The sequence below is a fragment of the Bos javanicus genome, chromosome 19 (assembly GCF_032452875.1).
Source record: "Bos javanicus breed banteng chromosome 19, ARS-OSU_banteng_1.0, whole genome shotgun sequence".
Taxonomy (NCBI): domain Eukaryota; kingdom Metazoa; phylum Chordata; class Mammalia; order Artiodactyla; family Bovidae; genus Bos; species Bos javanicus.
In genome coordinates, this window is record NC_083886.1 from 45,941,312 (window position 1) to 46,046,362 (window position 105,051).

The 105,051-nt window shown below is 46.0% G+C and overlaps 6 protein-coding genes across 19 annotated transcripts; 3 read left to right on the plus strand and 3 right to left on the minus strand.

The window, feature by feature from the left end:
- Positions 1–240: 240 nt before the first annotated feature.
- Positions 241–33,122, minus strand: GJC1 (gap junction protein gamma 1). Of its 5 annotated transcripts, none has more exons than XM_061392113.1 (4): positions 32,293–32,373; positions 15,565–15,785; positions 6,515–6,590; positions 241–5,574 (listed from the first exon to the last, which is right to left on the minus strand). In XM_061392113.1, exon 4 carries the CDS (start codon positions 5,552–5,554, stop codon positions 4,364–4,366), a length of 1,191 nt encoding a protein of 396 aa, XP_061248097.1. In that variant the 5' UTR covers positions 5,555–5,574; positions 6,515–6,590; positions 15,565–15,785; positions 32,293–32,373; the 3' UTR covers positions 241–4,363. The 5 variants fall into 5 exon arrangements, with proteins under 5 accessions (XP_061248097.1, XP_061248096.1, XP_061248098.1 ...); XM_061392112.1 differs by lacking the exon at positions 32,293–32,373 and adding an exon at positions 31,736–31,821; XM_061392114.1 differs by lacking the exons at positions 15,565–15,785; positions 32,293–32,373 and adding an exon at positions 32,856–33,122.
- A 3,091-nt stretch (positions 33,123–36,213) lies between these two features.
- On the plus strand, positions 36,214–44,547 carry HIGD1B (HIG1 hypoxia inducible domain family member 1B). 4 transcript variants are annotated; one of them, XM_061392129.1, is made up of 4 exons: positions 36,214–36,231; positions 42,842–42,992; positions 43,624–43,758; positions 44,407–44,547. In XM_061392129.1, exons 2-4 carry the CDS (start codon positions 42,893–42,895, stop codon positions 44,469–44,471), a joined length of 300 nt encoding a protein of 99 aa, XP_061248113.1. In that variant the 5' UTR covers positions 36,214–36,231; positions 42,842–42,892; the 3' UTR covers positions 44,472–44,547. The 4 variants fall into 4 exon arrangements, with proteins under 4 accessions (XP_061248113.1, XP_061248112.1, XP_061248111.1 ...); XM_061392128.1 differs by lacking the exon at positions 36,214–36,231 and adding an exon at positions 41,913–42,020 and having other exon boundaries at positions 42,791–42,992; XM_061392127.1 differs by lacking the exon at positions 36,214–36,231 and adding an exon at positions 41,913–42,020.
- A 368-nt stretch (positions 44,548–44,915) lies between these two features.
- On the minus strand, positions 44,916–81,507 carry EFTUD2 (elongation factor Tu GTP binding domain containing 2). Of its 2 annotated transcripts, none has more exons than XM_061392115.1 (28): positions 81,407–81,507; positions 78,276–78,384; positions 70,312–70,477; positions 69,330–69,408; positions 67,869–67,944; positions 67,322–67,387; positions 66,494–66,529; positions 64,948–65,038; positions 63,828–63,910; positions 62,235–62,401; positions 60,381–60,505; positions 56,758–56,821; positions 56,285–56,375; positions 54,777–54,912; positions 53,495–53,622; positions 52,544–52,737; positions 51,252–51,363; positions 50,490–50,630; positions 49,901–50,002; positions 48,868–48,950; positions 48,135–48,221; positions 47,785–47,911; positions 47,492–47,579; positions 46,769–46,887; positions 46,579–46,673; positions 45,979–46,132; positions 45,714–45,821; positions 44,916–45,381 (listed from the first exon to the last, which is right to left on the minus strand). In XM_061392115.1, exons 2-28 carry the CDS (start codon positions 78,378–78,380, stop codon positions 45,286–45,288), a joined length of 2,919 nt encoding a protein of 972 aa, XP_061248099.1. In that variant the 5' UTR covers positions 78,381–78,384; positions 81,407–81,507; the 3' UTR covers positions 44,916–45,285. The 2 variants fall into 2 exon arrangements, with proteins under 2 accessions (XP_061248099.1, XP_061248101.1); XM_061392117.1 differs by lacking the exon at positions 81,407–81,507 and adding an exon at positions 80,948–81,067.
- Positions 81,508–81,683: 176 nt separating this feature from the next.
- Positions 81,684–86,581, plus strand: CCDC103 (coiled-coil domain containing 103). 5 transcript variants are annotated; one of them, XM_061392121.1, is made up of 4 exons: positions 81,684–82,060; positions 83,817–83,968; positions 84,643–84,775; positions 85,439–86,581. In XM_061392121.1, the coding sequence occupies exons 2-4, from the start codon at positions 83,826–83,828 to the stop codon at positions 85,868–85,870; spliced, it is 708 nt and encodes a 235-aa protein (XP_061248105.1). In that variant the 5' UTR covers positions 81,684–82,060; positions 83,817–83,825; the 3' UTR covers positions 85,871–86,581. The 5 variants fall into 5 exon arrangements, with proteins under 5 accessions (XP_061248105.1, XP_061248106.1, XP_061248107.1 ...); XM_061392122.1 differs by having other exon boundaries at positions 81,684–81,862; XM_061392123.1 differs by having other exon boundaries at positions 81,684–81,856.
- Positions 86,582–87,143: 562 nt separating this feature from the next.
- On the plus strand, positions 87,144–89,290 carry FAM187A (family with sequence similarity 187 member A). The gene has a single exon (XM_061392120.1). It carries the CDS (start codon positions 87,144–87,146, stop codon positions 88,407–88,409), a length of 1,266 nt encoding a protein of 421 aa, XP_061248104.1. The 3' UTR covers positions 88,410–89,290.
- Positions 89,144–98,484, minus strand: GFAP (glial fibrillary acidic protein). 2 transcript variants are annotated; one of them, XM_061392118.1, is made up of 10 exons: positions 97,987–98,484; positions 96,999–97,059; positions 96,706–96,801; positions 95,754–95,915; positions 94,292–94,417; positions 93,911–94,131; positions 93,145–93,188; positions 92,673–92,792; positions 91,347–91,432; positions 89,144–90,739 (listed from the first exon to the last, which is right to left on the minus strand). In XM_061392118.1, exons 1-10 carry the CDS (start codon positions 98,433–98,435, stop codon positions 90,698–90,700), a joined length of 1,407 nt encoding a protein of 468 aa, XP_061248102.1. In that variant the 5' UTR covers positions 98,436–98,484; the 3' UTR covers positions 89,144–90,697. The 2 variants fall into 2 exon arrangements, with proteins under 2 accessions (XP_061248102.1, XP_061248103.1); XM_061392119.1 differs by lacking the exon at positions 92,673–92,792 and having other exon boundaries at positions 97,987–98,462.
- Between the last annotated feature and the right edge of the window lie 6,567 nt (positions 98,485–105,051).

The window sequence follows — 105,051 nt, forward strand, 5'->3', positions numbered from 1 at the left end:
GTCTGTCCCCACTGTGTAAAGTTTTACATTAACTGTACAGAATGAAATTAGTAACCAGTAATCTTTGGCACTAGAATGGGTAACTCCTTAGTTGTTCATACAGTATCCAAACTGAACATTACATGACGTTAAACTGCTAGTTAACAGTTGAATTTTACATTTAAATTACCTTTAAGAGTTTGAAGTCCTAGCTAAGTTTTTCAGTATCAATACACTAATCATATCTAACAGTGCCTGAGGTAGAGACTTCTGTAAGAGATTTATTGAAGAGAACACAATTGAGAGTATAATGAAGAAAAACACTTCCGGTCTTGGAAGCATATTATAGCCAAATGTCTTTGCTGGTTCAACAAGCCAAGCCTGAAATGCAGAACTCTTACTCCTTTCATTTCTGTAGAGACTTTGTACAGGGGTAGGGCTTTCTTCTGTTTGGACTCCTGCATTTTGGAATACATGGATTGCTTCTTTTAAAAGTATGATTCTTAACATGGAATGTGCATGAACCAAACTCAACACCATTATTAAAAACAAAAACAACACAACTGCATTAGAGACAACAAATAAAATCTTTTAAACTCTCCATGATATATGGCCAGAATGAGTGACAAGTATGCAAGTCAACCTAATGATTCTAACATTTGATGGTGACTGTGAATTATTACAGATTTATGATACGTAGGTGAGTTGAAATTTTATTTCCAAACTCAGCACTGTATAAGTGCAGGAGCTTATTTTTAGGTGGTAAGACTCTTCATGAAATTACATGATTTTATGAAGATAAAATCAATATCTGGAACCTTCCAAGCAAAATGACCAGCAACTGGGTATCTCTGACTTCAGGTACTTTACTTCACAGTCAGGAAAGACCTTTGCTTTATAAAAAGGCATTTCTTGAAGTAGGTTCAAGTATAACATACTTGCCTTTTACCAAACACTGCCTGGTCAAAAATTTATCCTCAACTATAGGTATTATTTTTAGAAGTGTACAGTCCCATAAATGAGATGGAAAACACAAAGCCAGGACATTTATAAGCTTAACGGGTAAACCATAGGTATGACTAATAGGAATAACATTTAAGTCCATTCTCGGAATAAGCTGCTAGAGCGAGTTCAGTGTTTTCAACAACTGATTCCTGTGATAAAGAGCACCGAAGGACTTCTTACTATATCATATAGTTCTTTCAATGATTTTTTTGAAGCTTCAAGCTCAGACAATGACCAACAGTTGGTCTTTTAATACTTTTCACCAGAGGCTTTCTCTAACTACTCCGTAACACTTCTGAGAGGTAGGTGGCTACTGGAACTTGGAAAAGTAAAGGGAATTGCTTAGTTTCATACCACAAAGAAATGACAGTTAAGGTACCTAATGATGACATTTTTCTTTTCAAAGACATAGGTGTCCTTTTAAAGACAGATGTGTGGGAGTTCTAACCTGTGAGAACCATTTTAGATGACAAAGTTCATCTTTATCAAAAGTAATTCTATAGATGTTAGTCAAGGAGAATCCCCAGAAAAACTGACTTCTAATGAAATAACACGCCTGTGGTTTTAAATGAACAAAATAGAAGCTAGCAAAACTAAGGCAGAAAGCAAAAGGAAGCCACAAAATGAACATTAACATTTCTTTAGAGGAAAATGCTATCTAATTCGTCCCTCAAATTTGAACTAAGGGAAAAAAGCCTGTTTGCTTTATAAAGGACACACATCTGAATAAATGATGGTATATTAAGGAATATAAACATGTTGTTGACCATATCCTGATTATAGTATGTGAAGGACTAAGCACTCAACTACTATTTGGAGAAGCATGTCATAAGACAGCATGTCTTATACAGCAATTCAAAGGAATGTGATTTTGATAGGAAAAAAAAAAATGCTGTTTATACAAACACTTGCAAGTTCCAGAATAGTAACTGGAACAATATTTTTATTCACTCAGTGGGTTAAGCCAGACATTGAAAGGGCCATTTTCTTAATGTAGGTCCACTGACATGTTATTAGGTGAGAATGGTTTTGGCAAATTTGTATGTTCAAAGGCTAAAAGAAATGGACTAAGGAAGCAGTCAGAGTTGGGAAATCTATGTCATAATTAGAACTTTAGTGAGAGAATAAAAATAGATTTGAACACATGTGAAGGTGACCCAGAATATCTTTCTATGTACTTGAGGAAGTTGAAGAATTATCCAGACACAAAAGATAACATTCTCATCAGAACAAGCCAAGATGAAACACCGGAGGCCCTGCCTGTAGAAACTAAGTGGATGCCTCTGGCGCCGAATGTCTGCCTGGCATTTCTGCTTGACTCCGTCCCTCTCCTATCATTCAAATTCCCAACCCTCCCAATGGCAAAACCACTCTATTCTCCCTCAGGCTCTGAATAGATGGACATGAACCTACGTGTATTTTTTTCTGTCCTTCAGTTCAGAAGTCTGCATGAAGTTCTACTGACATAAGAATTATTGGTAGTTCTTTATCTTAGCCAGCCTGAATAATTTAAAATCTTGCCTGTTTTAGAATGATTACTTGAAATTCTTTAGTAACACTTTGTTTGAAGGAAACTGTGCAGATCTGGTAATTATCCAGGATACATACACATATAAGTCATTTTCTGAAATTTTCCCTTCAGTCTCACTGGAGTTGACCTTTTGCTCAAGTGTTTAGAGATCCTGAGGAGCTTCTCTTGGGTAAAATTTACAGATTAAAAAAAGCAAAATAAATGTAAATGCATGGCTAGAAGATAAGCTTAAATTTTCAACTGAATTTTTTTTGGGGGAAGGGGAGAAATGGAGAACAAAGAAAAAAGAACTATACACAGGATGCTGTTCTAAGACCCTCCTAAATAACAAAGAACTGACACTTAAAAATTAAGAGCAAAAAAATAAAACCCACTCTTGGAATTTCAAAGTTACAGGTGGCTTGCAATTAAATTTCTGTTAGAGAAGAGTGAGAGGTCCCAAATGAAATGCTCCCTAGTGAAGCAAAATCTCCTTCCTTTAAATCTTTACCAAGCTCTTACTCAGAAGCTCTTAAACTGTAAGACAAATGATGTGAACATGATAGAGAGAACAAAGTTATCCAACAGAAGGTTGAAAATGGCAGTTAAATATACTGCAAATTATGGGTGTTATGTGAACATGAATGCTTGTCACTGACAAACAGATATGCCTATACTGAATAAATACTGAAATTCTCTTTCAGACTATTTACAGATAGACTCCCAGGTCTGAACTAGTCTTCTGGGCAGAAACCCACTTTGGCAGAAGTAGGTAAATTATAAAAATTCCATGGTAAATGATAAGAAGGAAGTTGAACTTAGGCCTTCTGCCACATGCAGTATAAATGGCTTTGATTAATTTTTAGCCTAGAAGGGAATTTTCGTATTTTTATTGTTAACATATAAAGAAAATATTCAACACTGGCATCTTAAGAAACCAGAGGCAGGTTTTTTGATTCAGATTTAAGGCAAATCAGACAGGCCCACAACTAAACATCAGGGCTTATTTTCTAGGCATGGCTTTGCTTGGTGATAGAGGAATCTCAGAACAGTTCTAGCCGCAGTCTCCACACTGCTACTGGTTGAGGACACCTTTGTGCATCAGACTTTTGAAACAACTGACGTTACATACACACCATCAAAGCAAGGCTTGGTATTTAAAGGACTCCTGCAGTGAATCACTTGAAACTAAAATAGCTTTTCAAAGACTAGATACAACTCTGGGCATATGAATAAGATTCAAAGATTTCTCAAGTCAGAGAGAGATCTCCTTCTACCGTGGACTTCCTCTCTGAGGCTAAGAACTGACTCATCCCCCTTCAGCTCCTCACATATCTGAAATCGTCCCTGTAACACGAGAGGCACTTTTTATTAGGTGTATAGCATCTATTAAAACTTTAAACCCCGGGTAGAGTTTGCTGAACAAAGTAATAACACTAGCCTAATAGGCATTACCTTAAGGATTTTTTTCCCCTTTAATATAAAAGTATAACTACAGTGGTCCAATGTACAAATACAAAAAAAAGTTCTCATACTAAAAAAAAAAAAAAAAAAGTACCATAATACTGTACATACAAAAACCGTTCAACAAGAATGATTTAAATATATCTGTTCTTTTCCAGATCTGGAAGACACAAATGTAAAGTTCTGCAACTGTATTATTGCTGGAACTCATATCCAGGAACGCTGTGTTTCCCGTTCTCTCCCCCTTGTCCCAGCCCCACCTTCAGAGTCCCCTGAGCTTGGATCATGAGCCAACAGCATCCCTGAAGATAAGCAGAGCCAAATGTTTACTCAACGGAAGTCATTATTCAGTGAGCCGCCGCTTACCATGAACTATGAAAGCACAAGCTTTAAGCCCAGCCAGGATTAAATCCAGACGGAGGTCTTCCCATCCCCGGATTTGCTACTAGCACTGCTTTTGTTGGACCCAGCTTTGGACCCCACTTTGGCTTTTTTTTCCCGGGAACCATGGGGGTTGTTTTGGTGATTGTAGGCCTGGATGGCCAGATCCAGGCGTTCCTGAGCCATTCTGATTTCCCTCTGCAGAGTCTCCAGGTCGGGTGGGAGGTTGTCCTCATGGCTGCCGTACTGCTGTTCCTGGGCGATGTTGGCCTTGTTTTGCTTGTAGGCAATCTTAGCGTTGGACAGTTCGGTGTACTGGATTTGATCTGGTTTGACGGCAATGTTATAGCCAGGGGGAGCAGATGGCGTATTCCAAGTGAAAGGATAATTATAAGCACCCGGATCTTCCAGTTCCCTCCTTTTACTGTTTAGTGAGTCTCGAATTGTCCCAAATCCTAAATGAAGCATCTCCCAAATGTTAAGCAATAGGCAAAGGCCTGTAACACCATACATTATCAGAAGAAAGATGGTCTTTTCAGTGGGTCTAGAAATAAAGCAGTCTATCTTATGAGGGCAAGGGAGTCTGCTGCACACATAAAATGGGTGGACTTGGAAGCCGTACAGGAAATACTGCCCAACCAGGAAACCCACCTCGAACACGGTCCTGGCCAGCAGCTGCAGCACATAGATCTTCATGAGCCCATCCTCCCGGATCCGCCGCCGGCCATCATGCTTAGGTTTAGATTGGTTCTGATCTTTATTTTCTTTCTCACTTTCTAATTCCATTTCTGGATACATCATGGGATCCTCTTCATGGTCCTCTTCCGTTTCTTCCAGAGCCCGGTGCTGTTTCCAGCGCATCGCGTAGGGCTTGCTGCGAGCGGCCTTCTTGTCTGCGTCACCGTGCTCCATCTTGGCAATCTTATGAATGGCATAGCCCAGGTACATGACCGAGGGGGTGGCCACCAGGATGATCTGGAACACCCAGAAGCGCACGTGAGACAGGGGTGCAAAGGCGTCATAGCAGACGTTCTCGCAGCCTGGCTGCTCTGTGTTGCACACAAATTTGCTTTGCTCGTCGTAATAGATGGATTCTCCTCCTACGGCTGTAAGGACGATCCGGAAGACAATCAATACTGTGAGCCAGATCTTCCCTACAAATGTGGAGTGGTTGTGGATCTCCTCTAGTAGGCGAGTGAGGAAGCTCCAACTCATGGTGACTAAACTGGTCCGCCCTGACAAAAATGAAAAAGACCAAAGGAAGATCAGCAAATATTAAAATCTTATCTTTTTTATTGATCTTTAGAAACTACTTCTCTACATACGTGAAATCTAACTTCAAGGCTCATACTAGATGACAGAATAAACAGCGCCTCACGCGCCACACCACCATCGGGAAGGGCCGTTCACCTCAGTCTGTGAGCACTGGTTTATGCTGACAGGGTCTTAGGGAAGTCTGATTTCTTTTCATGTCTTCTCTAGTTTAAAAGGTAAAATTGTAGCTGTCATTTGGAATACAATTCTTAAATGTATATTTAAGAATTAATATACTTATACTGGATGTTTTACATATAGTGTTATTTCTTAGACTTCCTGACTTTTGTGAGATAGAGGGAAGAGGACAAAGGTACACCTGTTCAGCCACAGTAAGACTGCCACTGAGAACACAATGGGGACGCTTGAGCTGGACTCCACTGTGAAGAGGTACCTTACTAGCAAACTTAAATACTGGATCTGGTAACAAAGTATTAAAAAGAATTAAGGAGATGGTATCGCTGCAAATATTAATAACTGGCAAAGATCAAGAACTAGAATAAAAGACAGAAACTCAGAAGTCTTAGCTAGGGTGCATCACATAGCAGATTCTAGCATTCTGTATTATACTTCTGTATTTAATTTATGGTTGATGTTAAAAAATGCCTGCAGACAGAAAATCCAATCAATAGGTAAATCTACTTAAAACAGCATTTCAAAGCTAGTTTTATTCTGAGATTCTTAGATTTATGTTCAGAATCTTGGTAAAAACCATCTAAACAAGATAATATATGTAAAGTCCCTAATTCAACCCCTGACACAAAGCACACCTAGCTCTTCCCCTCTTTCCTCTCTTGGTTTACTTCTGCAGATTACAGTTGATTATCAGCATCATCAAAGAAATTTAAATACTCTTTTTACCTGTTATCCAGAATTTCTGCTATCCAAAATTTTCTTAGAGAAATGATGCTTTGTTTACAACTTTTCCAGATTTTCTCTGGAAGAGAAACAGAAGAGAAGGCCATAAGTTTTCTCCCACAGAAAACAGTAAATCACCAGAATGCCATTTTCAGGGAGAAACAGTGGTACAGTACCACAGGAATCAATCAGTTCCATGTACCACAGGAATCAATCAGCACGAGATGGAAACAGGACTGAGCTTGAATATCACTCTTCTCTTCTCCAATACATCATGGTAGGAGAAAATACCTAAAAGTGACTCGAAGATGCTTTACTTACTGTAGTCTAAGAAAATATGACAGGAAGATGAATCATTTGTGAAAATCTGAAACAGATGAACTCTGGCATCTATACGAAAAAGCCACAGCAGAAAATCTCAATGAATTTAAGCTGGGTCATTATAGGCATTGAGAAAATCTTCATCCCGCGTGCTCTATTCCTGCCCTCTTCTCTGGAGCAGCCAGCTAGGAGCAAGCTGTTTATTTACAACACCCAACAGCCGGCTCCCTGTCACTGGGACACCCATATCCACAGGAGGTGATTCACAGACTCGACTGCTCACAGAAAGAAAACATCTGCACCTGTACTGTGATTACTAGTGTATATACACAGGACAAATTACTTCTCATTATCAAGTTCTGCCAACCCTGGGATAGCCATGGTCACAAATCATCCTCATTTGCTATCATTTAATAAATAAAATGTAAAACAAACCCTGAATGTTCAAAGTTATTATATGTTCAAAATAATAAAAAATATTTTGGTAAGATATGTGAAAAAATCCCAAAACAATTCCCAAAAGGTCAATGAAGAAGAAAAAAGTTCAGAGGCATCTACATAACGTGAAAGTATCAAGATTTACATACAGAAGAATCCAGTCACACAAGTATTTCATCACAGGACTTCAAGTACAACTCTCGTTTCCAGCACTGATGTCCAACTGAGCTCAACAGTTCTCCTCTCACTCTATACACAAGTTATAAAACCAAAACAAAAGTAAATAATAAGCAATCTTTAAATGGTGATGTAAGCCAGGTTTCCATAATGAATCACATCCACAGGTCTAGACTCACATTTTTCCAAAATGCCATGTCTAATGCATTTCCCTTAAAGCCTGAAATTTTATTTGTTCCAATAAGCCAAATCATGAAGGTGCAATCATTGGTTAGTTAGAAAACTCATTCTCTACACTTCCATCTGTACCAAAAACAAATGGGTATCTTTTTAACAATTATTGCTATGAAATAATTTCTCAACAGTTCAGTATTTCATACAATAATCTTAACTTTTTTTGGGGGAGGGGATCAATGGCAAATCCTTCAAAGCCTGTATAATAAAGCAGTCATTTAAACACAACTAGAAACACACATTCACACTGGTTAAGCTGCAGGCCTATACAATGCTGAACACTTAAAAGCCTGGTTTTCCAAAGGTTTTATAAGTGCCACAGCACCCTATCCCCAAACCTTGAGTATAAACGAAGTGTACAGTACTGCAACTTCAGCATCTCATAAAATGGATGATGGGTGGTTTTCTTTCTAACGTAACCACAGGCTTCCTAACCAAATGGCAGCATCACCACTCTTCGGATCTACTGAGCTGTCAGTGGGTTTTTCCTTCGATACTCTTTCCTTTTCCAAATCCCTTTCCTCTCCTTGTAAGCATTAAGAGAAAGGCTTAAATATCAGAGTACACTACTCAAATTTGTGGGGAAGGGTAGAAAGGGAAAGTGGGAGGGAGTGAAAGGGGAGAAAAAAGTCAACTAGTAGAATTGTGGGTTCTGGAATTGACATTTCTAAGCAAAACTGTGCCACTGCCAAGTGTGGTCTCACCATGTTGTTGCACCACTAAAACTCCCTTTTCTCATTACCGCTTTTTTGCTCTTCTAACAGACAAAACAACAGGGTTTCCCTGGTGGCTCAGGAGTAAAGAATCTGCCTGCCAATGCAGGAGACGCACGTTCGATCCTTGACCCGGGAAGATCCCCTGGAGAAGGAAACAGTGACCCACTCCAGTATTCTTGCCTGGGAAATGCCATGGACAGAGAAGCCCAGCAGGGCTACAGGCCACAGGGTCGCAAAGAGTAGGACACAGCTTAGCAACTGAACAACAACAACAACAGGCAGAACACGGTCTTCTTTGGCATCCCTGCTTCAGCAAACAAACTTGGTTAAAGAGTAAGGAGTCAGAGTGTGCAATTAACTGTGAATGGCTTTCATGAAAAAATAAAAATCATTTCCGTATTCTATCTATGAATGGAAAGTGACATGGGAATGTGTGATGAGTGGTGGTGGGGATGGGGGGAGGGATGCTGAACAACTAAATGCTTTTTGCCAACTAGGAAAGCCAACAGATTTATACGTATTTTGACACTTAATATCTTCTTGAATATATCCTTTATGCTTTGGCTGAATTTATCTATAGACAAATCTAGAAAGTAGTAGAATTAGGACACAAGAAATGTACATCTGCATGGTTCTTGCCCTGTACAGTCATTTGAGTTTCTAAAAAGGTTCTAGCAATTTACAACGCCTGGCAATGAATTACAATTTTACCTCAACCCCGTCAGCACTGTCTGTTACGCTACTCTGCCAGATGAAAAATGGAATTTCAAAAATATCTCAATTTGTATGTTTTTAATACAGCAGGATACATTCCCCCTATAGTCCTCCTTCTTCATGAACTATTCCTATCCTTTTGCCCATTTATCTGCAGAATGTATTCTGCATTTGACATTTAATATAAATATATTTGTTTTCCTCCAAAATTTACTACTTTATATAGTCACACCAATCTGTTAAATAAATATTCTTTCTAGGATAGATTTTTAAATAATCTGCAAAATTCTTGGTAGCCCATAATTCAAAAGTATTCTTGATTCTATCCCCACCCCACAACACAACACATACTGAAGAAAATTATGTTTGCTTACATAAAATGTACTGGACAGAAATCAAACGTGCTATTTTTAGTCTGTTTTCCAAATAAACTTTCAAATCTACGTTGTCTTACACTAGAAAAGAGAATTTTAAAAATTACTTGGTATCAACATGGTAATAAATTATGTAATCCCCTCCCAAATTATTTATATTTGAAGAGTTTCCTATCAGCTATATCCTAAACAGGATCAAGTCAAAGTTTACTGCCTTTTTCTGTAAACTAAAAGCATCTTTGGAGACCAAACGTAAAAGCTCATTATTTGGATTATCTCTGGAGGTAGATTATATGATCAGGTCTATTTAACAATGAAGAAATGAGGCCCAGAAAGGTTTTAAAATTTCCCCAAGATCACCCAGTTATTAAGAGGTGAAGCTAGAATCTGAAGTCAGTCTTACTTCAGATTCTGGGCTTTTAACCACTAGTTAAGAATTACATTACAGGTGAGTTGAAACAAAGTACAGGTCCCATGTGAACACGGACGAGGGCACCTTATCTCAATCATGGGGATCAGAATTAGACTAAATAATAAAGTAAACTCACAAAGATCAAGGGGGAAATTTCAGAGTTTAAGATCTTATACACAGAATGAACTGCAAGTTAAAAAAACAAAACGACACCCCCAAAAACAATAAAATAAAAAGCCCCAAAAGAACTTCAAGGTTTCTTGGCAGTTGGAAAAGAAAAATGATGATTTCACTAAGAAAGATAACATCTTTGGACATTGAGAATAGGGGCTAGAGAAGTTGGTAAATTCGGTCCAGGAGTGATTAGAGTTGTTAAAGGGGAGATATACATGGGCTCAGATGTGCTCAAAAATACTGTAAATATGGAGAAGGAAATGGCAACCCACTCCAGTGTTCTTGCCTGGAGAATCCCAGGGACGGCAGAGCCTGGTGGGCTGCCATCTATGGGGTCACACAGAGTCAGACACAACTGAAGCGACTTAGCAGCAGCAGCAGCAATTCCTTTAGAAAAGATTTTATAAAGTGACGAATTCTATTTATGGGACTTTTAGAGTTCACTAAACGTTTAGTTCTTTTGACTTCTGAAATGCTGAATAAATTTCAATATTTTACTACAAAAAAAAAAAAAAATACTGTAAATAAATCAAACCAGAATTCTAAAGAACGTTCAAGTAATTATAGGAAAATGGAAAAAAGAAAACACATAAACAGAATGGACAAACAGAACACAATGGCTAAAATTAAAAAGAATGACTATGGGAGGAGATCCCTGAGATTGTGAAAAGCAAAAAAAAAAAAAAAAAGACATTCACTGGGTAGGAATGACTATACCTAGTGCTGGTGAGGATGTGGAGAAGCTGGTACTCTAAACACTGGTCACTTTGCAAAACAGTGGCAGTGGAGCTTGCTGTAAAGAACTGCCTGTCAATTTAAGAGACATAAGAGACACAGGTTCAGTCCCTGGGTGGGGAAGATCCCCTGAAGGAGGGCATGGCAACCCACTCCAGTATTCTTGCCTGGAAAAATCCATGGACAGAGGAGCCTGGTGGGCTGTAGTCCATAGGGTTGCAAAGAGTCGGACGTGACTCAATCGACTTAGCATACACATGCAAACATATATCAACTATATGATCCAGCCAGTCTGATCCTAGGCAAGAAGTAAAACCCTATTTCTATAAAAGGACTTGAACATAAATGTTCACAACAATTTTATCTGTAATAGTCAAAAACTGGAAACAACACAAATGTCCATCATCAGGTTGATGAATAAACTAATTGTGGTATATTCATACAATGGAATACTACTCAGCAATAAACTACTGATATGTGTAACATGGATGAATCTCAAAGTCAGGCAAAAAAAAAAAGAACACACTGTATGATTCCATTTATAAAAGTTCTAGAAAACGCAAACTAATCTACAATGACATAAAGCACATCAGCAGTTGCCTATAGTGGGGTGCAGGGAGGCACTGGCCAGCCTGATAATCAAACTCTCCTGGCTATTATTTTTCAGTTTCTATTTCTGTCTCACTTCTCCTTTCCAAACTTCTAAATACATATCCTGATTTTTGTTCTATCTTAGCCCATCCTTTTCAGCACCCTTTGTTGATTCCTTCACCAGAAATCAAGCTGTAAACGATGTCCCATTTGCCCCAACATCTCCCTGGAATTTCAGACTTTAAATTCAATTTGCTGCTCTACATCCTCTCTTGGATGTCTAATAAGCACCTGAAATTTAACATACCCCAAACCAATCCTCCTCTCCTCCAAAGAGTTTACTCTTATTCTGTCTGCAGTTTTCCCAAATCAGTAAGTAGTTTTGTCATTCATGACGTTTTTAAGGCCAAAATTTTCAAGACAACCTCACTCTTTTTCCTTACTCCATAGCCAAACTATCAGCAAATCTTGTCAGTTGTATCTTCAAAATATATATCCACAGTCCAACCACTTCTTTCAATCTCTACCACTATCATACTGATCCAAGTCACCTTCATCTCTAGCCAAGATTACTATAAAAGCAAGAGTCTTCTAATTGGTCCCCTAGCTTATCCTCTTCGGAGAAGGCAACAGCACCTCACTCCAGTACTCTTGCCTGGGAAATCCCATGGATGGAGGAGCCTGATAGGCTACAGTCCATGGGGTCGTGAAGAGTCGGACAGGACTGAGCAACTTCACTTTCACTTTTCACTTTCATGCACTGCAGAAAGAAATGGCAACCCACTCCAGTGTGCTTGCCTGGAGAATCCCAGGGACAGGAGCCTGGTGGGCTGCTATCTACGGGGTTGCGCAGAGTCGGACATGACTGACGTGACTTAGCAGCAGCAGCAGCTTATCCTCTTAACCCTCCAAGTCTCTTCTCCAAAAAGCAACCAGAGTAAAGCTTTTAGAAAACAAGTCAGATAATGTCTCTCTTTTGCTCAAAATTCTCCCAGAACAAAACCTCAAATCTTCACCACAGTCTACGGATGGCATCCTTTATCACAAAGCTGCTAGGACACTTCTGGTCTCTTTACCCTCCGCTCTCGCTCACTCTGAATAAGGAATACCTACATCCTTGCAATCCCCTGTTCATACCAGTCATGTCATACTTTTGCCTCAAGATTACTGTACTTGTTATTTTCACTGCTTTGAAATATTTAATTTCATAGATATTAGCAGAACATACTCTCACTTCATTCAAGTCAGCCCAAAAGTCATCTCCCTAATGACTTTCCTCAGGCCACTTTCCTCTAAAATAACATCTCTCATTCTCCAGCCCTTTAATTTTTCTTTTTTTTTTTCCTTTAATTTTTCTTTATAGCACTTACCCCTCACATAATTTCTATTTTACAATTTGTTTATAGAAGGTAAACTCCTTGAAGGCAGGCTTTTGTTCTTTTATCCCCAATACCTAAAACCCCACAGCCTGACAAAAAGGTAGTAGGTTTTCAATAAATTGTGCTTAGTCACTAAGTTGTGTTCGCTAAGTCGTGTCCGACTCTGTGACCCCATGGACTGTAGCCCGCCAGGCTCCTCTATCCATGGAATTTTCCAGATAAGAATACTGGAGTGGGTTGCCATTTCCTACTCCAGGAGATCTTCCTGACCCAGGGTTACCCAGGGATTGAATTCATGTCTCTTAAGTCTCCTGCATTGGCAGGCAGATTCTTTACCACTGCGCCACTGGGGAAGTCCCTCTCAATAAATACCTGTTCAATAAAAATGTCCCTGATGTATTAACTGGAAATACAGGACTCAGAACAATATTATCCCAATACTGTGAAAACAAATAAAATTTATGCATTACAAAACCCTAGAAGAAGAAAAAAAAAAAGCTTGAAAGGATATAAATGAATACCCACTCTACCTTCTCCTTTCTTTAGCCTTTTTCCTGTATCTCCACTAGAATTCTCTCTCTAAAATGGATGTGTTACTCCTTTGCTGAAAAGCCACTAATGAAAGTGGCCCCTCAAATCAGTGGGGCCAAGATGGATTTTTTAAAGTATTTGAATAAAACGTAGTTGATATCTGTTAACTCTGGACATGGGAAGAAAAGATGAATCTGAGTACAAAAAAATAAAAAGTGTCTCCACGGATAAAAGAAAAAACAATTTAAACAATACCGGAAAACAATGAACTGGGGAAAGAGGTTTCAGTAATTCTTTTATATGCAAAGAGCTAATCTCTAGTATATATAAAGAGTTCAAAACAGACATTCCACAGAAAGAAAAACACAAATTCCCCTTAAAAAATGCGCAACATGGATGAAAACATAATGCTAAGTGAAAGAAGTCTGACACAAAAGCCACCAATTGTATGATTCCACTTATATGAACTGTCCAGAATAAGCAAATCAACAGAGACAGGTTAGTTAGTGGTTGTTAGGGCCTATGCGCTTCCCTTCTGGCTCAGCTGGTAAAGAATCCACCTGCAATGTGGCAGACCTGGGTTTGATCCATGGGTTGGGAAGATCCCCTGGAGAAGGGAAAGGCTACCCAGTCCAGTATTCTGGCCTAGAGAATCCCATGGACTGTATAGTTCATGGGGTCGCAAAGAGTCGGACACGACTGAGCTTCACTTCAGGGCCTATAGGAAATGGATTGTGATCGTTAATGGGTATAGGCTATCTTTTGGGGATAATGAAAAGGTTTGGAATTAAGACAATAGTGGTGGTTACACAACCTTGTGAATATACTAAAACCACTGAATTGTATACTTTAAAAGAGCAAATTTTAGGGTATATAAATTATATCTCAATAATAAACTACTCTGAGATACAATTCTATCATACTGGCAAAAATCCTGAAGTGGGAGAGGTTATGGAAAATATGTTTTCAAATACTGCTGGTGGGAGGGCAATTTACTAATACCTACAAAATTATATGTGAATCTGTATCCTTTGACCCAGTAACCTCACTTTTGGGAATGATCAAAGTAGAACACTGTTCCTATGTAACTCAATGTCCCCTGTCAAAGCAATGGTTAAATGCACCATGGCCTATTTACACAACAGAATACCTCGTGGCTGTAAAACATGAGAAAAGATATTCAAAATGTCTTGAATTGTACAGAGATAGTCAAGACATTCAAATAGTGAAAACAGCAAAGTATATGTGTATATATGTATACATCTTTTCTATAAAGAGAAAAAATATCAATCTGTGTTTTTTGCTTAGATTTCTACAAGGAAACACAAGGATCTTTCTTTTTAATGAATAAAAGTGGAGGAGGAGACAAAGAGGAATGGGATAGAATTAAGACTTTTATTACATATCTTTTTATAGTCTTATTTTTTGAACCAAAGGAATATATTGTCTTTTTGAAGAAAACACCCCCAAAAACATTCCATGTCCTAGAAAATAAAGTCTGCTTGAGATTTGAAAATAAATCTTTTGTAAACTTTTTAAAGTTAAAAAAACTTAAATAAAATCCTTCATCCTCTCTACACCCTTGCCCTGCCTTCTTTTCTTCAGAGCACTCAACACTACCTCAAACACTTATTTGTTAACTTGTTCATTATCTGTCACCTCAATCAAATTAAATACTTTGTTCTTATAACCCTGGCACTTAGAAAAACTATTAACTGAGTAATTTAATAAATTTGAATCTCTGCTCATTGATTTTCCTCTACTTTATATGGTCTTTCCACAATTTCCTACTTGGGAAAATTTTTTATCCTTTAGGATCTAGCCTAAAGGTCACTTCAAGTTTTCTAGACCTCCTCATTTAATCTCCTCCTCAGAAAGTCCATAATAAATTTTTATTCCACCAATATCAGGACTTAATCTAGTAAACTGAAGTTAGTGGTATCAGTTTCTTCTGCTGGAATATTAGTTTCTTGAGAGGAAAGTCCATGCTTCTAAAAATTCTCTGAGCCCTCATATATAACTCAATATATGTGTGTTACATTCAACAGAAGATCTAAATTGATTTACAGGAGGCAGAAAATATAAAATATGTCCACTGTCCATGAACACAATCATTTCAGAGCAGAACACAATGAATGAAATAGAAGTACAAAATGTGAAAATACTCAGAGAAGGAAAAGAGACTAATTTTTATAGATTAAAAAGTATAAACTGTCAATTATACTGCAATAAAGCCGGAAAAAAAGTTTAAGCTTACTGCAGAAGACAAGTGGGTCTCTGAAGAACGGGGATGGTTTCATCAGGCAGAGCTGGGGTGGGAGGTAGGGGCAAGGCAGATGGAGAACGTGATGTGAGTAAAAAGTGGCACACGGCTCTCAGACTGGAACACGACGGAGGATGTTTGAGAAGTAGCTGCAGAGAAGGTTGAACAGGGAGGTCAAAGACCAGTCTGCAGAGGGGCTTAGCACACCATGAAACCTGAAAGTAAAGCATGTTAAGTAATGATGAGTAACGTTCCTCAAATGTGGTCCACAGACTACCTTCATCAGAATTATCCAGCGTGCTCACTGAAAATGCCGATTCCCAGGTCCTACTTACCCAATTCCCACTCCCAGGCGTACTGAATCTGAATTTAACACATTTTCGGTTAAACATTTAAGTTGTTTACAATGATTTACGATAATACTTAAGACTTTGTGTGTGTGTGTGTTAATCGCTTTGTCGTGTCCAACTCTTTGTGAACCCATGGACTATAGCCCGTCAGGCTCCTCTGTCCATGGAATTCTCCAGGGAAGAAGTCTGGAGTGGGTTGCTATTTCCTTCTCCAGGGAATCTTCCTGACCTAGGGACTGAACCAGGACTCCTGCATGCCAGCCAGATTCTTTACCATCTGAGCTAAAGGGAAGCACATTTCCAATTACAGATTTAGGATAAATTTATAAAAGAATTTCTTTGTATAAAAGAAATTTGTACAAAGTTGTACAAATTGTGAAAAACTTTGTGTATGTGTGTTACTAAGAAAAAATCAGTTTTTTTTAATGCACTATCTCTCCAAAAATTTTTAATATGTATTACCAAATGGCCCCTCCAAAAAGCCAGTACCTGTTAGTATTTCCACTATCAAGGATATGAGAATGCTGTTTTCCTCACTCCCTTACCAATGATTCTAACGCATTTTTAAACAAACAAGACTTGGGTTAATCTGTGTTTAAACTGTAAGAAGTTTTAAACTGTCATTAATCATTAGGGAAATGCAAATGAGACAAAAAACGCATAGTGAGGTACCACTTCATACCCCAAAAGATGGGTACTATTAAAAGAAATGAGACAAGAGCTGAAAAGGTTATGGAGAAACTGGAATCACTGTTGTGCACTGCTGACAATGTAAAATGGTGCAGCTACTGCAGAAAATGTTATGATTTTCTCAATATATTATATACAGAAGTATCATATGATCCAGAAACTCTACTTCTGGATGTCTACCTAAAAGAAATGAAAGCAGGGATGCAAACAGGTATCTGTACACCCATGTTCACAGTGTACTAACCACAACAGCCAAAAGGCGGAAGCAACACAGCATCCACCAACACATAAACAAAATATGGTATACACACACAATGTTATTAAGCCTTAAAAGGAAGGAAATTCTGACACATGCTGCAGTGCTGATGAACCTTGGAGACAGCTGGCTAAGCGAAAGAAGTCAGTCACGTGAGGACAAATATTACACGTTTCTACTCACAAAAGGGCCCTGAAATAGCCAAATTCATAGAGAGAAAATAGACTGGTGATCGCCAGGGGCTGGGAGGAATGGGGAGTTAGCATTTAATGGGAAGTGAGTTTCAGTTGGGAAGATAAAGTTCTGGAGACAGATGTAGATGACTGCTGCACAACAATGTAAATGTACTTCATGCTACAGACCTATGGTACATTTCATGTTACGGATATTTTACCACAATGAAAAAGTAAAAAAAAAAAACACTAAAATTCACTCATGCAATTAGTATTTACTACCATCAAGAAGCTTGCAATGAAGTATTACTAGTTTATAAGAAACTACAAACACTTAATAAAACTACAGTTGTATTCACGAGGTATTTACAAACATCCCTGGTGGTCCAGCGGCTAAGACTCCAAGCTCCCAATGCAGGGGGCCCAGGTTCAATCCCTTTCCAGGGGACTAGATTCCATATGCCACAACTGAAGACTTGGTGCAGCCAAATAAATAAAATATATATTTTATATATATATATAAAGAGGTATTCAATGTTATATATGCTATACAACAAAAGACTAGAAGAAATAACTGGAATCATCTGTTAAAGTTTAAACATTTTTATAGAACAGTGACTCTACAGGGAAATGCTTTACTTTCCAGTTTATCTGACTCATTTTTTCCATTACAATCTCTTTACTATTAACGTTGGCCACAAAAACACCATTAATCCAAAAATATCAATTTTATATATTTCTTTGAAAAAGTTTCTCATAGACTCATGTAGAGGGGAAAAAAAAAAAGCTCCCAAGGGATTCAGAGGAACTAAAAAAGTATATAACTTTTCCCTTGTCAATTTTTAGATGCTCAGTGAACTGAACTAACTAGGAAATTTAAAAAATTAAAATAAGTAGTGCTATTTCAAATGTCTTGCAAATGCATAATCAAGTTGTGTCAGAGCAAAGTTTTAATCTCCTTTTTAAAAAAAATATTTATTTAACTAATCTGGGTCTTAACTGCAGCATCTGGGATCTAGTTCCCTGACCAGGGATCGAACCTGGAGCCCCCCGTGTTGGGAGTGCAGAGTCTTAGCCACTGGATCACGAGGAAAGTCCTAATCTCCTTCTAATTAAAAAAAAAAAAAAAACCTGGGCTTCTCTGGTGGCTCCAAAGAATCTGCCTGCAATGCAGGAGACCTGGGTTCGATCCCTGGGTTGGGAAGATCCCCTGGAGAAGGGAATGGCTACTCACCCCAGTATTCTTGCCTGGAGAATCCCACAGACAGAGGAGCCTGGTGGGCTACAGACCATGGGATCACAGACTCGGACATGACTGAGCAACTAACACTTTCATTTTCACTTAAAAATCTTAATTATTTTTCTAAACAAAAATCCAGGATGAACTAATAGCAAGAGTACCGGAGTGGGTTGCCATTTCCTTCTCCAGGGGATCTTCCTGACACAGGGACTGAACCCAGGTCTCCCACATTGTAGGCAGACGCTTTACCGTCTGAGCCACCAGGGAAGTAAAGTGATTCTAACCTTGACTTTTATGAAACAGAGAGTAAGCACTGACCTGAGAGCCAAGAGATTCTAACAGGCACTTCAGGAACAAATATTTCTTTCCACTTTTTCATTTGTGAATTAAGTGAAAAATATCACATCAGATCATTACTAAGGTCCTTAACAGGTGATGAAAATCAACTCGGGCAGATCATTTTTCACAAAACAACCAATAAATTATGTGGAATTCAGAATTCCAAGGACAGGAAAGAAGCAAAGTAACAAGCAGCGAACTGCTGCTAACTGCTAAGTCACTTCAGTCGTGTCCGACTCTGTGCGACCCCACAGATGGCAGCCCAACAGGCTCCCCGGTCCCTGGGATTCTCCAGGCAAGAACACTGGAGTGGGTTGCCATTTCCTGCTCCAATGCATGAAAGTGAAAAGTGAAAGTGAAGTCGCTCAGTCATGTCTGACTCTTAGTGACCCCATGGACTGCAGCCCACCAGGCTCCTCCATCCATGGGATTTTCCAGGCAAGAATACTGGAGTGGGGTGCCAAAACTGAACAATATTAAGACATCAAATTTTCAAAAAGGCATTTTCCAAACAGTCATCTCAGAAAATCCGCGGTTGGACTAAACTGAAAAATTTCCATATTGACTCATCATGATTCACAAGTATTAACTATCTGGGCCTCCCAGATTACGAGCTGATCCACTAAGAATTGTGCTAGTGATTCACACTCCTGAATGAGACTGCTTTATGTGCAGACACAAGGAATCAATTAAAGGGTTTACAATGAAGTTTTGTTTAACTGGAACGTTTTAAATGGAAGTTAATTCTGCATGAGTGATAATAGATATTTAATAACTAGCTAGTGACAATTTCTCAGCAAAAGCATTATGGTAGCTTTCATCTATGTATTACAAACAGTAATCTATGTATTACAAACAGGAAAACAACGTGTTTTTCAAAAGAGCTCTTGGCTATGAACCATATTTGAAAAACAAATATTTAAAATTTGTTGTAAGTCAAATTATAAAATAAAGGAGAGAAAGTATCTTGGCCCTATTAACTAACAAGGAAACAAAATACACCATTGTGGGTTGAAGTGTCAATTTGTGCTGGCAAAAAGCCATTCTATTTGAATATAAGAACCTTCAGGAACCAGCTGGAGAAGTATGGGGAACCTGGAATAATGTGTTCATTCACAGTGCATCGTAAGTGGTACTGTCTTCATGTAAAAAAGGACAGTATTGGTACACTAGTCCAAAACAGCTTAAAGCTTAGGTCAAATCAAATGAACAACAAACAGTCTAGGAAAATGACATGTCTAGAGAAAAACAAAAATAAACATTTAACATTTCTGATATGACTTGGGTCACAATACAAAATTTGCAAAAAACATTATCATACAGTGATGGTGAGGCTGGACTGGTACAACCTTTTTGGAAGGTATTATGGTAATATTCACCAGAAATTTTAAAATGTTTTATGTCCCTTAATCAGTAACATCACATCTAGTAATTTACCTTAAATAAATGCCCAATAAAAGAAGAATTTTATGTAATTTATGATATAATCTCTATGAGGAAATATTGCACAACCATTATAAATCTTGTTTTTAGTTCAGTTCAGTCGCTCAATCGTGTCTGACTCTTTGTGACCCCATGGACTGCAGCACGCCAGGCCTCCCTGTCCATCACCAACTCCCAGAGTTTACCCAAACTCATGTCCATTGAGTAGGTGATGCCATCCAACCATCTCATCCTCTGTCGTCCCCTTCTCCTCCTGCCTTCAATCTTTCCCAGCATCAGGGTCTTTTCCAATGAGTCAGCTCTTCGCATCAGGTGGCCAAAGTATTGGAGTTTCAGCTTCAACATCAGTCCTTCCAAAAATCTTGTTTTAGGACAGAGATTACAAAATTCATACAACTATACAGGGACAAAAAGTAGATTCATGGTTGCCTAGGACGGAGAAGGATGGGGAGGAATAGAAAGTAACTGGTAACAGGTACAGGGTTTCTTTTGAAGGGAATGAAAATATTCTAAAATTAAACTGTGGTGAAGGCTACACAACCCAGTGAGTCTACTAAAAATACCGAAGTACATTTTAAACAGGTGAACTGTACAGTGTGTGAATTATACCTCAGAAAAGCCATTTAAGACATTTTCTATACATCCAGATACCAGTAAGTGATACAAGTAACTGAAACAGAACAGTGGGGCCTGGACAACACAAAGACCAACTACAGGGGCTACTGCTTATCAGCTTCAGCCTTTGGAGTCATCAGATTGTCACAGCTTTCAAAGTAAGTCTTTAACCTGGATTTTTACGTGAAGCCTAATTTGGGGATAATTTTTTGATTGAAGTATAAAATACCTACAGAAAGGTGAAAGTGAAAGTCGCTCAGTAGTGTCGACTCTTTGCAACTCCAAGGACTACACAGTCCATGGAATTCTCCAGGCCAGGATACTGGAGTGGGTAGCCTATCCCTTCTCCAGTGGACCTTCCCAACCCAGGAATCGAACCGAGGTCTCCCACATTGCAGGCAGATTCTTTATCAGCTGAGCTATCAGGGAAGCACAGAAAGGTACACAAACAGAAATGTGCAGATCAATGAATTTTCACATAACCAAGTAACCAGCACTGAAATCAAGAACAAAGCATTACCAGCCATAATTATGCCCCCTTCCTACATACGAGAAATCATTATTGACAGATTGGGTAATATTTTGTTGTGGGAGATGGTCCTATGCATTGCAGAATGGATCGCAGTGTCCCTGGCCTCTTCCAGCTGTGACAACCAAAGATGTCTCCAGACATTGCCAAAGGCCTCTTGGGAAACAATATTATACCACACCGAGACTCACTGGTTTAACCTGTCCTTGACCTTTACATAAATGGACTCACAGAATGAACTCTCTTACATCAGAATCATAAAGAATACACTTCTGTGTCTGATTCAACATCTGCTGAGAGTCACCAATCTTGTTGCATTTAGCTCTAGTCTACTCATTTTCTTTGCTTTATTATTTCGCCATTGTGTGTATATATCACACTCTATCCACTCTACTGCTGATGGGCATTTGAGTAACTTCCAGTTTGAAGCTATTATGCATAATGCTACTGTGAACACACCAAATGTGTCCTCCAGTGAATATATGTATGCTTCTGTTGAATGCCTAGACCCAGAATTGCTAGCTGTGCGGTCCACATATGTCAGCCTAAGTAGATTGGTTCCTTTCTTAAGGGGGTTTATCAATTTGCACTTCCACCTGTCTCTTTTTTTCCTTTTTTCATGTTGGCAACTAATAAGAAAAATAAATATTTAATACTGAGCCAGACACCTTATTAGCGGAATAAAGCCTGCCAATTTGCGATCTGTTTTTTAAAAATGTTTCATTGTGTGGGAAAATGCTCATATGTAATAGAGAAACAAAAAAATCAAACAAAAAAAATTCACAATAATATATCTGAATGGAAATATGGATGGATATTTGATGATTTCTGTATTATTTGCTTTTCAGTATATTCTACAATAAACATGTAATAATGAAGCTGGCAAAGCTTTCATATGCAACAAAAGCCCCAAGAGAAATTTAAAAAATAGGTCAGGGTACAAATTTCATAATATTTGCATACATACATATTTTACATTCATAAGGACCTAATTAAATAATGAATATATCACAGAAAAGTTAACTATCTCATAGAATCTTTGATACAATTACTACACCGCTCCTGCATAAAGGGATCCAGGAAAGAACTTACATAAAATTTCACCCTAGAGCAAAATATAGGATGATGAGACAACAGGGTAATTCTTAATTTGTAAGGATATATCAAAAGTTATTAGTTCTCTGACATATCTTATATAGCAGTTAGTATCATAATGCTGCTCTTCTCATTTCTTTAGAAACACACTCTCAAGTGGTCCAGAAGCAACACAGAAGATGAACATCCTCAATACTCCTTGAAACGCATAGTTGTTGGCACTGTGCCATTGCTACCTGCTGGTTATGAGTGTCTGATACTGAATAAATGGAGCTACGTCTATTTGAGAAAATGATTATTAAAACAGCCACCAAAAACGTTCCAGTGTCCATTATGAATTCTATTAAATGTTTGCCTGGCATGTGAAAACGTTACAAAACTCATACTTCCTGTCCTAATCACTTCACTTCATATCAAGGATTCTTCTGTTGGGATAAGAATGTGCCCATGAGACTCAGTGCAAACCCAAAAGATTTATCTCCTGAGAGAAGGCACTGAATGTTAATATACTGCCTTAAATGGAGTTTTTAAAACCAAAATAACCTGTTACTTTAAGGCTTTGCTAAGGGAACTATTCTGAGCACGGATCTCATCTCCATTTTCCTATCTGAAGAAACTACACCGGGGGGACTTCCCTGGTGGCTCACTGGTGAAGAATCCGCCTGCCAATGCAGGAGACATGGGTTCAATCCCTGATCCAGGAAGATCCCACATGCCACAGAGCAACTAAGCCTGTGCGCCTTAAAAAACAAACAAACAAACAAAAACTACACTGGTACTTCCCTGGTGGTACGGTGGACAGGAATCAGCCTGCCAATGCGGGGAACACGGATTCCATCCCTGGTTTGGAAAGATTCCACATGCCTCAGGGAAACGAAGCCCATGCTCCACAACTACTGATGCCTGCACATCTAGAGCCGGTGCCCCGCAACAAGAGAGTCACCACAATGAGAAGCCCTGGCGCAGCAGCCAAGAGCAGTCCTTGACAAAGACCCAGCACAGTCAAATTAATTAGGAGAATATATCACAGAAGAGTTATCATAGCTTTAAAAAAAAAAAAAAACAAACTGCACTGACATGTATGTAAGTTTGAACCAAACGGCAAAAAAGTTTCTGAGGCAAAATAAAAAGCAGTAGAAACTAAAGCTTCTAACTACTAAGAGCATTTTACCTGAGGTTCAAAATACTAAGGTCACTTTAAATTTCTCCCTGAATTAATAACCATAATTAACTGGCAACCAAAATAAGTCTATGCAAGCTACATATACATAATTTTCCTCCCAGGATATACCTCAAATCATAAACATACTTTCCTTTCCCACCCTCAAGTATGATAGGTGACAATGGCTTCAGACACACAATTCAGTAAGCACTGAGACATTCCACCAATTTCTACTAATTTTTCCAAACTTAAAAATAAAAGCTTTCCTTTCCAAGTAAATCTGAGAAGTGCACATCTGCTTGAATTGCTCAACCTATAATAAATACAAAGCTTTCACTCTGAAAAATGAGAATGTGCATGTGTGCTAAGTTGCTTCCCACTCTCTGCGATCCCATGGACTTCAGCCTGCCAGGCTCCTCTGTCCATGGGATTCTCCAAACAAGAGTACTGGAGTGGGTTGCCATGCCCTCCTCCAGGGGATCTTTCCAACTCAGGAATCGAACCCGCAACTCTTACGTCTTCTGCACTGGCACCAGCGCCACAGTGTGAGATTAATACGCATATTTTACTAAAGATCATAATGACTTGCTTAAGATCACTCAACAAATGAGCTGTAAAGCCTAAAATACAACTCAAGACCTAATGATCTTTTTCCTAGACTATGTGAATTTAGTATTTAGTTTTAAGACCAAACAGAAGGTCACTGAAAAAACTGACAGTGATATACAAGTTATATAACTAAAGATTCCATTTAAAATAGCAACAGTACATGAAATACTGAGGAATAAGCTTCACGAGAAACATACTACCAAGGAATACCAAGTAACAAAAAAGACTTATATGCTCAAAATACTTTAAAGACTTAAAGCATTATGTGTTCTTGGATACAAAAGCAATCATAAAAATATTAGTTCTTAAATTAATCTAAATGTAATTCAATCTTGATTTCTAAAAATACCAGTAGAATTTCTCTGGAACCAGACTAATTCTAAATTTAATGTGTAAAATTAAATAGTAAGAATGGTTGGGAAATTTCAGAAAGAGAAACAAGGGCACACAAGCTTCTCTAGATATATATTATGAAGTTATAATAACTTTAAAAGGTGGGATTGGCAAAATGATTAGAAGACTGGAACAGAATAAAGTTCAGAAAACCTAAAAAGACATCTGAGAAAATGTACGATACAGGTGGCATTTCAAACTAACAGGAAAAAGATGGGACATTCAATATATGATATTGAACTACTATGGGTAGCTATCTAGAAAAAATTAAACATAAAAGTTTGATCTTTAGGTTCCAAATAGATCCAAGATTTCAAATTAAAAGCAAAGCAATATGCTAGATGAAATGAACATTTTTTTCGTAATAAGCTAAGTAGTGAAGACTTTTCTAAAATGAAACTACTTAGACGTCAAATGAAAGAATTGACAAATTTAATTATATTAAATATAAATTCTAGAACGCTAGAAAATACTATACAGAATTCAAAAGATATACTAAATGCTTAAAATTATTTGTAGTTCTTAAAAGAAAAGCCTAAGTTCTCTAACACATAAAGCGCTCCAACAGATACTTAAAACAAAACAAAAAAAAACCTCAATAGAAATATGCAATGCAGATACAGAAAACAAATTTATGCTACTGAAGGGGAAAAGGGAGGGGAGATAAATTAGGAGTTTTGGATTAGCAGATGCTAACTACTATATATACAACAGATAAACAGCAAGGTCCTACTATACAGCACAAGGAACTATATTCAATATCCTATGATAAACCATAATGGAAAAGTATCTGAAAAAGAACACACATAATATATATACCTGAATCACTCTGTTGTACAGTAGAAACTAACACAACATTGTAAATCAACTACACTTCAATTAAAAAAAAAACCTGCAATGAAGAGACAATTCTCAGAAAAAGAAATGTAAATGGCTTTTAATAATATGGCATGAAAAGATATTCAATATCACTTGTAATTAGGATTTACAATTAAAACAGTACCAATATACTACTTTTCACTTGTCCAATTGGAAAAAAATTTTAAATTGATAACAGATCACTGATAAGGTGTGTGCGTGCTTAGTCGCTCAGTCGTGTCTGACTCTTTGTGACCCCATGGACTGTAGCTCGCCAGGCTCCTCTGTCCACGGGGATTCTCCAGGCAAGAATACTGGAGTGGGTTGCCATGCCCTCCTCCAGGGGATCTTCCCAACCCAGGGATCGAACCCAGGTGTCCCAAATTGTAGGCAGATTCTTTACCGATGAGCCACCAGAGAAGCCCATAAATAGGCATTTTTTGTGCTTTACTAGAAGTGGGGTAAAACGGTAAGCTTCCATAAAAGACAAGATGGAATATCCATCAAAATTGAAAATGCACATACTTTCTGATCCAGCAAGCAATTCCAGTGCTCAACATTTATCTAATGAAATGTTCAGATATATAAAATACTGCACAAGAATATTCACTGCACTATTGTTGGTAACAGGCTGGAAACAATATAAAGGCTATCAGTAAGAGACTCCGTAAACCAATTACAGCATATCTAGTAATTGTTCTTGCCTGGAGAATCCCAAGGACAGAGGAGCCTGGTGAGCTGCCGTCTATGGGGTCACACAGAGTCGGACACGACTGAAGCGACTTAGCAGCAGCAGCAGCAACAGTAATGAAAAAAACAAAAAAAGTCAGCTGTATCGGTAATAGTAAGAAACAAACTAAGACATATGAGTGAAAAATGCAGGATATAGAACAGTGTGTAGAGTATGCTATTTGGGGGGATACTGAGTGTATGGATATCTCTGAAACAATTCACACACAAAAAAAGCAAACAGTAATTGCTTTAGCAGAAAGAAGAAATCTGAGTAAATGAGAAGAGAACAGAGGAAGGCTTGTTTTTCACTGTAAATCCTCTCACACCTTTGATTTTGTACTATGTAATTACCTATTTTAAAAAATTTTTTAAAATTCAGTGAAGTGAAATACTCCAAGTACAAAACTATCAATGCCAGCCTTAACGTATAATTGCATAATATGTCCAAGTTTCTTAGGACATTATTTATACTGACTCTTGTTCCAGCAAACAGGAAGAAATTAAAATCAGAACTAGGCAAACTATGTAAAAACAAAAACAAAAACAACTAATCTTCAGGACTTCCTTGGTGGTCCTAGTGGCTGGGACAAGTTACCAATATAAAGCGCCAGGCTACATCCCTGGTGAGGGAACTAGATTTCACGTGCTGCAGCTATAAAGATCTTGCATGCTGCAACTAAGACCTGGTACAGTCAAATAAATAAATAAAATATGTTTAAAAAAAAAGAAAAAACTAATTTTCAATTTCTTTATTCCATCTGACAACCTGGCTAAGCCTGTGATTATCTTCCTGGGAGGCAAGAGTCTCCACTATGTATATTACATCATAGGTGATCACAGTATTTTGGTTTATTAAAACCGCTTAAGACTGATCAGGCCATGGATACAAGTAAGTTTACATCAGTAAGTATTTACTAAAAACCTAGCACTGTATTGGCAAATAAGACCAAAAATGCAAAAAAAATAATACAATAATAAGACTTCTAGTTAGAACAAAAAGTCTGACAGAAGTTACTTTATTACCACTGGTAACTACAAACAAAAAAGAAATTAGTAAACATCCAAATGAGCTAGCTGTTAGGGATATCGGCCATCCAAGACAGGTATTTCTCTTGACTTTATGGCATATAAAGTATAGTCTATGGCATAAAAAGTACAGGGGGCATATAAACCCCCTGGCAGTTCAGTGATTAGGACTCTGAACTTTTACTACTGGGGCCTGAGTTCAATTCCTGGTCAAGGAACTAAAATCCCTCAAGCCAGGAGGCGTGACAAAAAAAGTACAGTCTAATGATGAAATAGGTACTATACAAATAATTAAACTAATTAAAATTGTGATCTATCCTACATAAGGGAAGTACAAGGTGCTATAAGACAGTCTTAATCTAATATGGGCTTCCCTGGTGGCTCAGACAGTGAAGAATCCACCTCCAATGCGGGACACCTGGGTTCAATCCCTGGGTTGGGAAGATCCCCTGGAGGAGGTCATGGCAATCCATTCCAGTATTCTTGTCTGGAGAATCCCCATGGACAGAGGAGCCCCGAGGGCTACTGTCCATGGGGCCGCAAAGAGTCGGACATGACTGAGCGACTAAGCACAGCACAGCACACAGTGAAAGCTTTTCTGCAGAAGTGATATTTAAGCAAGTTCTGAAGAATGAAGAGCTGCCTTCCAGAGAGATTAGCTACAGCATGTAGAAAGGCTGTTGGGTGAGCTCTGAACCTTCAGTGAATGGGGGGAAAAAGATCAGTATAGCTAGACCATATACTATAAGAAAGCAAGTAAAAATAAATAATGCTGGAGAAGTAGCAAGGCCAGATCACACCCTGTTAAAAATGAAGACTGAAGGCTTTAAAGGGAGAACAACAGAAGTTTTCAGATAAGTGACTCGATTAAATTTGCTTTTTAAAGACAATTTTAGCTGATATGAGAGGAGTAGATTAGAGTCTACTGCTTAGGAGTATATACATACATAGTATAAGTATGAAGAAACACAGAGAATAATAAATTCAGGTTGGTGATTACCTCTGGTTAGGAGGCCTACAACAGTGGTTGTCAGGGGAGAGGAGGTGCATCATGTAAGGAAACAGACTTCAACTATACTGATAATACTGTATTTTTTACTTTCTTAAACAGGAGTGAAAAAACAAGGGAAGACCATTTAAAATTGACTATAATAATTGTCTTAGGAAAAGATGGTCAAGACTAGGATGGGGAAACTAGAGGTGGAAAGAAAACTGCAAGAATCTGGCTTCAGTAAGTTGTTGACAGAGCCACTTAATGAAACAGGGTACAGTGAAGAAGCTGTAGGTTTGGAACCAGGATCAAGAGTTCACTCTGGGCAACTCAATTCAAACTACCTGAGTATCTAAGTGGAGATGCTGACTGAGCAGACAGCTGGGATCAGAAAAGGGGTCTGAACTATAGATAAAGAATTGGTTGTATTAAAAATATATGGTGGGACTTCCCTGGTGGTCCAGGGGCTAAGACTCCACACTCCCCATGCAAGGGGCCCAGGTTTGATCCCTGGTCAGGGAACGAGACCCCACATGCCATAACTGAGAGTTTCCCATGCCGCAGCTAAAAGATTCTGTGTGCCACAACTAAGACTTGGCGCAGCCAAATAAATAAAAATAAATAACTATTAAAAAAAAATATGTGGTAACTGAAGGCACAGAATGGTTAAGATTAGAGAAGGGAGGCAGACTAAGGACCAAGACTTGAAAGAGACCATCAATTAAAGATCTGGGTGCGGGCGGAGGAGACCTGCAGGAATAGCCAGACAGCAAGGAAGGAAAATTAGAAAACTAAGAGAAGAAACTATTTCAGGAAGGAAATTTTTGAATCCAAATAAACACCTACTCTAGATGGGCAATTAGGAATCTAAGGTCCAAGAGTGAGTAAAGGGGAATTCCCTAAAAATAGACAAGAGTCCAGACCCACTTCACTCTGAACATTCCCAAAAGGAATGCAGTAACTTGGTTAAGTAACAATACATTCCATCAAACCTGATAAATCCCTCAAAGATGTAGCTGAAAATTTTTATGACTGAGACTTAACTACAATTTAGATGAAAATAGGATGTGAAGTTGATTCCATCTCTATAGAGAAAAACAAAACCTCTGAAATCCTACACATTTTTTTGTTTCAAAGATTTTATATAATTTCCACATTGCTAAACCTTTTTGGCATGTTAAACTCTAAGCATTTTGAGAGCAAAATCCACACAACATTCATCTTTGAATCTTCAGTATCTAGTTCAATGCTTACCATAGGTACACGACTGAAAAGAGAATTTCACTGAATAAACGGGCACCAGAACACTTTTGTCCAAATTCTGCTAGTGTCACAGCAATATAGCCTCACAGAACAGGCTTTAACTAAGAGTTCTACTCATTCTACAGAAATAAAGATCTCATCCTTGTCTTTAGGGGGGAAAAAAAAAAAACACCTCATTGGGCAACACTTTATTGACCTGAATGATAAACCCAAGTGTTCTCTACCATATGCCAGCCAGAATGACTGGTCATTGATTCTTGACAGCTGTAGAAAATAGCGATGCTCAGACTTAACCTAATAGGTCCTTACTTCCACACAAACTAAATTCATCAGCAGCAGTAATATGCTTGAAACACAACTACTGACACTTTGCTGATATTAACAGCTCAAAACTGTTTTCTATGTGTAAGTTTCATGTTAATGGTATCAGCTAAAACCTATCTTATATATATTCTCAAAGAAATGGTCCCCAAAAGAAAAAAAAAAGTAACTCCATCCTATCTTTGCCTAAATTTTTGCTAGGTGTTTTGGATAGGAGCCACACATACTTCTATGCCACAAAAAAAGCACAAGTTCAGAAGTAAAGATACTTCCAGCTGCACTCAACTATGCAAATTAATATTTAAAAAACAAAAAACAAAAGAAAACACTTCATTTACTTTGAAATGTGAACTTAAAAAAAAACTTCCAGCTTTTTTGGAACTCATCACTTTGCACTGAATAAAATCATGGAACTAGGTATTTATTGAGAAAAAGATGCTCTGAATTTTAATTATCTATTTTGTAGTCTAGGATCCCAATTAATGAATTGACAGGTGAATCCTGAAAGGACGGTGAGGAAAGGAGTAGCTAATTAGAGAACTACCCAGAATCCTTTCACTTTGGCCAATTTATACAGATATGAAATAATAAAAATTAGTAAGGGACAGCAGCATTTATAAATAAGATTATTATGCTAAAAATATGTTAACTTCTTAAACCTTTTCAATTAAAGGCTGAAACTCAATTCTACCTTCAGGGACTGAACAGAAAGTTACTCAGTCCTTTGCTCCTTTTTAAGAGCATTGTGGCTGCTAGCACAAGTAGAAAACCAATTTAAGGGGCTTCCCTGGTGGTCCAGTGGCTAAGACTCTGAGCTCCCAACGAAGGGGGCCTGGGTTGGATACCTGGTCAGGGAACTAGATCCCACATGCCGCAAGGGAGACCCAGTGCAGCTAAATAAATAAAAAAAGAAAACCAATTCAAAAGTCACACAAACCTAAAAAGTTAAGAACACTGATATTTGAAAAGGATGTCTGAAATGCTTGGGAAAAGGACCCAACAGTTTATTAGTAAATAGTATCAAACCATTCTTCATAAATCAGGACAAATAATAAAAGGAGAATTTCATAAAACTACCATATATTCTCTTCAAAATGTCCTTTTCCTACAACACTCTGCTCACAATGATCTGGTGAAAACTAAGACAGACTTGTTTACCAGAGCTTTTTACCTTTCACCCAGAAGACTTAGTTCATGTTTCTTTAATTCTGCCATTACACAGCACTTAGGGAATCCAAAGCAACTGCAATACACAAAACTATGGTAAAATCCAAAAAATAAACACACACACAAACCCGGCAAACATAATCACAATGCACGTACTTTTAGTCAGGAGCTCAGGAGTTAAGTTTTCTTTTTCTGCATTCTTATTCTGAATGATACCTAAAGCCCTCTTTTGGAGTAAAGGATTTGATTCCTAAATACATTGTCTTTTTTTTCTACAGATGTTAATGTACTCCGTTGATAAGGGAATTAAAATCCTTTTCACATATAGTTTGATTTCTACACTTTCACATATATACACTGGAACATATATACAACACGAACATATGATAATTTTTAGACTAATCAGGCATGCAAGATAACGCTTATCCAGAACTTATTGTAACTTGATTTATTCGATCCCACAAGTAGTCTTCATGCTAACAAAGTAAAGCTCGAGCACAATGAAATCTGTACTACTGCAGGTTCTCAATTAACAAAAAAATTCCTTCAAATGGTAAATCAAATCCGCCCATTTCCCAAAGAAAAAGTAATCCCAATCTTAGAAACAGTCGCAAAAGAAAAGAAAAGAAAAGAACAAACAATTCTAAACCATACAATCACGTAAATCTTTTCAACTCAAAGCTTCAACAGCAGCCGCCAACCACACAACTGGCCACAATCACAGTGTTAGCGCCTTCCCGTAATTTTGAATCTGGAGACAGAAGGGGGAAAACACACACATACACACACACACACACACACACACACACACACACACACAACATCCCGGTAGTTCAAAGTTTCACCAAGCGAGAAAAAAGATCATTTTAAGTTTAAAAAAAAACCAAAAACGTGTTAACCGAGAGGTGATTACCATATTCCCCGGTCCCCTCACTTCCAAGCCCGCGAACTACATCTCTCAAACATTCACGGACACAGGAGTCCCGGCAGGGATGTTCGAGGAAAGAGCCAGACGAACGGCACGCCGCCTGCAGAGATGTCAGCGGCCGAGCATCCGGAGACAAAGACCAGCCCGCGAAGCGCCCCGGATCGGCCCTGCGCCCCTAACCGCCCGAGGAGTTGCGAGCACCGCCGAAGTGCGCGCCCAGGTCCTCCGGGCTCCCCGCCCACCCGGCGCGACCGCCGCGGCCCGGGCCCACCCCCGAGCCGTTTTCCCTCCCAATTTGGGAACCGCGCGTCTGGGGACAAAGGGGGAGGGCGCGCCGGGGGCAGCGGCGGACAGCGGGTCGCGACGCCCCCTCGGGGCTCGGCGGGAAGCCCTCGGTGGCGTCCTTTCCCTCCCCTCGCCCCCCGCCGCACTCTCCGCCGGGCCCCAGACCCCTCTCCAGCCTCCTCACAAGTTCTCCCGCCTTCCCTAGGGCCCCGCCCCTGGCCCGCTGCCTCTCGGCCGGCGCTACGACCGCCCCTCACCGGCCGGCGGGGTCCCCCGGAGCCGCCTCCTCCGCCGGGCCTCGGCCCGTCCCGCCGGCCGCCGCCTCATGTGCCCCGCGTCGCCATCGCCTTGGCCGCCACCGTCGTCTCTCCTCCTCCACCTCTTTCGCTGCCGCCTTCGCCTCAGTCTCCGGCCGAGGCCGAAGCCGCTCCCGCCGCCGCCTCCCGCTCCCGCCGCCCGGAGCCACGGGGAGGCGCCTGCGCACTGCGCGCTGAGATGGGGGCGGGGGCGTCCCGCCGCGGCCTGGGAGCGGGGGGCGCGCTGCCAGTGGCGCTGGGGTGGGAGGGGGGTGCCCGGAGCGCGCGGGCGGCCGCGCGAGTGTTCAACTTTCCGCGGTCGGGTCTGCGCGCTCCCCAGCGGTCCGAGATGCGGCACGTGTAGGAGCGACCCACCAGCTAGGAATCTAGACCCCGGGTGGGCGCAGACTTCACCTCCGGGGCAGGTCATTCCTCAAGCTTGCTTCTCGGGACAGGAACCGCCCCCGGCCGGCCGTGCCTCACTTCGAGCGGGCATCTAACGGCGCCGTGAAGACACGCCTTACCTGGGTATCCTGGGTTGGTCCATTGAGCCCCGGAGTTGTCTTCTGTGCTGCGCTCGGCCAAGGCCAGGGGATGTAACACCGGACGCTGATTCCCGGTTCTAGGTTCTGCTCTGCAGTTACTCGAAGATCCTACTGGCCTTCGTCGGGTTAATGGTCGTAATTCTTCCGAGGCTTGGCTTTTACTGTTCTAGATACTTTTGAGGTCCTGGACTTCTCGAATTAGCAAGACCCTAATAGGCCATTTCCTCTTAACCCTCTACATCCCGGCAGGATCCCATTTTCAAAGGGATCCTTTAAAAACTTGTATGAATAGGTAACTTGAACCTTGAACTGCACCGTAGGAATATGAAAACTCCTCAAATGCTTTAAGTGGAGGGGTCCATGCATAACAATGGAAGTCGAACTCAAGAGATGGAGGAGTACTTTACTTTGTAAAGTGCTCCTAAATTATCTTATTGACCACCACCATACTGAAGGATGGGTTTTTATTTTACCCTTTTGTTCACAGAGGAAATTAAACTTAACCAGTGAGATGACTTGGTATAGGTCAAATCCCTCCCCCCCGCCCGACCCCCGACGGAAAGCCAAGCCCTTAAGGCCAGTCCAGAGGTTGAAAACAAACTTGAGGGCTGAGCATCTGGCCCACTGACAGATGTTTTGTTTGGCCAGTAGGACGTTTTCCAAAATTGTCAATTAGTTGCCAAATTTTAAAAATCTGTGTTTCTGCTTTTCTCTAAAAAGTCAAAAGTTTTACTCACTTTGAGCCTCTGTTTTCCCTTGGCAGTTACTTCTGAGTAGCATCTGTCTACCAGGCTCAGGCTCCTCTCCACTCAGCATCTTGAATCATTTTCATTAGCTGCTTGGCCTCGGTATTTAAATTATCTTCCCCCTATACTTGCCGTGTCCTGAGAGCCACATGCCCTCCCCACTGTCATTGTTACTTCTCTACAAATGTATTTAAAATTACAAGTGTGGGGACTTCCCTCGTGGTCCAGTGGCTAAGACTCTGTGCTCCCAATTCAGGGAACCCAGATTCCATCGCTGCTCAAGGAACTAGATCCCACATGTCGCAACTAAGAATTTGCATGCCACAACTAAAATTATCCTGCATGTTGCAAGTAACGATCCCGCATGCTGCAACTAAGACCCGGTGCAGCTAAATAAATAAAAATATTTAAAAATTAAAATGACAAGTATGAAGACCCTGTAAATATGGGAAAATAAGAATAAAGTACAGATAACACAGGAGACAACATCGTTGTAAAACTGACTACATTATTAAAACTCCCAACAATTGCTAGTACAAATATAAATTGGTGCAAATCACTTTGGAAAACTATTTGGCAATGAATGTCTACTAAAGCTGAACCTAGGAATGCACTATGAATCTGTAGTTCTACTGAAATTCCACAGAAATATGTACAAAATACTTGTTCTAGAATATTCATGGCAGCACTATTTGTAACAGCCAAGAAACTGGAAACTATCCAAAATGTCCATCAACCACAGCAAGGATAGACAAAATGTTACATTCACACAATACAACAATGAGAATGAACAATCTTTACAGGCAGCTTTAAGATAGATTAATTTCCCAAAACTTTCCATTTATATGAAGTTCAAAAACAGGCAAAACTAATTTGTACTGTTAGAAGTAAGGATAGTGGTTATCCTAGGGAAAGGATAGTTACCAGAAGGGAGGGATGTTCTCTTCTTGATCTGAATGCCGAATACAAGATACACGGGTGTGTTTAGTTGCCACGTTTGAGCTGTTCTCTTTCAATAGGGGTAGTTTACTTTTCACTTTCATGCATTGGAGAAGGAAATGGCAACCCACTCCAGTGTTCTTGCCTGGAGAATCCCAGGGACGGGGGAGCCTGGTGGGCTGCCGTCTGTGGGGTCGCACAGAGTCGGACACGACTGAAGAGACTTAGCAGCAGCAGCAGTTTACTTTTGGTATGTTAAGACCAATTAATAACCTTTTAAAACATTTGGTTGTGTAAGTCTATATATATAAACAAATATGTATTATATATTATACATGTAAATTATATATATATACTCAAATGTTTATTAGGTATTATTTTCCTATAAATTCATGGATGGACATGCCCGGGAAGCCTCTCCATCTTTTAGCATTACCCGTTCTTCACCGAGATTGAGAACCAAACACTTCCTATATTTGTTATCTTACTCTCAAGCATGCAGCTTGTCTCTATCTAGGTAGAGCAACCAGTTTGTTGTTTGTTTGGTTTTTGTTTTTTGCCACGCTGCTTTTAAGATCTCAGTTCCCCCACTAGGGATTGAACCTGCATCCTCAGCAGTGAAAGCTCAGAATTCTAACCACTGGACCGCCAGGGAATTCCCTAAAGCAACCTTTTAAAGATGGAAATGAAACCCAAGGAAGCTAAGCTGTTTTACTTGCAGACTGTTTAGAAAATAGAAACGTAGTCAGACTCTGTCTCCTGGCCAGGACTCCTTCCTCTCCTCTTATCACCTTTAAAGGATGCTAGAGACATCCTTCGGAGAAGGCGATGGCACCCCACTCCAGTACTCTTGCCTGGAAAATCCCATGGATGGAGGAGCCTGGTAGGCTGCAGTCCATGGGGTCGCTGAGGGTCGGACACAACTGAGCGACTTCACTTTCACTTTTTACTTTCACGCATTGGAGAAGGAAATGGCAACCCACTCTAGTGTTCTTGCCTGGAGAATCCCAGGGACGGGGGAGCCTGGTGGGCTGCCATCTATGTAGTCACACAGAGTCGGACACGACTGAAATGACTTAGCAGCAGCAGCAGCAGAGACATCCTTTAATCCAGTTATAGCTGAGCTGAGGCCAGAAACCTAAGCTATCGGTCCAGGCATTGACCAGGGCCCGAGCAAATCAGGGCAACTGCTAGAATATGAGCTCTCTGGAGGCAGGGAAGCTATATCACAGCTCCTAGAGCCCAGCCCAACACATAGTAGGTGCTTGGCAATTGTATACAGAGTGAATGCGTGAAGGAAGGCTTGCCACTGTGGGCTAATACAAAAAGACTACCAGAGGGAAGGGGGAAAAAAAAAATCCTCACGTTTCAAACGGGGAAATGATGGGGAAATGGGTCTGGTTTCCAGCCTCTGGCAGGGAGCAAGGGAGCCGGGTGCTGTGAGAACCACGTCACTTTTTATTCACATGGGGCTCAAGCAGGAAAGGATCAAAACCCAGTTTGAGAACTTGAGAGTCACCCTGGGGCTCTGTGGTTTGGGAACTGTAGGGTCAACTTGAAGGCTGCAGTGTGTCATTATTTCCATTACACATTTTCCAGGGTCTCCACTTGGCTGGTAGGTTCAGAGCCCATTCTTCTGTCCTGGGGGATGGGACCGGAGGCCTAGAGAGGTAGGATTTGGGAAAGCTCCCTGTTGGCAATAGGAAGCCCTGCCTGCCACAGACCAGCTGAATAAGAAGCTGTTGATTCCTTCTGCTATTGGGAGGGGGCATGTTACTATCACAACCCCCCAACTCCCACCCCCACCCCCACCCCCCACCCCCTCACCCCCCGCTATAATCCCCAGCAGTCTCAGTTAACCTGTAGTTGTTGTTCTGTTGCTAAATCCTGTCTGAGAGATACATTATACCACTCCTTCCTGCCACCGGGGTTTTGTTTAAAGCAGATTCTTTTTTGGTCAAAGAATTTTTTGAATGGGTAATACAAGCAGTATAAAAGAAACAGTAAGATGACTCCTTACCAGTGTTTTCCAGAGCCCAGCTAGCAGTTTTTTGAGTATTAATGCTGGATTTCAAGTTAAGGTCAATTTACTTGCAAATGAAGGATGCTTGGATGCGTGAAATATGCTCAGGAGTTGGGGGTAGGGAGAAGGATATGGGAGATGAAGAGATCTCCTCTGGTACCACCCAGACAGGGACTTTTGGACACGCCCAGAACCCAGTGTGCTGGGTCACGAGCTACCCTGCCTTGGTGAGAGTCCTTGAATGTCTGGAGGCCCTGGGTTCAGAGGTCTGTCCTGCCCAGCTGTTTACATTCATTTATGTGTATCCCCTTTCTCTCTCTCTCTTTTTTTTTTTTGCCACTTGGCACGTGGGATCTTAATTCCCAGACCTGGTATCCAACCTGCGTGCCTTGCATTGGAAGCAGAGTCTTAACCACTGGACTACCAGGAAAGCCCTCATTTACACATATTTCTAAGATGGCGTGAGTGCTCAGTGCTCATGTGCTCGGTTGTGTCCGACTCTTTGCAACCCCATGGACTGTAGCCCCTGAGGCTCCTCTGCTCATGGGAATTTCCAAACAAGAGTACTGGAGTGGATAGCCATTCCCTACGCCAGAGTATCTTTCAAACCCAGGGACTGAACCTGCGTTTCCTGTGTTTCCTGTATTAGTCCGCAGATTCTTTACCACTGTGCTGCCTGATTTTTGCCTAAGATGGTGTGAGAATGTGATGAAATGTACAGGAAACCATATTGTAGTATGTTAAATTTTCATTGTAAGGTAGTCTATAGAGATTATCATTGTTGCTTGGATAGCAGAGCCATTTACCTGTGGTATGATATGATTGTAACTTAACCTCTCTCAGCCTTGATTTCCTCATCTGTAAAGTGGGAATAACGATATCTACCAGTCGGGGCTGTTGTGAAGATTAAATATGTGAAGTACCTAAATCTTGTAGGCTCTCAAGACATTAGTCCCCTCTCACAGTGTGCTTTGGGGAATTTGGGTATTCAAAAGCACCCAACACAGAACTTTAGCAAAACATTTCAAGTCCTCTGGTGCGTCCATTTGTTAGTACTGGGGTCTGTGCTGGTGTCTTCCACAGCTCAAAATTCTTCCTTCATGAGACATGATTCTATCACTACACTCTCATTCAGTCTTCCCATCACCATTATCCACACCCTCTTATAATCTTTAAAAATATGTGAGCAGTCTCTCCAGAATGATTATTGTTGTTCAGTCACCGAGTCATGTCCAATTCTTCATGACCCCATGATTGCAGCATGCCAGGTTTCCCTGTCCTTCACTATCTCCCAGAGTTTGCTCAAACTCATGTCCATTGAGTCAGCGCTACCATCCAACCATCTAATCCTCTGTTGCCCCCTTCTCCTCCTTCCCTCAATCTTCCCCAGCATCAGGGTCTTTTCCAGTAAATCAGCTCTTCATATCAGGTAGCCAAAGTATTCGGGCAACAGCTTCAGCAGGAGTCCTTCCAATGAATATTCAGGGTTTACTTCCTTTAGGATAGACTGGTTTGATCTCCTTGCAGTCCAAGGGACTCTCAAGAGTCTTCTCTACAATTTGAAAGCATCCATTCTTCACCGCTTAGCTGTCCTTATGGGCCAACTCTCACATCCACATCCGTACATGACTACTGGAAAAACCGTAACTTTGACTATATGGACCTTTGTTAGCAAGGTGATGTCTCTGCTTTTTAATTTGCTGTTGAGCTTTGTCATAGCTTTTCTTCCAAGGAGATTATTCTTCCAGAATGATTAGTGGGTACCAAAGGCACTTTCCTGGCCCAAGCCTGTAGCTCTTGGGGCTGTCCTTGAACAAATGCTGCGAGGTCCTTGGAACCAGTGCCTGTTTTTAGAAAGAGAAGGGGATGTCTCCACCCTCCCTACCCCAGGTACCTTCTAGAGGCTGCCTCAGCCTAGCCATCTCATCTGGAAACTTCCACTGCCCTGGCCTGTTCCCGCTACCTTCTCTTTACTCCTCAAGCCCCCCAAAACTACTCTGTGGCCCAGTGTTTTCTCCCCTGTAATTACCCTAGCCCTTCAGCCTGGGTCTTTCTCATTCTTACCCCAACTCAGGGCATCTCTGCTCCTTGTCCAGATCATTCATCATCACCCCCTCACTCACAGCACTCCTTAGCTCAAGGCACGTCCCTCGCTGCCCCACTCTTGTCACTCAGCTCCCTCGGGCTATATATAGCACAGCTGTGTCTTTAGATTGTGTACAGCCTCAAGTCCAAGTCCCCCTCCCCCACCCGTTCCCTTCCCCCAACACAGTCAGGAGAACAAACCTGAAGCTTCCAGTTAGGGCAGGGAAGCCCCTCCAACAGGGAGGACGGGGTTTGCCAAGGGATGCGAGTGTGCTGAATTCAGGACCACCCAGAACATGGCAAGCTTCCCATCTGTTGTCAGTGACTTCCCGTTTCTCCCCCAGCCTGTTACCCATCCCCAGACCTTGCTCATTCTGGAAGAAAAGGAGTAGGCAGTGTGGACGGGAATTCTAACAATCATATTATTTAACCCTTGCGTGCGTGCATATTATTTAACCCTTGCGTGCGTGCTCATTCAGTGGTGTCTGACCTCTGTCCATGTGATAGGATCTTCTGGCCCCAGGGGTTGAACCCACTGGCAGGCACATTCTTTACCACTGAGCAACCTGTATTTAACCCTTACATTGACCCTATGGGTAGATGTTACCTCCATTTTACAGATGATGATATAGACTCAAAAGAGGTTGAGTGGTGTAAGACCAGGTATTTAGAGAGCAGTCGGTTAAGCAGGTAACCCCACATCTGACTCTGGCCTGCACTCTGGGTTCATTAAGTCTGTCTGCATCATTCAATTAGACCCCTCTAAATTAGAATCTATATTAGTGTGACCTGATCTGGAAGAAAGAGGTTTATTAAGCGAATTACTAATATAGAAAGTATTAAATCAAAGTAATTATTAAAGACTTGGCGTATTAACAAAAATGGTATCATAATTTTATCTTATCTGTTTACTAAAACAGGACTCTACAGAAATCTGTTCTTTGAAGTTTTGGTTACTGTGTGTTCTCAGAGGTTTTTGAAATAAAAAGCAATTTTATTTCTTCTATTTCAAAACTTTCCCTCCACCGTTTAGGTTTCTCTAGCTTTGATTTTAGAAATAGTTAGAAGTCTAGTGCTTTTTGCTGTCACTTACTGTGACCTTGAGCAAGATGTTTAACTCAAGCCTTAGTTTTTCATCTTTTTTGTTAATTAATTATTAATTTATATATTGACCTCGAGGCTTGTGAGATCTTAGTTGAGAGTCCTTTGGACAGCAAGGAGATCATCTCAATAGGGAGAAGCTGAAATTCACTCTCTTTAGCTTGGCCCCTGTTCTCTAAACTACTCAGGAGTTTTTGCCCTGATTCTTGCCCTGTCTCAGCCAGACATTTCCACTCTCCCACTTCTGGCCTAGACCATTGATCTCTGGAGAATTCAAGCCACCACTGGGACCAGGAGAGGCAGCACAGGAGTGTGTGTGAATGGCTGGGAGGAGAGTTCCCAGGGACGCTGGGGATATGCGGAGGCCCCGGGGGAGCAACTGTGACCCTGGGTCTCTCCCTGGAGCAGTGAGGCCTGGGGAGAGAAGAAAGAGACATCAGCTGCTGGACACATTTCCAGTGCTGAAAAGTCGCTTTAGGACAGAGTAATCCGGGGGAGAAACAAAGGCCTGGGATGGAGTAGGAGTCTCTACAGTGCACCCGGTCCTTCTCCATTTCTTAGCAAGAAGGTTCTTTGGAGCGAGCCAGACCCAGGTTCAAATTATGACATTCACTAGCTCTGTGTGTGCATGCTCAGTTGCTCAGTCATACCCGACTCTTTGTGATCCTATGAACTGTAGCACGCCAGGCTCCCCTGTCCATGGGATTATCCTGGCAAGAATACTGGAGTGGGTAGCCATTTCCTCCTCCGAGGGATCTTCCCGACCCAGGATAGAACCCTCGTCTCCTGTGGCTTCTGCATGGGCGGGGGGATTCTTCACACCTGAGGCACTTGGGAAGCCCTCACTGTGTACCCTTGGATAACTCATTTAATCTTTCAGAAGCTCAGTTCCTAGTCCAGGGACAAGCTGCTACTTATTGCGCAGAATGGTGGAAAGTTCTGAAATACGAATACTTGAAACAAAAGAGGTGCTAATGATGGCCATGGTCCTCTCCATAACCTAAGCATGAGCCTGCAGGCAGTAGAAAGGGTTCTGGAGATGTGAGGGAAGTCACAATTGTTTCAAATTCTTGGACAAATCTCCTTAGTCCAGAAAACATTCTTGGAGGGGTCAAGACCAACACCAGACAGGCTGTCTCCCACAATTATGGCATTTACATCCCACATTGTTCTTGAGTATTTTTTAAAAACATTTATTAATTTTTGGCTGTGCTGGGTCTTCACTGCTGCACGGGCTTTTCTCTGGTTGTGGCTCATGGGCTTCTCACTGCAGTGTCTTCTCTTGTTGCAGAGTACAGGCCCTAGAGTACTCGGACTTCAGTAGTTATGGGCTCAGCAGTTATGGTTCCCAGGTTCTAGAGCACAGGCTCAGTAGTTGTGGGATCTTACTTGACCAGGGATTGAACCCTTGTCTCCTGCATTAGTAGGTGGATTCTATACCACTGAGCCACCAGGGAAGCCCTAAAATAACTATTTAGCTCTGCCGGGTCTTAGTTGGGCCATGCAGGATCCTCAATCTTTGTTGTAGCATTCGGGATTTAGTTCCCTGACCAGTGGTTGAACCCTGGCCCCCTGCATCGGGAGTGTGGCGTTTTAGCCACCGGACCACTAGGGAAGTCCCCCTCTTAAGAGTATTTGAGGCCATATAATTTGGGGGAAAACTCAGGATCTCTGCCCATTTTTGCCTGTATATTCCTGTCTCAGTTCTCCAAATCAAGTCCACCTCTGATCCAGCCACGAACCTCCACAGGATTAAAAGACTGAATTGAGATAGGGGATCCCCTCCATCTGATCTTTTATTACTTTACAGTGCTTGGAGTTTCACAAGGTGGCGCTAGTGGTAAAGAATCAGTCTGCCAATGCAGGAAATCTAAGAGTTGAGGGTTCAATCCCTGGGGTTGGGAAGATCTCCTGGAGAAGGAAATGGCACCCCAGTCCAGTATTCATGCCTGGAAAATTCATGGACAGAGGACCCTGGGAGGCTACAGTCACAAAGAGTCAGACATAACCGAACATCTGAGCACACTGCTTGGAGCTCCAGCCTGGAACTCAGCAGATGGGGGGTTAAGACTGATGTCCTGACCTATCTCCTCCCATCTCCATTCCTGACTTCAAAGTCTCCTTAAAACCGGACACTGTGTCCCTGACCCCATAGTGGCAGCTCCATCATCAGCTCTTGGCCAGTTCAAAACAGCAGACGCTGAGCCTTAGCCAGACTGCTCGCACTCCACTTTCTAGCCATCTCCTAGGGTAAGCACCGGCATGCTGAGGACCTGTGGGGCCAGTAGTCCTTGCTTCTTCAGGAGGAGAGAGGCAACTAGGGATAAGAAGTTGCCTCAAGCAGGGACTTTTGTCTTGGGGTTAGACTTAGGAGGAGCCCAGCAGGCAGAATCCCCAGTCTGGGGCTCCATCTAGTTTGTGATAAGAGCATTTATAGGGGTTTACAAGTAGAGCAGTAAGGGTCCCCAGGACAGGGAGGCAGGGGGTTGGCACCTGAAAAGAACCCGGCAAGAGATGGACCTGCAAGAGACAGAGAATAGCTCAGGGACCTGAATTTGTTCCATTAATGTTCAAAATCTGCATGAAACTATACACAAGTCCACGTCTAATTATTTCAATCTCTGGCTCTGGTGGTTTGGTCACCTTTGCTGTAACACCAGGATGGCTCTGGCTGCCCAGGGCCAGGTCTTCCTCTGCACCTCCCTTGGGAACAACCATCACAGACTCAAGGCCCGTGGGGGGACCCAAGGATAAAGGCCTGTTCCTCCCACCCTCATCTGAGGATTTTTCCAGCTGCTTTTCTTGGCCCAAGGATCATATCCGTAGGGACGCAGATGGTAGAGGGGGAGGCAGAGAAAACAGTGAAACTGGAATGAGCTGAGGAAAGAGGCAGATGTTGCGAGGAAGAGATGGGAGAAATGGCACCAGTAGTCCAGCCATCTGAGACAGGACAGCCGGAGCAAGTAGTGGCTATGTCAGGCACGTTAAGAGGTCTCAACAGGCAACTTCCTCCTTCCCAGCCCAGACCAACGAGAACTGGAGTTCTTACTGTTGCGGGTGCCTCCTTCTAGGACTGGGCTGAAGCCTAGGAGCCCCAGCTGCTAACATCTGGGTGTAGAATCATGTCTGCTAACAGAGGCTGGTGGGCGCCACCCGAGGGCGAGGACAGTGTGTCTGAGAAGCTCCTGAGGAAGACGAGGGAGTCTCCACTGGTGCCTATAGGTGAGTGGGAAAGGGAGGAACGGGGGGCGAGGAGGGGGCCTCCTCTTGGAGCACACGTGTCTCCTGGTCCTTTCAAAGAATGAAGCCTTGAACGCGAGTGGTGCTGCCCACTGCCTAATCGACAGCTAGAAGGGAGTGAAGCAAGAGCAAGGTGACACATCTGACAATAGAAGAGGCAGTCTGGGGGGTGCAGGTGGCAGCCAACCAAGCGCACGGGATGCCGACAGGGTCAAGATGGGCAGGGGCAGTCTGGGGCCCCCTCGGGCTCCCTTGCCCCGAGGCCCTGGGAGGGGAAGAGAACAGCTATGGGGGCTGGCAGTGGTTGGAGAAGAGCTCAGGGAGGTGGGAGAGTCATGCTGATGGGCTACTTGTACAGGGAGGTGGGGGGGAGGGGCAGTTATTGGAAGGAGGCGGTCACTTTGAAAAAATCACTGAGAACAGTTCAGTGTTCTAATGACAGTCCCTACTCCACCAACCACTCCCCAGTCCCCTCAGGTGCCCCCCGCCCCAAAGCAGCAGCAGGAAGGCAGCTGGTCATCCAGACGCCCAGTCGGCCTAGTGAGTGTCTCTCTTCAGGAGAGCGGTGTGCTTGGTGACTGAGGCCCAAGCATCACATTCTCTGCCTCTGTAGGCTTGGGAGGCTGCCTGCTGGTGGCAGCATACCGGATCTACCGGCTGAAGGCTCGGGGTTCCACCAAGATGTCCATACACCTGATTCACACCCGAGTGGCAGCACAAGCCTGTGCTGTGGGCGCGATCATGTTGGGTGAGTGGCTGGTGGGGTCGGGAGAGAATGTGGGCAAAACTGACAAGGCAAAATCTGGCTGTAAGCCCTACGAGGCAAAATCTGGCTGTGAGCCCTGACAGTTACAGGACATGAGTTCAGCCCCTGTTCCCTAAACCAGGCTCCACAGCAAGGCCTTGGTGAAACCCTCATAAGGAGACATTTTCTGGGTTCCTGTTTATTCTCCCGTGTTCAGGGGAAGGTACACAGTCTGTTTCATGAGTCTGTCCTGAGGTGAGAGAACACACAGCCGTTTCTCTTCCTCTCTGGATCAGAAGGCAGACTGCTACGTACTTGCCGTGTGACAGTGGCCAAGTCCCTTTCTCTCAGACTCTGTTTCCCCGTGTGCAATATGGCAATAACCATCGGGGTCCGCCTCTCTCCCTCCCTGCTGTGAGGTTGCTCAGACAACATACGTGCAAGAGCTTTGTCAACTGTCACATGGCTTGTCTCCCCAGGCTGTGCAGCCAAGTGTTTGTAGCAGCTGTTGCGACCTGGGGCGGACAGAGGAGCAGGGAGGTGGACTCTGGAGGGAACGGCTAGTGTCCGCGCCCCCCAGACGCCCGGGAGAGCCAGGGGATGGGTGGAGGGGGCGATGTCATGGGGCGCTTTCCCTTCTTCCTCACACAGGCGCTGTGTACACGATGTACCGAGACTACATCAAGAAAACCGCGCAGGATACCAGGGAGAAGTAGGAGTCCTACAGGCCCAGGGCGGTTGGACCTTGTCAGTCAATCCTGGGTCTGCACCTAATAAAGGAGTTTGAGGCAACTCACCCGTCTCTTCTTCACACAGTGGACAGCAGAGCGAGGGAAGGCTCTGGTCCCCAACTCCAGGGCAAGGACAATCTTCGGGGGCAGAGGACACCTCTGACCCCAGAGACCCAACCACTCCCCAGCCCTCTCAGGTGCCACCCACAGGAATGGGAGCGGGGGCGGGAAAGAGGCCTCAGTGCTCATGGGAACATTGAGTGGAGAGGCAAGCGCTCCTCTCTGGGGACCAGGCAGGAAGAAGGCTGCAGCTGGGAGCAGAGACAGGGAGGCCTCGTGGGAGATGACAGAGACCCAGAACCCAAGTGCCAGGACGAGCCTGAAGGGAAGAGGGTGGAGCAGCGGGGATGAAAGGAACGGACCAAGGCAGAGGTCAGAATGTTCTGTTCACTTATAAAACATGTCTACAGTCAAACTTTTACTAAAAAAAAAAATTTCACGTAAATCCTGAAAGACAGGGCCCGTTGGGCTTCAACACTTCCAGCCCCTTCTCCTTCCTGGACCCTGAGCTCCTCTCTGTTCTCTGGGAATGGAGCCAGGCTGAGGCCATAGGAGGAACCAGGAGGCCGAATGCTCCTCCCTCTGGGCTGGAGGCTTGGGGGCTCCAGGATTGTTGAGGACGGCCACAGCAGCCCCAGACATGCTCTGACCACGTGGAGTCTGAGTCCCACCAGGGCCCAGCTTCAAGTCCAGGGTGTGGCCCAGAGCGGGGAGTGGGAGCTGCCATGACGCCTGGCGCTCACATGGGGTAGTTGAGCACCACATCCTGCTTGGCGAGCTCCAGCAACATAGGATCATCGAAGAACTTGCTGATGCTCACATCCTCACTCAGGCCCTGCAAAGACAGGGCAGATGCAAAAATGAGTCCTGAGTGACTGCGCTGTGCTTGAGTGGAGGGGCGGGTGGGGGGTGGGGCATGTGTCAGCTGAGCTATTTCGGGAGTCCTGCCATTAGGGTATCATCACAGAGGAGGAGACGGCTCTCCCTTCCCAGGCATGCGGGCCCAGGCCTGGGTGCCTGAAGCCTGGGAAGACCACGTCTCCCCACGCTGTGCAGTAAAATGCTGTCTTTGGGAGGAGGGTCCAAAAGCAAGAAACGAAGAGTGATCTAGCTCCTGGCAAGACCACCTGGGCGTGGAAGGACAGCCATGGGCCTGAGGACACATACCTTTCTACGACGGGTTTTGATCATGAATTCTCGGGCCAGGTGGGGAGCTGGCTGTGGCTCCAAGGGGCGGATGACAATGCTCTTGTCCAGAGGGTCACCGGGTACAATCTGAAAGGCAAAGTGGTTTCAGAGCTGCCAGGCTGAGAAGCAAGATGCTTCTCTAGGATGCTGGCGATCCCCCTGGAGGCCTGGAGGTGGGCAGGTCAGAGGGGACGGCCTTGCAGAGGTGGGAGACTGCAGTGGCCAGCCTGCACCATCTTCTTACCTGCCAGTGGTGGAAGACAGACAAGGAAAAGGCCTGGCCCTGCGTGTGAGTTCGCAGATCAGTCTCAAAGCCGAAAGAGTCGATGGCTGGGATGAAAGCTTTGATGGTGTACAGAGGAGAGCCTGGGATGGGTGCATCCTGAGTCACGTGTCCCCTGAGACGGAAAAATAAAGGCTGAATTCCTACCCCTGTGGAGGCCAAAAGCAGAGAAGCAATGTACCCCCCGACTGTTGACCATCAGAGAAAAGAGTAACTGCAAGTGCCCCACAGAGGGCGGGAGCGACTTGGGCTCTTCCCATAGCTCCCCGTGGACGTCAAAGGGGCGGCGGCCTGTGGGCAAGAGTGGAAGACCGACAGGGCAAGGCCCTGCAGACCCTCCCACCACTGACTGACTTCCCCCAGGAGCGCTCTGAGGAGGGGTCCGAGGAGACACCTCAAACTACGATGTATAGCAAGGCTGGGGATGCCACATTCCTTTCCTGCTTCCTTCTGTAAACCTAGGCCTCAGGAACGGTGGGTGTGGGGAGGCCAGTCCCTCTGAGTTCCTTCTCACTGGAACTCAGGCTCGCCGCCCCCTTCCTCAGGTGCCTGGTGGCTTACCTGCGCCTGGCCAGGACTGTGTAGACAGCAGAGACACAATCCGCGGGGGCCTGGACCTCGACGAAGTAGTAGGGCTCCATCAGACGAGGGGTGGCCTGCAGCAGAGCAGGAAGACAGGGCTCCTCAGCTTGGGCAGAGCTGAGGGACAGCAGTCTTGAGGGCCCCCATCAGAACAGCCCCGCTCACTCACCATGAGGAAGGCTGAGTAGACGACTCTCCGGGCTGTGGGGATGATCTGGCCCCCGCCCCGGTGCAGGGGCTCCTGGGCAACCACTGCATCCAGGATCTTAAACTTGACATTCCGAATCACTGAAAAGGAAAAGGGGGGGCGGCCCAGGGAGTGGGTCTGGTGCTGGTCAAGGGTGCAGGGGCCGAGCAGCAAGGAGCCTCTTGCGGCACCAAAGCTGTCTTGTAGCCACAAGGGATGTGGTACAGAATCAGCCTGCAGGTGTGTATTCTAACAGCGTATATGGAGGTCAGAGGGTAGGCGGACGTTTGCAGTGTTGGTCTCAGGACACACTCAGACCACATAAAGTGTCTCGAGAAGTTTGTGTTTCTTTTCCAGATATTTGATTATTTTTGGATGTAGAGTAAATTTTAGGAATTGCACATTTGTCCCCAGAGTTCAGTCCTGCTCCATAAACCACTTCAATCCCATCCGTCTTCAAACACATTCCAGGAATGAAGAGCAAATGTCCACCTAGACGTGACTTCCATTTCTAGGATGTACCAAGCTGTACCACCAGGATGGGGAAGGAGACGAGAGGAAGCTGGCCCAGGACACCGGACAGCCATGTGGGCCCCAAGTTGTGTCTCCTGCCACGTCCCAAAGATGAGCCCACCCGGACTATACACCCAGATGCAAGGACCCCAGAGTACCGGGCAGAGAAGGCAGAGACGCTGGTCAACTTACACTCATCACAGAGGGGCCCCTCCCTGGTTCCCCACTGGAAACCTTGAACAATGCTGTCCTTCACTGAGCCGAGAAGAGCCTTGTCCACCTGCACAGAAAGGAAGGGCCCCTTAGCAGTGACCCTCGCCACAGCCAGAGTTTAGAGTGGGGAGAAGGTCGGCACACTAGTAAAAGGATCCTCTTCTTCACCAGAAGACACACAGTACTTCCAGGAAGAGAAGAATGCTTTGGAGTTTCTGCCACTCAAGAGCTAATAAGCAAGGGCCACACGGTCCCCACCAGTCCTGCGGTACCTCCGAGGGCAGGGTATCGTCCACCAGGATGTTGGGGCCAGTGGCATCCGGGCCGAAAGCCCAGATGGAACGGGCAGCCAGCAGATCCCAGTCATACTTGGTCTGAAAGAACTCTCCCAGCTTCTTCCTGGAGAGGGAGGGAGGGGAATGATGATGTCAGACAGTCTGGGACGGCCAGTTCCCAGGCCACAGATCCTGCCTTTCTGGGCAACAGTGCCCTCAGCTACCCACACTCTGCCCGGGACAACTGCGAAAGGGGGAGGCAAAAGCACTTCCCAGAGAGGGGGTGTGCCGCGTCAGAGGCTCATCAGGTGCGCTGTCTGGCCCAGGAATCGGAACCACGCTCTCACCTGTTCCACGTGATCTGGACCACCTCGTTCTCTATGTCCTCTGCAAGGCCCTTCTCCAGAGGCTCGGCGATCATGGTGATCTTGTTCCTGGTCAGAAAGGAAACAGGTAATGAGGAGGGTCAGCAGGACTAGCAGGAGGGTGGTTCCCAAGAAGAGGATGACAGAAGGAGGAGCGAAGGCAGTGACATCAGGGAAAGCCACGGGGGCAGGGCAGAGCAGAAAGGGCTTGTCTTCTTTCATTTGAATCCATCACTTTTTAAAAAAAGTAAGGCTTGGGGAGAAATGTTCTTTTTTAAAGCTTTAAGCAGTATTAGTATATTAACCAGTCAAACAGCAGAGTTGCTGCTAGGGGAGATTTTAAGATAGTCACATTACACAGAGAGGAGAAGTGGCCATTAAGACACTCACCCTGGGAGTAACTAAGGCAAAGAATTCCACAGCATTGTGAACAAAGGCAAAAGGGATGTGAGGGCTGGGATAAAACTTAGGTACTAGAAGCACCCTCATCTCGAGACTCAGGGTCTCTATTTTCACAGTGCTTGTGGCTAGGGTGGGCTTGGGGGGAGTCCCAGGATCACTAGGACCCCTGGCGTTCTTCTACTTTTATTTTTGGCCGTGCTGCGTGGCATCTAGGATCTTAGTTCCCCGCCCAGGGATTGAACCTGCACACCCTGCCATGGAAGTATGGAGTCCTAACCACGAGACCGCCAGGGAAGTGGCCCCTGCAACTTACTTCTTATTGGGAGTTTCGGCGAAACACTTGAGGGATGACGTTTCCACCACCGTCTCACAGAATGTGACAACAGGGTCAGCCACCTGAGACACAGCATACACTGTCAGGCGAGGTGTCACTTTCTCGGAAGGACAACCTCCTGCCACAGGGGACCGCGAGGTTCCCCTGATACTATCTCTGTGAGAACCCGTCCTGATCAGAATTAGTGACAAGCACTGCAGCAGGCTCGGGCTAAAAGTCTGTACCTTTGAGGAGAAGCCTGGAAAACTGAGCGTAGTGCACAATTTATGTTCCTGAGCCAAGAGCAAGTGGAGGATCAAACAAGGGCCTTAGTTAAGAGTCCCTCAAAGTATCTTTCAACACCCGTATAGCTGTCCCACCACCATTCACTGACACCTGTGGGTCTGTCAGCACTGGCTCGAGAGACTGGTGAGCGCCCATTCCATCTTTAGCGACCCCTGGCCGCATGGCTCCTCCTGGAAGCTCCCACATGGCCCCCTATCGGGACACCCGGTGTCTTTCAGAGCGCCAGTCTTGGCTAAGACGGGGCACTTGAGGGCACTCACTCCCAACCCCCACAGCCTTGGAGACAACGTGTCCACTGGGAGACCAAAGCTGTGCGACAGGCAGTTTAATTTAGAGGCTGTATTAAGGTTTCACAGGGAATCCAGAAGAGCCAGTCCCTGCTCCCTCCTTGAAACCATACATGCTGAGCCCTGATCAGCACAGATGGGTTAGTCATGCAACTATTTTCTTCACAAAAGACCAAGAATAGCTCAGGCTTGGGAGCCTTGGTTTTGAATGCAGACATTGAGAATAACATCCCCCAAAGAGGGCAAACCAGATCTCAAATCCTTCCCATGCCAGGAGCAACAGTTCTTGCTTTTTCCAAGCAGACCACCTCCTGTACTGCACCCCTCTCCCCTTGGACCTTCCCAGGGAATCAAGGGTTTGGTTGCTTGAACAATCAGCCTGAAGCTGTGAGCCAAGCTCCTGGCCAAGCAGGCTCTCAAGACAGCAGCAGCTGCTTCACCTTGATGTCGATCTCCGAGTACATCTTCCGCAAATCGTGCATCACGCAGTCCAGGTAGAGCTCTCCAGTGCCCAGGATCACATGCTCGCCAGACTCTTCCACCTGAAAACACGATAGCCCTGGGGGTCACAGGCTGGACTCTCCCGTGCCAGCCACAGCAGACAGAGACAGAAACAAGGCTAGAAGCTGGGAGGAGGTGCCGAGCCCACTATCGGAAAAGCCACTACCGTGCTGGTTCCATTCCCTTTGGGAAGGATTAGTGGGGAGCAGGGACCTACAAGTCAGTCCTCAAGACACCTGGGCCACCGAGCACAGCGCTACTGGGTGTGACGTCATGGACTGAATTCTCATCACAGCCATTTAGGAAGAAAATATTGTGTCCGTGGATATAGGCTAACCCTTTAGCCCTGGCCAACTCCTCTGAAAGGTATGTTGGCAGGCTCAGGATGACTCACTCTTCCCTGTGTATCTTCTGGAAAATCAATTCAAAGAGTGCTTTCTAGGCATCAGAGTTGCCTGATTATTGCAAAGCAGCGGTGGCACCAGCTGGGCTCATGGGGCGCGGCAGCGGCTGTGGCCTTGGGCATACCTTGGTGGTGAGGGACGGGTAGCTCTTGTTGACCTTGCGCAGGCCGTCCAGCATCTTGGGCAGCTCAGAGGGATTGACTGGCTCCACGGCAATCTTGATAACAGATGTGGTGTTGAACTTCAAGGGCCGGAAGATCTGAGCCTGAGACCCAAAATACAGCAGAGCCGTGAGGACACCTAGCCTGAGCAGCTGCAGACGGTGCAGAGGTCAGGGGGAAGCTGAGGGCCTGCTCAGGGGAGGACTATCCCCCGCACTGGGAGCCAGGGCACTGCCTGGAGGCAACCTGCAGGGCCACGTCTTCCCATGTATGCTGGCAGAACAAAAAGAAGACTTAGAATAAAAAGAGCCCCTCCAGGACTTCCCTGGTGGTCCAGCAGTTAAGAATCCACCTTGCAATGCAGGGGACAGGAGATCGACCCCACATGTCACAGGGCAACTAAGCCCATGCGCCACAACAAAAGATCCTGTATGACACAAGAATCTTGCATGCTGCAACTACGATCTGATGCAGCCAAATAAATAAATATTAAAAAAAAAAAAGAGAGAGAAAGAGTGCCCCTCCTAATTCCTAGGAGCTGAGTCCAGGGAGAATCCAGGGGGATTGGATCTAGAAGGTGGAGCCCATGCTGAGGCCCGGCAGCAGGAAGCAGCACTGACTCCAGTTCATGCTCCCCTGAGTTCTGCTGCCTGTTGCTCACGTGTGCTGGGCTCCCTGTGATCCTCCAGCTTAAGCCAACCCAGTTGCCTTTTCAGAAACTCTACCTCCTCGTTGCCTCGGGGTTCGGTTATGGTTGCTGTCTTCACAATTGGTTGATCGACACCTTCGATCAGGACCCAGTTGCCAGCAGGAACACGGTTCACTTCGATGTGGTACCTGGAACAGTGTCCAGTAAGTGGCAATGAAACTTGGGAGCAGGGTGTTCATTCCAGAAAACCTAACTGAGCACCAGCTCTGTGCCAGAAACTGAGCCAGGAGCAGGGTCAGAAAAAAAAAAAAAAAGCTAGATACATTCTACCAGGGGAGGGATGCAATTAAACAATCATATGGCCACACATATGTGTGGTTACAAACTGAAGGTGCCATGAAAGAAAAAACGCAATGTACTTCATGAGCACAACACAGGCAAATCCAATTCAAGCTGGATGTGTGCAGTAAGCAAACCAGTGCCTCAGAGGTGGAATGTTAGGAGTTGTCAAAAGCACCACAGAACATACTGCAACTCTCCCGCTGTTCAGTCGTAAAGTCGTGTCTGACTCTTTGAGACTCCATGAACTGCAGCACTGCAGTCCTTCACTATCTCCTGGAGTTTGCTCAAACTCATGTCCACTGAGTCAGTGATGCCACCCAACCATCTCATCCTCTGTCACCCCCTAACTCTTTAATTTTCTAATTCTTCTAACTCTTTAATCCTCTAGAGAATGGGGTACATCTGGAGGGGGTGGGGGAAAGGGCTGTTGGCAAGATGCAGCAGCCACCCTAGGAACAGGCCAGGCTAGGTTCTGCTTTCTAGCTAAAATGCCAAGCTGATGAACTGACGAGCAGCCCCCTGGTCCAAGCGAAGTTTAATTCTGCAGATTGGGATGCTCTAAGGGATTCAGCAAAGTTGTCTCTCTTGGTCAAAGAATAGCCAGTGGAGGCTGGGAAATAACATCTTTTGGGGAAGAGACATGCAGGTTACGATTTAAGGAACACAGAAGAAGAACGGAGGGCTTGAGATAAGTAAACACAGAAATCCTGCTACAGGAGTTCATTCAAAGCATCCCAAAGGCAAAGGCAGGTCTCCCGGCATCAATCCTGGCATCAGTCTTGGCATCAATCCCAACAGTAGCTGCCCTGTGACCCCAGCAACCTCAGTCAGTAAGAGCTAGAAGTCAACACATCTGCTGAGGGAGGGTCACCTTAACCCCATCACAGGCAGCCAGCAGCTTCTGTGTGTCCAAGGAGGACCACCCCTCCACCACTTCCAGCTTGCCGGGGCAGTCCCAGTGTAGAGGCCCAGGCAGTCCCAGTGTAGAGGCCCAGGCATGTATCTAGGGGCTCTGGATGGTAGTACCTGGCCACGGAGATCCAAAGGCGGCCCACGGTGCATATTTGGGAGTCTTCCTCATCCTCCAGGGTGTAGTTCTCCCCCAGTACCTTCACAGGCTGCCCAGCATGGATGGTGCCACTTAGCACTCGGCCAAAGGCATGAAACTGAACTCCATCATCTGTGCTGTACATCTTGGTCGTGTGGCACATCAGGGGACCCTGGAGGTGGGGACAGTGTCACCTCAACTACACACACTCTGGATAAGTTCCACCGTCTCCCCTTCCCTTGTCAGCAATGACCTGAGCTCCATGAAGAAGCAGCCCAGACTGAGAAGACAACGTGGTGATCTCCTGAAAAAATTCTAACCAAGGCCTACCCCCAGCTGAGTTAAGACGTGTCACAGGCATAGAAAAAAAAACCCTCTTCCTTTTTCCTGTGGGGGATGAGGTCACTGGGGAAGAGAAGCAGGTTTAGGATGGCAAATGGACACTGTCAACTCGCAAGACTACAACATTAACTGGTCCCAAATTTCTTCAAAGAAGAAACTCGTAATTCTCAACTGGCTGTAATGTTTATGCCAAGAAACTAGAGAATGCCTGAGGAATGACTGGGAAAGATTGTTTTAAAAGCCAGGACCAGTGAGATTAGTTACCATTTGTTGAATCTTTCCTATCTGTCATGTACCATGCTAAACACAACCACAACCCTTTCTTAAATCTTACTTACTTCTCATAACTTCCACACACAAATTATTATCACTTTATACACAAAACTCTCAGACTCAGAAAACCTGAACAACGTTCCCAAGATCACATCACCAGGAGTGGTAACATTGGGCTCTGAATTCAGTCATTCTGACTATGCCCAGGGGCAGGGCCATGCAGGGATGGAGAAGGGATTACTCCTTCAACTGAAAACACAGAGTCCCACAAAGCAGGGATGGAAATCAGAGAACCGGGGGGCCATGTTCCTTACGTCGGGGTCACAGTCACTCATGGCCTCGCCAAGGTCAGAGTCCACACCACCGGTATAGGTGTGCTCGATTTTAGGCTTGGCGCCCACCTTTGGAGACGGGATATGCTGCACACACATGTCCACAAAGCCTGCGGAGGGAGAAGAGATGGTCATTAGTATGAACTCTCACAGGGAAAGGGAGTGGGGACTTCTGATCCACTCACGATGGTCAGAAAACTAACAGTGAGAGACTGATTTTCAGCTCTAAAAGCTATGGTTCTATGATTCTGGGCAGACATGATACCCTGTTTCCTGGGCGCATGCTGCTAAAGGATCTGGAGTCACATGGATGCCAGGAAGAGCAAGAAGCAGGTCTAAGTGGCTCCTTGGAACTGAACTGACAAAAACTTAGAAATATCCGTATCAGTCCATGACCTTCAGTGAATAGGCACTTACTGAACTCTTACACGAATTGGTACCTCATCTCTTCTTTATAGATCTACTTAGGACAATCTCCGAACTGACTCTTCCCTCCGGGAAACACTGCACATGTTTCTGTTCAAATAGCTATTTTCTTTTTCTAACAGCCAATAAGCCACACAAGAGAACCTCCATTAGCACCTTGGGGTGCTAGCATGTCCGCTTTTAGTTGGGATCTCCTTTGTTGGATGGATGGCCAGCCAGAATGAACCATTAAAATTATGCACTTCGGGGGATTCAGAAACCTAATTCCCAACAGACTCAGAACCAAGCGATTGCTGAGAGAGCCCTGCGCCATCACCATTTTTGCCTATGATTTTACGGATGAGAAATCAGTCCCAGAAGGATTGAGTGGCTGACCTGGGATGACCCCATGGGACTGGGCCAGAGGAAGATCAAGACTCAGGTCATCTCCCAGCCAGTCTAGTCCTTGTTCTACTACAGCACCTGCCTCCTGGATAACTAAAATACCAGAAAGAGGAGCTCAGGGGAAAGAGAGGTCTGAGTCTGTAACTCGTCTCCCAAGTCCTAGTTGGGGGCTTTCCCCACCATTTCATGACACCTACAAGTCTACCTTCCCAACTGCCCTCTGGCAAAAATACCACAACTTCAGAATCTGCTTCTCCATTCCCTTTTACTTGCATGCTCCTCCTGGAAGGGAAATTTAATTGCTTTTGTTTTCCCAAGATAGAATTCCTGGTACCATCCACTAAGTAAAGCAGCTCAGAAAAAAAACCCCAGGTGACCGGTATCCTGACTGAGGGTTAAAGAAGAGTTCCCAAGATACACGTGGAGGAGATGGTGATGACGACAAGCTTCTTACCTGTGAACTCGCCAAAGAATTTTTTGCAAACCAGCCTGAGCAGGGGGCGGATGTTCAGCTTCAGCTCCTCCTTGGTCAGGTGGATGCCAAGCTCATCCAGGGTCCTCGGGAGGCTGGTGTCCACATCACCCACGACCTGTGATGGCATCAGACACCACGTCAGCTTGGGTGACCCAGAGGACAAGGGAGGACAAAAGGGCAATAGGAAGGGTCACTGCACTGCGTTCTCTTCTACACGGAGAGCTCTGGGCAAGGATACCAATTTGGTTTCAAGGACATCTTTGGTACAAGCTCTGTTAAATGCCCACGCCAGCCAATAAACCTGGCTCTCTCAGGCAGACCAGTGTCAGTGCTGCCCTCTGGTGCCTGAGAAGCAGCATCTCATCCCACTCGGGGAATCCATACCCTTCCTTCCCTATTAAGAGACTTCTTAGATTTAGAGGATCACTGCAATGGAAGGAACCAAAAAAGGTCACCTAGCAGTCTATCGGCTGTCAGGATGGGGCCAGGCTAAATCATCCCCAGCAGACTCGAGGTCTCTGTGCAGACAGGCGCTATAAATTTCTTTTATTAATCCACTCTAGTCTGACACAAGATACGAAGTACTTTCCAGCACTAATAAATTGAATCGTGTTGTTTTGCCTTGTTGCTATGTTTGCACTGTTTTGTCAGCTGGAATGGCCCCACACATTTTGTTTACGTGTGTGTGTGTTCACTGTGCACAGTGCTTATTAAACACCTGCATAGACACATAACACAGTTATAAAGTTAACTGTCTTGGGAGAAAAGGTCTGCATGAAAAATTCCTCTCCAACATTACTGCCCTTTTAGTTCTGCCTCTCAGAGAGCACAAATTCATACAAATGCAACATTATATTCTTTTCTTTGGAGCATCACATGCGTTTAGCTGCATCCTTGCCACCATCTGATGCCTGCCTTTCAATCTGACAAACATCACATACATACATGCCCAAAACAGTCATTAAATTCAAGCTCATATAATCATTCATCTAATGGCTATAAAATACTTCATTTTATGGGATGTACCAAAATTCTTTCATCAGATTCTCCCTGATGAACACTTATCACCAGCTTTTTTCCCCTTTTCCTAATGTTATAATGCTATAACGTATGTATACATCTTAATACACATATATATTTTATGTATGTATAAAAATAAGAACTGGAGGACTCTGAGAAACAATTATATCTGTAAGGCAAAGCCCTGTAACTGAAACTATTATTTTTCAAGTGTCACATTCTTTGGAATAGTCAAAATTTTTGTACATTTCTCTAGGCTGTGCCTTTTCTATCTTCCTCCTTTACTCTGATCTCAACAGCACTTAAAAAGACTGGAGTGTTCAAGATCCAGAAGATTGACTAACTGTCCTCACACTGAGTAATACAAAACTAAGCAGGCTCACGGCCAGGGAGAAGTCCAAGGTCACCAGCTTTCCCACCTTGTGCTTAGAAGGGCAGACCTGAGCCAGGGGACCCGACATACTCACCTGGGCGAGGATCTTATAGAGGGGCTCCAAGATAAACTCCACAAAACTCCTCTGGGAGCTGCTGGTTGGGGCCTTTTTGGTGAACTTCCGCCTAAAGAGATCAAGAGTTACGGGAGATCTGGGAGGGAGAAGGCAGTGTCACCAACCCCAAGGGTGTACTTTCTAAGTTCTGCATCTGAGCAAAGCCAAGCCAAAAGGAAAGAATGTGTGTGGTCATCAAACCTCCAAACAGGGACACCTGAGAGGGCATGGGTCACGACCCTTTTGCACATCTGGGCTGAGCTGTGGGGACCTCAAGGGAAATGCCTCAAACCCTGTTGAAGCACACGAAGCCGGCTCACTTAGAGGCGACAAGATGGTAGCTCATGTTTAATCAAGAAGTGGGTTTTCACGGCCAGAACTCATTCTCTGTTTTCACTTACTGGGAGGATGGATCATGCCTCCAGAGAGTCCACTTCCCACACTCTACTTACGTCTTAGGGTTGAAGTAGATGTCACCCCAGAGTCTTTTAGCGAACTCCTGGTAGTTAATGTCACCTGTAAGAAAAGCCATACGATGATAATCTACCTAGCAAAGTACTGTTTGAATTCTGTTTCATGTGCCACCAGTGGTTTCCAGCTGAGGAATTCTAGCACCTTCCTCTCCAAGGTCCAGACATTCACTTCCATCCAGGCAGGCAGGTAAAGATACTGAAGCACAAGGGACAGGACTGACCCGAAGCTGACAAGGTGATGCTGGAGCCAAAATGAGCACCCAGGTAGCTCCATCTCCAGGCAGCTTATGACTGAACTATGGACAAAGGTACAGTTTATATTCTTTCCTTTAATGGAACAGGCTCAACTGCCTAAATTCTATCCTCTGTCTGCACCTAAACTTGTCCCTTCTGCAGTGATGATTACAATTCCTTCCTGATCCATGGAAGCTCTGCTGCTGGCGTGGGCAACCTTCCAGCAGCTGCACCACGCCAAAGCTCCAACTAGCCCTCCACACTCTGGAACCCGGCACTCTGGAGAGAAGATGCCAAGGCCCGCCCTTGTGTCATTTTTTTAGTTTGACTGCAACTGCTAATCCTCACCAGACTGAACCAAGCCACTGTGGCTTTTATGTTTCTTTTAAAGAAAATTTTATTGGACTTGTTTATCCCACAAGACCTTAAAAAATTAACAGGAAATATATGGTTTATCCCTCTATATTCCTACCTAACCTAATCTTTATGTGTGTTTAGTCACTCAGTCGTGACCGACTCTGCAACCCCATGGACTACAGCCCTGCCAGGCTCCTCATGGGAATTCTCCAGGCAAGAATACCAGAGTGGGTTGCCATGCCCTCCTCCAGGGGATCTTCCCAACCCAGGGATGGAACCCAGGTCCCCGGCATTGCAGGCAGATTCTTTACTGTCTGAACCAGCAGGGAACCCCAGGAAGAGAAGCAAGAATAAGAATAAGAAATGACATTGTGGCTTTTAAAATTCAAGATCTTCTAAGTCCAGAGCTCGTTGACCATATTTTCCTTTCTTTCCCACGTTATTAGTTACTGAAACTCTTCCTCTCCCGTGAACCACTGTGTCTTTTACATGCCTCCCACTCCTGCACTTAACACACACTATACTATCATCCCTGGACTGAGCTGTGTAGGCAAAGAACCAGGCCCAGTGTGTGCCAGAAGTTAAATAAACACTGGTACAAAGAAAGTGCAAACATCTCTCTGATCAACCCCTACCCCCCCCCCCCAATCTCACGGTCAACATCAAGCCAATATTGCCAATCCTCTATCTGATAGTGGTGAAAATGTGTAAAGAGATGTCCCTTTCTTCTCTGGCCAAAGATAGGCCAGCCCTCCACACACCACTCCACCCCAATCTTTATTAGCTCCGAATTCCCTATAGGATAAAGTCTAAACTCCTTAACCCCGCATTCCAAGCTCTCTCCATGTGCTCCAAACCCAAGCTGCCAGGCCTGCTTGAATGCCTCTCCTTGATGAAGAATCCACTGTTCCTGAACAGCTGCTCCTGCATCCTTGCCTCCTCTTCCAGCCCAGGGAGTCCGGAACCCCTGGCTCCTTACTCTCTACCATCCAAGCCCCCTCTCCTTTAGCCTTCTCAGACCCCTGGGCCTTTGGAGCTGAATTCCCTCAACCCCACCCGGCTACGGCGGCCACCAGCATTCTGCCCACACCACCTTCCTGTTGTTCATCACTGTGGAGTTCTGTCTACCCACTGGAGGAAGTTCCCTGAGGTCAGAGATCATTCACCATGCCTTGTAATCCTGGTAGGAGGACATGGTTTCAGTTCTGGCAGGATGGTGTCATAGAAAAAGCACAAGGTGCATTCTAGGTCCAAGCCCACCAATAAGTTCTGTGTCCCTGGGCATAGCTTTCCCACATGGAAAATGAAGGGGAAGGGCTCGATGATCTGACTCCTTCCAGGGCTGACATTCTACAAGTCCATACATGGTGTCTCAGAATGATCTTGGGGCCCAGAGCTGGTGTCTGCATAAACACTGGGTTCAAAGGATGAGTAATAAATCTCGCCTGAGGCTCAGGGCCATTTTCAGTCAGAAACTGAACCATCAATGTAATATAATTACATAAACAGTCTTGGATTTTGCTTCATATGCTGATTCAAAGAACATTCAGAAACATAAACTGGAACCCTGTTCAGATGATCTTCATTTATTGTCCATCTAACCATTTTTTAAGAAGAACCATCTGGAAACAACCAAAATATATGTCTAATGATGAGAAAGTATACATTCATACAGTGGACCAATGAGCAGTTATAGAAAATCTTTTTTTTTTTTTTTTCTGGATGTGCCGTGCAGCATGTGGGATCTTGGTTCCCCAACCAGAGATCAAACCCACATCCCCTGCACTGGGAGCGTGGAGTATTAACCACTGGACTGCCAAGGAAGTCCCAAAATAGTATTTATAGATAAGATTTAACAGACAAATTCTTATGATCTAATACTAAGTAAATATTTATCTTATGTAATTATATTATATATGAAATAAGATCTCACTGATGTAAAACACTGAACAGAGAAAGAAGGAACTGTATCTGAATGCTTGCAGTAGTTATGGTAATGAGGTTATGGGTTAATTTTGTTTCCTTGACTAGATTTTACTGTATTTTTCACTTTTCCAAATAAGGATGCAGTAAATATATACACATTAAAAAAAAGACCAAGTTTCAACTGGCCTGTTACTTTCGCCAGAGCAAACATTTCCACACTGAAAGTGAGGCAGGACCACTGACTGGAGCGAACACAAACATTGGCGCCCCAGGAGGCACAGAGGTGGAGCATGTGGGACTGTCTTGAGAGTTGGGATGTTGGCCCCAGGGCTCTTCCATCTTTGGAATTCAGCTCCAAAGGCCCAGCGTGCTACGGCTCCAAGGACCTACATATAAAATCATTCTGCCGTGTGTCCCAGTGGGCTGTGAATCCAACCCAAGTTCTCAAGTAGGCCTATGAAACATCTATGTGCCTGGTGGTGCTGGTGGCTCAGTCGCTAAGTCATGTCTGACTCCTGCAACCCTAAGGACTGTAGTCCACTTGGCTTCTTTGTCCATGGGATTTCCCAGGCAAGAATACTGGAGTGGGTTGCCATTTCCATCTCCAGGGGAATCTTCCCGACCTAGGGACTGAACTAGGGTCTCCTGCATTGCCAGCATATTCTTTACTGACTCAGTCACCAAGGAAGCCCCTTATGTGCCTGGATACGGTTGGAAAGACAGCTTGAAGCACCATTGGTGAGAGAGATTCCATCTTTGAGGAAAAGGCCTGCATGGCTTTGGGAGCATGGATAATTCCTTTTTGACAAAACCTGTGTCACTTGAGGAGATTCTTGTTCCTGGTATGAGCCCCCTCTTCACCCATTTCTTCCCAGGCACCTTTATCCTTCTACTGTTTGGAGACCACTGAGCCTGAGGAGAGAGTCTCAGGGCCAAAAAGAGCCCCAAATGTGACTTGGTAACAGTTGACACAGTGCTCTCTCTGGCAGGGACTCTGGCGTGCAGCCCATTTCTGAACTGTTCAGCAGGAAACGCACACAGGACTCTGGGGAAGCTGGTGAGACAGACTGCCAGCCAGAGCTTACCGAAGGTGTCAGCATAGATCTTGGCAAAGGAGCCCAGCGTGAAGCAGATGCTGTACTGGGAGCTGGAGAAGCAGACATTGCCCAGGAGCGGGGAAAGGATCAGGTTCTCATCCGTGGAGTACATGCTGAAAGAGAGATGACCCTGAGTGTGGGGCTGACTGGGCTGCAGTGTGGGCCTGAGGCGAAGGATGAAGGGCAGGACTTGGTATCACAGCCTCTTTCCAGCAGCCGCCCTCAGAAAGGGTTTGCATAACACACACAGCTTCGCCAACAGCTGGCTCCAAGAAAGTGACATGATGGAGCTGTTCCCTAACTCCCAGTAACAAGATGATTTTCCAGAGCTGGAAACATACTGCATGATCCTGGAGAAGTTAACTGCGCCAGACAAAGGGAAACTTGGGAGGACAAACACCTCAGAACACAGGAAATGAAACTACTTTGATAAAACAGGAGTACATTTGAGAAATCTCAATTTCACAAACAGAAATACCAGTATAAGTAAATGAATGAATGAATGAAAAAAGAAGCAACTTTGCTCCCCATTCTCATATGGTCTTGTCTGGCTTTGCTTTACAAACTCAAGTTAAAACATTTAGTCTTAAAAGTCATGCAGAAGCCACAGTACCCCCAAGTTCACCAGCATTTATAAGAAAACCAGCAGGAATCAACCCAAGCCTTCCTGACACACTGCTTTATGCAATTTCTTAATCTAGAAATACAAGTACTGGCTTCTACAGAGCACTCCCCTACCACACTCCCAAGTTATGCTCCCGAGAGGTGAGTGTTTTCAACTTCTTTAAAAGCTGCTTCTAGAGCATTTACCTCCATATTTCTAAACAATATATTTATGGTGATATTTCTTGCTTGGCGCTTGAGATGTGACTTCTTGACTTCCTAACTTCCTGTTCTAGTAGATCATGATTTAGCCCTACACAACCCCTGCCCTGTCTTCAGAGAAGTGGATCATTTCATCTTTTGGATTCTGGCTATAACACTGGGCTCCAGTCATTCTCAGCCTCTCCAGTGTCAGGGAGAAGATACCCCTGTTGAGAACCAGCACTGCAAACTGGGGCTGTTCCTAAAGGTGAACTTGTCCCGGGCCACGAGGGGTCTGTCCTGGATCCTCGGGTGGAGTGGAGTTTTCTCAGCTGGACAGGCTCCTCCCAAGCCCTGCAGGGGGCCTCAAGAAGTTATCTGTACATCTTTCCGCTACAGGTTAAACTGTCCTTAAGAAATATTTAACCTATTCTTCAAAGCCACCATGATTCCAAGGTCTCCCAACCATCATTCATACTTATTAACCTAAACCCCAAATCCATCTTGTTGAAAAGCAGCTTCAGGAAGAAACAAAAGACAACAGCTCCTTCTCTTACTGAGTCTGTGCTAATAAGATAATAGCAGCTGACATTATTCACCCATAAGCTATTATCACTGAGCATTGTGCTAAGTATGTTATGTCAGCTATCTACTTAATTTCTTGTAACATCTCATTAGGCAAATACTACTATTCTCTTTTTATAGAAGCAGAAACTGAGGCTCTAAGAGGTTAAGGAATCTGCCCAACTTTACGTGGTTGGCTGGTGAAGATGAGACTGAGTCTAGAGCTCAGGGAACTGACTGCAGTAATAAACTGAGGATGTGCGGCCAGTTGCCTATCTGGTTAAGGAGCAGAGTTAATGAGGCCAAGGCTAGGGAGTCAGACCCTGCAGAGTCACAGAATGTTCCTCCAGCTGTGTCCAACAAGCTCGTCAACGCATGCCAAGAGCTCAGAGTTGCCCCCAGAGGTGTTCAAGGTTAAGATTTATAAAAACCAGAGTGCCAGGGACAGGAGGTTTACTTCGGGGGCTCCTCTACCTTATTAAGCCGTTGACCTCATCGACAATGTGACGCAGCTTATAGTAAGCATCCGTGGGTGGCAGCTTCAGCTCCAGGATCAGCCGGTCAATCTTGTTGATGCACACGGTGACTGCCAGCCTCTCCTGCACCGCGTGCTTGATCAGCCGCTCTGTGTTCAGCATCACCTGAGGCACAGAAGGTGGGGATGAGTGCAAGAGGGCAGAACAGGCCAGCACAGAGTCAAAGAAAGTTCTATCTTAAAATATGAAGAATGGGGAAGAGAGGAAACAGATTACGAGGGGGAAGCAGAGGGTATCTTATTCAACAGCAGAGTCAGAAATTTTAAGAGGTGACCTTGTAGGGTTGAGAAATGAATAAATACACTGATGATTTGGGGAGCCAAGTTTCTCAGTGCCAGAGAAGGAACCAAGAAAGTCTTGGGAAGCTGTGGTGAGGAAACAGAATTGTGGATATTAGGGAAATTCCCTGACGGTTCAGTGGTTGGGACTTGGTGCTTTCGCTTAGTGGGCCCAGGTTCAATCACCGGTCAGGGAATTAAGAACTAAGATTCCACAAGCCTCGAGGTTCAAACGAAACAAACAAACAAAAAAGAATTGTGGGTATTAAGATAAACTGATTTTTTCCTTTTTTACTACCTTAATGTTTTTTAATATGTATGTATAGAAACAGTTATGTATGGGTGTATATTATCTGTGTTCAGTGAGAAATTTTAGAAGTAATGTACCCCAGTAGCCATGAACATACTCTGAAAGACAACTGACAAAATCAATGGCCTATATTCTCCAAAAATGCCAATGTCATAAAAGACCAAGAAAGATAAGAGAACCATTCCTATGAAAGACACATGAAAATTAAATGTTATGCATCATCCCGGATTAGGAAAAAAAATTCTATAAAGGACATTTATTGGGACTGACTAAGGTCTACAGGAAAATTTCTGTACAATTGTATCAATGTTAAGTTCCCCAATTTTGGTAAGCCTATCATGGTTACATAAGTGATGCCCTTCTTCTTAGGAAATATATTCTGAAATATTTCCTTTTCATATGGTACAAGGGGAACACACATACACATGTGAGTGCATGCGTACATGTACAGAGAGAATTACAAATGAGGGGGAGTTGCTCTGTGTTACTGCAACTTTTCAGCAAGTTTGAAATTATTCCAAAATGAAGTCAATTTTAAAAAAGGGCAACTCTGGCTCCCTCTGCTGGTTATCTCACTGATGACAACGTGAATGAGGTTAAGTCAAATGATGGAATCTTTCTATTTAGAAATATAAAAGACACCCTGGATCTTTTAACTTCAAACTCTTTAGCTTAGACAAACTCTTAACATTTCAAACTCTCCTCCTTCCCTTTTATTTACCTTTGCATTTTGGTGATCATTTTGAGCCTCCTGGGTAGGGGGTGAGAGACTCATGAGAACTAATTTTGACTTTCATTTGCTGCCCTCATTTTTACAGCAAATGTGAACCTTAATCCCACAGACTCTCACGTTCTCTAGCTCCCAGCTACCTCAGAGCTCTGGGCATCATGTGGGGCAAATATAACAGGGAGGAGGGGTCTAAAAAAACAGAGGCAGACTCACGCCCTCAGCGGCATCGATGAAAAGGACCACTCCATCTGAGATGCGCAAGCCCGCTGTGACCTCATCAGAAAAATTCACGTGTCCTGGAAAGCAAATACCAAGTAAGTCACAATTTGTATGGTGGCAGGATGAGGCACAATTAACTTGTACATGGTTGGGGGCAGGGTGGGGCTGCGAAGCACACAAACCCACAAATATTCTCTTTCCCTTCTCCCCACAGCTCCCTGCAGGGTATAAAATTCTGCATCAAAGTCACTAAAAGCTTCGATTAAGCTTTTATTCAGGAGACCCTCAAACACAAAGGAAGTGTTTCACCAAGGAGGGCATAAGGCATTCATACTCACAGACTAAACCAGTCTCAGCAGTGAGTAGAGTTCTGTGAGACCGAAGACAATTTGGAGGTAGGAAAAAGGGCAAAGGAGGGCCTGCACAGGCTGCTGGTAAGGTGGCTGGTGGGTGCGGGCTGGGAGTCGGGGGCTGAGAGGTATGAGGGCAACAGGCATCTGATGGGGCAAAGAAGGCCAATCTGTCAAAACCCAAGTTTTCCTATTTAAAAAAGGAAAAGCCTTGGACTTCCCTGGTGGTCCAGTGGTTAAGACTCTACCTTCCAATGCAGGGAGTGTGGGTTCAATCCCCAGAACGGGAACTAAGGTCCCACAGGCTGTGGACAAAAATTAAAACAAACAAACAGGAGAACCCTGAGCTGGGCCTTTCCAAAGAGAAAGTCAGCCACAGGGCAATGTGTGGTAACCTGCAAGTCCCCCAGCCATTGGTGTGTGCTCCCCCAGTCTCTTTCAAAAGATGGAAAGACCGAGACTGCCTGAGCCCAGGACCATGTGTGACTCAGCTTTGCTGCCCCAATGAATACATGACTATAAGATTCCCCCAAATTTAAATCTTGTAAAGCAGAGTCAAGAGAGGAACAAAACAGAAGGTCTGGAGCAGAGTGCTTGTTAATTAACTCATTAGATGCAAAAAAGACAGTTAAAAAAAGAAAATTATCTCAACGAAGGCGAGGAAATGTAAAAACAAAGATGCAATGTTCTGTTCTGGAAAGTGTGGGACCACGAGAAACAAGCTGGGTAAGGTTCTGAAGGTGAAAGGTCAAGGGATGTCCTACCTGGAGTGTCCATGATGTTGAAGAGGTAGGATTTCCCCTTGGTATCTGGCAAGACCACTGTCACAGGAGTACTTTTGATGCCAACACCCCTCTGAAAAACATAGAGAAAGAGGGCAAGAGTGATCAAGGCCTCTTCTTATGCCAAAGGGGTTCATGGTGCTCCTGGGTCTTTCCAGTTGCTAGTAAATTATCCTGATGTATCTCCTTGTAATGGGTGTGATTTTTAACTAGGCCTCTCACCAGAATGACCTTGAAGATGAACTATCTGCATGTTAAACAGCGTTGAGGGGTGGTGGGCAGGGAGGAGTTGGTTCAAATACAAAAAGCTAAAAATAAATGAACAAGCTAGCAAAGCAGTAAATAAGTGTTAGTTGCTCAGTTGTGTCTGACTCTGCCACCCCATAGACTATAGCCCGCCAGGCTCCTCTGTCCATGGGATTCTCCAGGCAAGAATACTGGAGTGAGCAACCCTTCCCTTCTCCAGGGGATCTTCCTGACCCAGGATCTGCACTGTAGGCAGATTCTTTATTGTCTGAGCCACCAGGGAAGTCCAGCAAAGCAGTATTAAACTTAGAATTTAACCCTCCTCATACAGTGTAAACAAAAATAATTAAGCACCATATAAGTGAAAAGAAACAATCTGGGGTATTTTAGGTTTTTAAATATATACATATATGAGAAAAGGAAACGGGAACCCACTCCAGTATTCTTGCCTGGAAAATCCCATGGACAGAAGGGCCTGGCGGGCTACAGTCCATAGGGTCGAAAAGAGTTGGACACAACTAAGTGACTAAACCAAACCGTGTATGTATATATAATATATATAAAATAAAAGCTGTAACAAAGTATTAAAACAGCTTCAGTCACACAAATATATAAATATATTCATATATATAAAAACAACAGCTAATACCTGTCGAGTGTTTAACATACGCCAGGACTGCTTACAGTTCCTTTGGCTAATCATACTTACACTCTTGTGCTTTCTGTGTGGTCATTTAACAGATAGAAATTAAGGAGACAGGGAAACAGAAGGGGTTGGAGGGGAGGGACAAAGATCCAGATGGAAAGAAAGCCCAACCAGGTGGAATGGCAAAGACCAAGATGTATACTCACTCCTTTAATCAGAAAGAAAAGCACAAAGACAGACGAACTCATTCACCAAGAGAAGCTACTCCCAGAGATTAACATATGGACGGAGTCATCTTACAGCAGATTTTTAAGGATGATGTCATTTGAAACATCCTGTTTAGCTTCTGCAAAACTTAGAGCATAAATGTTCTCAATACCTCCTGGCACTTGCCCTATTAATTATATCCAGCCAAGGATACGAAGGTCCCCCCTGTACCGGACAGTCTGCCTACCCAGCTATCTTTCAAGTTACAGATCTTGGGATGACGAGGAGAAGCAGGGAGATAGAGGTGAGGGGTGGGAGTGAGAGAGGGGCAGTGGTATGGGCCAAACCGTTATCATAAAGGCTCCTCCACATTCCCTACAAAACTACTACTGCTGTGAACAACAATCAGATTTCCAAAGGCACACTTACCTCTTGTTCTGTGAAGAGGATATCAGTGTAGCACAGCTAAAAATAAAAATAATGAAGAACTGTGGTTACCACCTGAATTCAGACTCCGCTCCCACACAAACCATCAATCACTTTCCCTCACCACCTCCCCGCTCCAGGGTCTCTGCCTCAGGAGAAGAGATGGAAGATAACAGGGTGTCCCTACAGACATTTCAGACAATGAGACTGGCGCCCTGCCAGATAGAAAATGCTCCTTCCTGGATGTGTGTTTTCTTGGGGAGTGGAGGAAGTCACTAAAGACCAGGTATGGCCGGAGAGCTAAATTATATCAAATGCACTGAATTCTTCACAGTGGTACACGGAGACATAGCTGGCCTTCGTGGAGCCCCCGCATGTCAAAACAGTCGATCTGGCGGAGACTGAACATTTATTGCACTGAGACTTGCAGCCACACTTTGCCTCAATCAGAGTCACTTAAATTTATGATGAAAGCAACAAGGTCCAATTGTATTATATTTATAGAGTAGGCTATTAATACTATGACAGGAAAGAATAGGCTATAAAAGTCAGGATATATCAGAACAGAGGAGCGATCCCAAGTGAAGAACAGATCACCCCAAAATACTGCAGGTTAACATTCTCTATGTTCCCAAGAAAGCTGATATCATTTTCTTAAGGGCTATTCATAGAAATTACAATTATAAAACAGCACATTATAAGGCACACAATCCTAAGGCATCATTATTTATAATGAGAGTGGCAAGGTAGAAGGAAGGGGAAGGAGAGAGACGCCCACCCCTGTATATTCTGAATGGTTCATGCTAAACGCTGAACAGGATTTCTACTTACATCTTGGTCATAGCGCTTTCTGATTTCCGGGTGAGTCTGCTCTATTAAACAATCTACAAAACATGTCTGAAAGAGAAAAGAAAGTTATGTTCTGCCACCCACCAAGGAAAATCGATTCTACCCTTCCCCCAGTACACCATATAATTTAGGAATAAAGAGAGGAAGAGGAGAGCAGAGAGGATTATGGCATAGCAAAGGATCAACAATGAAGCCACAGGATTATTTTCAAATGAAAGATGAAATCTTTCTTAGACAAGCATCCCCCAGGAAATAAAAACTTATAAAATCAAAATCAAAGTAAGGCTCAATTTCCCCTCTTCTGTCCAGATGTAGACACAAGGCTCAGGCATGCCAGTAGCTTAGCTTTCCATCTGCTGCTCTGAAAAAGCTGGAATTTCACAGCTCAGTTTCACAATAGGCACGGAGGCCCCCAGAGTCAGGAGGTCCAGCCTTCAGGCCTCAGACCCCAACATGTGACTCTGAGGGCTGAAAAAAATGAGCAGAAATGAAGAGCAACCCTGCTCCAAGTAGCCAAAAGCCCGCTTACCTTGCCGTGGTGCAGATGGCCACAGAGAGTCACATTTCTGATGAGCTCCGAGTTATCCATCAGATCTGCCAAGAAACTGAAAGGACAAAGGAAAAGAGAAAAGGGGGCTTTGGCCAGTTTTCAAACGGGCGAGTGGCACAGAGGTGTGTTAGGTATTTTTGGCCAGGGACAAATTTCAGACCAACTGGAGAATAAAACTGAAAGCTGTCAGTCTAGACCTGGGAGCAGGTAGCTCACACGCAGCAACAAAGGCCCAGCACAGCCAGAAATAAAATAAATGGGAAAAAAAAAGAAAGTATGAACAATGGCAGGTGAGCTGACTGTTTCAGAAGGGACCTCACTCCTTTGGACAAGATGTCAACATTTTTTTTTTTTTTTAAAGGAAAAAAAAGTTTCATTATCTAATAATGGTTCACAAGTGTCCCAATACGAGGGCCTTATAAGTGCATTTCATCCATGAAAATCTTTTCCAACAGTCTGCAGTATGAATAGTCTAAATTATTCCACACACATATACCTACTTGTGCCTCCTTTTCAAAATCAAGAGTTGCTATGTTCCCAAAACACCTAGCAACCTTACCAAGTCAAAACAGGCTCTGGCGGCCCTACCAATGATAAGTACAATACCCAGTCTGTCTCAGAGGTAGGCTTCCAATACCAAACTAAAGGTCTGGAAGAAGAGAAAACAGCTGAGATCTATAGGAGAGCCACGAAGAAAGTTAAGATGGAGCCTATCTCAGCAACCATATAAGATGACGGAAAATTTTGGCAAATGGTAGGAAGCGATTTTTGCTTTCACGATAATTCACTGGTGCAGCATCATGGATGGACCTAGAGATTATCACACTAAGTGAAGTGAGCCAGACAGAGACAAATATCATATGACATCACTTGTATGTAGAATTAAAAAAAAACGAAAAACAAAAAAACGAACTTATCTACAAAACAGAAATAGGCTCACAGACATAGAAAACAAACTTACGGTTACCAAACAGGAAGAAGGTGATAAATTAGAGGAGCCTGGGATTAACGTATAAACACTAGTACGTACAAGGACCTACTGCACAGCACAGGGAACTACACTCAGTATTCTGTAATAACATACAAGGGAAAAGAATCTGAATCACTGAGCTGTACACTGGAAGCTACCACCACACTGTACCTCAATTTTTAAACAATAAACTAATTAATAAATAAGAAACAGTTCATGGATATGCCCTCTTACCTACCAAATAAAGCTGGAAGCTGTCAGACTAGATCTGGCAGCAGGTAGCCAGCCACAGAGCTGAACCTGGTCACAGAGAGAAGCCAGTAAAGTGACTCAGGCACAAATGGATGCCACTGCTCTCACCACCTCTTGCCCCCAACCCACTGGCTACTTCAACCACAAACTACCTCCAACCTCCGTGAGAAAACAAACCCACAATATACGCGCAGAGGCCGCAAGACCTTGTAACTTACTCCATTTCGTACACCGTGACAGGTAACGTCTGCTCCATCAGAGTGAATTTCTTGGTTTTCACTGGCTTAATAATGGGTTCTAGAAGGAAGGAAAAAAAAATGAGTGATGTACTGGTAGGCATAAAGCATAAAAATCAAAGGCCCTATTCCATGAGACTCAGCTTTTGGAATGGATGATATAGGACACCAATTTATATTATTCTCGAGGACCACTCAGGTTGCAGAAGTTCTGGGAATGCTGTTTGACACGAGACAGTGAAGGATCCTGACCTGTGGACTGAGGTGTTTGGACTTCATTTTGTGGGAGGAGGGGAGAGGGCCTGGATACAGGACAGGATGAGGTGAATGCAGCTCAGAACTTCCCCTTAATTTATAAAATGCAACTACTTCCCAGAAGATCAGTGGCAATTATTAAGGAAGTGGAATATTTCTTTATTAAGAAATAAGATATTAGACGATACTGGATGCTTGGGGCTAGTGCACTGGGACGACACAGAGGGATGGTATGAGGAGGGAGGAGGGAGGAGGGTTCAGGATGGGGAACACAGGTATACCCGTGGTGGATTCATTTTGATATTTGGCAAAACTAATACAATTATGTAAAGTTTAAAAATAAAATAAAATTAAAAAAAAAAAGAAATAAGATATTAGATATCTAATAAGATATTAAGTGGAATATCTCTTTATTAAGAGATGGACTGGTTAAAGGAACTGGCATTATTTGGATGGGAAACGAAAAACAGAACAGACTGGAGGGGGAACTCAAAGACAGTCTTTGGGAACCTAAACAGATATTAGGTAAAGAAGCAACTCATATTTATTTAGTAACGAGCTGTTTTATTGAATATCAAAGCAGGGTTAACTGAATCTCAACCCAGAGATAGCACCTCAAAGAAAAATGAGTCATGTCATTCACTGAACTTTTTCAGACTGCTTCTGGCTATCACACAAGGTTTCCATTCTGATTTTGCCTCTGACTGACCTGTGAGAGGCTGGGTGTCCTCCTCCTGAACTATGGTCTCTACCTCGGGGCCGTACACCTCCTCGGCGGTGGGGTAGTACTTCTTGTCCTCGTGCAGCACCACCTCCATCCCAGGGTGGTCTTCGTCGTGATCGCCCACATCATCGTCGTCCTCATCCTCATCGACCTGAACGCAAAAGCGGGAAGGAGTTGGGAAGAGGCATGCCCTCTTCCTGCTCAGGGACGGACTACAATACCTGAGTTAAAAGCAATGTCACACGCCTGGCAGCTTCTTGAGTTCTGCACTAAGGAGTCAGCAAGGCAGGGTCTACCCTTGAGTGATCCTCCACAATGAGAAGACTGTAAGCCACGGGCACAGACCACTCTCCCGATTCAAATGAACCCTTTCTTGGGACATGTGCGGAGGGGCCAGCTGTGGACTCTGGGCAGATGCAGCCACAGGACTTGAAAGTAGAGCATTCTTAACCCTCCTGAAGACAGGAAATTAGTGGCAGATAGTCTGTGCAGAGAGTTATTAGATGCCTTGATCTGAGTGAGAAACTTTCCTCCATTGGGACCTCAGAGGTCTGACACCATTGTGCCACCAAGTAATGAAAACAAAACCCCAGGGGAATAAATTCTACAGGCACCAAAGGGACACAAAAAGGTGGCTCAGTGCCTAGGAAGTCACACAAAGAAAAACAATCTGGATCCCACTGAGGACACTACCTTGAGCGATCATGTCTTCTTAGGCTTCTCTGACTTTCCTTGTTTTTGATGGCCTCCAGTTTTGAGTAAGGCATTTTATAGAAACTTTCTCAGTGAATTTGACTGAGTTTTTCTCATAAGTAGGATTTGGGGATCTTAAGACCTTAAGGGGTTTTGAAAGGATGACCACAGAGAACAGCACCACTTTCACCCCACATCAAGGGTGTATATTCTCAATATGACTTACTACTGTTGATGCTAACCTTGATCACCGAGCCAAGGTCTTATTCGCAGGTTTCTGCACTGTAAAGTTACCCTCTTCCCCCAATATTGTACTCTTTGGAATGATGTCACTGTGTATAGCCTACACTTAAGAGTGGAATTATGTTTTTGTTTTTTAAATTCTTGTTGGTGTACAGTTGAATGCAGGGTTGTGCTGGTTTCTGCTGTGCAGCAAGGTGAATCAGTTATACCCATGCACAAATCCGCTCTTTCTTAGATTCTATCCCCATCTGGGTCATTGCAAAGTACTAGGTGAAGTTCCTTGGGCTATACAGTGGGTTCTTATTGCTTGTCTATTTTATATAGAGTAGTGTAGAGTTGTGGTATTCTTAGGGGTGGAATGTTTACATCAGTTAATTGAAATCCTATGGAAAGAAATTGGTCTCTTCATTTATTAATTTCTACCATTATGAGCTCATGAATATTCATTTTATGCTTTGGGAAAGAATCCAGTGATACCTAAATTTTGTTCAAGCTGTTGCCTCTTTGGTCACTGGGAGCTTTTAATTGGCTCTTGTGTCCCTTCAATATGCCTCCATCGTTGTGTGGTTGCTGTTTTTAAACACGTCTTACTTTACAGCACCAGAAGATGCTCCAGGTTCATCTCATATTTCTCCTGTCCAAAGTCAGCCATTTATCTAAGGAGTCAGTTTCTTCATCAGAGAATGGGATTACAGAACCAAGACCTGGGCACTAGACGTGCGCTAGATTGTTCCTGTTTAGTTCCTAAGTCTGACTCTTTGGGACCCCATGGACTGAAGCCCGCCAGGCCCCTCCCTCCATGGGATACTCCAGGCAAGAATACTGGAGAGGGTTGCCATTTCCTTCTCCAGGGGATCTTCCTGACCCAGGGATCAAACTCGAGTCTTCTGCATTGGCAGGCAGATTCTTTACTACTGAGCCACCAGGGAATTGCTTACAGGCCCTGTCAGCTGATATAACAAAGAAATAAATCTATGTATCCTAACCAAGAAAAAAAAAACTAACCCTTTCTTAAGGGCCACTGGTCACAAGTAGATGCAGATGGAAGGCACTTTTCTGGGCCCTGCCCTATGTCACACATCAGGAATCCCACAGGATGGGAGCTCTGTAAAAACTAGTCAACTCTGCATGCTCAACTCACAGTCTGGCACACAGCCAACTCTAATCAAATGAAGGAAGTCTTTCTACCTATTCCTGCCCCTGTTGAATACTTCCAATAATAATAGCATTTACTCACAAGACAGGCCAGTTTCCTGTTGGAAGACAGGATGGTGAGAGTTCAGTAAATAACGGGATAACAGTATGAGCTGAGATCACACAGCAGGTGATCATGTCGGATCCTCTGGATCATTCTAAGTGATCTGACTTTATGGCAGTGCTTCCCAACAAAGGCAATTTTGCCTTCCGGGAAACATTTGGCAACATCTGAAGGCATTTCTGGGTGTGTGTGGGGGGGGACCTACTGGGCATGAGCCAGGGATACTGATCAATATCCCATAAAACACAGGACAGCTCTTGCAATGAAGAATTACCTGGCCCCAGATGTCAATGGTAGCAAGGCTGAGAGGTCCGGTTCTAGAAGTTCTGAGCAGAGGAGTGATACAGTCAGGCTTTTGTTTTAGAAGAATCACTCTGGTTCTCATACTGAGAACATACTGGAAGGAGGGAGATTCGATAGAAGGCTACTGCAGTGAAGTAGGAAAGAAATGGCACTTAGAGGAGCAGCTGGGACAGTGGTCAGAAGAGGCTGGATTCTGCATATACTTTTAAAGAGTCAAAAATATTTTCTAGTGAATTCAAAGTGGAGTGAAAAAAAAGAGGCAAGGTTTTTGATCTGGGGAATGTACTGTCTTTAATGATATGAGGAAGACAGTGAGAGTAATTGGAGGCAGGAGACAGGGGGTGGGGAAGTTCTGTGTTTAGGTCTTAGATATGCTGAGTTTGAGATGCTATATTAGATACCAAATAGAGATGCCAAATAGGAAGCTGGACATACCACCTGAGGTTCAAGAGCAAAGTCCAGGCTGGAGATAACATTTGAGAGTCCTTAGTTAATAGAAGGTATTTGATACACTGGATAAGATGAGCAGGGGAGTGAGTGTAGACAGAGAACAGCTATCAGTAATGGAGCTTTGGGACCTGTTGACAGTTAGGAGGTCAGGGAGATGAGGAGGAACCAGCAGCCAAGACTGAGGAGGACCAGCCAGAAGAGAGAAGCAAAGTCCAGAGGTTCCCTGGAAGTCCAGGAAAGAGAGTGTTTTAAAGAGGGAGTAATTAGCGGGGTTAGGTGCTGCAGGCAGGGCAGATAGGGTGAGGATGGGGTCTGACACAGAGGTCACTGATGACCTTGACGACAGCCATCTCTGTGGAATGGGAGAGGCAAAGAACAGAAGTAGGTTTGAGGAAAAAAAGGGAGAAAAGGATTTGGAGACAGCAAGTAACAACTCTTCGGAGATGAGCCGAATAGGGAACAGGGAAATGGGAGGTAATGGAAGGGAGCTCTGGGGTCAAGAAAGGACTACAATGAAATAACAAAACCTTTTGGTTCCTGCAAACTCCACTCCTTTCTAGAATAGCCTTCCTTCTTCCCTGTCTCCATAATTAAAATCCTATGTATCTCTTCACTGCTGTGCTGTGCTCAGTCGCTTAGTCGTGTCCAACTCTTTGCAACCCCATGGACTGTAGCCCATCAGGCTCCTCTGTTCATGGGGATTCTCCAGGCAAGAATATTGGATTGGGTTGTCATGCCCTCCTCCAGGGGATCTTCCCAACACAGGGATTGAACCCAGGTCTCCCACACTGCAGGCGATTCTTAACCATCTGAACCACCAGAGAAGCCCAATACTGGAGTGCGTAGCCTATCCCTTCTTCAGGGGATCTTCCCAGCCCAGGAATCGAACTGGGGTCTCCTGCACTGCAGGTGGATTCTTTACCAGCTGAGCTACCAGGGAAGCTCTTCACTGTTACACACCTCCATAAAAAGTATTTTTAAAAAAATCTACGCACCTATGTGGACTAGGAGGCTATAGGATTCTCACCCAGCTAGAAAGTCTGGACGAGTACAGCCACGCTGAAGAGGAACCTGACAGTATAAACACATTAAGTATATATACAACCCTATCATCAGCAACTCTGCTTCAGGGAATATAATATAACCCCCAGAAATGTTCACATGGAGCATAACTGGGTATACCCGAGAATAGCCACTGCAGTATTATCTGTGATGAGGAAAGGCTGCTGGCAGGTATCCTGGGTGATATACATCAGGGAGAATGGAGCAGCAATCAGATGCCACAAACTAGACAGACACACAGCAACAGGGATGGATCCTAAAAATACATCACTCACCACAAGACTGAGTGGCAAAAGCAAGAAACAGAATGATACAGACAACATGATACCATTTACCTACATTAAAAATACATGTAAAGAGGGACTTCCCTGGTGGTCCGGTGGCAAAGACTCTGTGCTCGTAGTGCAAGAGGCCTGGGTTCGAGCCCTGGTCAGGGAACTAGATTCCAGATGCCCCAAGGTCAAAGATCTCTTGTGCTACAACTAAGAGCACAGCCAAAGAAACAAAGATTGAAAAAAAAGTTCAGGCGCACCATGCAACTATACACACTTTGTAACTTCTACAGGTAAAAAAAGCATGTGTACACCAGAGTTCTTGTGGTAACAGGTATAAGAATGAAATAGAAAGAATTCGTGAGTTCATTGAACAAGGAGAGAGCCTCGCCCAAGCCATAATACTGAGGAGCTTCTACTAGAGTATGATTCCCTCAACCCTCTGGACTGAGGTGAAAACAGTCAAACATTGTTTAACCATTCCCCCCGCTTTTATTTTTAGTTTATGTTGTTGTTAACAGCCTCAGTGAGATCTAAGTCACATGCCATACAATCTGCCTACGGTTCAGTGGTCTTCAGTATACTCACAGCTGGGTAACCATCACAATTAAATTTAGATTATTTGTATCACGCCCCACCTAAAACCCTTGTACCCTTTAGTCATTACCCACCTAGTTCCTGCCCCCAGCCTGGGCAATCACTAATCACTCTACTCTCTCTCTCCCCACAGATGCCTACTCATTCTTCAGGTCCACTTTCAATGTGACTTCCTCAGGTATTTTTTGTGGTCAATCTAGCCAGGAATGACCCTTCCTTATATATTATTACTAAAAACGTGAGTTTTTTTTTTTTAATTATTTTTATTTGCTGTGCCAGGTCTTAGTTGCAGTATGCAGGAGGGATCTTTGATTTTCTTTGCAGCATGAGGCATCTTGGACATCAAGGAGATCAAACCAGTCAATCCTAAAGGAAATCAACCCTGAATATTCACGGGACAAACTGATGCTGAAGCTCTAATATTTTGGCCACCTGATGGGAAGAGACACCTCACTGGAAAAGATTTTGATGCTGGGAGAGATTGAAGGCAGGAGGAGAAGAAGGGGCTGACAAAGGAGATGGTTGGATGGCATCACCAACTCAATGGACATGAGTCTGAGCAAGCTCCAGGAGATGGTGAAGGACAGGGAAGTCTGGCATGCTGCAGTCCACAGCAAAGAGTCTCAAAGAGAAGGACACCACCCAGCAACTGAACAATCACATGTAGAATCTTTAGCTGGGGCATGTGAACTCTTAGTTGTGACATATGGGATGTAGTTTCCTGACCAGGAATTGAACCAGGGTCCCCTGAACTGGATGTACAGAGTCTTGGCCACTGGATCACCAGAGATGTCCCTACAGACACAAGCTACTAGGACTTAAACAGTGCTTGTCCTTCCCTGTATCCTATTATAAACCTTGCTTGTAGTTCATCTCTCCTGGCAAGAAGCCTGTGCCGGGAGGGCATGGATAGTGCCTTGGCTCCCTTCTGCATCAGGATTTCCTGCAAACAGTAAGTACTTGACAAATACTGAATGACTTCGTGGACTTCATTTAGCTCAGTATTCAAAGATTCAAGTTCAAGAATCTTTGACCTTAGATTCTGTTATCCAGTATATTGTCTGGAATATATAACAGAATATACACACACACACACACATATACACACCAGGATATATATATATATATATATATATATATATATACCAAGTGGCTCAGTGGTAAAGAATCCGCCTGCCAACGCAGGAGACGTAAGAGATATGGGTTTGGTCCCTGTGTTGGGAAGATCCCCTAGAGGGCAACCCACTCCAGTATTCTTACCTGGAGAATCCCATGGACAGAGGAGCCTGGCGGGCTGTAGTCCATAGGGTCATACAGAGTTGGACATGACTTAGCAACTGAGCATGCATCCAGTATACTGGCTTATGTCATGTGCAAATCTTATACACCTCTCTTCTCTATCTTCACCTAAGTCATTGATAAAAAGATTAAAAAGGACAGGACCAAGCATGGATGCCGGGGTTATGTCACAAGAGCTCTGGTGATGATCCAGTAACTAACACTCTCTGGGTCCCACTGTTCAACTGGCTGGAACCTCTCCAAATTGCATTATAACTCAGCACATTGTCTTTCCAAAAGGACATCATGAATTACAGTGGGGAAAGGGAGTGAAATGAAATGAAGACCAAGGAAGCCTTCCTATTTGGTTTGAACTGGATTCGTGAGTTACTTGTACAATGAAAAATAATCTCTTTAAAATATTTTAAAAAAGAAAACTGGTTTATTAAAAAAAAAAAAATGCCTTGCCCAAACCAGGATACACATAATATCCACAACATACCTATGACTTATATCTAGTAATGGGATCAAGAAAAACTTATTATTTTAAAAACTCATCCTGGCTTCCTAAGTGTTCAACAGTCATCTATTCTAAAATTCCTTCCATAATTTTTACCATGGATGCATAGCACTCACTAGTCCATAGTTTCTGAAGGCAGTACCTTTTCTTCCTCTTTGAAAAGTAGGAGTTTCCCGATTCACTTTTTAGCACCATGGCCATGCCTCATTTTCTTAAGCTTACTAGCCTACCTGTGCAACGTCTCACCCACCATCCCACCCAGGACACAATTCATCTGGGGCCTGGAGACTTGAACTCATCTAAAGGTGTGAGCTACTCCCTTTTCACCTACATGGTTTCAATTTTCTTTTTCCAGTGTTTATTCTATTTTTTCTGGTTTGAAGGACAGTTTCTCTGATGAAGAAGACAAATGGCAGTCAAGACTTTTCTCCTGCTCTTCTGCTGGCCCATTAATAGCAAGCCTCCACCGAGGCGCAGTGGGCTCATCGGTGTGCTTCTTACTCACTTTGTTCTGAACAGGGCTACAACATAAAAGCCGCCTTCGGCGTCTTCTGCAAGCCTCAAACCCTTCTGAACCTCATCCTCTGTAACTCTCCTGAAGAGGAGGCACAGGAATCTGTGTCTTCCCTTTCCACTGCTTTTGTGTATTTTTTTTCTTCGTTGCTGCTCGCGGGCTTTCTCTAGTCGCGGCGAGTGGAGGCTACCTTCGTTGTGGTGCACAGACTTCTCATTTCAGGCAGGCTTCACTAGTTGCAGCTCAAGGGCCCTTGAGCTTTGGCTCAGTAGTTGTGGCGCACGGATTTAGTTGCTCCACAGCATGTGGAATCTTCCTGGATCACTGATCAAACACATGTCCCCTGCATTGGTAGGTGATTCTTAACTACTGAACCACCAGGGAAGGCCCTATACATCTTTAAAACCTGAGTTTATGAGGGAGCTCCCAGGACAGCAGCCCTTGAAAGAGCTGACTACCTTTTCTAAGTTAGAACTATTCATGATAGCCAAAAGGCACTTCAAGCAAATGGAAGAAGAGCTACTACCTGAAGAACCAGAACTCAGAATATAAAACCACCCTACCAATGAAATTACCTTATATGCTCCTTTGGAACTTCAAGCTTTCTTAGGGGCAGTATAAGAACCAAATTAAATCATAATAATTATAAAAAGGGCAATGTTAGAGATAAATACAGGTTACTATAGGAGCACAGAAGATTCACTATTTCATTGCTTTTTTTAAAAACAGAGATGAGAAAAAGTAATATATTTGTTTTACCTCATCAAGATCTTTGGTCTCTCTGCCCAATTCATCATCATCTTCATCAGAATCAAGCTCTGGTCCGATGTAATTCCCAAACTCATCATACAAGTCAGTATCCATGGTGCTAAAATTCAACAAGAGAAAAGTTAGATGCTGGTGAGGAAACCGAGGCCTCCACCCTGGCCTATGGTTGACCATATCCCTTCACACACTCTCCTCTCCAGTTACATCAACCCACCACCTGCTCCTCTAAAGCCCTGTACTTCTCCCTCCTCTCTGTCCTAATCCTGTGTCTGTTCACATACACTTTGCCCACTTCTTCCCCTCCCTCCACCAGCGCTTGAACCCACGCCCCCTGCCGTAGAAGCGTGGAGTCCTAACCACTGGACTGCCAGGGAAGTCCCAGCCCACTTGTTGGTTTTTTTTTAATACTAAAAGAATTTTAATTTTAAAGTAATTAAATACAGGAAGTTGCAGAAACAGTGCACATCACTTTTTCCTAAGTTATTTGAGAATAAGTTGCTGACACAATGTCTCATCACCTCTTCAGACTTTAGTGCAGGAGTTGGTAAACTATAGCCTGTGGCCAAATCTGGCTGTTCCCATAACGGCCTGGAAGGTATGATTTTTTTAATATTTTTAAACATTTGGAAAAAAAAGTCAAAAGAACAGTATTTCATGATACATGACAATTAGTTCTATGAAATTCAAATTTCAGTGTCTATGAAAACAGCTTTACTAGAACACAGCCATGCCCGTTTTTTATACTCTCTGTGGCTGCTTTCACCCTGTAACAGCTGAAGAGCTGTCTCTGAGACTATATGGCCCTCAGAGCCTAAAATATTTACTATCTGGCCCTTAATAGACAAAGTTTGCCAACCCCTGCTCTTAGTGTGTGTGATTCCTACAAACAAGGACATTCTTCTATATAACCACAATACAACCATCAAAATCAGAAAATACTGACACATTACTACACCTAATCCACAGGCCCCCATACAAGTTTCAGAAATTGTTCCACTCATGTCCTGCACAGCAAAGGACTCCATGTTTGCACCTGGCTACCATGTCTTTAGTCTCTTTCAATCTGGAACAATCCTTGGTCTTTCCTTGATTTCTATGACTTGACACTTTTGAAGATTATAGGCTAGTGAGTTTGTAGAATGTTCCTGAATTTAAGTTTGTCTGATATTTCCTCATGATTAGAGTCATTATGCTTTTTTTTTTTTTTTGGTAAGACTATCACTGTAGTGAGGCTGTGCTCTTTTTAGTGCAACTCCTAACAAGTGGCATGTGATTTTAATCTCTTCCATCAGTGGTGATGTTAACTTAACCACTTGATTACGGTGGTGTCTACCAGGCCTTTCCACTGTATAAAGATACTTGTTTTTTCTCTGCAGTTAATAAATATCTTGTGGGCTGTCTCCACTTCAAGTATTGAAATTCTATTCAAAAAACTGTTCAAAGACCACTTCCTTTAAGTCTTCCTAGAGCCTCAATTTCTCACTCACCTATGATGCTACAGCCTTTTGTGTCTTTATCAGCATTTACTTCTGTCATCAACGGTAGTTAACTGCACTAATTACCCTCAACAACAACTCTACAGCTTACAAGTAATAGACAACAGACCAGAGCATGGATTACTGGTCAGGGCTCTGGAACTGGTAGACCTAGATTTGAATCCAAAATTTGTCACTTAATAACTATGATAACTATGTCACTTTAAGTAAGCTATTCACCTCTCCAAGCCTGTTTCTTCAACTGGAAAATAAAGTGATTAATTTTCATCATATAAAGCATTATGAGAATTAAACAAAATAGGCCGTATAAAGAATTCATCACGATTCCAGGATCAGTCAATGTTAGCTGGCATTATTTTTTAGCCATTCTTTTGTCTGTTTTATTTGTATTTCTTAGTTAAAAAACTTTTTTGGCTATTCTTGAATACAGGAACCTTGTGCTCCTTGTGCCCATGTGCCAATGCCCAAGACACCACTTCACATACGTAGGCACCGGATAAATGTTAACTGACCAGAACGTTCAATTTTGAGATACTGGTATTTATTCCATGAGGGTAATCCCTCCACCTCCTTCAGTGCCCCTTGTTGAGTGCTGACTGTGGATAAAATAGAGAAATAATAGCTCCACTACTAATAAGAAAATGTAAATTATAACAGAAACTTTCATATGCATATTCTTTTTATTTCCAAAGAGCTATCATCTCTGTGCACATTTCATTCTCCCAAGACACCTATGAAATGACTGCAGAAATTTCTATACAAGACTGTTCATGAAATAATCCAAATCATTTCTGCTTCAGGGCCATTGCACTTACTCTACTCTTCCAAAATGCTCTTCCCTCGGGCCTGTATACCTTGTTCCTTCATCTCACTCAGGTCTCTACTAACACAGCACCTTCTCTGAGAAACCTTCCCTTGTCACTCTAAAAAACTCCTCCCCTCACACACACACTCTCCAACCCCTATTTTCAATGTTTTATTATTTTTATTAACATTTATCATTAGCTGACAAGTATCTATTCTTGTATATACAAGATATACAAGTATATACATAGATATACAAGTATCTATGTATTTACCGTCACCTCTCCAACTACAGTTTAAGCAAGGACTGTTTTTGTTTGTTTTCACTTAAAAGGGTGCCTGGCACAAAACAGAACCACTTACTGAATGACGAAATGTATGGCTCCAACAAGGCACAGAGAAGACAGCTGACCTGCCCACAGTTGCACAAAACTAGTGAATTTCGGTACCAAACTTCACTGCAGCTTCCCGCTACAATGCAGGCTCTCAAAGCAACACAGAGTAACGACGGAGGGAGCTTGATAGAGAAATGAAGGCGGCACAGTTGGAAGAAAGAGTAAGATAGGGGAATAGACACTGCAAGAACGACCCCTGCCCAGGGAAAGGGTTTTACAGACGGACGACACGCAGGGAACCCAGGAATCGGTGGGGGGGGGGGGGGGGGCGGGGGCGGGCTTTCATTCTCTATCCTACTCCACGCCTCAATTTACCCATCTGTAAAGTGAACGTGGCATATAACATATAGCATCTCTTCCAGATCTGACATTTAATTTCCCATTCCACCAGAGCGAGCCTCCCCTGACGCTGACGAGCGGCACTCACCTCCCGTTGCTCAGCCAAAAACTCCCAGTCGGCCGCTGGAGACCGTGCTTCCGCCCCACGCCGCCTCACCGCCGGCGCCCGCCGTTCGGAAGGACCCCACAGGCGCCGCGGTCGCGTTTCTTCCCGGGAGGGCAGCCCTCTGCCTGTGGACCAGCTCGGAGGAATCCCGGCTGCGGACACAAGAACCTGAGAAGAGGAACTGAGGGTCCCCAAACCACGGTGTGGCCTGCTCCAAAGAAACCGAGGCCTGAGGAGGCGTGAATCTGATCAGGCGCCTCGGGGCCACCCTGACCGGGGGGGGCCTTCGGGGCGATCACGTGGGAGGCTGTTGTAGCAGTTGCTAGGCAACCACAGCTGCTGGGCGTGGTCTACGCTGAGCTGACTTCGTCCGGCAGTATCTGGGTATCCCCAAAGAAAGAAAGAAAGGAAACCGAGGCCCCGGCTGCTGGGGTGAAGGTCAGAGGGCAGGAGGATTAAGTGTTCTAGATTTTCAGTGACTGGGAAAGGCTCAGAACTAGGCAGGAGTCAGGACACCTGAGTTCAGTTCCTGGCCAGCCCACCCTACTTCTTGGTCTTTCGCTTACCCATGTTAGGGTGGAGGGTTGGTTTTAGACCTCCTGCTTCCGTGTTGGGGCTTCCCTGGTGGCTCAGACGGTAAAGAATCTGCCTGCAGTGCTGGAGACCTGGGTCAGGAAAATGCCCTGGAGGAGGAAATGGCAACCCACTCCAGTATTCTTGCCTGGGAGATCCCAGGGACTGAGGAGTTTGGTGGGGATGACTTCGCCACGTGATCTTTAGCTAATAGCTCGGAGCAGCAGTAGTAAGGTTTAGAAGGGTCTCACAGCAGTAAATGCGGATCCAAGATTAAAACTCGTATAGGTGATCTCTCTATAGAACGAATTAATCAGCCTCAGATATGCGGAAGTTGCAGAAGTACATAGACAGAACTAAAGAGGTTGCCCAAGTACCTAGAGATTTATGCTTCAGCCTTGGGCTGGACAGAGGGATTTGAAAACCGGAATCATTAAGCCCCTTCCTCTGTCGCGTCTGCTTGATTTCCTGCTCAATCATTGCATCTGGTTTCGGGTGGAAAGTATCTTTCCTCCTTAAAAGACATTTAAGGATGGGTGCTTCCCTGGTGGCTCAGATCGTAAAGAATCTGCCTGCAGTGTGGGAGACGCGGGTTGGATCCCTGGATCGGGAACATAACACTGGAGAAGGGAATGGCAACCCACTCCAGTATTCTTGCCTGGAGAATTCCATGGACAGAGCCAACTTCAGTTCAGTTAAGTGCAGTCGCTCAGTCGTGTCCGACTCTTTGTGACCCCACGAACCGCAGCACATCAGGCTTCCCTGTCCAACACCAACTCCTGGAGTCCACCCAAACCCATGTCCATCGAGTCGATGATACCATCCAAGAGCTGCCTGGTGGGCTACAATCCATGAGGTCGCAGCTGTGACAGGACAGAACGACTAATGCTTAACTTAGCAATGGGTGAATTTTTATCCCTGGGCTCAAGAATAGCTTACAGTAGTTCTGATTTTGTGAGGGCCTCTATCGCAACTTGTATATAGTGAGTCCTTGTGGAAATGTGAAGGAACTAAATTCTGAAATCAAAATGCTTCCTCAGCCAAAGCACCAATACTAAAATATTTTTAGAGACAGAATAAAAAAGAATGAAAAATTGCTATTTAAAACAATATGGATGGACCTAGAGGGTGTTATGCTAAGGTGTTATAGGGTATTACAGGGTATTTGAAGACAGAGAAAGTTAAATACTGCATGATTTCACTTATATGTGAAATCTAAAAAACAAAACAAGGAAAACAGAAAGATTCACAGATACTGAGAACACACTGGTGGTTGCTACAGGGGAAGGTAGCGGGGAGGAATGGATGAAATAGATTAAGAGGCACAAACTTCCAGCCATAAGATATATTGTTATGAGAATGTAACATACAAAATAGGGAATAAGTCAATAATATTGTAATAACTCTTAAATTATGACAGATGGTAACTAAACATTGTGGTGATCATCTGGTAATGTATATAAATGTTGAATTACTGTGTTGTACACCTGAAACTAATATAACATTTAATGTCAATTAAATTCCAATTAAAAAATATTTTCAGAGGCAGAGAACAAAATTAAGATAAGGCACTAAATTGAAAGTCAAGACTGTTTTCGGCGACAACAAATCTTAAGTAAGACCTCACTGTGTGACTCAGCTCCCCTCTGTAAAACAGAGAACTAGATTTTTTTAACACCCCCCAAGATAAGTGACTAGATGTCCAGAGTGCTTTGGGGTCGTTTTGTTGGCTGGCAAAGAATCCAGATGCAAACGCCCACTACCCCCCCATCCCTGATATTCGTCTTCTGTTTGACATTCATTTCCTTTGCCTTCCTAGGCAGGGGCCATGAAAAGGAATGACGTCATCAACTTCAAGGCTTTGGAGAAAGAGCTGCAGGCTGCACTCATTGCTGATGAGAAGTACAAACGGGAGAATGCTGCCAAGTTACGGGCAGTGGAACAGAAGGTAGCTTCCTATGAGGAATTCAGGTCAGCTTAATGCCATTTTTCTCAGGCTCCTGTTCTGGTTTACTATAGTGGATAAAAGCATGCACCTGGCCTCAGACCATTCTGGGCTCAGTCTTAGCCCTACCTTCTGCTACCTGTGTGCTGCTGCTGCTGCTAAGTCACTTCAGTCATGTCCGACTCTGTGTGACCCCATTAGATGGCAGCCCACCAGGCTCCCCCGTCCCTGAGACTCTCCAGGCAAGAACACTGGAGTGGGTTGCCATTTCCTTCTCCAACGCATGAAAGTGAAAAGTGAAAGTGAAGTCGCTCAGTCGCGTCCGACCCTCAGCGACCCCATGGACTGCAGCCTACCAGGCTCCTCTGTCCATGGGATTTTCCAGGCAGGAGTACTGGAGTGGGGTGCCATTGCCTTCTCTGGCTACCTGTGTGATCTTATGCAAATTATTTTCCCTATCTGAGCCACTATTCCTCATGTGTAAGAGAGTGTAACTATTGTCATGATTAAACATTGCACATAAGATTCTGAGCACGATACCTAACACATGGGAAGTGCTCAAAAGTTATCAGTTACTTTTGCTGTTATTTTTCTCATATGGGCTTGCCAACAGATCCTGCCTGTTTCATGCAGAGTCCAGCCACCTCATACTTACAGGCAGCATAAAGTCCATCCCCTAATCTCTGGCCTTTGCCCATAGGGGTATCGTCCTTGCATCACATCTGAAGCCGCTGGAACAGAAGGACAAGATGGGAGGAAAGAGGCCTGTGCCCTGGAACTGTCACACTAGTCAGGGAAGGCCCTCCCAGGATGAAACCAATGAACTCTCCCTGGTAGGTGAGGCCCAGCAGGAATCTCTGCCCTCAGCCTCCCATCCTATCTTACAACACATAGGTTTTCCTTGTGTCTCATGTAAAGCCAACGGAAACAACCTTCTGCCTCCAGTTCCAGAAAGAAAAGCAACCGGTGGGTGATGAAGCCCACACCTGCCAGATCAAGTCAGAAAGGTGTACTTGGCAGGCCCCTGTCCATCAGCCCTTGGCTTGCATTCCCAGATCACATTTGGGGTGCCCTGCCTTGGGTTATATGGTAGAGAATCTGATCCTCTCGTAGGGTTAGGAAGGAGATACAGCCTGTCAAACCCTGAACACTTGAGTTCTTTTTTCTCCTCCTGAAGTTTCCAAATACCTCCCACCCCCACCCTGCTCAGAGTGAAGTCTGACTTACACTTGTAGAACAGGGCTATGTCCACACTCATCAATAGGAAAGTCCTGGTACAGCTGAGAATCTCACATCATGGCCTGCATTTTTTCCTCTTGGGATCCTCCCTCCCCATCCCATCCCCTGTTCCTTCATCTGAAAATGAGGCCCACAGGGACTGCGGCCTTGCCAGTGCTCAGAGACCAATACCAGAACTGAAAACCCATGGGTTCCCCTTGCTGTCACAGAGCAGTTGGAAGAGCTCTGCACTCTCTTTCCCTTCCTTTGTGACCCAGGAGAAAACGCTCTTCCAGCCTGAGACCTCAGCCGAGTTCTACCGTGACTGGCGGCGACACTTGTGCAGCGGGCCAGAGCGCTATGAGGCCCTGCTGCAGCTCGGGGGCCCGAAGCTGGGCCGCCTCTTCCAGATGGACGTGGGGTTTGGACTTCTAGGGGAGATGCTGGTGGCGCTGGCTGATCACGTGAGGCCTGCTGATTGCTGGGCGGTGCTGGGGATCCTGCACAGCCTGGCCAGCACTGGGCGCTTCACCCTGAACCTGAGCCTGATGAGCCGTGCAGAGAGAGAGAGCTGCAGAACCTTGTTTCAGAAGTTGCAGGCCATGGGCACCCCCAGCTCAGAGGGGCAGGGTCTGGGGGAGCAGCCGGGTGGGCTTCAGGAGGAGGAGGGTCTGCTGCAAGAGCTGCTGATGCTATACCACGTGGACTGATGGGACCATTTACCTTCAGAGGCCCCCACTGGTCATCAGAGGCATTTTTTGATGGTCTTGGGGGCTCTGCGGGACTCTAATCAGAAACCCACACTGGATTCCCTTTTGGATTTAGAATTTTCACAACCAAAGCAGGAACTGAATTTTCACTTTTCCCCCAGCCCCTTGGGGGCTTCATATTCTGAACTTTGTAGATCTACAGGATGGTCAAGGGCCAAGCTGAAAGACTTTTGCTTTCCACCCTTAGAGCCTGCCAGTCTGCTAGCCCATGGCCCTGAGATATGGGTGAGCACCCAACCAAACACTGGTACCACCCATTGCAGCCTCCACTCAAAACAAGGAAAAACCAAAATTGTTAATCCTCCGTGGTTAACAAATACTGATCTCCATAGTTCTTTTTTTTTTAATTGATTTTTATTGGAGTATAGTTGCCTTACAATGTTGTTAGTTTCTTCTGTATAGCAAAGTGAATCACATATATATATATATATATGTATGTATTAGATTTCCTTCCCATTTAGGTGACCACAGAGCATTGAGTAGAGTTACCTGTGGTATACAGTAGATTCTCATTAGTTATCTATTTTATACATAGTAGTCTACATATGGTCAATCCCAATCTCCCAGTTCATCCTCCATAGCCCTTAAACAAGAGTATTCATCACCAGAAACCAATGAATGGACATTTAGTCAATAAATGATCAAATGCTACCTCATTTGAAGTGGAATATTTTTCTCCAGGGGCTGAGTTCCCATGCAGGTTGGGCCTGAGAAAGCCCCAAGCCTTCAGCTCAGGCCTGGCCAGCCTCCAGGTATCTTCAGATGGCCCGATGTGCAGGTGGGAGGGTTTCCTTCAACTCTCAGATTAACCAAAGGGAAGACCTTTCCACCAGGCAGGCAGGCAGGGCAGAGCCTGAAGCAGAAGGGCAGAGATTTTCCCGAACTTGTACCTGGGCCCTTGTTTCTTCTCCTGGCTTCCCCTGACCCAGTGTTCTAGAATGCTAGAGTTCTAGAAAGGGGAGAGGGAGCCAGATTCTAGAATGGTATTCTCCTCAAGATCACATCTGGAACATGAGAAGGGCATCTTGTATGTTAACTAGGAATCAACTGCCTTGCCTATGGCAGCTTCCTCTGCAGACTGTTGCTTCTTTTCCTGGCTGCTTAATCCTTTCCTCATATAGATGCCTCCTCCCAGCAGTGATTGCTAGAAGCCCCATAGGCCTTTAGTGCCTCGGGTTTGCCCCACCCCCTCTGACCCTTCCCTTGCACAGGCATGAACCTGGCCCACACCACTGTGCTCCTGTGGGCGTGGGGGAGCCTCCAGGCCTTTGAAATAGTGGAGAAAGAGAACATCTTTCAGAGGACCCCCTGCCCGGCTTTCCTGATGTTTGACAACGCGGCCTACCTGACCGACATGAGCTTCGAGCTCCCCTGCCCCTGCAAGCCGGAGGAGGTGTCCGCTGTCGTCTGGTACTATCAGAAGCACCTGGGCAGCAGCCACACCAAAGTGCTGACGGACTTTGATGGGCGGGTGCTGACGGAGGCCGCCCAGGTGCGCGTGGGCAGCGACATGCTGGTCCGCTTCAGCATCCGCATGTTCAGCCTCTTAGTCTTCCGGGCGCAGCCGGAGGACTCCGGCTTGTATTTTTGCGGCACCCGCAAGGGGGACTACTTTTACGCCTATGACGTGGACATCCAGAGCAGTGAGGGGATGGTGGCTACCTTCAAGGACCAGGGCCAGGAACCCTTGGAAGACGAGTACCACGGGAGCCTCCGCGTCTTCACCACCTTCTGGGAGTGGACCCCCTGCGACCGCTGCGGGGTGCGCGGGGAGCAGTGGCGTATCGGTCTGTGCTACCTGCAGAGCCCGGACCTCTCTCCCCGCTACCGCAAGATACTGCCCAACGTGGTGTCTTGCGGTTCGAGAGCTGTGCCCAGGCAGCTCCGGGCCAAGGCCAGCGACCACAACCCCGAGCTGCTGGTTCGGAGCTGCCTGATGCCCTGCGAGAAGAAGAAGAAGGTCCAGGAGGGCGTGATGGCCATCTTCAACTATGTGTCCAAAGTGGGCAGCCGGCCCTGGTTGCCTCAGGTGCCCATTCAGTTCCACCAGCAGAGGCTGGGCCATGGACTCATCATCTCCTGCCCCGGGGCCCGGCCAGAGCACGCAGTGGCCTGGGACAAGGACCACCAGTACCTCTACCGCACGCAGTACCTGAAGGGCGTCAATGGGTCCATGAGGGTGTTCATCGACCACGGCAACCATCTTCACATCCGCTTCACCCAGCTGGAAGACCGGGGCATCTACTATTGCTGGCGGCAGGGCGAGCGCATTGCTGGGTTCCGACTGGGCGTGACATCTCCAGGTCGCTACCCGGTCTCCTTCTCCGACCCCGAGACTCGGGCCGCCCTGGGGCTCATTCTGATAGGCTACATGCTCATCACGGTCATCTTTATCAGCATTCACCTTTGTCGTTGCTGCTGTTACTTATTCCGTTTTTGTCCCAACTTCTCCCCCAGGCTCTCTCGCCCCCAGCTCTGAAGACCAGCTGTGCTCAAATGGGTTTGTTAAATGGTACCAGATGCCTCTGGTTGGGGGCGGGGCATGCGAACCTGCCCCCCATTTTCGTGAGCAAGTCTGGAACCTCATCTGGGAAGCAGGGAAGCCTGAGCAGGTGGGAGATGGGGAACTGAGTCCAGGATGGAAGTAGTCAGAGTGCACGTGTCTTCTGACTTCATGCTTAGAGAAGGAAGAAGGTAACCTAATATTTATCTGCTATCTGGTGTTGACTGTGTTTGATGTGCTTTATTTTCTTGCCTTCGTGGATTGCCAAGTGGGTGCTGTTTGAACTGAAGGTAGCAGAGAGAGGAAGAAAAGAGTTGGGGTACCTAGTATATCCTCTTTGTCTTCTTTCCCAGCCTCATCCCAGGACCAGCAGGTAGAAATGGTGAGTTTGGGAATAAAGGTAGAGACCAGGACAGGAGAAATGGGTGAGGAAAGTGGAGAGTGAATTCAGGGCTTTCCTGAGAGATGGCACCCAGCCTGGGGCTGGAGGTGAGAAGAGGAGCCAGAAGCAAAGGCAGTGGGTGCATGGGGCACCAGGGCTGGAGAGCAGAGCAGGGTTGGAGGTGGGATTTGTCATGTGGCCATTTCTGGGGATGCTGGGAGCCCCAAGATGATCAGTGATAAGAAGCAAGTTGTGTCTTGCCTGAGGCTGCTTCCTGTCCTCTGCTCCAGCCTCAGCCTCCGCTGAACAGATCAGAGTCCACTCTGGGGAAGGCCACAGCAGTTGTCTTTATTTGTTGCATTTATGTCAGTGACTAAAGCCCGCAGCAATGCCCCAAAGGTTAGCAGCAGTGGGTGGCAGGAGGGAATGGGGGAAGGGTATGCAGTTAAGTCCCTCTGACTTGGACGGAGATGGGGACCCTGGAGTGGGCTTCAGAGCCCCACTTGTGGGCACTGATCATCTCATGCCCACTAGTCTCCCTGTGAACAGCAGAACAGGTACTCAGGGTGAAAGTGTCTGCCCCAAGCTTTCCTGCCTCCAGGCTGCGGGAACACAAACCAGTGTCTTCACTCTGCATGGGCCTCAGGTTCCAAATCATAAAATAAAGTGCTACCTAAAACATGGGGAGGTGGGTATGTTTTGTATTTGACTAAGAGGGGACTACAGGGGCCTTGGTTTAGGGAAGAGCAGTGATCACTGTGGGGAGAGGAGGTTGGGTGGCAACAGAGGCTTCGCCTAGCAGTGTTTCCTGGGTCAGGTGGCAGTTGCAGGGGCTCACAGGCCTGGATGGACAAGGTTTACAAAGCAAGGAAAGGGCCTTGAGGGCTGGGACAAAGCAGGCCCCACTCCCATGAACAGCAGCCTCTTCCTTTCCTGTGTCAGCATCTTCAAGAGGATAAGTCACTTTCTTGATTCCCACGACCCAAAGGCCAAGTGTAACTGCTCACCCACGACCCCAACTCTGATGTCTAGCATCATCCCAAGCGCTGCCCCCACCATCTCTACCTGCTCACTCCAGCCTGTATTGGAGTCCTCCTGGGCTTGACCTCTCTGTACCCACAGCAATGGACAAGGCCCCCTTCTACTCCCTCCCAGCACCCCTTTCCTCTGCACTTACACTATACTTCCCCCAAGCACAGAGAATCAAGCTCACACGGGCCCACGGCATGCCCATGTGGCAGCTCAGTGGGCCTGAGACACTCGACGCATCGCTCAGGAGGCCCCTCTGCGATCTGAGCAGGCCAGGAATTCTGTCCGCTGACTCTCCCAGTTGGCAGGATAGCCCCACCTACCCTCAGACTGGTCAGAGTCAGTCTAGAAGAATAAGCCTCTGGCCAAGGCCACCTTGCCTTGGGGACTTCCTCTGCTTGTCTCAGACTCTCAGTTTTCCTCTAGCAGCTCAAGGAAACTCGAAGGCCCCATTCTGGAGGCCCCAGACACCTCCAGCTCTGGCAACAGTTGCCATGACAACAGAGGTTCGGGATACGGAGGGCAGGGTGATTTATGAGGTCTCTCTGCCCTCCCCGCTTTCTCTCCTCCCTCCCAATTCTAGCCCAAGCTGCTGGCCGTGCCCCTTCAGGCCACCCTTTGGGGTGAGTGCCCTGTTAGTGTTGCTGGGTGTGGGGTGGGTGCTGTCTGACAGGCTTAATGCTGCTGGAGCCTAGGGTGGCAAGCTGGCATAGAGATGGAGCAGGAAGAGGAGCAACTGGATTGGGTGGGAACTCAATTCTGGGGAAATTAACTAGCAGAGAAGGGACAGCTACCCTGACTCCTGCTGCAGATGCCTCACACGGTGGGGCAGTGACCGCCAGATGAGTCCTGCTCACATCACATCCTTGTGCTCCTGCTTGGACTCCTTAATGACCTGAAGGGGACACAGAAGGTGCCACAGTTAGGAGCTCACACAGACTCCAGGTCCACCACAGTTAGGCAATGTGACCTGGGACAAGTTCCCAGCCTTCCAACTTTTCTATGATAGTAACCGGAACGCCGCCACGCGGCAGTCAGAGGGGGAAACGAGCTAATCCTGTCAAACATCTAGCAAACATCCGCCTGGCACATGCTGAGCTGCCGTTGTAAGCTTAGCTAGTTTTGTTGCTGGTACGGTGGGGAGGGGATATGCCCAATCTCCTCTTCCCATTCTTCTGCCAGGTCCCTTTCACCAAGCTGAAAGTTGAAAGTTGGGAGTGAAAGTTACTAATTTTCTTTCTCTCTCCCCCAGGCCTGTGGGGGCATCTGAGTCTGAGGGTGAGAAAGGGAGAAAGAAAGCGAATCAGGACCCTGTCCCGTGGCCTAAGCATCTAGGCTGCCCTTAGTGTAGGGACTGGGGAATGGAATTATATCCGGGCTTCTTCCCCTCCTCCAGAGCCTCCCAGAGGAACTCTTGGGAGGTATGGAGAACCTTCTATATGCCAGTCTAGGCTTTCTCCCGGAGCCTTCTGGGACCAGAATCTTGGGCCTGCCCTCCTCACCTCTCCATCCCGCATCTCCACGGTCTTCACCACAATGTTCCTCTTGAGGTGGCCTTCTGACACGGACTTGGTGTCCAGGCTGGTTTCTGCAGACATGAGGAGAGGAGGCCTCCATAGGTTCTCAGAGCCCTAGACATCCTCTCCCACCCTTGGTTTCTCCCTGAGACCCCTAATCATGAGTACAAAAGCCAATCCAACCAGAGAAGTCCTAGGCTCTCCCAGAGGGGCTGGCAACCTCCTGAGTCCCCATGGTGCCAAGCAAGCCCTCACTGCCCTGCTTGCTGTCTTGGCCTGGCTGCATTTCAGCCCCTCTGCAGTCCCTCACCTGGCCCCTGGCTCCCTGGCAACCCAGCATCATGCCAAGGAAAGAGCATGTGGTTATTGAAGTCAGGCAGGCCAGAGCTTGAGTCCCAGCTCAGCCACATGACTCTGGGTAAGTTAATTTACCTCTTCCAAACTCAGTGTCCTCATCTACAAAATGGGGATGCTGCTGCCTACTTCTCTAGGTGGAAGTAGTGAGTCAGTTAACTGAAATAATGTGTTTAAAACAATGGGCACGGATTCGTGTTCTATACGCATGGGTCCCTCTCCCATCCCTCTTCCCTTTTCCTGCTTCTCTCTGCCACTTCTCTAGGACCCTTTTTTGTCTGGCATGTGGCAGTATTGCCTCTACCTGGCCTGCTGGTTAACTCGTCTGATACTGAACTAAGCCCTAGGACATGCATAGCTAGTGTTCCTAAATTTCTAGTCCAGAAGAATTATATTTTCCCTCAGCTGAGAATTGAGGGCCACATACAAGTAAGAAGTAATTTATTCCCCCCTGCAGAGAGAAAAATATAATATGTCACACTCACTAATGTTTACTATTAAGAGCAGGGGATATAAAACTTTATTCACTCCAAGAGCAGCAATCTAGAGGGAAATAATCCTCTGGGCTGAATCAGCCCTGAGCTGAACAACCGAGGCTCAGGGAAAGAGGAATCAGGCCAAGAGCCTGGCCGCCAGGCACCGTGAGACTTTAGGGGCCCTCCCGGTGATGGGAAGAGGTGAGGCAGAAGCTGGTGTTTGCTCAGAGGCCCAGAGCATCTCAGCTGAGTGCCTGAGGACTTAGCACCTTGAACACCGGCCAACTCTACTACTTTAATGTACATTTACCCTGTGCCAGGTCCTGGACTGGGTGCTGAGATTGCTGGGGAAATGACATAGGGTTGGCCCTTTAGGGAAACCTGGGAGGAGAGAGCTCAAGAAGATGGGGAGAGTGGGCTTGGTGAGCTTGCTCCCTATCAAGCTGAGAAAAGCACCATGTCTAAAAGGCAGGCAGCTAACCGAGAGCCGGCGGGGCTCCATCTACAACCTGGTGAGCCTGAATTGGTATAACTTGTATTGTGAGGCTTTTGAGGTGTCTTGTGACCTTGTGACTTTCCCCTTCTTTGCTGCTTTTGCCCCCTGTAGTGACAAGCAGTTAAAAAAACACACAAACATCAAACACTCAGCTGGACAGGGGTCTGCAGACAGGAGAGAGGTTAAGACCCTCACTCAGGTCTGCAGTGGAATGGGGAGTGGGCATGGGAGGAGGGACAAAGGGCAGAGCAGGACAGGAGTGGCTGCAAGCCCCACCTGGAATGCTCTGGGATGGTGTGTTCTGACTGGAAGTTGTGCCGTGAATAATGAAGGTCCCCACAGAGAGCATTGGGCCCCTCTGCCCTGGTCCTCGGCCTCAGACCAGAAGAGCAACCCACAGGCCTAGGGGAGGGGGCGGGAATCCAACACTCTGCCCACAAAACCCTGTTCTACTGACCTCGGATCTGCAGGTTGGAGAAGGTCTGCACAGGAATGGTGATGCTGAAAGACAGCAGAAGGAGAGGGGTGACCAGCCTGCCAGAGGACATTCCCAGGCCAGATTCTGGTCCAGGGTCGTCATGATAGCTTCGAGGCCCTTTTCCTTGCCAGGAAAGGCAAACCCCCATCTCTTAGCTTCTCCAGCAGCCAGTGCTCTGAGGATGACTGCAGGGAGGGGAGAGCAATGAAGAGAGTTCCCAGGAGGCAGAGGAGATTGGTCAGCAGAAAAGAAGTCCAGTCTTTGTTGGGAGGGTGGGGAGTGAGCCTTTTAGTTTGGAAGATAACCCAAGTCCTTACCCTAGGATCTGATCAACATGGGCTGAATTGAATCCATCCATTCATTCATCAGGCATTTATGAATACCAACTGTGTTTTAGGTGAGCACTGTGCTGGGCGCTGGGATAGGAGGGGGCTGGTCACGAGGCTGAATAAGACAGTCCCTGATGGGGCTTCCCAGGTGGCGCAGTGGTAAAGAACACACCTGCCAAAGCAGGAGACATAAGAGACGTGGGTTCTATCCCTGGGTCGGGAAGACCCGCTGGAGAAGGAAATGGCAACTCACTCCAGTATTCTTGCCTGGGAAATCCCATAGACATAGGAACCTGACGGGCTAACATCTATGGGAGTCGCAAAGAGGTGGACATGTCCGAGCACACATGCACGCATGAAGGGAGCAAGGCGACTCTGGGGCGGGGCAGTAGGGCAGGCGGCCTGTCTGGGCTCACCGGTTCTCCTCGCCCTCTAGCAGCTTCCTGTAGGTGGCGATCTCGATGTCCAGGGCCAGTTTGACGTTGAGCAGATCCTGGTATTCCTGCAGGTGGCGCGCCATCTCGTCCTTGAGGCTCTGCCCCTCTTCCTCCAGCCGGGCCAGCGCCTCCTGGTAACTCGCCGCCTCCCGCGCGTGGCGCTCCTCTTGCTCGCGCATCTGCCGCTCCAGGGACTCGTTCTGTGGGTGGAGCCGGACCGTTCCCCGAGACCCCGCCCCAAGTAACTTTTCAGAGCTCCGCCCCAGACGGTCCTTCAGCATCTGCTAGGGCTGTAGGTCCCAGGTCCCCGGCTCGCTCACCCCGTACCCCTCCTCCGCCTGCGGCCCCGCCTGTGCTCACCGTGCCGCGCAAGGACTCCAGGTCGCAGGTCAAGGCCTGCAGCTGCCGCCGGTAGTCGTTGGCCTCATGCTTGGCCTGGCGGAGCAGCTCCGCGTTGCGGGCGGCGGCGTCGTTGAGGTCCGCAAACTAGATGAGGAGAGGGCTTTATGCTGGAGGGCGGTCTGGGGCCGCATATCGCGGGAGCTTAGTGGGCCCCGGGGATTGGTACGCAGTCTGGAGGATCAGGGAGATGGGCCGGACGGTAGGGTTGTTTTCCAGCCCACCCCACGCCATTGGCACTGGGTGGGATTATTCACAGTCACCCGTGGCCCATGGACACAGACACTGCCACTTCTCTAGCATCTAGCTCAGTGCCTGATGAGGGAACGCATGAATGAGCAGAGGGTGTCACAGAGCCCAGACTCTCCAGTAGCTCCATCCTCGGGACTGAATCCTGTCCTCCTCGGTCACACACAGGGAGCTCTGGTGAGCAGAGACCAGGTCCTAATAACCCTCTCTCCCCCAGCCTGCACTGAATCCCTCATGGCTCCATCACGCCTTAACCTGCTCAGAACCATCACTGACTTCTGCCACTTACACTCCTCAGCTCCATGCCCTGGGCCAGGATCTCCGGGCCCCCACTCTTCTGTGCTTTATGGCCTCTACTCAGGCTGTGTCCTGCATGCCCTTCCTGAATGCCCTTTCTCTCTTCTCTTTATGTTCATAGGCTGCCAGTCCCGCCTGGCTCCACTGCCTCCCATGAAATCCGTCCTGCTCCCACATTGCGTGTAAACCCTGCCCTGCTGTGTTCTTCATAGACATCAGACTGAGTGACATCACATCTCCCTGGTCAGATGTGTCTCTGTATGCTGGGCAGAGCTTGGCATGCAGCAGATGCTCAATAACGCAGGATGCAGATGGCAGAAGCATCAAGAATGTGGGCTTGGGACTTCCTTGGCAGTCCAGTGGTTAAAGCCCCACCCTTCGAATGCGGGAGGCATGGGTTTGATCCCTGGTCAAGGAACTAACATCCCACATGCTTCGAGGCATGACCAAAAAAGCCCCCCAGATAAACAGTTAAAAAAAAAGAATACAGGCTCTTAAGTGAGACAGCTAGGGTTAGAAATCCAGCTCTATTGCTTAGGAGCTGTGTGAGTTTGGTCAAATTGGTTAATCTCTCTGGACTTTAGTTCTGTCATCTATCAAAGAACAGTACCTACTTCATGGTAAGATAATCCTTGCAAAGCATAGGGCCTAAACACAAGAGTGTTGGCTAGTAGTCAATAGCAACAGATACTAATAAGTACTTATTGGAAGTAATACTGCCTGTATGACCCTGGGCAAGTCGCCTCACTTCTTTGGTGAAGGTCAGTCACTCAAAGAGGATCCTCTCCCAGCTTCCTCCACCCTCCTTCCCTGATTCTTTTGTATGGAGCCAGGAGGGCTGCCTGGAGAAGGCAGGCTGGCCCAAAGTCAGGGCTACCTTGGACCGGTACCACTCCTCCGCCTCATGCATGTTGCTGGATGCCACTGCCTCATACTGTGTGCGGATCTCTCTCAGGGCCGCTGTGAGGTCAGGCTTGGCTACATCCATCTCCACGTGGACCTGCTGCTGGGCCAGCTGCTCCTGGAGCTCCCGCACCTCCTGGCCAGGGTGAGAGAAGAGTTGCCAGGCCTCAGGGACCAGCTGCAACTGGGGCTTCCCCCTAGCATCATGCCCTCTTCTTTCTGCCCCTTGGACACGAACATTGGCTAGGGGAGATGGGATGCTCCTAGTTGGAGGAAATGGTGTTGTCCAGGATAAGGGAAGAAGGGGGTTAGTTTGGGGGCCCCAGGGTGTCCTCCTCCCAGGCCTGGAAGTCAGGAGCACTGGAAGCGTGTCTGTGTTCTCGTGAAAGAATGTCTGAGTCCTGTGGTGTGGATGTGCCTATGGGTTCCTGGGTTCCCTGAGCCCATGGATTCTGAATCTATTATCTGAAGTCAGAGCTCAGTGGGGTCTTTTTTTTTTTTTTTAAGGTATGGCTGTCATTTCAATGGAAAGAGATGGCAGAGGGAGTGGAGTCATAGAGACCAACTGTGTGACCTTAGCACATTCTTTAACCTCTCTGGGCTTCAGGGTTCTCCTCTGTGAAAAGGAGATAACACTGGAAACACCCCTATCTCACAGGGCTGTAGTGAAGAAGAATGAGGCAACAGGGCCCACTTTAAGTGGAGTGTGTGTCGAGGTGCATCTTACCGGGGGCTGGGGGTGCTCTCTTATCTGTCTCTAGCTCTGCCTCCCTCAGTCTCTCTCTGCATCTCTTTCTCTGTCTCTCATTTTCTTTCTCTGTCAGTGTGTCCCTTTCTCTCTCTGAATATCTGTCTCTGTCTCCCCATCTCTTTCCCTCAGTTCCAGTCTCTGTGTTGGCCTTTTTTCCCCTTCTTCCCGATCTTACCTCCTCATGGATCTTCCTCAAGAACCGGATTTCCTCCTCCAGAGACTCAATCTTCCTCTCCAGATCCAGACGGGCCAGGGTGGCTTCATCTGCTTCCTGGAGCAGGGTGGGGCAAAGGGCCACTCTGACCCCAGACTCGTCCTGTCTGCTCCCTAGTCTAATCTGATCTCTCCTTTTGTGGCTGGTGGGGGGCAGGGAGAGCACGTTGCTCTGGAGGGCTGGGCTTAGGGACTGTGTTGGGTGGGCTGCCATCAACATTTTCCCCCTCCCCGATCCCTCCTCACCACCCTGACCTGTCGATAGGCAGCCAGGTTGTTCTCAGCCTCCAGCCTCTGGTTGGTTTCATCCTGGAGCCTGAGGTAGAGAGACACACTCCTGGGTCTGGGCTCTTCTGACGACTGTGGGGACCCCTCCCCTGATCTCCCTGCCAGAGAGATACTCTCCCACCCTCAGGACCAGAGGAGCAGAAGGAGGAGTGAGGGGCAGAAGTATTCTAGACAGAGCCTTGGCCAGAAGGATGAGCAGACAAGAGCCTGTGCTTTAAGTCATTACCAAGGTGCCTTATCAGGGTTGCTGCACCTGCTCCTGCTCACACAGGCGCTTCCACCAACCTATACTCATTCCTTCCATACACACACACACACACACACACACACACACACACACGTCTTCTCACACTTGAAGTCACACACGCATACTCTGCCAGCTCGGCAAGGACCATACCCCTGGCATTTCCTGTGACCTTCAGAAATGGGTTTATTAAGATCTCCACCTTACAGCTGTGCAAGTTGAAGCACCTTGACTAGGGTCATAAGCTGGGGACAGGCAGAGTCACCTGTGTTCTGAAGCCAGGCTTACCTGCTGTCTCCACTATTGCCTGTATCCCAGCCCAGTCCTCCTGGTGCACCCCCATCTTCCCTTCCAATTCCTCCTCTAGACAGAGCTAAAAATAAGTGTATTCTCTGTGCACAGTCGCAAGGCCCCGCAGTGAATAAAACTCAGAGAGACTGCCCACTAGGATCCCTGACTGTCCGCTTTCCTCAGCGGGAAGGTGTTGACGGTACAGCGGCTCCCTGGCAGGTTTTTGGGAATCAGATCCCCGGAAACCAGACTCTGAGCCTCGTCCCAGGCCCTCCATCATCTGAGAACAAGGATCGCCCTCCCTCCTAAAGGCGGGAAACGGGAACAGGAAGGCAGAGCTCCGCCTGAGACCTGCAGGCGCCCCCTCCCGGGACTCAGTCCTCCCGGTTCAGGAGGCCCCTCTGTGGCTCCTCTCCTCACTTCTGCCTCAAGGTGCCCAGGTCCTGTGCCAGGTTGTCCCTCTCCACCTCGAGCCGGGCGCTGTTGGCAGTGAGTTGATCGAGCCGCAGGCGCAGCTCGCGCAGCTCCGCCTGGTAGACGTCGGCCAGCTTGGTGGGCTCCTTGGCCCGCAGCTGGTTGAGCTCGGCAGCCAGCGCCTTGTTCTGCTGCTCCAGGAAGCGCACCTTCTCAATGTAGCTGGCGAAGCGGTCATTGAGCTCCATCATCTCTGCCCTCTCACTGGCCCGGGTCTCCTTGAAGCCGGAGTTGAGTGCCCCGGCCAGGGAGAAGTCCACCCGGGCTGGGAGTGGAGGCGGCATTCGAGCCAGGGACAGGCGGGTGCCGGGACCCAGGCGGCGGCCCCCCACCACCATCTCTGAGGAGGAGACATAGGAGCGGCGAGTGGCTGAGGTGACCCGTCTCCTCTCCATCCTGGCCTCACTCTGCCCGCTCCAGAGATGTGCAGGCTTTAAGGAGGAGGGGACTGGTCTGGCACGGCCCAGGCTGCCCCTGGCAACGCCCCCTGGCATAGCCTGAGGGGGTGGTGCTGGGCCACAGCCAAGCCACGGGGAGAACGCCTCTCATCCCACGGAGGCCACTGTGCCCCGAGGCAGGGGCACCAGAGCATGCCAGCCTCGGTCTGGCTCCAGACAGAGCTGCTAGTGGGCAGTTCCTGGGGCCGATGCTGTCTGAAACCCTGACCACTGAGCAAGCAGACCCTTTCTCTGGAACCGTGGGTCAGGGAAGGGCTGGACCAGATGACCCCAGACCTGTCTTCTCACTCTTAGATCCCATGACCCAGGCCCTCCCTCAGTGTTCTCCTTCCAGTGTCTGGTATTTGTTGGGAACTTGACGAAGAATAAACCTGTTCCCTACTCTCAGGAAACAGCCTGTGTTAGATTTCCTGACCACCTCAGTCCCAGCAGATTCCTGCCATCCTCCCCTCTGAGTGCAGGCGTCCGCATTCCTGCTGTCTCCCCATCCCCCGGAGTTTTGGGGCTGTGGGCTGGAATTAGAACCAACCCTTTGTCTAGAGGGTCAATCGAGGCCTCTATCTAGCAGTGGGGGGATGATGGAAGGAATGTGGGGCTCCTGATAGGGCCAGAGGGGGCAGGTGCTGCAGGCCCTCCCCCCACCCCTGGGGCCACCCTGAAGCTCTGGGCTCAGCCTCAGTGGGCTCACCTCAGCCTCCCTGCACCCCATCCCAGAGCCCAGGCCTTGACAGCTCCACAAAGCACTTATAAATGAGCTGGCTGTCCCAACTCCCATCTTTGTCCCTGTAACATCCCATTTCCCTGGCCCCCTCTCACCTCACTCTCACAGTGAGAGTGGATTTATCTCCTTCAAGTTCCCACACATCAGGTTGAAAGGCTGGGAAAGGCTTCTGGGGATGAGTGGGTTTGGGTACTGAGGAGCCAGTGCTTCTGAACTGGGAGCCCGGGCCCAGTGCCCTGTGGCCCCTTGAGATTTCAGATCCATCCACCTCCTCGATCTGGTTGCCTGGTGGTCCACCCAGGCCCTCAGCCTATCTGTGCCCCTGGACTTCTGGGAAGCAGGCAGCCTTCCTCTCCTGCACCACCCCCTCTTGCTGCCCACTGCCCATGCCTGGGCCTCCGATCCCTTTTCCCGGGCACTTGCTGAATGGAGCCTTGTTCTCCACCACTGGTGAGGGCGTCGCTCAGCGAGGGCAGCCCCTGCAGGGGGCTGTGCTGTTTTCATCCCAAGTTGCCAGCCCGTTGGGCGGGACTCAGCCCAAGCCCCTTGCTCAAAGAGCTTCTCGGAAAGCATCTGAGGGGAGCTGGGGTGCTGCGGGGAGCAGGCTCTGTGCCCACCCTGACCACTGTGTCTGTGCCAAGGTGAGTCATTTAGTGGGCACCAGGAGAGGCCCTGGGGGGTGGCCCAGCAATGCCAGGGCTCCAGCACTGCAGACAAGGGCTGACTGCTAGTTCCCTCCCCTGCTCTCAGAGCCAGCTCAGCCCCTGAGCCCCTGTCCTAGCAATACCCCTTCCTCCATACCAGGGGAGGTGCTCTTCATTTGGGCATGTTTTATGGGCTGGTTGACAAGATTTCCCTGTTAATCTCAGGCAGAGAGAGGAGATGAGCACCACTCCTAATTTTTTTTGTAGGGGGGGGGGGTTGCTGTGCCTCGCAGCTGGAGTGGGAAGGAAATGGCAACCCACTCCAGTGTTCTTGCCTGGAGAATCCCAGGGACGGTGGAGCCTGGTGGGCTGCCATCTATGGGGTCGCACAGAGTCGGACACGACTGAAGCAACTTAGCAGTGCCTCGAAGCATCTGCCATCTCACTTCCCCAACCAGGGATCGAACCAGTATTCCCTGCCTTGGAAGCGCAGTCTTAACCACTGGACCATCAGATCAGATCAGATCAGATCAGTCGCTCAGTCGTGTCTGACTCTGTGACCCCATGAATTGCAGCACACCAGGCCTCCCTGTCCATCACCAACTCCTGGAGTTCACTGAGACCCATGTCCATCAAGTCAGTGATGCCATCCAGCCATCTCATCCTCTGTCGTCCCCTTCTCCTCTTGCCCCCAATCCCTCCCAGCATCAGAGTCTTTTCCAATGAGTCAAGTCTTCACATGAGGTGGCCAAAGTACTGGAGTTTCAGCTTTAGCATTATTCCTTCCAAAGAAATCCCAGAGCTGATCTCCTTCAGAATGGACTGGTTGGATTTCCTTGCAGTCCAAGGGATGCTCAAGAGTCTTCTCCAACACCACAGTTCAAAAGCATCAATTCTTTGGCACTCAGCCTTCTTCACAGTCCAGCTCTCACATCCATACATGACCACAGGGAAAACCATAGCCTTGACTTGACGAACCTTTGTTGGCAAAGTAATGTCTCTGCTTTTGAATATGCTATCTAGGTTGGTCATAACTTTTCTTCCAAGGAGTAAGCATCTTTTAATTTCATGGCTGCAGTCACCATCTGCAGTGATTTTGGAGCCCAGAAAAATAAAGTCTGACACTGTTTCCACTGTTTCCCCATCTATTTCCCATGAAGTGATGGGACCGGATGCCATGATCTTCATTTTCTGACTTTCTAATTGTTTAGCGGAGTCTGCTGCTGGGCCTGAGGAGTATCATGGGGAGGGGAATCATGAGAAGGGGGCACCCAGTGACTTGATCCTGTTGTGGTTTGGGGAACTGAGGAAGGATGAGGGTGGGGAGTGACCTTGGAGGAAGAACAAGGCTGGGGACAAGCCCTTGTCCCAACTCCTCTCCGTGGCTTGGAGTGGCTGCGCTTCCAGCCTGCCAGGCAAGTCACAGTGCTGCCTTCTCTCTTTGTCCAAGTGAAATCTACTTGAAATGAGTGCAAAGCAGTCTTGGAGGAAAAAGCTGTAACAAAGCAGAAAGGGCTTGTCAGGAACATTCAGTAACTGTTTTTGTGAAACACCGGCTTGTTTCAGCAGCAGCAGGTGAGGCCCCCTCTTCACCCGCTTCAGCCACCTCACTGGGCCCTTTTCACCCACCTGTATCCTCTCCCTTCCCCCTATTGTCAACCCCTATCTCTCCTTCAGACACATCCCCACACTCAGCCCTTATCTATGTGATGTTCACACACAGAAGCAAAGAGGTGGTGGACAGATTTGGCCATGGTCATTTGTCAAAACTTCATTACTTTTTATTTACATGCATTGTAGAAAAATCAGAGAATACAGATAAGCAGAACAGAAAAATTAATTAGCCATCATTTTGCCACCTGGAGATATAAACAGATTTTTTTCTACATGTATAAATTCATTTTTAAAAAGTAGGCTCATGCTGTACAAATTATTTTGTAATCTGCTTTTTATTTCCTTGACAATATGTTGTGAACATCTTTTCATATCCATAAATATTTATCACCATCATCATTTTAACAGTTGCATGGTTTTCCACCATGTGCATGAATGTGCGTGACTGCTAAGTCACTTCAGCCGTGTCTGACTCTTTGTGACCCTATAGACTATATAGCCTGCCAGGCTCCTCAGTCCATGGGATTCTCCAGGCAAGAATACTGGAGTAGGTAGCCATTCCCTTCTCCAGAGGATTTCCCCAAGCCAGGGATCAAACCCAGGTCTGTCTCCTGAATTGCAGGCAGATTCTTTACTATCTGAGCCACCAGGGAAGCTCGTGCATGGATGTAACCAGGCCCTATTGTTGCACAGTTCTGTCCCCTCTCTCTCTTTGTTCTAGATTATACTGTGATGCACATTTGCTCCAGGTAGACATAGCTCCCAGCCTCTACCTCTACTCGCCTCCTCCCAGTCTGGCTGCAGCCCCATTCTCCATGGCACCTCCTCTCCTGCTTCCCTAATCTTTGGAAGCCTTGTCATCCAAAGCCTCAGGCCAGTCCCTGGATGGCCTTCTGGACTGGACAGAAGAACGATGCTGGCTCTGGGAAGAGGACGCCTGGACACCCCTCCCCACAGCTTTCAGCCAAATCAGGTCCTATTTCAAGCTGAGTCGGGGACAATTCAAGCTGAGTCGGGGACAATTCAAGCTGAGTCAGGGACAAGATGACCTCCCACTCACTATGCCCATCCTCTACATCAGAATCTTCCAGGATGACCTGTCTACAGCCCAAATACCTTCCAGGACAGATCAACCCTCCACCTGGCCTCCACCCACACAGAAGGTGCCCAGCATGTTCCAAATTTGCCAGCCTCCAATTCAAGGGGCCCTTTTGTCCCTCGACTGCTGCCCACTGACTCCCTGCTGCTCTCCCAGTGCCTGACACAGCATGGTGGTTGGCAGGCCTCATGAGTGGGATGGAGGGAACATGGGTCTCTGGCCAACCCCTTGCCAGAATCCATGCACTTGGGGACCCATCCCTGAGGAAGGGAACTGAGTGACCACTAGATGGCAGTGCTGAGCTGCCCAGATCTGAGCAGCCTGGTGGCCATAGTCCTTTGGAGGCAGGAAGAAAGCTCGTCTCAGGCTTTCTAAAACCCCTAAGTGCATCAGGCTTTCTAAAACCTCTAAAAGAGGGGTCACTAGAATTGCCTCTGACTGCTATGGCAGCGCCCTCTAGGGGAGAGAGCAAGGCCATTCAATAGCTGTATGATTCTGGATGACTCAGGAACCTTCTTTGAGTCTCCATTTCCACACCTCCATAATGAGGTCTAGACAAACTTACTTCCAAGGTAGTTGTAAGAAAAACTATCAGTGAAAGCCAGACACAGCAGGTGCTTGACAAATCCTAGCTTCCATTTAATAACACCTACCAGGGGCTTCCTGGGTGGCGCTAGTGATAAAGAACTCACCTGCCAATGCAGGAGGTGCCTGAGACACGAGTTCGATCCCTGGGTTGGGAAGATCCCCTGGAGGAGGAAATGGCAACCCACTCCAGCAGTCTTGCCTGGAAAATTCCATGGACAGAGGAGCCCGGCAGGCTACAGTCCATAGGGTCACAAAGAGTCAGACACAACTGAAGTGACTTAGCACGCATGCACCAAGTGCTTTACCTGTTTCCATGTTAGCACATCTCTGATGGGGTGGGCCTGGACGGGTGGGAGCTGGGTCTTCTAGGGGAGCTGCCATGTCCTGTCGACTCCATTGGGGTTGGAGCAGGGACAGCATGTGGGCAGGGGCACCCCACAAACGGCAGTGTGGACAGGATGTGGGAGGTGGTGGCAGCCAGTGAAGAGAAGGTGGGAGTCAGCATTCTTCACCCCCCAGACCACTAGCTGTTTATAGCTTTGGGTCTCCCAGGGAACATGTGAGAGTTAGGTCCCACTGTCCTAGCAGAGACTGAATAGAGGCTGTTTCCCACCCTGCTTTCTCATCTCCCTGACTCCCCCAGTGGGCTCTATCCTTCCATCTTTGCCCTTTCCCAGACCTTGTGGACTTGAGACCCATAGTTCCACTGGCTTGAGAACCTCTTGGTGTGTCAACATCTCCCATGGGGATGGGTCTCTTCTACACTTGAACCTGAGGCTTCCCAAGGACAAGGCTCCCAGTAGATGGGGTCTTCCCAGTGCTATATCTATGTCTTCATCAGACTTCAGACTCAGGCAACCACAGACAGAAGCCGCCTCTCTCCTTGGGTGGGAGCCATCTGATCAGAGGATCTATGGTTCACTGTCAGCTGGGAGCTTCGAGGGCAGGCGATATCCTTCTTTTGGAGGACGGCTGCCTTGGGCCAGGGATGGTTCCTTCTCCCATCCTGAGCCTGTGCCCAGCCTTGCCCTGCAGGTTAGAAGCATCCAACTCCTGTGGCTGCAGAAGGGTTCTCAGCTGAACACCTAGACTCCTTTCCCTTCTCTTCTCTGGTCCCTCAGCCTTCGGAGGCATCAGCTCATTCACCTTCACAGACCCAGGGGCCAGCCTGCTGCTTTCGGGTTAATAAGTTTGGGCCCTTCTCTGCCCCATCTCCCCACCTAGCCAGGGCCTGCTCCAGCCTGCCCCCCACCTCCCAGCCTCTAACTCTGAGACTAGCTCTCTAATTGCTTTCCTTGATCTGCTCTGCTCCATGCTCCCTTCCATCTCCCTGGCTGACTGCGTCCCTTTGAGAGTGAGAGGCGGAGACCAGATGTGTCCCTGGAGGGAGGAGAGGGCTGGCAGGCAGCATGTTATTTCCAATCCAGTGGTCTTCCAAATGGACAGGATGAGCTAGGAGGGCAGCGCTGTGGGCAAGCTGGGGAGAGCCCCAGGATGAGCTGGAAGACACAGCCATGGTCTCCAGGTTCCTGGCATGACTGGTTCCTCCCTCCCCCCTCCCCCCTCTACCCAAACTCCATCCCAAGGCCTGCTGGTCCCTAGTCACAAAAAAAACATGGAGAAGGGGAAGACAGCCAGGACCTAGATTCTATCTGGGAACCAGGATCCCCCAAACTTAGGCTAAGAGCCAAAGGAACATTCTGGGAGTCTGAAGACTGATGAGGAGGGGTCTGGGAGGCAGGATGCCTGAGTTTAGCAGCTGCCAAGGAGGATCCCCATGCAGTGATGAAGTTCCCTGTGGGTGCCAAGCCAATGGCTGGGTGTGGGGAGGACCCAGTGGGAAAAGCCCAGTCCCTCCCTCCTGACAGGTCCTGATACTGATGGAGG

Bases quoted from the DNA above. Each gene is read 5' to 3' on its own strand.
- GJC1 (XM_061392114.1), bottom strand. From the start codon at position 5,554: ATGAGTTGGAGCTTCCTCACTCGCCTACTAGAGGAGATCCACAACCAC.
- HIGD1B (XM_061392129.1), top strand. From the start codon at position 42,893: ATGTCTGCTAACAGAGGCTGGTGGGCGCCACCCGAGGGCGAGGACAGT. The intron at 42,993-43,623 runs GTGAGTGGGAAA...CTGCCTCTGTAG, and splicing joins GTCTCCACTGGTGCCTATAG to GCTTGGGAGGCTGCCTGCTG. The intron at 43,759-44,406 runs GTGAGTGGCTGG...TTCCTCACACAG, and splicing joins TGTGGGCGCGATCATGTTGG to GCGCTGTGTACACGATGTAC.
- EFTUD2 (XM_061392115.1), bottom strand. From the start codon at position 78,380: ATGGATACTGACTTGTATGATGAGTTTGGGAATTACATCGGACCAGAG. The intron at 65,039-66,493 runs GTAAGTGTGCCT...TATGTTTTTCAG, and splicing joins TCCTCTTCACAGAACAAGAG to AGGGGTGTTGGCATCAAAAG. The intron at 46,133-46,578 runs GTAAGCCACCAG...TTTCCGTCTCAG, and splicing joins ACAGTCCTGGCCAGGCGCAG to GGGACACGTGACTCAGGATG.
- CCDC103 (XM_061392121.1), top strand. From the start codon at position 83,826: ATGAAAAGGAATGACGTCATCAACTTCAAGGCTTTGGAGAAAGAGCTG. The intron at 83,969-84,642 runs GTCAGCTTAATG...CTTTGCCCATAG, and splicing joins GCTTCCTATGAGGAATTCAG to GGGTATCGTCCTTGCATCAC. The intron at 84,776-85,438 runs GTAGGTGAGGCC...TTTGTGACCCAG, and splicing joins AAACCAATGAACTCTCCCTG to GAGAAAACGCTCTTCCAGCC.
- FAM187A (XM_061392120.1), top strand. From the start codon at position 87,144: ATGAACCTGGCCCACACCACTGTGCTCCTGTGGGCGTGGGGGAGCCTC.
- GFAP (XM_061392118.1), bottom strand. From the start codon at position 98,435: ATGGAGAGGAGACGGGTCACCTCAGCCACTCGCCGCTCCTATGTCTCC. The intron at 92,793-93,144 runs GTCAGTAGAACA...TTGTCACTACAG, and splicing joins CTCCAACCTGCAGATCCGAG to GGGGCAAAAGCAGCAAAGAA. The intron at 91,433-92,672 runs GTTAGCTGCCTG...TCATGTCTGCAG, and splicing joins TGGAGCCCCGCCGGCTCTCG to AAACCAGCCTGGACACCAAG.